The sequence below is a fragment of the Suricata suricatta genome, chromosome 10, assembly GCF_006229205.1.
Source record: "Suricata suricatta isolate VVHF042 chromosome 10, meerkat_22Aug2017_6uvM2_HiC, whole genome shotgun sequence".
Lineage (NCBI taxonomy): Eukaryota > Metazoa > Chordata > Mammalia > Carnivora > Herpestidae > Suricata > Suricata suricatta.
Window position 1 is genome coordinate 29,256,746 of NC_043709.1, and position 144,179 is coordinate 29,400,924.

Consider the following 144,179-nt stretch of genomic DNA (forward strand, 5'->3'; position numbering starts at 1 on the left):
TCCCGAACCTAAAAGCTGAGCTGGACCAAGCACAGCCTCCGGAACTCCTTTTGCCCTTATAACCTTGGACCTTGCTGAACTAGCAGACAGCGTGGCCTTTTTGGCTCCTTTGCCCTTGATCAAGCACCTGATCTTATGTCTCTCTGTGTCTCTCCATCCAATATAAAAGCTTCAAGGGCTGACAGTGTGTTGTAAGAACAGCAATTCATATTTCTGCAGTCAGAATTTGCCTGGGTTTGCTCTAAATGCTTTGTATTTATTACTTCTATTTTAAGGAGGAAACCAAGAGTGATGTGACTTACGTGACGTGCCCTGGGTGACACAGGTAGCATGCAGTAGACTCAGAACTCAAGTCTGCTCAGTCTGGCTCTGAAATCCCTTAGGCGCTGCATTGTAACTCCTCTCATTGTGTCCACTGGGTATCCCTCGGCACCCCGTCAGAGCTTGGCAGGTCGCCAGAGCTCATCTTTAATTATGTGCTTAAAATTGTTAAGTACAGACAAATCCTAACACAGAATGTTTCCTCTTTTCAGGTCCCCTTGTCTGTGGACCCTGCCCTGGGTCTTCTGAGTAAGAGCAACCTGGGATCCAAGTGAGTAAACCAGCAGGACAGGATGACAGAAGAGCTGAGAGCCATTCCAATGTAGTGTGGGTTCAAACCCAGACTCTATCGGTCTCCTGATCTATAAAATGGCAGTGATGCTGGTATTTACCCCAAAGAGTTGGTATACTAAAGGAGACTCCAGAACTTGGCACACAGTGAATGCTTCGCGTTAGCTTTGATTATTTTCATTGTTATTATTAGAAATGAATCCAAATGCAGTAAATCACAGCACAAAGGGGAAATTTTCCTGTTCCAGGAGCAATCTCATTACACCTCCTAGTTCCCTTCCCAGCAGAGAGCTCTTTGCTTGGAGTCTGGTCCTCAGCCTCTGCGGATGTTTCTTCTCAGCAAAGGGGATGGAAGAAAAGAAATCCTTGGGCTCCCCCTAGAGGCCAGCAGAGCTCTGACTTTGAAATTTTCAATGACCTCCCTGGACCCAGAGGATGTTTTCTGGTATTTTCTGTGTTCCAACTGCCTCCTTCTCTGTTGGGTGTTTTCTGTTTGTCCCTCTGGATCTGCTCTCCAGTCCTTTCCACTCTGTTCTGGGTCCCAAGATGCCGACCTCTACAGAGAGCATCTGTGGACTCCTTTACCCCCTGACTTCCAGTTTATTTTAACCAATGGAAATCAACAGCACTGAGGAAGAAGAGAGTAGACTGGGGTATTACTTCCCCAGATCCTTCCTAGCTGAGTTTGCTTAGAGTCGATAATACCCTTCCACCAAAGACCACAGTTCCTATCAAGCACACTCTAAGATCTCTGGGTCTCAGCGTTGGCTTCCTTACCTCTTCAGATCTAGGGAAGGCAACGGTTCCTTGCTGTTGCTAGCTTGAGGACACAGTACCACATCAGCTGTTTCCCTTAATCCTGCCTATACCTTTGTAAATCATTGCTTTAGTGAGCGTGTCATCTGCTTCCTGCCAGATTCTATGCACACTGTGTCCAAGTTCCTTGGCTCCGCAGTCTCCTCTCTGCCTCACTTCCCTGGTACACCACGTTCCAATAACCAACTACTTATGATTTCGGTGGTATAATCATGTTGCTTACGGTCCCAGGATTTTCACACTAATGCGTCCATGGCCAATGCCCCTACATATTTCATGTCCACCCTCCCTTACAATTCACTTTCCACCCTGGCCCCTACCTGACACAAGTCCTTCTTCCTCTTTAAAGGCAATGGTTCAATGGCCTTGTCTTCTATTTCCTTATCCCCTTCCTTATCCCTTGTGGTGCATATGTTTTCCTCATCTCACTGGCATCCTGCCATTTCTATCCTGTTGGATAGTAGCCTTGCATTTCGGTTGGATTTACCTTTTCTATAGTGTCTGTGGAGGGTCCTGCATAGTTTAATTATTTGGCATTTGGTGGGGTTTTGCAGTTTGGGGGGGTTCGGAGCTGGCGACCAAGAAATAATTTTTGAGACATTTTTGGTGAAAAAATGGTGATTTTATTAAAACACAGGGACAGGACCCGTGGGTGGAAAGAGCTGCACTGGGGTTGGGAAGAGTTACTGATTATATAATGTGGACCTGGGGGAGGGAAAAGCTAAAGGGAGGCCTCCAGAAGGACTTTGATATGCTAAAGAGGACTCTTAAGATACCAGAGGCCTTTCTATTGTCAAACTAAGCTCGTTTTCCTTCTAGTGAGGCATTAACTTGAAGGCAGTAGGAAGTTCCTGGAGAAATGGTATTCTCAGTATTTGCCTCAAGTACTTGTCGATGGGCTTTCGGTCATTCAAGAAACTTAATTTTCCCTGCCATTTCCTTCTTGCCTTTACTCCCCACATCACTACGGAGGGGAGGATGATGTTAGGGCTCAACAAACTGAGTCTATAGGTTTCTAGAGATTAGGCTATCGATAAGATTGCCTTTTTCTCGTAATTTTCTAAGATATTTGTACACTGATGGAGACTTGTCCTGCATGACTGTGATCTCCATGAGTTAATCATTTGTTTTCCTTTTTCCTTTGTTCTTGGGCGGCTGGGAGTGCCTGAGCAATGTCATGTATCCCCCTGGGGTGAGGTTGGGGGGGCTGCGGAGGGTGGGGGGTGTAAGGGTGGGGTTGGGGGGAGTGGGGGTGGAGGACCTGTTGTGGGGTGTCATCTTGCCTTATGCTCCCTCATCAGTATTGACTGGATTAATTAATATAGACCTAATCCAACCAGTACATGACACTTCCCTGGCCATGGGGATTTCTTCACAGGTGTTCTCCTCCACAGGAAATGGAGGAGTTTTGTTTGTTTGGTTTCAGGAAGTGATGTTTTCCCCGTCATAGTGAATAGGGAGCATGTAGCTACATCTGCTGCTGGCAGCCATCTTGTAGCCAGGAAACATGCTATTCTGAGCGAGACGCTAGCATAGACGTAGGGCAGAGTCCGGAGGAGCACCGAGACCCAGAGCTGTGGCTGTGATCAAACTGCCCGAATCTGTTATGCCAGTGTAAGTTGCAGTTTTAGTGTTACAGACTAAAAGTATCTGTAATATTCGTGTTAACAAAAAAGCAAAACTCATGGGGTGCAATTAGAAAACATCTTAATTCTTTTCTTCTTCCGCTCATTCGAAGCCACCCTAAAGGCCACTTCTTCACCTACCTGTGCCTGGATGAAATATGGTTGGGGTGCAGTGTGGGGGGAGGCTCTATGACTTATCTGTTGTTTTACTGATGATAAAATATCTTCTAGCTCCTTCTCATTACAAAATAGTTTTATTTTGGTAATTAAAATATCCATTTCGATGTAGTAGTTAAACTTCTGTGATTCATCCAATACAAAGCCTCTCTCCTCCCCAAACTCCAGCCCCTGGGGCTGCAATGGGTGCTGGAATGGGGCAGGGAGATGGTTCCATTTCCCCATGTAACACGGGGGATGGTGGATTCCATTCTCTATTTGCCCTTTCTTCACATTTGCTATGAAGTCTCTGGCTCTTCCTGAGTTGAAGCACGGGAGGGAGGCGGTGGATGAAACAAGAACTTACTCCCAAGTAATATGGTGACAGATGCTGCTCTTTAAATGTTTAAAACTAATTTTCCCTGCGTTTGAGCCCCGAGAGACTTATATTCATGGGCAAACCTGTGGGTTCTCGGAGGCGCAGACTGGTGCTGTCTGCTGTGCTCCCTGTGATGTGAACGGTGCGTCTCTCCCTGCATGTCACCCTCATGTCCTCTCCTGCTCCTGGGACGCTGGCAGTCCATCCTCTTACTAGGTTTATGACATCACTTTCTCAGGCTGCAGGCCTTTCTCTCTCTCCGCCACACAGGTCACATCTGGTCCTGGAAAGGCACTCTTGTGTCCTTGGCCCCAGTAGGGAGACTCTGCTCAGGGTGTTGTACCGATTTTAATATCGCCCCCAAAAACCAGAGACCGCCAGGGAGGCCAAAGCACGCATGCAAAAGCAAAGGGATTTATTACGAATTTAGGCCAGCCAGCCTAAACTCAGGCTCACAGACTTGAACAACACAGTGGATCCACGTGGAGTGAGCCCCGAACACGGCGGGGCAGGGCCTTTTATGAGTTTGGGAAGGGGGAGTTACAGGAAATTGTGACACAGGAACAGGGGTCCAATCAATATAGCACCACATCATTGACAGTAACTTTAACCAATTACAGAGTGGGCCCAGGACCCTCAGGTAGGGCGTGACTAGTCTTAACCTCCATCTTTAGGCCCGCCCCCAGAAATGTTAACGGTGTTAGCTGGCCTTCAAGGTCAGAGGGGAAACCTGAATCAGACCTGCATCCTTACAAGGGGAGCCAGGTCTCTGCCCTCAGAAGAGCCAGTCAACAACAGCCTTGTGCTTTCACAGGCATGTGTCACATCGGGTCATTGTGCTCAGCAGACCCCATGAGGTACACATCTGGGAGATAATCTAATCTCCTCGCAGTAGCTTTGTGTGCAGGGAGAGATAGCCTTTCCCCTCCCCTAACAGGCGTGGGAAAAGGAGGCTGAAAAACAAACACACTGACCCTCTCTCCACTAAATTCCTCTTATTTCCAAACTCAACCTCGAGCTGATAGTTGTTGAAAGTCACATAACTGGTTTATTGAGTCCTCTTTGCAAGTCCTGCATCGGTTCCCATTAGAATGTGGGGTGCTTACCGTCTATTGAGGCCTCAGCAGAAATGGGAGACAGAAAGGGCAGGAAGTCTCTCTCTGTAACATCCTAACCTTTATACGCACCTTACCAGGTAGAACTCACTGCTGTCGCCACAGATCCTGCACAGACGTGCATTCAAGTGTTGGTAGTACCACAGTGGACTCTGGTACACGAAATCTTCTGTAAACTTTGAAGGTCAGCGACCGAATCAGCTGGACAGAACTGGAGACTCATGGACCAAAGTCAACCGGCTGAAGGACCTGGAGAACTTATGCTCCCTTTCCTGTTTCCATAGAAGGAGGGACTGCCTTGGAGGAACCCTCTTGGCCTCTCCCTTTTGCTTTCCTGGTCCTGGGGTGGGGGTAGGCTTGAGGCCAGTGAGGAGTGGGGATAGAGTTTCCTGGAGGGTTAGGAAGAGATGGGGGGGGGCCCTCTCAGCTGAGCCTCTGCTACTCTGCCCTCTCTTCACTTCCTTCGGTCTGCAAAGTGGGACTGTTCTTGTTTGCTCTCTGGGCTCTAGGGTAAACTCCACTCTGCTGGGGTGAAAAGCTGGGTGAGGGGAGAGGAGGGTCAGCTCAAGTGAGGAGCCTGCTCGCAGGCCTGTTTGGCTGTACCCTTACGCCAAATCCTTCCTTGTTTTATCATCAGTATCATAGCTGATGTTTTGACTTCCATCATTCTCAAACCTGTAGGATTCACCCACTTCTCTGTTCTGGTGGGAAAGAGAGGTCTTATCTGAGGCTCACTTAAATACCATCACAACCTACAGAAATGATTTTAAGACGTAAGTATTAAAAAATTTCCAAATCAGCATACAACTTAAAAAAATATTTATCTTTATTTTTGAGAGAGAGAGAGAGAAGAGAGAGAGAGAGAGAGAGAGAGAGAGAGGGAGAGAATGCAAGGGAGGCGGGGGCAGAGAGAGAGGGAAGCAGAGAATCAAAGTGGGCTTCAAGCTCCGAGCTGCCAGCACAGAGCCCAATGTGGGGCTTGAACCCACGAACTGTGAGCTCATGAGCCAAAGTCAGATGCTTAACCAGCTCAGCCACCCAGCCACCCCCAGCACACAACTTTTAAAATTAGGGAGCTTTTAACTGAAATCTTCGATGTCCAGCTTATCACAATAATTCCAATGATTGCTAACCCTGGGGGTGTATGCCTCATGGAAATAATTTCCGAGATACTATGCCGCACCTCCCCCATTAGAAGAGGCCTGCACTTCCCATTCTCCTGAATTACCAGCTAGCTAGAGTTGCTAGATTTGGCAAATAAAAATCCAAGATGTCTAGTTTAAAGGTGAAGTGCAGATAACATTAATTTTATCATTTTTAGTGTAAATATGTCCTATGTAATTCATGTAATTCATTTATGGCACATCATACTGTATCTACAAAGCTCCCTCCCCCCGCATCCTTGTTATCTGCTTGGGTTTAGAAAGTAAGTTTCCTACACTTGTACCCATTTTTACTTATCTTTGTATGTTTAATACCTAATATACTGCCTGGTTCCTGGTAGTGTGCTCAATAATGTTTGCGGAATATAGTCTGGGGACCAAAATTCTGTCCCACAGAGAATGTCACTAAGCCTCATTGGATGAATAAAAAGTGGTAACCTCTTGCTGAGCTCACCATGAATAAAGATTACACATTTGTGGTTATTCTTGGGCTGGAATTCTGGACCATCGGCTTGTAGGCTTGACTGGGTCACTGTCTAGCTGAATGGGGTTGGGCATGTCCATGAATCTTCCTGGAGCCCTGGTTTCCCATCTCTTCATGGAAGGGAGTGATCAACTTGATCTCTAGCAAAGTGAAAGTTTCTGATTTCTTTCTTGTTTTGTATATTCATCAGAGAAAAAAAGATTAGTGTGTGCAGAACTTGACATCAGTATTTGTCAGCAGCACCAGAAGAAAAGTGACTATGAAATAGGTGATGATAAATCAGTGGACATATGAACAGGACACTGTTTCATGACCCCAGGTGCTATTTCAAGAACTTCTGATCTGATACAGGAAATCGGAGCCTAGGAACTTAGAAATGTATACACTATACTACCTGTTTTTGTAGTTTAAGATGTCATTAAGTGATAACCACCATGATTTGATAACAGCTGCTTAGAGGGAAAATATATAAATTATCCCATCTCATGTGAACTCAAAAACCAAAACAGTAATTAGTTTTTTTTAGTATGGTTGACACACAGTGTCATTATTTTCAGGCATATCACATAGTGACTCAAGTTCTGCATACATTATGCTATGCTCACCACAAGGGTAACTACCATCCTAAAACCGTGGTTTCTTAAATAAAAAGTATGACCTACAATGAAGAAACTTTGCTATATATGGTAAAGTTAGGAGATTGCTAATTATCTGAAACCTTATGAACACCAGGAGATCAGGCCATAAGGGTGAATCAACATTTATTGAGCATGTATGGACTAAGTGCTTTCATTTAAATCAAGGTTTCTCAACCTCAGCGCTATTGACATTTGGGGCTGGACTGTTGTGGGGGCTTGTCCTGTATGTGGCAGGGTGTTTAGCAGCATCTCTGAGCACAGTCTACCAGGCTCCAATAGCGCTATACCCCTAGTTATAGTGCTATACCCCTAGTTATGACAACCATAAGTGTCTCTAGACATTGCCAAAAGTGGGGTGTCCTAGTTGAGACCTACTGATTTAAATTATCTAATTGAGTTAAGTAATTTACAACAAACCAGAAGAGTAGGGTCTCTGCAGTCTTCACTGTGCCAAGGTCATGCTGTGGTCTCTGCAGACCTGAGAAGGAGCCCCCTCCTTTGTCCCTCTGGCTCCCACTTAGCCTCCAAGCAGTGCAGCCTACACCAGATGTCTCACCATACTTGACCATGGAACAGTTTCTCCCTGTGTCTCCTCTCTTCTGAGATTCAGATGGAGTCTGTGGGGCTGCAGAAGCTACGGCATCACAGTGTTATCGTCTGGCCTGCCTCCCTTCTCCCCTCTCGGATGAAAGGTCTTTACTCAAACCTTGAAAGGGTCAGGAGACAGAGGGGTAAGAATCTAACTCCTATCAAGCACTTACTATCTGTCAGGCAGCAGGTGGTAATACTACCTATATTACTTCTGTGTCGCTAGATTCTAAAATGGATGGCTCTCCTTCATTTAATGGAAACGAAAGATTTCAGGCTACTGTCTGAGCTCTTGTAAGGTATATGTAGGTTCACAACCCTCTCCGGAGCTCTCCTGGTGAAAGCTGAAACCGGCCCCCATATGCAGAGGGCAGGAAGAGACCCAAGAAAGAGACAGGTAGGTGGCAATTAAAATATCAGCAAAGGGAGCATACATAAGAGGCTTGTCTTGGGTAGCAGTAGGGTAACTGGATCCCTGGACATGTCTTCCAAATCTTAAAAGCTTATAAAGAGGCCCTAACTGGCTCGTTCTATACAGCTTGCAGGTGTTTTCAACATCACATCACCATCTCAAGGCTCTGTCCTTGGAGCAGCCTCTAGGAGCGGGAGAGGCAAGCAGAAACCATTTTGCAAGGACAGGGAAGAGGGTGAGAAGCCCCCAACTGCCCAGGTCCATCTTACGGTCAGTGTACAATGTGATGATTTGATATTCGGATATGTTGCAAAATGTTCACCGCAATAAGGTCAGTTAACACATCCTTTCCAGCGCATTATTGCCATCTTGTTTTTATTGTTGTTGCTGTTATGGTAAAAACAGTAAAGCTCTACTATTATGTCAACTTTCAAGGATCCAATACAGTGCGAGGTTGCCTCTACCTTTTGTTTCTTTTTGCTGTGCAGAAGCTTTTAAGTTTGCTGTTGTCTAACTTATTAATTTTTGCTTTTGTTACTGAAATGATCTAGGAGGCAGAGAAGGAGAGTGGCCCATAGCTGGGCAGAAACCATGCAAAAGGTCTCATGACTTATTAACTAAGAATGGAGGGGCGCCTGGTGGCTCAGTTGCTGGCTTCCGCTCAGGTCATGATCTCACGGTTTGTGGGGTGGAGCCCTGGGTTGGGCTCTGTGCTGACAGCTAGCTCTGAGCCTGGAACCTGCTTCAGATTCTATATCTCCCTCTTTCTCTGACCCTCCCCTGCTTGTGCTGTCTCTGTCTCTCAAAAATAAATTTAAAAACATTAAAAAAAAAAAGCATGGAGTCTGGAGGCACCCACTGAAATCTATGGCTCTGCCGCTGCCTAGCTGCATACCTGGGGCAAGTAACTGCATGTTCCTGCTGTCAGTTTCCTCGTATAGAAATGCACATGGCAATTAGGGCACCTCTCTGACAAGATTCTTATGAGGATTAAATGTCAAAATTTGTAAGCTACTTAGGAGAGCATTTAGCATGTACTGAGCACACTATAAGCATATGAAAACACAAATTTTTAAATTTATTGAACTTCTTAAATTATTTTTACTTACTTATTTATTTTGAGAAAGAGAGTGCAAGCAGGGGAGGGGCAGAGAGAGAGGGAGACACCAAATCTGAAGCAGGCTCCAGGCTCCAGGCTCTGAGCTGTCAGCACAGACCAGGCTCGAACTCACAAACTGCTGATGCGAGATCAAGACCTTAGCCCTTAGCCAAAGAAGAAGACGCTTGACCAACTGAGCCACACAGGTGCTCCGAAAAAAATTCTTAAGTCTACTTTTAGGTAATGGCCCAATAGGTGATTTTTTTTTCTTCTATGCACTTAAGAACATGTATTTTTTGATAACTAGAAAGTTTAACATTTTTTTAGTAAAAAAATTTGTACTTAAAGATTTTTCTTTTGGACTAGTTTCTACATTTTTACCTTTTTCCTTTTTTGGTAATCTGCTATACCCAAGATCAGACATATCTTGGCTGTGAGAAGTACTGAGGTCTTGGTCATTCCTCAGAGTTTCTAGAATTATTATTTTTTATTGTAGTCAAATATACATTAAGATAAAATGTACTATTCTGACTATGCTTAAGTGTACAATTCACTGGCATGAAGTACACTCAAAATGTTTTGAACTAGTACCAGTATCTATTTTCACAACATCATCACCTCAAACAGAAGCTCTACACTGATTAGACAATGATTCTCCATTCTCCCTTATCCTCACAGCCTGTGGCAGCCTCCCTTCCATTTTCTGTCTCTATGAATCCAGCTAGCCTTTGTGTCTAGCTTATTCACTTAGTATAATGTTTTCAGATTTTACTCACGATGTAGTATATATCAGAATTTCATTCCTTTTTATGACCAAAGAACAGTCACTGTGTGTACATATCACATATTCTTTAGACATGTAAGTTGTTTCCAATTTTTGACTATTGTGAACAAGGCTGCTATGAACCTTGGTGTCCAAGTATCTGTTCTAGTCCCTGCTTTCAGTACTTTTGGGTACATACCTAGGAGTTAATTTTTTGAGGAACTGCCCAACTGTTTTCCACAGAGCTACAATATTTTACTACAAACCAGCATCCAGAATTATTTTTAAATGTGTCAGATGCCAGTCTTTTTTTTTTTTTTTAAGTCAAACCTAGACTGGGAATAAGTACCAAAGTTTAGAGTTTTGCTACAGTTTGTTGGTAAGTAGCTGGTATTAATACTCTTGATACATCACCTCTTAGACTAGAGCAATGTTTCTCAATGTACACAGCTAATACTTCTTTATTCCATTTGTAGGGCCCTGATCCCTCCCTATATATGTTTGATCAGCATCTCTGGAAATGGGGTCCTTTAAATCATCATTATGCATGCTAAAATATGAGACTTGGAAACCTAGACTATTGAGTTCTTGAGGGCAGTGAAAATGTCTCAGTCACCTTTGTACCCCTCAGAGCCAAACAGGAGATAGTCAGCAAATTTATACTCGAATTGAACTAATAACTGAAATCTAAAGCTATTTCTTCTCTGCTTAATTGCTATGTATGGTATTTACTAAAACTAAATTCTATCATTAGACAACCAGAGACCCTGTAGTTAAGGTGTGTACTATGCCTTTCATTTACATAGAACATGTAACTTACCAGGTGTGGTTTATTATATCATTTTCTTGCTGCCAAGAATGCTTATTTCATATGTAATTTTCAGCTGAGTCTTTTATGCTTTGAGGTAGAGTAATAAAGGACATGGGCTTAGAATTTGAAGATCTGACTCTGTAATCTTTGACAATTATATGTAAACTATCTAGGAATCAGGTTTGTAATTTGCACACGTCGGTAACATCTTGTAACTCTATCAACTCCATAGCGTTGCTGAAGCGCCAATGATATTATGTGTAAGAAAGCCTGCTAAACAAATGGCGATGGTTACTATATAGCCTAATAATTTAAACAAAACAAAAAGTTTCTTTCTAAGGCTTCCTGCAGACTTGAACTTGCTGCCGAGTAAACCGGCTGCTCTAAAGCATACACTAATGAGCAGATTAGAATAGAAACACATAGCAGAAAAACATTAAGTGGATGAACAACATTCATTCATTCATTCATCTATCCAGCATCTGTATCACGAAGGGTAGTGAGTGAAAAATAGTGATTAAAGAAATTAAAGTCTGTCCTCCAGAGATTTAGTGCCTGTGTATATATCAATAATTAGCAAGCCGCCCCACTTTAGACCCAAACTTCCTTCCCCAGTCTTTAAGCTGTCGGGGACCCTCTTCAAATTCGTGGGCACTGTCTCTTTAACGTGTAATAGAACTCCGATTGCATTGATCATAGACTCTTTGCCCTCTCCCCACCATCGGTCTCTTTGTCATTCCGATGACAGCCTTCTTTCATTGTTTCAAGCCGCGGGGAGCTCGAAAGTTAGTAAACGGTGGCTTTCGTGCGTGGTCACACCTGACCTCGGCGTCTTGCCAGTCGGCCGGCCCGGGCCCCGCTTCCTCCCGCGCGGGCGACGCCTCGGGGCTCGACTGGCCACGCCTGGAGCGCGCGGTTTGACTGGGCCGCCGTTGTTGTAGTGACCGGGAGGCGCCGCCGCTCTGGGCGGACGGTTCCGGACGCCGCACGGTCCCCCCCTTCCTACCCTGTCCCCTCCCTTCCCCGGGTTCCCCCCGCCGGCAGGAGCCCGGCGCCGACCGCTCCTCCCATGGCCTCCGCCCCGGTAAGGAGGGGCTGGGGGGCGCCTCCCCGCAGCCGGTGCCGCGGGGCTGCGCTAGCATCTGGAGGGAGGTGGAGGCAAGCGTCCTCAGTCGGGTCCTGCGCCTCTCGCCCCGCGCCCCTCGCCCCAGGGGGCGGAGGAGGGGGACGTCCGCGTCTCCCTACCTGCTCCTGGGGCCGAGCCCTGGCTGGACCCCGGGGGCTCCTCCCGGCGTCCCGGAGCTCCGGACCGAGCCGGGGCAGCCCCATGGCCCCCAGAATTCTCGGAGGGTTCCCGTGGAGCGCCTGCGTCAGAATTACCTGGAGGGTTTGAAAAAGCCCCGGAGTGGGGGCCCCGCCTCGCGCCGGAGACTCCGAGCCCGCGGCCGGGGCCCAGGAACGTGCATTCCGATGAGTCGGCCCGGTGGCCCCGAGGGGGCGCCTGACTCCGGGAAGCGCCCGGGGTGGCGGGGACTGGTTCCGAGGGGGCGGCGGGCGCTCGTGCAGGGCCCTCCGGCTCCGCAGGCCCAGAGCCTGGATGGCGGTTCCCCGGCCGGGCCCCGGTGGAGGCGGCCGAGCTGACCCCGCGACGCCCGCATCCGACGGCTGCACCTGCTTTCAAAACTCGACAACTTTCTTCCCAGGAGGACCCCGTTCTGGAGCGATATTTTAAGGGCCACAAAGCTGCGATCACGTCCGTGGACTTCAGTCCCAACGGCAAACAAATTGGTAAGTTTTTTTTTCCTCTCTCTTTTTGTGATGCGACAAAGCCCACTTGGTCAGAAACCTTGCCTTCTGGCCACGCGGGGCCGCGGGAGAACACCGAGGACCTGTTGGGGGGGCGTTGAGAGCGGCCGCAGACTCGGGCGGGGCTGAAGACTTTCTCGAACTAACCGCCAGGAGGAGTGAGTGGGAAGGGGAGGGGTTTGTCCTCGGCCCAGGGAGGGTGGGGTGTTGGCCAGAGAGTTTGTGAAAAGTTGTGAGACCAAGTGGAGGAAGCGGGGAGAGAGGAGTCGGGGCTGTGCCGGAGGCCAAGGACCGAGAGGTCTCCGGTGACCCTTGCGAAACCCTTGTGGCTGGGAAGGAGCCGAGCGCCTGCGTGAAAGTAGGAACCTGCTCGGAAGTTCGCTCCTACCTGAGCCGGGAACTCAATCCGCGGGGCCGAAGCCCTTCCCCTGCGTGGTGACTCTGGTGGCCGCGTCTGCGCCTTAGCCAAGAGGATCCGGATGGCCGTGAGGTGGACCTGGGCAGGCAAGAGCTGCCTGTTGCTGGCGCTTTTAACAGTGGCCTATATCTTGGTGGAACTCTCTGTCTCGACTTTCCATGCCTCCTCAGCAGCGGGCCTTGCCAGGGAGAGGGGGGCCCAACCGCTCTCAGACCCCTGGGGAAAGGCAGAGGACTTGTCTCGACCGCTTTATGAGAAGCCCCCTGCAGATTTCCGTGCACTTGGGGAGTGGGGGAAAGCCAGCAAACTCCAGCTCAGCGAGGATGAACTGAAGCAGCAAGAAGAACTTATCGAGAGATATGCCATTAATATTTATCTCAGCGACAGGATTTCCCTGCACCGCCACATAGAGGATAAAAGAATGTATGAGTGTAAATCCCAGAAGTTTAACTATAGGAAACTTCCCACCACCTCTGTTATCATTGCTTTCTATAATGAAGCCTGGTCGACTTTGCTCCGCACCATCCACAGTGTTTTAGAAACTTCTCCTGCAGTCCTCTTGAAGGAGATCATCCTAGTGGATGACTTGAGTGACAGAGTTTATTTGAAGACACAGCTTGAAACTTACATCAGCAATCTCGATAGAGTCCGCTTGATTAGAACAAATAAGCGGGAGGGGCTGGTTCGAGCCCGCCTGATTGGGGCCACTTTTGCCACAGGGGATGTCCTCACTTTCCTGGATTGCCACTGTGAGTGTAATTCCGGTTGGTTAGAACCACTTTTGGAAAGAATTGGTAAAGATGAAACAGCAATTGTATGTCCTGTGATAGACACCATTGATTGGAATACTTTTGAATTTTATATGCAGACTGGGGAGCCCATGATTGGTGGATTTGACTGGCGCTTAACCTTCCAGTGGCATTCTGTCCCCAAACATGAAAGGGACCGACGGAAATCGAGAATTGACCCAATCAGATCGCCCACCATGGCGGGAGGACTGTTCGCTGTCAGCAAGAAATATTTCCAGTACCTTGGAACGTATGACACGGGAATGGAAGTGTGGGGGGGTGAGAACCTGGAGCTGTCGTTTCGGGTGTGGCAGTGTGGAGGCAAACTGGAGATCCACCCCTGTTCCCACGTGGGCCATGTATTCCCCAAGCGGGCGCCTTACGCTAGACCCAACTTCCTCCAGAATACTGCCCGGGCAGCGGAAGTGTGGATGGATGAGTACAAAGAGCATTTCTACAACCGAAACCCTCCAGCCAGGAAGGAAGCATATGGAGATATATCTGAAAGAAAATTGCTACGAGAACGGCTGAAGTGCAAGAGCTTTGACTGGTATTTGAAAAACGTGTTTTCTAACTTACATGTCCCAGAGGACAGGCCAGGCTGGCATGGAGCTGTTCGCAGCAGGGGGATCTCTTCTGAATGTTTAGACTATAACGCTCCTGACAGTAACCCCACAGGGGCCAACCTTTCTCTGTTTGGCTGCCACGGTCAAGGAGGCAATCAGTTCTTCGAATATACTTCGAACAAGGAAATAAGGTTTAACTCTGTGACAGAGTTATGCGCAGAGGTTCCCCAGCAAAAAAATCATGTAGGAATGCAAAATTGCCCAAAAGATGGGTTCCCCATTCCAGCAAACATTATATGGCATTTTAAAGAAGATGGAACCATTTTTCATCCCCACTCGGGACTGTGTCTTAGTGCTTTTCGGACACCTGAGGGTCGCCCTGATGTTCAGATGAGAACTTGTGATGCTCTCGATAAAAACCAAATCTGGAAGTTTGAGAAATAGAAGAGCACAACAGCACTTTCTTCCTGAGCGGACAATAGCTTTGAGAAAGTCAAAGAGCCTCAGCGAAGATTGTGCTTTATCAGAAATCACCCACTGGCCATCTGCGAGAGCTCCGTGAAAGCTGTGTTTCATTTTGGTGTAGAACACTGAAAGTGGGTGCCCAGAGAGCTGCTGTTTAATATTTCAAAGTGCCTTACTTATGGGTTGTTTTATTTAAACCCTCTGTCAGTATGGTTTCCTCTCCTTAAAGAAGTTGACTGTGAATTGAGCTATACAAAACATTTAAGTGCCAGACTTAATATTAAAGAATATAAACATCCAAGCCGAATGAGGGATGATTTATGTTGATGGATGAGTTCCCCGCCCATCTCTTTAAAAACAAAACTCATAAATGTGCAGTTTGAGCTGTTGCTATTTTTATTATATGTAGGATTTGAATTTCTTGTAGCCAGCACATTGAAGTTTAGGTGTTGTTTATTATTTTTTAAATTTTAATTATCCTTTAATCAACTAGAAATTGAAGTTAATCTTAAGGAGATGTATGTTTCATTGGAAGAGGGAATTAATTTGAATGTGAGTTGAGCGGTCTTTTTAACATGTAGACATCTCAGAAAGATGTACCCTCATCTGAATAAAACAGGGAAATATTTACATTCCACACTTGGTAAACTTGAGCTATTAGACTTAACTGACCTGTATCGATACCTCATTTTGCTCTGATTTTTTAAGCTGTCTTCTCTATGAACTCTTGTGTGGGGCATTTTCTGATTGCACTTCCTTAAGTTATGAATGTACTGGAAAAGGACTCATTCACAATACTATGCTTCCCTTTGTTAATGCTTAATCGTTTAAAGTAAACATGATTGTGGACTCTGAAGTTAAACCCAACTGTGTTTACTGAAATGTGTGAAACTGAAAGTGGGCCCAGTGCTACAAAGGCTGTGGAAGTCTTCTAGGAGTTCTTCCTGGTGAGGACATTGAAGGTTTTACCTTAAAACAAGGAAAAAGCCTGGCTGGATACTAGTGAGTGCTGCCTCTTACAGCCTATTTTCAGCACCGAGCACCACGCCTGGCACTTAGGCAGCTTTCAGAAAGTGGGTGAATGAATGAATGATGAATGAGTGAATGGCTCGGAATCATGGAATGTGATTTTAGTCATGTCATTCGACCAAAAGACTCCGTTTGGGCCTCAGTTTTCTCGTCTATAAAATGTGGATGCTGGATTAGACCTCAAAGATCCCTTCCAGCTCTGAAATGTGACTACACATTACAAACACTCGTGCAGTCTTTACAACGCTTTTTATCTCTTCCCTTTTAACACAGATTATGTCGTTCAGCAACATTCAGTCCAGTTATAAAGCTGGAAAAGAGAGGTAGTTTTAAAATTAAGTGGGCTGAGCTCAACTGAAGTGATTTATTTTGGATTGAGTGGAAAGTTGTTGTGGTCTGTGTTTGTATTCATTTTACTTGACAGTTGTTGAACCAATTTTGTTTTTATCTTTAATCTTTCAAACTCTAAAAGTAATCTTTTGGGCGAAGAATATAAATATTTTCCAAACTAAATTATCTGAGAAGTAACCACACTTAAAAGTGTATATATATTTATACATATGCATATATATACATATACACATACATACATCTACGTACATATATGTATATACTTTTACTGGTTTTGTGCCAAAGCTATAACCAAGAATCATAGGCTGAATTTAGAATCAAATCTCAATTAGTTCACTTTGGTCTAGATTTATGAAAAACACATACTCCGTAGAGAATTAGTCCACAGTACTCATAAGTAAAGTTGTTTTCAGCATGTACTTGGTGACTGGAGAGAAGGAACTTTGCACAATCGGAATTTAAGAAAACCTTTAGGATAACCATTTCAGAAAATAAAAGCACAACATGTCTTTATTATTTTGTTTCTCTTTTACAATGAAAATGTGTTAATAACTTTCATTAAGTTATTTAACAACCCACTTGAGGTTTATTAAAGAATTATGCAAATTTCATGTGCAAGGTACATGGCTCTGGGTGTAATTTAAGAAGGATTTATAATAATACTCTACATTTTGCAAAAATGGTTGTTTGACAGCATATGTTCTCCTAAACCTACCCTGTCCCAGTCTACTTTTTAATTTAAATCACCCTTTCTCTATTTATTTATTTGTTCTTGTTAGCCTTCCTCCCCCACACCCCCTCTCCCCCCATCAAATAGAAAAACTAAAATTAATTATTCTGGAAGTACTTACTGGCATTTTACTGCAGTATCTTTCTGCTCTTGTCAAAAAGTAAAGGGGGCATTGAAAAGTAGAGTACTTAATATTTTTACCTATTGCCTAAATTGTGGGATGTGATCCATTAATTTTTTTGCAAGAAATTTTAGGATAGTGCTGTATTTATATCAGTAACTTGAAATGAGTCCGGTTGTTCATTCCTCATGAAGATTTAGAGTAGTAACAGAAGAATGAGACTTTCACACTTTTGTCTACAGGCATTGCCAATTTAGTTTCAAAAACATACTGTAAAACTACAAATAATGTTTAGACTCCCTAATTCCCATTTATTGGTACCAAAGCTCTCTTGCTGTAGACAGTTAAGAGTTGATTTTTTTAGTTAGTTTACATATTAGTAACAGTTTCAGTAAAATATTTGGTAGACATGAGGTTTCCACTTTAAATGGTCACTATGCCATTTAGGGTCCAGACCTATGAGTAGATTGACTAAGTAGGCATTTCTAGCAGCCATCTTCCAGGTGCATGATAATGATCATCTGCAGGATCTCGAGAATGCAGAATAACTTGTTTGTGAAAGAAAATTTGTTTACTCACTAGTCCTAGGCTCTTGTGTATTCATTGTATGTTGGAAAATCAAACTTTCCTAGGTTGGAGCCAAGAGGTTATTTTTAAGTTGTATAGTCTTAGTGGTTTCAGGACTTAATACTTAGTTTTGATTAATTTGTCCCTTTCAGTTGCTGTTTTAATAATATTTAAATGAGCCCCAAAAATGTTGAGATTCAGATTAATATCTTTTAAACAATGAATTTTTTTCTGTGTGATGATTGATTCCCATCCTTTTTTTTTTCCTTTTGTTAACGGTTTTTTTTGCAATATTAAAACATAAAATAAAATGCATGACTAATTATTTTTGCAAATGGATTCTGATAATTTTAGTCTATGGGATCATTGTTTCTATGTGCACATTTGTCAATGGTAACAGAAGAGAGTTAAGCTTGTAATAATTTAGCTTATTTGAAAATAGAGACAAAATATTAAGAAGTCAAAGCTCCTGCATTATTTTGCAAGGTGTCATTACTCAACAAGTATTCTGAGTGGTGTTAGCACTATTAATGTCAGCGTTTACTACTCCTAAACAAACAGGAAACGATTGGGGAGCTCTGGGACCCACTGGAGGCTCTGTAAAAGGAAGCCAGTGAGCGCCTGAGCACATTAACGCAAATTTCAAAACCCTCAGCTAAAAAGAAATGTCTATTCCATAAACCACATAGCCTCACATTTCCCTCAACCTTCACTCTGCATCACCGCATCCGAAGTGTAATTGATTCCTTTCCGCCAGTCACATCTCTTCTTCCTCTTTGGTGATTCTGCCTCATGTCCCACACCCCTGCCTCACCCAGCTTGAGACACTGCCTGGGAATCACTATTGTAGGGACTCTGCTTTACACATCAGATGTCTTATAGCCACATTTAGGATATGTACGGTGGAGCTAAACATATTTTTACTAATCTTTTGGTTTTTTTATGTATAGTTTAAAAAGTTACTGTAAATATGTATGCTATAATCTTGCTGTCTTACTAAGTGACTGCAACCCTGTGCAAATCATTTTATCTCTCAGTTTCATGAAAGTAAAAAATGACTGGAAAAATCATAGAGACAATACATAGTGTTTGGCAGGGAGGAATGGAGAATGATTGCTAATGAGGATGGGTTTTTTAGGGGATGTGTGTGTGTGTGATGAGAATGTTCTAGAATTAGATAGTGGCAATGGTGGTAAACTTTGGATAAAACACTGAATTATACACTATAAAAGGGTGAATTTATAGCATATGAATTACATTTCAATAATATAATGTAAAGAAAAATATATAGAATATAAAGAAAATCTCAATAATATAAAGAAAAATCTTCAGGGGAAAAGAAGAGGCTGGAGAATTTTGTGTGTTCCAGAAAAGATTTCTGTGTCCCTCTTTGCCTACTAGACTTTAAAACCAAGCCAGCAGGGTTTACTAATACTTGAGTCATTTTATAGTTCAGTAGAATTAAGAAAGTTAGATATATATATATGTGAATTAGACTATGAGTGGGAATCTGTTTGTATTGGAATTTTTTCCTAAAATTTCAGGAAAACCTAAACCCTTTTGACCAGGCGGTAGGGATTATTATAAAAGGTGGAGCAAGTTCCTGAACTGAATAGTTGTCTGGGGCAAAAGTGAAGAGTAGACAAGTCCTTATGTCTTGCTAATAGTCAGACACTACTTTTCCTTCCTTATGCCAAGCTCGATCACCTCAGGCCGGCCCAGGAGAGTTGTCCTCTGAAGGCTGGGGGTGTCCTCAGCTGTCTGGTCACCTTTCTGCCCCTCTTATTTGCACTTAATCTGATTCTGTTCAAAGAGGGAATGGGAGGTACTCTATTTATCCTGTGTAACCTTATTTAGTTAATGCTACAGTAACTTTTGTTAATGTTACAGTGTCTTATGCTCTGGGTATACACACAGAGGGGAACAAAACAGGGGTGCTTCTTCACATGGTGTGAAGAATCCACAGTCTGATGATAGAGACAAATATTAACAAGTGAACACCCAAATCGTGTGCAGGTACAACTTGAAACAGGAAAAGGGGTGCATGCTGTGAAGAAAAGGAAGAGTGCTTTGAGGAATAACAATGGCGACATAAGTTTATGAGGTCAAGGACACCCCTCTGTGAAAGTTAGATTTAACTCAGGACCTGAGGGAAGAGTTAGTAGTGCAAAGACTAGAGAAAGAATAGCATATGCAGAAGCCAGGGGTGGGAAAGAACTTGTCCTTGATCAAGGAAATAGAAGAAGGCTAGAGGCACCTGGCTGGCTCAGTCAGAAGAGCATGCGACTCTTGATCTTGGGTCATGAGTTCGAGTCCCACATTGGGTGTAGAGATTACATAAACAAACAGACAAACTTTAAAAAAATTGCTTAAGGAAGGAAGGAAGGAATAAAGGAAGGAAGAGAAAGGAAAAGACTGGAAGGGGTAGAGCCTGTAAACAAAGGAAGAGAGAAAGCTTTGGGAGATGAAGTTGGAGGGGAAGGCAGAGGCAGTGAGACCTTGGAGGCTATAGCAGGTTAAATAGTGGCCCTTTGAATGATAGGTTCATGTCCCTGAAACCTGTAAATGTAACTATATTTGGAAAAAAAGTTCTTTCCAGACATAATTAAGGATCTCAAGAAGAGATCATCCTGGATTACCTTGTTGAGCCTTGAATCCAGTGGTATGTGTTCTTAGGAGAGACACAGAGGAGATAAGAAAAGGCGGTGATGTGAAGCCAGGTGCAGATATTGGAGCCATGCCGCCACAAGCCCGAGAGTGTCTGGAGGCACCAGAGGCAAGGAAGGGAATTTCCTTTAGAACTTTAGGGAGAATCCTGCCACACCTTGATATTGGACTTCTGGCCTTTGGGACTATAAGAGAATAAATCTGCTCTGTTTTAAGCCTCCAAAATTTTGGCAATTTGTTATGGCAGTCCCAGCAAACTAAGGCAGAGGCCATGTTTTAGGATTTTGTTCTAAGAGCTGGGAAAAGTCATTGAAGCGTGTTAAGGAAGGGAATGGCGTAATCTCATTTAGATCTCAAAAAAGATCCTCTGGCTACTCTGTGGGTACTGAACTATTAGTGGAGAAGCCAAGTAAGAGCTATTTTAGTAATACCAGCAGGAATTGATGATGGTTCAAACTAGGGTGGTGATCTGGGAAAAGAGAAATTTGGGAGTTATTATCATATACAGGTGGTATTGAAAGTTGTCAAAAGTTCAGAAACAACAGAAGTAAAACTAAGGAATCCTTGAAATACTAATTAGTAAAAGTGTATTGTGCACATACTGTAAAGACAGTTTGCAAACTGGGAGCTCTCAAAACATGCCGTGAGGCTCAGGGGCATGTTATAAAGCAGCTTCTACAGTGAGAAAGCAGTGACTTTATTTTTCACATTGATTGCTTGTAATATTAGAGTTCTTTTAAAGGATAGGGTGTTGGTCAGCAGTTACCTTGGGAAACAGTTCAAGTTTTTGCTTGTGATTTCCAGAGACATAAGCCAGAAATGACCCAGGTCAAGTTAGTTTTACAAAATAAGCTAAATTAATCTTTGTTTATATGATTAAACTGCTTTTGTCTACTCAGGGAATTTTCAAGGCTGGTCTCCATTTGTTTTTTATTTTAGCCAAGTCATGGGAATATTTGAGATCACCTGGGAAGAACATAGAACAATGAGGACAAATAGCCCAAGTCTAGTTCTAAAGTTCTCCAACCTGTAGAGAAGAAGAAGACATGGCAAAAGAATCCAAGAAGGAATAATCAGAAAGATAGAAGGAAAGCCATAATAGTAGGGTCTCATGAAAGCCAAGGTGTAGGGTGGGGTAGAAATGTGGAATTGAGATGTTAAACACTCATTAGAGAGTAGGGAGGGAAGTGTTGCAGAATTGAGCACTACTGGGCAGTGTAGAAGATCCAAGTGACATTAGTGGTTATGCATTTACAGTGTTTCCAGTCTGTTGGGGCGGGGGGTGGTTCTAGCCATTCTCACTGGCACAAATATAGGTCCAGAAAAGGCAGAGTGACTGGAATTTTGCTGGGAAAATTTGAAGGAAGGAGGGAGACTCAGGAGATTGAATATATATATATATATATATATATGATAGGGGGGCTTGTCAGTGGGCTAAGGAGAGAAGTGAAGGTGATGAAAAGAGAACCTCTGGAGAGTATACGTCAATGGACTGGAATGATATAGAAGTTACTTGACTAAGCTGTAAGGAAAGCAGCTTGTCAGAGGATGGTGGGTTTCAATTCATGATCTGGGAAGTGTTCAGTTTCTGCTGCTGATGAGATCAGGGCGTGGCCACGGATGAATTGTTGAGGAAGCCAGGAAGAAAAGGGCTCTGGAGTGTTCTGGTTGTCCCCTTGGTCGGAAGTGCTCTTCACCTCCTCACTCTGCTTGGCTGGCTCCTTCTTGTCCTTCAGCCTCTACTTAAAATGCTACCGATAACTCCATCTGAAGTAAGTGTTCTACCGCCACACAAAATTCTCATTATGACTTTTTGACGTAGCTTTCATGTCTGTTAGCACAATTTAAGATGACATGTTTGCCTGCTTGTTGCCTTGTTTTCCTCCTCTTCATCTGAATGTAAGCTCCTCATGTAGAGAATTTGCCTATTTTGTCCCTTAGGACTTTCCGGGCCCTGCCCACAATGCTTTATGTGGTATCGGGGTGAGATATCTGTTGACCGAACTACTAATATCAGGAGCTAGAGCGGAAAACTGTGCTGTGAGGCAGGTGGAATGTGAAAGAGAAAATGGTTGTCACTTGAAAGGGTTTCAGGGAACTTGGGGTTCCCAAGCAGAGTCAAGCATAGTGGTTGAGGAGGAGGGACTTTCAAGGAGCAGAATGTGGTTATAGGGAGACCATCTATTGGGTGCCCCCCTGGCCCAGTGGTGGCTTTGGGAAAGGAGAGAAGGCATGGGTGTCAGGGTCAGCTAAGGCAACATCCAGAGTGTTATAGGAGTGAGTGAATGTGATTGATGGCTGGAGGAGCTCAAGGTCTAGACTTCTGGTCGTGATTCAGGGAAACAGAACATAAAGTATGGTGGATTTATACTTGATAGCCTTTTAGAAGGTGCTGGGCTCTTGGGTTCCACAGGGTGGGTTGGGAGGTGATTAGAGGAGAGGGGATGAGCAAAAAATAATAACCTGTGAAGTGTTTCCATCCCTTTTTATGAATGAAGGTTCAGGAAATTTCCTGAAGCCACATAGCTAGTAAGTGGCACAGCCTGGCTGGGCCTGGATTGGAGTCTGATTCTGGAGCCACATTCTTTTCCTTTAGGCCAGCTTCTCAGGGCAGCACTCCAGTTTGTTCAGACGTTAGAAGAGTTTAAAAGTACTGTCCCACGGTTTGCAGAATCTGAGCTGAACTTTAGAAAAGTTTCCATTTAAAATTGTGTAATTTTAACATTGAAGTTGTCACTTTTCTCCGCTTTTTCCCTTTAAGGTTATGCTGTCATGGACTCAGATCCTATTAGCCTGTGGGTTATTTATAGAAAAAATAAAGAACAAGTAATTTCTTTCTTTTTTCACTGAATAGAAACAGAATGAAATTTGGAAGTTTGAAGTTGTTTTCCTCACAGTGAAACCATAATAAATGTTTGCCAGAAATTCTTTTTCTATTATGGTTCTTGATGGCAACCTGTGTAGCGGCTTTGTTAAAGTTTCTCCTACTGTGATGGTTCAAGAAATTATTCCTGAGTGCTAGTGTGTGCAGAGCACAGTGTTTCTCTACTTTCGATGTACATCAGAATTAAATGAGAAAGTGGTAAGGAAAAAAATTCAGATTCCTCAGTCTAACCCCAAAGAATGTTTAATTTACTGGAAGTACACATTTTAAACAAAGTTCACAGTAATTATAATGGAGACCATCCATAAAAGCCCAGTGCTTCTGAAAGCACTGAGTTATTGGTTAAATTCCCAGGCTTTGGAGGCTGATAGAAACGGGTTAAAAGTGGACTCCATTGCTTTTTGCCTCCATGACCTTGGGCAAATTACTTAACCTCACTAAGCCTCATTTCCTCATCTGTACAAGAGGGTTAATGATATTTACTTGCCTTGTTGTGAGGATTAAATAAAATAATACTTATAAAGTCTTTAGAAATACTTGGCCCCTGGTAACAACTCAGTAAAGGTGTATGTCCTTGTGATTGACCATCCTCATAGAGATGTGGAATTTGAATAAGTTAAATTAAGTTCTCCTGATTGTCATTACCGAAGATTATTCTTAACACCCCCAGCTCCTTTTAGACCATGCTTACACTAGCAAGATAATGACTTAGTGTCAGCTAGAAGGAAAAGATGCTTAAGTATTTCCTCATTCAGGGCAGAGGAATTTTAAGTTAGTGCTATCATTTATATTACTATATAGTGCTTGGATAGCACAAACAAATTCTGAAAGTATTAGATAGAGATCAAAGTGTATGTAGTGGAGATTAGAATATTATCTTTTTACTGGGCAGCCCTTTCCCTTGTATCTAAGTTTATAAAGTTTATGTAAGCATACATAAATGTGTATGCTTACAAGTGATTTTTTTCTTAAAAAACAGTTATAGAGATCTCCTCACAGATTTCCTTAGAATATGTCCTTATTTATTTTTCCTTGAAGAAGGCCATCTAGAGTTTCTTTTGTGACCCAAAGACCAGCATGAACCTGGAAATGCAACAGGAAGTACAAAATCAATGTGCCCTCAAACCAGAAATCTGAGTTAACTTCTGATAGTAGGGTATACGTGGGACATAATCAGAGTTCAAATACATAGAAGGACCCCTGAAATAGTGGAAAAATTCAAGAATTTCTATATGAAGGTGATCTGAATTATTAGGACTCCCTTGCATATGGGATGGAAAGGCCTGAGAGGGATATAATCCGAATGTATAAAGTTGTAAAAGACACTTTATTGTGAACGTAGACCTTCTTGTAAGTTCAAAAACATGTACCCTTTGACCCATCAATAATTCCTTTGGGAATTGATCACAATGATGCTTTTGTACACATCAGGAGTGACTCATGTATATTACAGCATCATTTGTAAAAGGGCAAGACTAAATAGCATAGACTGGTTAAATAAATTAAGGTTTAGCCACACAATAGAATACCATGTAGCTATTAAAGAGAATAAAGCAGTCTTCTCTGTCCAGTCATGACAGAGTAATTGGTAGCCAAACCTGCCCTCTAGCCTAACAACAACTGTAAAATGAGACCAAATATATGAGGCAAGTGTATTCAGGCATTACACAACAAAGAGTGCACAACTGTTAACAGTCCCTGCAAGGAGGGAAACACGAGGTGAGCCCGCAGCCCCCTGGGCCCCGTCCCAGGGGTGCGCTTCCTGCAGAACAGCCAGGAGGTAGAGCCCGAGCAGCGGCATCCTGGCAGAGCTGGGGCAGCGGAGGTCATAGTTCTAGAAATCCTTCTGGACGCAAGTACTCAAAGAATGATGGACACATATTAGAGAAGGCCACAGAGGCCAGCTTGAAGGGGCTCTCACTAGCCAAATTTGGAATAGTTTGAGAGTCAAAGTGAATAATGACAGCTATGGATTACAATCTGAGTCCACACTCATAAAATAAGTTAGTGAATAAATAGATAAATGGAGGAAAGGGGAGAGTTCTTCCTTACAATAGTAAATTAACAAATTATATATTCATCAGTTAAATTATTAATGAATATAATTTCTAATTAGTAAATTACACAAAGAATGATGGGTTGGAAGACTCAAACTGGAGGGAAATGCCATTTCCTTCTAGGATATGGAATTCCTGGTGGAGCAAACGTCTAGAAGCAACTGCAGGTTTGGATAAAACAAGGAGTGAGAGATCTTAGAGTGGCTCAAGTTACTGCTAGTTAAGGCAGCACAGTAGCTTTTGGTTTTTTGGATGTGATGGGAAGCGAACACGTTCTCCCTGACGTGTCCCTTGTTACCTCCAGAGACAGCAGTAGCCTAGGTGCACATGGACTTTGTTTTACCTTTTGTCTCAATGAAGATTTCCTGAAACAGTGAATTATTATTTTGGGATAGAAATCGTTTTTTTTCAGGGGTAAATCTAGTTAACCTTTTCTCTTAGCTTCTTTCCTTTGACATTTTATCTCAAAATAGACCAGTTGGATGATGAATGATACAAGTGTTGACATTTGAAATTAGGTGGTGATGTTTATATAGGGTGTGGTTCAGTGGAAATGAATGAAAGTAAATGCCACGTTGACGCTCTGCAACACTGATACCAGTAGTCAAATACCTTTCATTACCATGGTGTTAGAGTTTAGTGGGTGAGGTTAAGGAAGTTAGGATGAAAAATGTGGAAGAAATATAGAGTGTACCCTGAGCCACACAGTGGTAATTGGGACATCTTTGCTTCTGGTATTTCATAATTAATAGGCCTCTGAAGTGCCCCTTTGCCCAAAGGTGAGGCTGTCCCTGACCTCTGAACCGCTTGCTCCTTCTGCTCTCTCACTTCTTTTCACCAGGCTTCACACCAGGATAGCAAGTGCTGCTTTAATGTGGACATGCACCCATTGTGTTTGTAATTTTTGAATATCCACTTGGTTAAGAGGCTTATTTCCTTTCCTGAAAAAATATGTGAAGTCTCAGTCCTGTGTCACCTTCTCAGTTAAGCTTCATAGTCTTATTCCTCTGACCCCCTCCCTCCATTAATTGTTGCATCACTGTTGTTATACTATAATACCATTTTTCCTGCTTCTTTTTTTTTTTATGTTTTATTTATTTTATTACAGTGAGAGACAGAGCATGAGAGGGGGAGGGTCAGAAAGAGAAGGAGACACAGAACCAGAAGCAGGCTTCAGGCTCTGAGCTAGCTGTCAGCACAGAGCCTGACGCGGGGCTCAAACCCGCAAACTTGAGATCTGACCTGAGCTGAAGTCGGAGGCTTAACCGACTGAGCCACCCAGGCGCCCCCTGCTTCTTAACATGTTAAGTGTTAGGGACCCTGTAAACCTTCAGTGAATTAATGAATTGTACACATTAACTCTTTCCACTGCCTCCCTCTCATTTTCTTGTCAACCCACACCACCCAGCTCTGATCCCACCACTTACGGCATAGTTCTTATTGTCAAATCAACAACTGGTCCTCGGGCCCAGGGCCAGTTTTATGGGCATAGGCCCCATGTAGTCACTTAGGACTGATTTAACGCCCTGCTGTCACTGTTCTGAAATTCTTAGCAGTTTTTCTACAAGGGCCCCCCACACTGACTTTTTACACCAGGCCCACAAATTATGTAGCTCCTCCTTCTTAGACCTGATGTTACTCTAATCTCTTGAAAGCATTTAATACAGCTTGTCACCCTCTCCAAATACTTCTTAAGTTCCTGGACAGCAAAGTCTGCTTGTCCCCTTCTATTTCATTTATGGCTCCTTTAGGTACCTTCACCCTCTTCTTCATCTAGATTCACTCCCCGAATAATCCTAGGCGGTGTCCAGTCCTTGCTTTAGACAGCGGCTGCTGCTGACGGTAGCAAAAGAACCCAATAATAATGGGTACCTCTGAATGTCTTCTGTGTGACAGGCATGGATTACAAGTATCATTTCATGTAATACTTAACTCGTTTGCAGATTTAGTGTCCCAGGCATAGAAAGGCTGAGTAACTTGCCCAGGGATACATAGCTTGTAGATGATGGCTTGGATTTGACTCAGGGAGTCTAATTTTATAGTTTGCTCCTTTATCCACCACAATGAACAGTTAAAATCTCTCCCTGAGCTCTTGGTGGGTATATCCATCCTCCTAATTGACATTTCTACTTATATGTCTAATGGTATCTCCAGCTTACTGCATCCTAAAAATAACTCTTTGATTCCCTCCCCACCCTGCCTCACTGCCAACCTCTATCTCTTCTGCTTCTTCTTTTAAACACATTATTTTTTTAAGTTTATTTATTTTGAGAGACAGAGACAGCACACTAAGGGGAGGGGCTGATAGATGAAGAGAGAGAGAGAGAGAGAGAGAGAGAGAGAGAGAATCCCAAGCCGGCTCCTCACTGTCTGTGAAGAGCCCATCACAGGGCTCAAACCCATGAACCAGGAGATCATGACCTGAGCTAAAATCAAGAGTCAGATGCTTAACCGACTTAGCTGCCTGGTCTCCCTTCTTCTGATTTTTCTAATCTCATTATATGGCCCTAAGATTCATCTGGGTGCCCAGTCCAAAAGCCTGGCATGTTTGCTTCTGCTTTCTCTCTTATATTGAGTCCAGTAGCAAGCTGCATAGGCTCTACCTTTAAATATATCTTAATTTTGACCACGTCTCCCACTTCTCCAGCTTAGTCCAAACCACCACCTTCTCCTGACTGGATTATTGCGGTAGCCTCCTAATTGATTTTCTTCTTCAAGTCTGACCCCCTCGACCCTGTATATTCTGCACAGAACGATCAGGGTGATATTTTCTAATTTTTTTCTAAATGTTTTATCGAAATATAAGATATGTACCCAAATTGGACAAATTGGTAAATTTTCACAACGTGACATGCCCTTTAACAAATACCCAGAGCGAGGAACCTTACTAGTGCCCTCAGGAGTCCCCCCTTGTGCTCCCTGGTAGCTACTAATCTCCCTCCTTTGACCACCCAGTAATCTGTGTACTGATTTATAACTGTTGATGAGATTTACTACCTCGTGAACTTCATATAAATGAAATCTAATTCCACAGCAGGTACGCAATGTGGATATACCACAACTGATATATCCATCTTTGATGGGTAGTTAGATATCTAGTGTTGGTCTCTTTTGGATCATACTGCCACAGTCTTTTGCTAAACATAGAATAAGAATTTCTGTTAGGGATATACCTGGAGTGGAATTGCTGAGTCAAAAGGTAAGTATATATTCAGCTTCAGTAGATATTTCAAAGCAGTTTTCCCAAACGGTTATAACCACCAGTGTTATAACGAGATCCACATTTTCATCAAGGTGTGGTATTACTTATCTTTTTCATTGTAGTCATTCTGAGGAGTGTGTAGTGTATCTCACTGTGGTTTTAATTTGCATTTTCCTTGAGACTAAATTGACAGCCTTTTCATGTGTTTATTGACCATTTAGTATCTTCCTTTATAAAGTGCCTGTTTAAGCCTTTTACTTATTTTTCTGACTTTTCTTACCCATTTGTAGGGTTCTCTACAGATTCTTTGTTAAATGTGGTGTGTATGTACTGCATATATGCTCTTTCACTCTATGACTTGCCTTTTCACTCACTTGGTAATAATCTTTCAGTGAACACAGTTTCTTAATTCTAGTGTAGTACATATTGTTTTTCCTCTAGCAGTTTTAGTAATTTAATAATTTTCATGTCCTGTTTATTGCCTACCCCAATGGCCATGAAGGTATTCTCCCATGTTCTATCTAGTCTAAAAGTGTGTTGTTTTACCTGTCACATTTAGATAGATCTGCAGTCTACATAGAATTATTTTGTGTATGGTATAAAATGCAAACGTCAAGATACATCGTTTTCCCTTATGAATACCCAGTTGACCCAACATCGTTTTTTGTAACGGCCATCCTTTTCTTGCTGTCAGGGTGGTCGTTTTCATAACTCGGATCATAAGAGCTTCTCTCCCCTCCCCCCAATCCTTGAAAGGTTTCACACGGCACTTATGGAATACATACATGTCTTGCCATGGCTCTTGGCCTGGCATCAGCATTCTTCTCAGCTTTCGCCCCACCGTTCTCGTTTTCGGCCCTCCACCGTGGACTTGCTGGTCTCCTTGCTGTTCATCAGTCTTATAACCACAGTATTGTCTCAGGAGTCGTGCCTGGGGTCCCTTCTGCCCAGAGTGTGTTCTTCCTGCGCATTTCAGCCTGAGTCACTCCTCACTGCACTCAGGTCTCTGCTCAGATGCCCTTTCCTCAGGAAGGACCACTAACCACTCCGTACAACACTAAGGATGAAGAACATCGAAACGTCCCGTGAGCATCTATGATACTGTCAGAGAACGGTTTCACAATCAGTGAGGTCAGCGCCCGCCAGGCAGCCTCTCCGTTCTGTTCATCAGGTTTATCAGATATCACTGGTTGGAAGGAGGACTAAGTGTCATCTTTATCTTTGTGACAGGTAGCAGCTCTTCCAAGCCAGGGTAACTGTTCTGCCTTCATCGTTTTCAGCTTTTCAATTTGAAGAAGTACTTTTGAAGACTTCCATTTTAAGAATTGTGAGAATTTTGCTATGAAAAGTCTTCATTATTGTGTTCTTAAGTTAATGTTAATTTCTGAGGTTTGGGGTTTTGTGGGTTTGTCCTCACCCTGTTTTTTAACGCTTTTTTCCTCCTTTCCTTTTATGTTGCTTGCTATACATGTGCAGCAAAAGGACATTGGTTATTTTTACGCTTTCATAATTATTACTGTTACTGCAGTGCCATGCTCTCACTGCACTGTTTGCTCTCCTGCAAACCAACTACCTCTCATTTTCAGTTAGAGAAGTCCTATTCAGTTTTGTCTGTTGTCTTTTCAGCTATTACAGTCATTTGGATTAAAAATTCAATTTCAGTGAAAAAAATGGGTTAAAGACCTAAATGTGAGATCTGAAATCATAACACTAAAAGAAAAATAGGCAGTAATTTCTTTGACATCAGCCATAGAAACATTTTTCTAGATATGTATCCTCAGGCAATTGAAACAAAAGCAAAGATAAACTATTGGGACTATACAAAAAAAAAAAAAGCTTTTGTACATTGAAAGATACTACCAACAAACCAAAAGGAAACCTAACTTAGTGAATGGGAGAAGATATTTGCAAATGATGAATCCAATAAGGGACTAATATCCAAAATATATAAAAAACTTGCAACTCAACTTCCAAAAACCAAATCATCTGATTTAAAGATGGACAGAGGAGCTGAATAGATGTATTTCTAAAGAAGACATACAGATGGCCAAGAGAAATATATAAAGATGCTCAACACCACTAATTGTGAGGGAAATACAAATCAAAACCACATGGGATATCACTTTATACCGGTTATAATGGGTAGAATCAAAGAGACAAGAAATAAGTGTTGGCAGGGTTGTGAAGAAAGAAGAACCTTCATATACTGTTGGTGGGATCATAAATTGGTACAGCTACTCTGAAAAACAGAATGGAGATTCCTCAAAATATTGAAAATAAAATTTTATGATCTAGTAATTCCATTACTAGCTATTTACCTAAAGAAAATAAAACACTAATTTAAAATGATATATGCATCCCTGTGTTTACTGTAGCATTTTTTACAGTAGCCAAAATATGGAAACAACCCAAGTGTCCATCAGTTGATGAGTAGATAAAGAAGGTGTGGTACACACACACAACACACACACACACAGAGGACTATTACTCAGCCACAAAAAGGAATGAATTGTGGCAACATAGGTGGACCTCAGAGATATTCTAAGTGAAATAAGTCAGAGAAAGACAAATACCATATGATTTCATTTGTATGTGGAATCTAGAAAACAAATAAATGAAGACGAACCAAAAAAAGCAGAAACAAACCAATAAATACAAAGAATACATGCTTGCCAGAGGGGAGGCTGGGGGGATGGGCACAGTAGGTGAAGGGGAGTAGAAGGTACGGAAAATGAACGAATAATTTCTAAAAGTCCTCTGAACATGTACAATATTAATGAATTGTCTCTCCTATGATATTGTGATTCCTTGAGGTAAGGGAATGTGTCATCTTTTTGTAGATCTTATTTGCAGCATAATACTTTAGATATTGAATAGTGTAATGCTTTCCAGCCATAAGACATTACTGGGTCAGTGAACAAAATTGGAAAATAGTTGGTAGATTAAAGTAGTCAGTAATAAATTTCCTAAAGTTGATACTGCTATGGGTATGTAAGAGACTATCCTTATTCTTAGAAAAAACACAATGAAGTATTTAGGAGTAAGGCACCATGATAATGTACTCAATTCCAAATGGTTGGGGGGTGGGGGTGGAACTTCGTGTGTGTGTGTGTGTGTGTGTGAGAGAGAGAGAGAGAGAGAGAGAGACAGCATGTAGCCTCGCTGATGTATACAGAGTTGAGTACAAGTGAGCATAAGAGAAAATTATGAACCACGTGAGGCAACATATTAACAACAGGTAGATCTGGCAAAGGGTAGGGGTGCTGGGTGGCTCAGTCAGATGAGTGTCCTACTTTTGATTTTGGCTCAGGTCATGATCCTAGGATTGTGGGAGCCTACGGCAGGCTCCTATTGAGCATGGAAACTACTTAAGATTCTTTCTCCCTCTGTCCCTCCCCACTGTGTGCTCTCTCTCTCTCTCTCTCAAAAAAAAAAAAAAGATCTGGCAAAGGGTGTATTAATGTTCTTTATACTATTCTTATGTTTCCTCTTAAGTGTGAAATTACCTTCACATAAACAGGTTTTAAAAATCATCATTCCCAGCTGTCTCAGGAAAAGCATTCAGTCTCGATGACACAGATGCGAAGTAACTGTCTCAGTCATCCTGGGAGTTAGAGACAGAACTACTCCTAGTCCTGAGGGCCTGTGTTATGCACTGTTCTAGTAAATGTCACTGAGCTCCAGTCAGGTGCAGGGGCCAGTAATCCTGCCTGCCTTGTGCTTGCATAGAACACAGCTACCTTTGCACATTAGTGATGTAACTTTGAGTTGCTTTTAAAATTATTTTTTCCATGACCTGGTCAGGCTTAAAAACCTCCAGCCCCTCTGTTACCTGGACATCTCGTTACTAGTTACGCTGCCCATTGTAATGAGACATGCCTACATTTGCATTTTAACAATCAGTGGTTTGTTCTTCTCTTTCTTGATAGCTACTGCTTCTTGGGATACGTTCGTCATGCTATGGAATTGCAAGCCACAAGCTAGAGCTTTCAGATACGTGGGTCACAAGGATGTGGTGACTAGCGTGCAGTTTTCCCCACTTGGAAACTTACTGGCATCTGCTTCTCGAGACAGAACCATTAGACTCTGGATTCCTGATAAGTAAGAGAAACAAAGTAACACCTGATATGCTCTGGATTTAGGAATGTGAAAGAAAATGAGCCTGGAGGTTCCTTCTGCATTTCTCGAGAATGCCTGAACCCCCAGTTACCTGCGCCGTTCTTACTCTGAATCGCGGGCGAGATGTGCTGCCCTTGTCATAAAGTTAGCAAACTGTTTCATGCCATTTTTCCATCATTAACACTGAGTTATCTCTTCTATTTGAAACCTATTTCTAACCATGGAAATAGGCTTCACGTTTCTTTTTTGTTTTTTCTTTTCTTTTTTTCTTTTGTGGCAGGGGGATGGTTATCAATCCCTTTCTAAATCTGATGTAAACTTCACAATGTCTCCCTGGAGAGATACAAACTGACACATATAACTGAAATTTTATAGTTTATTAATCTACTAGTATCAATTTGTGGATCTTCTGTGGGTCATTGGATCTCCAGTAATCCCTGTGCCAGAACTATTCATGGATGCATAGAATTCATTATTGGGCTCTGAAGTTTTCTTGCTAAGGAAAGTTTCTGAAAAATGTTTAAATCATTGCATTTGACACATCATTATGACAAATGTCTCTATACGAGGCCTTTTAAATCCTAGCTGATAGCTTATCTATTTTAAGCCATTATGGAGCCATGATATTTTAAAAAGCTTTTGAACTTTTTTTTTGAACTTTTAATTATATGTTTTCAAACACATATGAAAATAGAAGAAATAGCACAACATTCCCTTCCCCCATCCTCATCAACTAAATCCAACAGTTATCAGGATCAACAGTTATCAGTTGTTTCACCAACCCCCCCCCCTTTTTCTTTAGCTAAAGTATTTTTAGAACAATCCCACATATTATATCATTTCCTCTGGTAAGTACCTCAGGGAATAAGCATTTGAGCATTTTCCTTGGCTCTTTTGTGGCAGGAGTTGATTTGCGGTATGTGACTGAACAGGCTCAGGCACTCCCAAATGAAAGTGCACGTGGCATTTTCATGGTATCGGGCACTTATTTTTTTTGCCACCACCCAAGGGAATCTCCATGCTGAGAAATCTGAACATTACCCTGATGGTAGCAAAAATGACTGAAGAGAAGAGACATATGATGACACTATGGGTGGCAGTGTAGAAGGGAACTGGGAGGGAGAGAGACTGGTTTGGGTCCAAAAGGGAAACTGTTTTCTAAAATCCTTACCTTTGGGTATTCAGGGCTAGTGGTTTTGCTGTCTTCAGCACAACACAACTTCAGGCCCCCCGTATGCATTCTAGGAACTCTCAGTGAGCAAACTGTACAAGGGTAGTGAGCTAACGGCACACGGAGTCGTTAATCTGTACTGGCTGATCCCAGTGCCACAGTTAGGCTTGTGTAGATGCCTCTGGTTCCTTTTTCTAAACCCTGTCATATGGAGCCAGGGCAGTCATGGATTATGGCAGTAGGCTGGAAGCTGGTATATCAGTTACTGCAGTTTAGCAGTCCTCAAAACTTGGCTTAATACAGAAACTATCATTTATTATTTTGTGGGTCTTCTGGGTGATTCTTGTGCCCCATTTGAAGTTGGCTGTTAACACGGCTACGAAGCTAGCGGATCCAGCACTCACCCACCCATACGCCTGGGGCCTGGTGCTGGTTATTGGCTGGGGCACCCTGGTCTCCCAGAGGGCCTCTCTCCAGCCGGATAAGGACTTCTGACCATGTGCCAGCTGGGTTCTAGGACAGTAAAAATGGAAGCTGCTAGACCTTTGAAGGGCTAGGTCTGAAACTTCCACAAGGTCACTTCTGCCTCCTGCTATGGTCAGAGTAAGCCACAGCCAGCCCAGATTCAGAAGGAGAATCCACCTCCTTGGGGCGGGGGTTGGTGGGGGGCAGTGTGCGCACAGGGATAAGAGGGATGCTAGGCAGCTGTATTTGGAGACAGGACAGCCAGTGACTGGCAGACTAGGGAACAATAGGAGGAGCAAGCAAGGAAGCGGTTCTGGCCTGGAGTCCGTCAGGGCAGAAAGTGCAGGTAAATTTGTGGGAGGCAGAGAGCCAATGTCTAGGCAAGTGAGGACCTAACCAGTTAAACAGCTGTGCAACAAACACAAGGCACTCCTTTTGTGGTTTTTTATATCCTTCTTGTTGAGTCCAGATCCAGGAATTGGACCAGGCTGTAGCCGAGAGGAAAACCCCTGAGAAAGAAAGCAAGCAGGTCGGCTGCTGGAGTGCGGACTGTCTCCTGGCGTCGCAGTCACACCAGATGCCAGTCTTGTCCTTGTTTTCTCTGGGCTGTGGTCTTGAATTCAGGCCAAACCGCCTCCTGTTATGCATAGAACTTTCCCTGGAAACCTCACTGAACCAGGCCCTGAATACTCCTTCCCATTTTTTTAAATATCAATTTTCATTTTTCCTGGAGTAAATATATCAGGTGATGGAGATTCATTACCAAGTCACTTTTGCCTTCTCCAGACGACTGGAGGGATAGGCCAGGGTGGATGTAAGAACCAATAAGCAGTGACTCTTCCCAGTGTAATTTAACAAAACATATCGAGCGTTTGTTATGTGCCTGATATTGTGCTAGGTGCTGGTCTTTAAAAAAAATTTTTTTTTAATGTTTGTTTATTTTTTGAGACAGAGAGAGGGAGAAAGAGAGCAGGGGAGGAGCAGAGAGAGGGGGAGACACAGAATCTGAAGCCAGCTCCAGGCTCAGAGCTGTTACCCCAGAACCTGGTGCGGGTCTTGAACCCATGAGTAGTGAGATCATGTCCTGAACTGAAGTAGGGTGTCCAGCCGACTGAGCCACCCGCCTCTCCCTTTAAAAAAAAAAATTTTTTTTTTAATGTTTGGTGCTGGTCTTATAGGGATGAATAAATCATCATTCCTGTCCTCAAAAAAAACTCAGCTTAATAGAAAATAAACAGGTTTATTTTTTTTTTAAAGAGCGTATAATGTAATAAGCAAAATAGATGTAGCAGATAGGGAACAATTAAGCCTGCCTGGGTTGGTCAAGGTCGTTAGGATGGGAGACATAATCCAGGCTGAGACAAAGCAGGAAATGCAAAGCCTGAGGTGTGTTTGAAGTTCTGCAACTGTTCTGAGTCCAAAGGTCAGTGTAACTGTACCGGCTGGATGCCTGGTGGAAGAACTTGGTCGTTGTACCTTTTCTTGGAGGGCAGCCCGCGACACGTTTACACTGAGCTTTACATGCTTAGAATTATGCTTTTAGCGAGGTAATAAGCACAGTGTGTAGGTGACTGGAGGGGACCGGAGATTAGTGCAGGGAGACCAGGTAAGAGGCTTTCACAATAGTCTAGGTAAAGGATGCGTGGGGTGTGTTTACCTTGCTGTAAGCAGAGCTGGGATGGAAGAGAGAGGAGGTATTGAAAGGATATTTGAGAAGTGATAGCAATATCACTATCACTAAATCAGTTTTGTCCACCTATTAGATGTGAGAGAAGGGGGAGTGGTTGAGTATGACTTCTGCAAATTCTGTTGCCTGATGTTTTTCAAACAGTTATGTACAAATATGACTTTCTGAATGGGAAAAAAAATTGCTAAGTCCGGTGTAGTGTAAAGTGAAGTATCTGGGGACCTTTGGAGTGCTGGCACAAAGTAGTACTTTCCCAGCTGCCACCTGTGAACTCCAACGCTATCTGCTAGCCTGCCCCTAACTATTTAAACTTTTTTTTTTCTGGTGCTTCTCAAATACCACACATTACTTTCTCCATCTTTTCTTTCCCTATTCTCCTTTTCCCATCCTCGCCAAGAAAAAAAAAAGCATCTGAAATTTCAAAGTGTTAAGAACTGGAATACAGTTGTTACCGTTTGTCCTTTGTTTTGCTCGTGCATGTAAGACTGGGCTTGTGAGTGTAAGACTGGGCCCTGGGTGAACAAGGCCTTAGATACACCCCAGGGGTCTGCGTTCTTGCTGCTGGCAGCCGGAAACACCGGTGAGTCAGAGACTCAGGTTACCTAGAGTCATTCTGCAAAGGGGGAAGTGGTGTTAAGGGTCGTCTTCCTTCCCAGACCACACAACTTCCATGTGACCCTAGTTTGAAAGCACTTCCTTGGAGCTGTTCATTAATTGATCTTAGCTTTTCTAGATTTCAGGTTCCTTAAACTATTTATTGCTATTTCTAGAGGAGGAACAGGAACTTAAAATTCATGGTAGAGATTTGTCCAAAATATTGTTTCTCTAGCTTTAATTAAAACAAAAATAGCAAGTGCATTTCTGGGTTGGACTACGAGGGTCTTTTCTTGTTAAATATATGTTGTGACTTTAATGAATAAAACTAGCTTTAAAGAGTGTTGATGAAGAAACTTTTCACACTTCTGTCAGTTTGTTACAGGAGGTAAACAGTTTTATATGTTCAAAGACTGTATACTGATTAGATATTGATTATATTTAACATCAAGTTTTATAAACTGTTTATTTCCAGGAGAGGAAAATCCTCTGAATTTAAAGCACATACAGCTCCAGTTCGAAGTGTAGACTTTTCAGCTGATGGCCAGTTTCTAGCTACGGCTTCTGAAGACAAATCCATCAAAGTATGGAACATGTACCGCCAGCGTTTCTTGTATTCCTTGTACCGACATACCCACTGGGTACGCTGTGCCAAGTAAGTGGGAAGTTTCTAATGAGATTTCCACTTTTTTTTTCCCTGCTGTAGTCTGTATTTACCCCCCTGCCCCCAAATCAGCCCCCAGAAAAGGGGGTCAAGGACAAATTCATTCATTCTTCCATTCAGCAAATATTTGTCATGTGCCTGCCATGTTCTGGGAATAATAGTAAGCAAAACAGTCAAAATCCCTGCTTCCATTCTAGAAAGGGGAGGTAAACAATAGACAGGTAGGAAAATAGACGGTAGCTCCACGGTGCTAAGTGCCGCGGAGAAAAACTGCCGAATTGAAAGGGCCTGCAAGTTTAAACAGCAACTGCCTCAACAAGACAGGGTGGCCTTTAAGCAGGATCTCTGTAACAGAGGGCGGGGGCGAGGCTTGCATATGTTTGGGAGAAGGACTGTCTCAGATGGAGGAAACCGGTACGGAAGCCCTGGGGTGGGAGCTGGGGGCTGTTGGAGGCCCAGCAGGAAGGCTGGTGTGGAGCAGAGTATGGGGGAGGAGCTGGAGAGCTTGGGGGGGGGGGGGGGGGGGGGGGGGGGGGGGGGGGGGGGGGAGGCCGCAGGAAGGCTGCAGTCGCTGCCGCAGCCAGGTGGGGGCTGATCTCAGTTCTGAGGGAGAGGAGGTGGCCCTGGGGCCTGTGCCGCTCTTTGACTGACATTTTAAAGGGGTCATCTGACAGCAGACAGCTGTGAGGGGAAAAGCTGTTGAAGTCAGGGCAGGAGCAGGGGGTGTGGTGAGGCGTGTGCAATAGCTCACATCCGGCTTGGACCCGGGTGGTGGCAGTGGAGATTTCGAGAATAGTTGGACTCCACATGTAGTTTGAAGGTGCAGCCAACATAGTTGCCACACCCAGTGTGACAGGGAAAGAGAGGAACTGAGAACAGCTCCACAGTCCCACAGTCCGCCACAGTCTATTGGGACAGGTGCTATTGTGTGGTAATGTTAGCTGACAACAAGGGAGCCTTTCTGGTCCCAAGAGACACCGCTTAAGTATTTAAAATAATACCCTACAGAACTGCCCTGGGAGAGCAGGGCTATTGTGTGGTTTTTTTCAATTATTATTGTCGAAAAAAAATTTTAGGGCTATTGTTTCATTTTCCTAGTTTTGCAGATGAAGGAAGGGAGTTTCAGAGTTAAAGTCAGAACTTGTCTATTTGAAAGTGATAGAAGCCCAAAGAAATTCCTTCTCTCCTCTCAAGGTGGTTTAATTGGCTGATGTGTGGTGACCCTGGAGTAGAGAACCAGGGGCTGCAATGCCCTCAGTCTCTCTCGAGGCCTGTCTACATGTGGCTCTACTCTCTCAAATGCCCTGGGGGTGAGGTCACTGCCAGCTCTAGGCCTAAGTCCTCACAGCTGTGTGATTGGACAGGAAAAGCTCCTACCTCCAGTTAGAAAAGAACTATGGGCAGCTCTCAGCTTGGATCCTGTGCCCATCCCTTTACCAGGGAGTGAGACGCCATGGTTGTCACAGGTTAGCCAGGAGCCTGACAGACCAGTCACCCCAGCCTGAGGGGTGAGAGGGCCTACCACCCTTGTGTTCTTGGGGGTGGACGGAGAGGACAGCCCTGAAGCGAAGAGGGCTGGCATAGACATCGTTACTGGGGAAAATCTGTGCAGGCTGCGGCCAGCGGGCCCTGCGCACACTGTATGAAACGACTTGCTGGGCATCCCCAGCTAGGATGGGGCGGTGCGGGAGTGGGAGCCCAGCTCTGTCTTGCCTTACATCCCATGCTCCTTGTGGGACATTGTTCAGGTGTTGATTATAATCTACGGCAGTGAGTCTAAGAAGAAGAAAAAAGGTTCTACTTTTAGCCAATAGTTTTTTCCTTACTTTTGGCTTTGGCTAAAAGAAATACAGGAAGTATTATTTCTGTATATTGCACATAGCTGTGTGATCAAGAACATGGACCTGAGACCTAAATAAATAGGTTAAAATTCCAGCCCCAGCACTACCCGCTATGTGGCCTTCGGGAAGATTACCTAACTTCTCAGCACCTTAGTTTTCTTACCTATAAAATTAGGCTGATGATAATAGTGATCTGCCACACAGGTTGTCATGGTATATAAATGAGTAGATTTACATAAAGCATTTAGAATCATGGCTTCCACAGAATAATCACTAGACAGATCGTAACCATCATCCTCATTGTCATTGGACATCTCAATCTTGTTTCATTTTTAAAGATACTGTGTAGCTTGAGTTGGTAATTTTTCCTACCTAGGAGGTGACATATGTGAGGATGCCAAGAGGCTGGTCAAATCACTTGCATTTATTTATTAAATGATGTTGTATACAGAGATCTGTCACCTAGTGGATCAGGCCCAGAGAACAGATGAGGCACAAAAGCTGGGCCAGGTACTGGGAGCCATTATTTAGCCCCGACTAGGGCTGACTCTGGAGATTTTTGGTAAAGACACTGGTTTTTGTTACCTCATCAGCTCATCATAAGCAAAACCATTGAACAATAGCCATTACTTATCCAATGTGTCCTATGTGTCTATTTTCTTCCTACATAATTTAAGGTGGTTGATGATAAGTGTCATACAATTTAGAGGGTATGAAGAGACATTTCTGTGTAGAACCTTGTCGCCTTGATTAGTGCAAATTTGGCAGGTTTAGCCTAACATTCCTGCAGCCAAGGGATTAATGGAATGATGGTGGCTGACATTTCTTCATGTTTTAACAAGAGGGAATCCTATCAAGCTGTTCAGATGAGAGAAAATGTTTCCCGTAGAAGATTCTAGGAGATATTTTATTCCTTGTCCTTATACTGTAGCATCTATGTATAATATAAATGCAAAAGAAGGAGCACCTAGGGGGCTCAGCTGATTGAACATCCGACTTCAGCTCAGGCCATGCATGATCTTGCATTTGTGGGTTCGAGACCCATGCTGGGCTCACTGCTCTCAGACTGTCAGTGCAGTCCACTTCAGATCCTGTGTACCCCTCCCCTGCTTGCGCTCTCCCAAGAATAAATAAGTATTTTTAAGAAATGCAAAATAGGTATTGCTAATATAAGACAGAAGAATGTGTGAATGGTTGAAAACATCACCAATAATTTAAAGCTTTGGTCTTTAAAATATTGCTTGTTTTGATCAGTCTTTCCCAAGCGTTTACTCTTTTTTGTTTGTTTGTTTTGTTTTGTTGTCTGTTCCCACTGTGTACCACGTATCTGTGCTCCATGTCGAGTAGGTAGAGATGAAAACTGAAGTCTTAGCCTCATGGAGCGTTTCTATTTTATAGTTCAATGGAAACAAAACAAAATAAAAAATAAGTATAAAATGATGTCTCCTGTGGGAAGATGATGCACAAGGCAGGAAGGGCAGTAGGACATTGAGCTGGACTTGTGTGAGGAAACAGCTAGGGGGACACAGCAGGCCCAGCCCTGAGGGCCGGTGGGGGAAGAAAAGGCTTGCAGCCGGCTTGTCAATGGGGAGGGGTGGCCGGCCATTCACAGAGGGAACCAGCAGGAGTTGTCTGCAAAACATTTTGTGCTCAGGCAACGTTAATTATTCAGCCCTTGCCTGTCACAGGAAGTAAAGTGGGATGAGGGAGATTGAAGGTGGGGAGGCTCAGGGCCGTGGGTGTTTTGAAAAGACTTTGGAGTTCATCCTCCAGGTAACATGGAGGCACTGGAGGGCTTAATTGGGAAGAAGCATGATTGTTCCTGAGCTCTTTACAAATTGGTCTTACAACCCACAGCATGACTGCTGTAGATGGTTGGCATGAGATAGGTCAAGATTCATAGGCCTACCTGTGCCACATCATTACCCTTGGGTGAGTTAGTCCATAGCGCTCAGCCTCAGCAGGGGGTGAGGGTAATGAGGCTTCTTAAATGGACTGTTATGAGGATGAGAAATACAGCGTTCAGGTCTGTGTGATGCCATAAGCCTGCCATTCCTCCGGATGAGCACCATCAGCTGGGGAGAAACTTAGAAACTGGGGAAGAGCCCAACATTTGGTTTTCCCTCATCAGTCAGAGAGGAGAAGGCAGTGGTGGAACCCTGCGCTCTGTCTGCCTAGCATCTGTTCTGTTTTCTGGTGACAGGGCCCAAGCTTTCCCTGAGGAACCAGCCCTCCCCTACAGTCCATGTATGTTATATATGTGCTGGTGTGCTGTGATCTCCAGTCCCGACAGAGGCATTCAGCTCAGGCTTGCCATCTGGAACCAACTCCTACAGGAGTTAGTGAGTCTTGTTAGAACAGCAGGCCTTTTCCCTGGGATTGCTACCTTAGGCTTATTTCTTTTTTCCTTTTTTTAGAGTTTGTTTATCTTAATCTCTGTACTACCCTATATGGGGTTCGAACTCATGACACAGAGATCAAGAGTCTTGTATTCTTCTGACTGAGCCAGCTAGGCACCGCTTAGGCTTATTGAAGCCTGTGGCTGCTGAGGGCCATGTTGGCAAAGACGTGACCTGATTCAGGGGACCACAGAGCTGTAAGCTGGAGAAAGAAAGACTTGCTATCTAATCACATGGTGTGGTTTCCAGATACAGTCATACCTGGTTTTATTAACGTGTGTTTGCATGTGTGCATGTGTGTGTGAGAGAAATGAGCCTTAAAAATTCTCACTTTTTTTTTTTTTTTAAGAGGCACTTTCTGTAAGATTTGATAGCAGAGCAGAGTTTGGGAAACATAGAGTTATTCTTGCACCCATTGATGTGCACTCAAGACACCTGTTTTGTTTTCACCCCCAATGCCAGTCTAAGTTGTAGCATCAGGGGCTCTTGTGGAGACTTTTGCAATAACCTCCTAAGTGTTCTTCCTGATACAGATTTGCCTTTGCTCTCCCCCGACTCCCCCTCCTCTCTCCCCACTGCCCTGCTGTCTCCGAAGAAACCTTTGTGAAATGCAAACCTGGTTGTACTGTTGCTCAGGTATAGTACAAGGAGTACAGGTGACTCCTTGCCCTGGCTTGTCTGCTCTGCCTTCCTGTCACAACCTTGTCTTTCGTCCCCTTCCCTATGCACTATGCTACTGTGTGTGATGCTCTGCTGTGCTGTGTGCCTTTTCCACAAGCCGCCGCCATGCCTGGAATGGCCCCGATTCCGCCCCCCTTACCCATCCTGGTCTGCAGCTCTTCTTCCAGGAAATGTTTATGATTCTCCCAGGCCCCACTTATTACGAGTCCTCTATGCCACTGAATTGTCCTGTTTATGAGGTCCAGTCTGCTTAGGACTCTCTTCCCTGTTAGACTTTGAATTATAAGTATTTTATTCAGATTGTATTCTCTTGACAGGCATAGTTCTAAATTCTGTAGATACCATGGAAAGCAAAACACAATTCCCAGTCTTGTGGAGTTCCTTCTACCAAAGGGAGATAGACAATAAAACAATATATTAGTGATATGTGCTTTCTAGGAAATCCCTGTAGAATAACAAGGTAGACAGTGATGGAGTTGGCAGGTGCTCTTTTACACATGGCTCAGGGAAGACGTCTCTGTTCAGGTGACTCTGACGGAGGGAGTTAGTGAGGTGGAGAGTCACACAATGTGAGAAGCACTGCAGTGTCATAGTGGGGTGGGGAAGGCAAAATGAGTTGCGCAAAAATGAATCAGTGAGGGGTGTGCAGGTAGCTTTGGTAGGAGTTTTCCATGGGCTTCTTCAAGGAAGAGTCATTCCGTGGATTTTTAATATCAAATGCTTGAGGACTGTACATGTATGTTATGATGGAGAATGTTTATGGGGCATCACTATTTTTCCATTTTGGCTATTCCCTGTTCAGATTGATAATTTTGCACTGAGCATGCCTAGTCTTAATGGAATGCCTTTATCTCGCTGGTGTCTTGTGGTTGTGTTTTTTTTTTTTTTTTTTTTTTAATCACTTGTTTTCTTACTTTGGCATTAGTGATTCATGAGAAACTGCAGAGCCTCTCTGGCCATCTTACTCTGTGTTTTCTATTTGTCCCATTTATTTTTTTCTCCCTTTCTTTTGGATTGGTTATTTCTTAGTATCCCATTTTATCTCCTTTTTGGGCTTTTTAGCTTTACTCTTTGTCTTGGGTTTACAGTCTACATCCTTAATATATCAAAGTCTACTTTTGAATTAGTTTATGCAGTTTTATATATAATACTAGAACTTATAAAGTTCTAATGTTGGAAATTATAAAAATTTATCTCCAATTTCCCAACTCTCAACAATTTTATACTTGTATATGGTATGAGCTGACAATTTATTTCTTTTAAATAAGAAACAAAAAAGTCTTTATATTTGCCCTCATTTTTACCTTTTCCAGCACTTCTTAATCTTTTGTGTAAATAGATTCAAGTTTCCAATTGGTATCATTTCCCTTCAACCTAAAAAACTTCAGGTACTATTTCTTGTAGTGTCGGTTTCCTGGTGATGAGTTCGCTCTTTTTGTTTATCCATTTTGTTTTGTTTTGTTTTATCTTATCTAATTTTGAGAGAGTGAGAGCACAAGTTAGAAAAAGGGGCAGACCGATGGGGAGAAAAAGAATCTTAAGCCGGCTCCATGCCTAGTACAGAGCCTGATGTGGGACTCAGTTGCACAACTGTGAGTTGATGACCTGAGCTGAAATCAAGAGTTGGACGTTCAACTGACTGAGCCACCCAGGCACCCCTGTTTATCCATTTAGAAGGATATTTTTGCTGAGATGTAAAATTCTAATTTGGTGTATACATTTTCTTTTAGGCCTTAAGGGATATCCTTTCATTGTCTGCTTTGCATTTTTTTAATGTATAGGTTGCAGTCATTTTTACTGTTATTCCCCTACATGCAATGCATTTTTTTTTTTTTTTGCTGCTTTTAGGATTTTTTTCCCTTTCCTTTTCTTTCTTTCTTTCTTTTTTTTTAAGCAATCTGACCATAATGAGTTTGGGTATGGTTTTGTATATTTTTCTCATGGTTTATGGAACTATGTAGATAAAAGGATTGATAGTTTTATCACATTTGGGAAAATTTTGTTATTCTAATATACTTTTCTGCCCTCGTTTCTTTCTCATCTTTTTCTGGCATTCCAAATTCACATATGTTAAATCTTGATATTATCCCATAGTTTATTGAGACCCTGCTTATATTCTTACAAGTTTTTTCTCTTTGTGCTTCAGTTCGTATAGTGTGTGTTGGCCTGTCTTTAGCTTCCTGGTATGTCTATTCCAGCAATGTCTAATCTATTTTAAGCTTACCCATTTCCCTGATTAGGTCCCCTATTTGTTTGTTCTTTATGCCCATCCTTTCCTTTAAATCCTAAACATATTTGTAATAATTATTTAAAGTTCTTGTCTGTTAATTCTAACATCTATGTCCCATTTAGGTCCAAATTCTCTGCTTCTTTCTGTGTTTTCTGATTTTTTTTTTTAATTGTATGCCCAAACATTACTAAGTGTTTGGGAACATGGATGACTCTCTCTCTAATTACTGAAAAGTCTTGAGTTTTGGTCTGGTAAGCGGTTACCTAGATTCTCTTGAGGCTTGGATTTAGACTAGTTTTGGCATGGATTTAGAGTAGCTTTGACACTTGGGCTATAGTACTAGTGGCCCTTCTGGCAACTCCACTAAATGCCTGAAGCATTCAGCAAAATCTGCCCAGAACGTGAACATCTCTCAGTACTGTCTAACCTCTGGCGTCTTTGTTGGGCTCATAGTCTCCAGTGCTTGTTCTCTGCCAAGCCTTGTTGCCCAGAGCATAAGCAGCTTTGTTTTGGGCCAGACTCAGGGAGCCTCGGAGGCAGATTTTTTTTGGTTCTACTCTTCATAGCTCCTCTCTCACACCCTGTCTTCAAACTTCCAGCCCTTTAACCCAGTTCTGCATTCTGATTTTTGTCTCCTCTGCCCAGCTGGACAGCTGCTGTCTCCTTGAGCTCTCCATCTTTGTTCTGTGATTTGGAAAATGCTCCCAGGTAGAATTCTGGGACAGACTTGGTGTTCACCTCATATATGTTATCAGCCTCTAAAGATTCACAGCCGTGTACTGCAGTGCTTAAAAACAGTTGCTTCGTATATTTTGCCTGGTTATATGATTGTTTATAGTAGAAGAATTAGTCTGATAACCATTACTCGCTGTCTAGAAGTTCTGTAAAGGAATTTAGTGAAGCCTACCAAGCCAATTTCAAAATTCATATGGTTAAAAGTGCAAGAATAGCCAAGAAAAAAGATGACAAGAAAAAGAATAAGAAGAAACTTGTCCAGCGAGCTCTCAGAACACAGTATATAATTATAGAAATTAGGGATGCCTGGGTGGCTCAGTCGGTTAGGCATCTGACTCTTCATCTCCTGGTTTGTGACCTCAAGTCATGATCTCCTGGTTTGTGAGCTTGCGCCCCTCATTGGGCTCTGTGTTGGCAGTGTGGAGCCTGCTTTGGATTCTGTCTCTCCCTCTCTCTGCCCCTCCCCCTTTTGTGCACATGCATGCATGCTCTCTCTGCTCTGTCTCTCTCAAAATAAATAAAGTTAAAAAATAAAATTATAGAAATTGAAATAAGTCATAGAAAGACTAGAAGCATACCCATGTATGTGTTATGATACATAGCATTTCCAATCAGTGGGGAACTGGATGGACTATTTAATATAAAGATAAAATAACTAGATTTCTATTGGGAAGCATATAAGTAGGGTTTTTATTGCATACCATACATTTACCAAATTTGTAGATGAATTAAACAACTAAACATTAAAAATTGTTCAAGTGATACTGCTCTTCCTCCTATTATATGAGCAATGTATTTAAATAAATGTTGAGGGTGAGCAGAGCAATTGTTCCCTGTAGTATTTGAATTTTAAATGTATACCAAGGACTTAAGTAATTAAAATTCTGTGTCTGTGCTTAGTGCTTACCATAAATTTGTTCTTGGAGCCTAGGCCTACTCTCTGTGGCATAGAGATGGTGCCTATTCATGTAAGAGGTGGTGAATAGCTAGCTTGCTATGTTCTTTGGCATAGTGTTTTTATGATCATAGATTTTAATTCATAGAAATCTTTTCAAGGTATATGCTATCTATTAGAAAAATATTCATGGTTTTAAAATATAAATTAGTATAGTCTTTTTAGAAATCAATTTGCAAACTGTCTCAGATGTCTTTGGTGCAGTGACTTCACAACTGGAATTATATTCTAAATACCCTTGTGTATGCAAAAGAAAAAGCTTTGTACTCAAAGATACTGCTTTCAGTATAATTTATAATGGTGAGATATTGGAAAGAGCCAATTTTTTTAAATAAAAAAAAACCAGTTCAAAAAATGTAGACTATTGTGTAGCTATTAAAAGGGGAGTGTATGCAAGTAATGACATGAAAATGTTCATGTTGGGGTTGGGAAGAAAATTCAGAACTCTATAAAGATAAAGTACCTGTTATACATACAATGGTAAGTGTGATTTTGAGTGATGGCACTCTGGAGCTTCTTTACTTACTGTATTTCCCTTTTTCTAACATTCAACTTTTCTTTAGTGAGTAATAAAAAAGCATTGATCATTTTATATATATACATATATATGTGTATATATATATATATGGGAAATATCTTTTTTAGTGGCAAAGAAATTTTCTAATAGGTAAAATTATTATAGCCCTGTATTTTTAAAAATAATATGTGTTCCTGGATAAGGTGTGCTTTTTTTATGCTGTCTTCAATCAAAAATAAGTAGAGGCTATTGAGACAGCTCATCCAATAGTATTGCTTTTCCAGGATTAATTTTTAGGGGAAAAAATCTCTCTTTAATTTTCAGTTGTTAGTAGTGTTACAAGTGATCCTTGACCATCTGAATTGCAGAGATTTTTCTTTATAGGGATATGATAAATATACATATAATACATATATGTGCATATGTATATATATGTATGCATAAAATCAACCTTACCGTTTTAACCATTTTAAAGTATACAGTTAGATGTCATTAGGTATAGTCATGCTGCATAACAAATTGTGATTTTAAACATCAGCTTTCATTGGCTCTAATATTAAGTTAGACCCAAATATCTTAGACACATTTTTTTAAATGCCTTAAATATTTACTAGGGACCTACTCCATGCATGCACGGTGTCTGGGGATGCAACAGTGAGCAACACAGACGTGGTATCTGTCCTCTTGGAGCTTACATGTGTTGGGGAAGTAAACAGAATGCCTGGTTGCAAGGCTGACCTAAGTAGGAACTCGAGCTACTCTAAGAACACATGCTCAGGAACTAACCTACTGGGGGACAGGGGGTGGCAGTCTGGAAGTCTTCCTGAGGAAGTGACACTGAGCAGAGACTTGCTGGATGAGTACAATCCTCTTAGGTATTTTAAACTAGACAAAGAATAGGGAGCAGTGTCTGAGGCACAGGGAACAGCCCACGAGGAAACGCCCGAGGCAAGAGCAAGGACCCGAGAGAAGAGGGGGGTGTGCCAGGAAGAGTAGGGAGGTGAAGGGACAGGAGGGCAGACACTGGAGGACCTGGTAAGCGATGGTAAGGCTTTTTCCCAAGGGAAATGCAAAAACATCAAAGGGTTTTAATCAGAGAACTAGGATTTAATGTTTAAAAAGATCATTTTTGTTGCTTGTGGAGGATGTAAGATATTAATTCCCACTGTGGTGTGAGGAGACAGGGCCTGATGACGGACCACAGTGTGGGGGTGAGAGGAGGAGGAGGAGGCACAGGGCATGACTCCTAGGGTTCTGGCCTGAGGGACTATTTGCTGAGAAAAGGAGCACCGGACAAGGACAGTTTAAGGAGGAAGACGATGAGGTCAGGTTTGGACAAGGTCAGAGTTGGGGGTGCCTGCACCGTATCCAAGAGGAGACGCCCAGTAGGCAGTTGTACTTATGGGTGGAGATCCCAGGAGAGAAGTCTGGGCATATAAATGGTAAATGACCCAACAAATAATTAGCATGTTTCATAGCATACTTAAATCTTTTTATATCTCTTTCATCTGCTTTCTGTCTCTCAGCAGCTGTAGGAATGAATCCTGTTTTTGCGATTAACAGATGGGTCCTCTTCTGATGCTGACCAACACTTGAAAAAGCATAAATGTTTTGCTTATTGCCTTGAACTTCACCTTCAGTGTGTAAACACAAAGTCCCACCAAAGCAAACTCTGAGACTGCCAATACATTTTTTTAATGAGTCTATGAAATTTAGTTCTGAATGCAGTCCAAACACCTTCATTATACAAATAGAAAATGATGGCCACTGTGGTTTTGAACTTCACAAGGTCACAGTTAGAGAATTGGCCCTAGAATTCAGGACGGTATGGTGTTCTGGGCAGTCTGTTTCCACTACTTTTTACTGCTTCTCTTTCCTGTTGAATAGCTGCTGGCTTCAAAGTACCAATTACTAATTATTTATTTCTCAGTGGACACGGCACAGTGCTTACTCTGGTGTCAGAGGTTTGAGGGCTGGAAATGTTTTTTTACAGACTATTTATTCCAATGGTAAGAGATTTCCAATGGAAAATTTTAATTTCTTATGAAAGCACTTTGAAACTGATCATGGTTCATGGACCCCTTTGGCTCTCTAAGATGTGAATAATTCTATGGCTGTGCATATGATAATAGAATTTTACAGTTGGATGAACTCCATATATCCCAAGTTAAAGAACTTCTGTTATATAATTGGGCTATTCTCAAGGACCTGTGAACCAGTTTTTCTAGAAGAAAGTTCAGTAGTTTCCTGATTTTCTCAAATAAGTACCCGTATATTTAAGAGATTGAACAGTAATTCAGTTAACTTCCCAGATGCCTTACAGACAGTTCATGTCTGCTAATCTGTCAGTCGCTATTGACTAATATAATGTCCATCTCCATGACACACTTTCTGGAAGTTTTAAAAGGTGGTTGAGTGGTGCTGAATTAGAGAGTTAGAAATCTGTTGATGTCTCAGTAGAAATTTTGTATCCTCTTAACATTCTTAAAATTGATAACTCAGTTAGATGTTGTTTAAGCCCTGACAAAAGAAAGGACTGTCCTTTACTGACCAAAGTCAGGGCAAAGAGAAGCCTGTTTTATTGATGCTAATCTATTTTTGATGCATCTAATGTAAAGTAAGAGGGGAGAAGATACAAACCACCATCCTCACTTATAGCCATTCCCAAGGCAACTCCCCCCTGAAAACAAAATAAGACACATATATAGAGAACATATGCAGGCATTATAGTATGGTGTCCAGAGGAGGGGACAGGCTTAACCCCCAGGCTCCTTTTGGTCATGTTGAGTGGGGTAGACCAGCCCCCAACCCGCTCCACACCAGGTTCTTTCCATCCTTCCCCTCTACTTACCTGACATTCACATCACCTTCATTTCTTTAGCACCTAGAAATTCTCCTGGGCTATAGCCCCTCCTGCTCAGGATGAATTTCTAGTCAGCTAGGATACCTCCTTTTCTTTACTCACAAGTTTCTTTAAAATCCTGTTGCTTCTGTGTAACTTCTGTTGACAAATTGGCACCTTTTTTTTGTTTCAAACTCTTTTCTTAGCACTACCTAAAACGATACTATGTGCTCCTAGAATGAAAAGCTCATGAAGGCAGGGATCTTACCAGTTTCATCACTTTACTCCGTTTGCCCAGGACAGTGCCCGGTGCCTGGTTTTGCAGGTACACCGTAAATATTTGAATGAATGAATGAACTCCCCAAGGACACGGACAGTGTATGGCAGCCCAGACAGGTTTTTATTAAAGGATAGTCTAGTGGTTAGCCTGTCAGGTAGAGCTCAGTCCCATAGCCTCCTAAGAGCAGTGCCTCATGGTTTCCCTCACTTTAGAACTTCTGTGGTTACCCAGAAGCCACACTAAACTTCTGTGCTATAAATAATTTAGCCAGTTGAAGAAAGTTTTCTTTCTGTCAGGGACTTAGGCAGAGTGGCTGAGACGTTTGGCCATGGAACCAGACTGCCTGGTTCAAATCTTCCTGGCTCTGTGACTGGCAGTTTACTGATCCCTTTATAGGCCTTGGCGTATTCACCTGTAAAATGAGGCTACTAGTAGCACCCGTTTAGTAGGATGATTTTGAAGACTAAACAAGTTGTTATAGGTAATGTGTTAAGCACCATTCTAGGACATATGTGCTCAGTAAGTATAGGCGGGATGATGATGATAACGGAGGTGGTGGTACTTGGCCAATGATGTCAACGGTGAGTATTTTTATACTTTGTTTTTAATTTGATCACCTCATTTTATTAAAATTATCATTGCTTTCTTAAAATGTAAGGATCAAGTATTTCTCTTAGAAATACTATTTAAAATATTCACATTAAGTAATTTTTAAAAGATAACTTATTGGGGTGCCTGGGTGGCTCAGGGGGTTAAGCATCTGACTCTGGATTTCAGCTCAGGTCATTAGCTCATGGTTTATGGGATCAAGCCCTGTGTTGGGCTCTGTGCTGACAGTGTAGAGCCTGCTTGGGATTCCCTCTCTCTTTCTCTTCCTGCCCCCCCCCCCCCGCTCACGTTCTCTTTCACTCTCTTTCTCTCTCAAAATAAATAAATAAACATTTAAAAAAGGTAACATTAAGAAGCAGTTTGATTCCTTGTACTAATTGCATTATTATGTATTATTATATTTTCATGAGGATACTGAATAGGTTTTTCTTCCCCAGGGTCTGTGTATCATATGCTTCATCTACTTGAAGCATTTCTATAATACTGTCCTTCATATGTTAATTTTTCTCACATATTTTCTGGAGGAAAAGATTAATAACATATTATGTATAATGAAATAGTACTGAACTACCCAGCTGGGGAGATACTTTCTTGCAAGGTTACTTTCCCCAATTTAAAAGATTATTTCACAAAGAACTTAATTAATGCTTCCCTTTTTTCTATATATGGTAAATCCATAAATGACAAATTCAAAATTTCTGTCAGGAAGAATTATTTTTAGGTCAGCCTTAAGAACAAAGAGGGAGGAGATGAGAGAGAGAAAGAACAACAAAAAAATCCCTTTGATTGTAATCCACACCCTTAACTGATGACCTTTATTGTAATCTGGGCATACAGGAAAAGTACAAATAAAATTGAAACATAATCAGTCTATGACCTAAGTCTGTCTGTCTTTGGTTTTTGTTATTACTAAAATATTAATAATAAAAATACTATTCATAGTTTCCTGATGGTCTAAAAATTTTCAGTTTCTTTCTTGGTCTTCTGCTCTTCTCTTTTTCTCCTGCTTTGGGAAGGTTCTTAAAGGAAGGAAGAGAGTGCATAAAAACAGTAGATGAGATGTCTGAGAATGCACTCACTTGTTTTTAATGGGACGTGAGGATGAGAGGTGTGTCCATGAATCAGAAGCTTCAGTTCTGTATAAATGAGCTGTCCACTAGAGATCTTGGGCCTCCCAAGGTACAGGAAGCCACCAGCTTGGGGAGTTGATGCTTCTGTTGGTAATATAATTTAATTTTAATTCTTAACACGCCAATCCATTTCTTCCGAAAAGCTTCAGTACAGGGTTAGTGGGATGAATAGTAAAAGGTCTCTTAGGTCATATGGATAATACCAGAAAATGACAAAAATAGAAAAAAGAGATAAAGAATACTTACAAACAACAAGAACAACAAGGTACTTGGCTTGGAAGGAGGGCAAAGTTGAATTGAAGACCTAGAACAGGTGCCATAAAACTAAATTATTTAACTAAAGAAATAAAAGGAAAAAAAACTTGTTTGGTCTATGTAGTATATTTTGATTTTTTTAATGGTCTGTTGTGCTTATATTTTGTTATGCTTATTTTTAGTTGAAAAGATGGTTGTAGGATATGACTTTGCTGCATGGTGCAGTAACAGTGGTCTCTAGTATTTAATATGTACAGTCTGGTGTGTGTGTGTGTGTGTGTGTGTGTGAGTGTGTGTGTAGGGGCTGAGGGTGATTATCAGGAGCCTTTCACAAAGATAGTCTTCTTGTGCTTTCCAGATTTTCACCTGATGGAAGGCTAATTGTATCATGTAGTGAAGATAAAACTATTAAAATTTGGGATACCACAAATAAGCAGTGTGTTAATAACTTCTCAGATTCTGTGGGGTAAGTTCATTCTCTTTGTGCATTTTATATGGGTTAGTCTGCTAAAGAGATATTTAATTATTAGGTTCGAATAAAGAAATCTGAAGGTAAAGAAATCAAAATATTAGACTATCTTATTCTTCCCTTCTAGGTTTGCAAATTTTGTGGATTTTAACCCTAATGGTACATGCATAGCTTCAGCGGGTTCTGATCATACCGTGAAAATCTGGGATATAAGAGTAAATAAATTGCTCCAGCATTATCAAGGTACCAATTTCCATGACCGCAGAATCCAGGGGATGCCTGGCCTACTCTGGGAAACTCCTAAACCCACAACCTATGCTTCTCTTAAAGAGAGGCAGGGGCTGCCTTTGAATTGACTAGAGAATAGTTGGTCCCATCAGCAGTGCGGTCTGAGAACCTGGCGTGGATGTCAGAGTGGGGAGGGGGATGGGGGGACCTTAAAGATGATGCCAGCGCTGTTAAAAAAGTTACTTCAAGATGTTCACATGTTGGTTATCTGCATTATGTGAGAGGTCAGGGACAGAAATTGACTCTGAATTCTGAATCAGAAGGGGTTCTGTGAACACAAATAGGTGTTTTAATTAGTAGAAAACAACATCCTACTGTGGCTATGTATTGAAGCTAGAAGAGAAATGAATTGATTTCTTGTTTTTTTTATTGGATTCCTATTAAATCCACATTTTCCTTTTAAAATAAGTATAATATTTACCATGTGGCAGACACTATGCTAAATCCTTACAACAGCCCTAAAGAATATTATTATTATTATTGTTGTTGTTGTTATTGTCCCCATTTTAGAGAGAAGGAAATTAAGGCTTAGGGAGGGTAACTAACGTGGACTAAAATAATGAATGGAGCCCACGTGGGGCTTTCTGTTTACAAAGCACTCGGAAGAACAGCCTTCTGATTGCTGTGTCATACTGCCTCCTATTGGAAGGCTGATGTCCAGAAATGAGTTCTCGGACACACTGGCAACACTATGTGCTCCCGCGAATATACTTCCACACTCTTTACCCCTGAGCCTCAAGCCACTAATTGGCTATGAAATTTCATTTAAGGCTAGGTTGTATACCTTATGTGGGCTGGTGGTAATCAGTTGTTGGTTACATTATATAGGTAATGTATCTGAAGAGTTTATAGTTATGTGGCTGACAAGCTCATCTTTTGATGTCACACGTTCACTTTTACGGTGATTCTGTCTCATTAGCTGGAAATTTAAGCTGTATGATGACAAACTACTAACTTGTTTTAGTGAGCTACATGGAATTTTGGTGTTGTGGAGACACTGTCTCTAATTGATTGTTATTTCCAGCCTAATATTGCTCATAGAGCAAAAGACCATCTTTAGAATTAAAGATTGTCCTCTGAACTTTTTGCTTTTATTTTCTATGAATCAGTTCACAGCGGTGGAGTTAACTGTGTATCATTCCATCCATCGGGTAACTATCTCATCACTGCATCTTCAGATAGCACACTGAAGATTCTGGATCTTGTAGAAGGAAGGCTCATATATACACTTCAAGGACATACGGTATTTGACACTAAGATTTGTGCTTTTTAAAAACTAATATATATTTTAAAGTGTTGATCCATTTTCTAATGTGTCTTTATTATCTTTCCAAGTATAGCACACGTTGCTGGTATCACACACACACAAAAATGTTTGCTTTCAGGGCTTTGTTTTTATCCAGTGGAAGCAACTTTGAGAAGTATTGTTTATTGTAATTCTTGTCAAAATCATTGTGTGTCTTTCGATGGCTGTGAAATTAATCCTCCACTGCTGTCTTCCTCAGTAGGTAATACAGGTTTGACTGGTCAAGTGGCGGTGGATAAGCATTTTCCTTACTTCTGGTCTTTCCCTTCGTGTGGGGGCTGTCCCATAGCTCTGACACTGAGCCTCTCACACCCTCTCCTTGTCACTAGTTTCACTGGTGAGTTTAGAAGGAGAAATTCAATGAGTAGAGCCCTGAGCCTTCTACTCTTAGGAGCCTGTCCTCAGCATTTTTCTGATATTTCTTACGGGCAGGCCTGCCCTTGTCCTGTCTTGCCTATGACTAGGTACTCAAATCTGACTCATTCTGGGATTCAGTTCTAGAAAGCCCATCTACCCACAGGTAAAGCCACATTTTCTCCTTATAAGCTTTTACCAGTAAGAAAGATGATATTCTTGTGTTTTATTTTTCAATTGATTTAGAATCTTGTGGGGAAGAACCTCGCTATTTATTGAGCCTGTTCAATGATACACACACACACATGCATGCACGCATGCACACATTCATCAGCAAATGTGCACTAAATAAAAACTCTAAGTGTATAAAGTAGGTCTCCTTTCCGGGTAAATATTCAAACTTCTCTAAAGTTTTTAGAATGCATCCTGCATTCTCTCTCTCTCTTTTTTTTTTTAAGATGTACTAGTTACTTCCTTTTAACCAAGTATAAGCTGCTTATCTCCAGAAATAGAATATGCTTTGTGGTCTGGGGGAGAAGGGCTTCTTTCTGCCTTCACATATCCTGCCTGGCTTCCTGCTTTGCTTTATCATTGGTCCCGCAGCTGTGTTAGAGCGAAGCAGAAATAGACACTAACCAGCTCAGACATAGGTGTATCCGTGGATTTAGGCTGAATAAACAACCAATAAAAGTGGTCAAGGATTAAAATATCCATGGAAGACATACAGAATAATAGAAAAAAAAAAGATAAGCACAATATTTTGGGAGAAAAACACTGTACACAGTGATGGAATTTTTCAGTCTAAAGGTGTTCATGAGGCTATAATAACCTAAGTCTGTGTGATGATCTACTTGAAGAAAAATGCAAGATGCCCTCCCCAAATTTTTCTTTTATAGGAAAAGCATTAATATCCTGTGTTTGTTTTTAATGTCCTTAGATGTCTTGTGACTTCTCTAACTCCATAGTCCCGGCTTAATTTCAGGTTCTCACTACCTCTCATTTAGATAATTGCAGCAATTTCTTAACTGGCTCCAACCATTCATTCTTACTCCAATTCCTCACGCTCACAGTTGTGACCTCAGTGTTCAGCAGTCACAGCGCTCCTCCTGTCTGTGTCCTGCTGGCAGAACTTGCAGTGGCTCACTGTGGCCCATGTGAAGAGAGGACTCAGGGAAGCCTGTCGTGTTCACCTCACCTGCAGACTTACTCAGTTTCTGCTAGTGGTTTGTTATTCTGAATAAAGAGTTCAAAGCCAGAAGGTTCTGTTTTTTTTTAATTTTTATTTATTTAGTTTTTAAAAGAGACAGAGACAGAGGCAGGCAGGCAGGGATTCTCCCAAGCAGGCCCTGTGCTGGCTGTCAGCGAAGAGCCCGGTGTGGGGCTCAAACTCATGAACCATGAGACCATGACCTGAGCTGAAATTAAGAGTTGGAGAGTTAACCACAGAGACATTCTTATTAACTTATTAACATGTACAAGCTTTTCCTTAAAGGGAAAAATGTGTATTTTCATATTTTTATTAGTATTGCTTTGTAAATCTAGTATCATTTCTATGTATTTAAATATAATTGGGTTGGTGCTTTATCTTTATTCTGCCTACATTAGTTGCCAGCAACTGGATATGTTCTATCAGACTTATTGCATAAATAGGCTATATAGAATAGTATGAAAAATAGTCTTCCTGGCCATGAGTAAAAATCTCCCTTTATTTTTTAGGGACCTGTCTTTACTGTTTCATTTTCAAAAGGTGGAGAGCTGTTTAGCTCTGGAGGCGCAGACGCACAGGTTTGTAAATCTTCCAGCTCCTTCTCTGGTTTGGTTCGGGTAAAGGAATCCAAGACCTCGGCTAAGGTTTTTACAGCCAGCTGTTTTGTGTATGTTAGGACGATTATCAATGAGTGTATATTTTAATTAATGCCAGGAAGTCTGCTGTCTCCCAGCTGAAGTGGTGCCGGTTCTGATACTGTCTGGAACTCAGACAGCAGCTCATCTGGACACTTAATTGTACATGTAACTTCCTGAGACTTCCACGTGAACTAGGCCTCGTCTTTTATCTCTACATCTGGTTTTTCAAATGTTAAGCTCCTCAAGGATGGTGAATATAAATTGTTACTGTACCAAATCTGCATTTTTAAGAAATAACCCGAAGTCCTACATAAGCAGATTTGTTGAATAAGGTAGACTGTCAAAACATGATTTTGAACTTTGAAAAAATAAAAGAATTTTAAGGTAGTAAGTTGTTTCTTAGCATGAATTTTAAACTGATCGTGAGAGCAATTTAAAGTGCTAAATCTCTCCCTTCCACTCTTAAAAAGTAGTATTGTTGAAATACACAGCTAGCCTTCCTATTATAAGAGACAATTATGTCTACTGGTTTTTTTTTAATCAGTTCTGTTGCTTTTACATGTAAGTGGATAACTGCCAATGTACTGATTTTTTACAGGTCTTATTATGGAAGACTAATTTTGATGCCTTGAATTATAAAGATATTATTAAAAGAAATCTCAAAAGATTACATTTTGATTCATCACCACATCTTGTGGATATATACCCAAGAACACCACATCCCCATGAAGGAAAAATTGAGACTATTGAAGTGAGTACTTTTCCCATATTTGTTCTACTATTTGTAAGTGTACATTTTGGGACTATCAGTCAGCTAGGTGCTTAAAATTATATTTCATTCTATAAAACTTAGTTATGTCTTAAAATATCACTTTGAGAAACAATTATGTTCACTAATATAATAAAACTATAAATGATGATAATGTGTAGTACTGCTGAAGCCTCTTGTATTTGCTTCTTGAAGGCCTAGAAATAAAGCTTAAAAATTGTGTCAATAATAACAGGAAATGAAAAATCAAACCTAAGGCCTGTGGTGACCATGAAGCCCGAATTAACTTTATATTCTCAATGTGTTTAGGGATGGTGTGTAATGGCTATCATGAGAACAGGGCTGAGGGCAAGAATTTTTATGATAGTCATTGAAATAGGTATCTTGAAGCTTTTTTATGGCCAAAAAAAAAATCTCAACAGTAAAAAGAAGAGATTTAAGCATTAAACCTGATAACTGAGGCCATTTTACTATTTGCCTTCATATATTTGGAAATATATAATTATCTATTTAGCTATAGGTTTTGTTTACAAGTTCCCTCAGATCCTATAGATTTAAATGTTCAACTCTTTTCAAAGACTAAATTCATCTTTGGTGGATACTTGGCTGGTATTTAGCCTGTTTCTTTCCATTTTGCGTGGTTCTTTGTAAGCCCGTTTGTCTCCCAAGAACTGATATCGGAAATCATTATTACCTGTTTATCTGAATCAGTTTTTCATCATCGACAGAGCCTTGCTTGGCTTACAGAGTAGCTGTTTTGAGTTAACACTTACTCCTGAATGGCAGTTCAGCCACCACCACTGTTTATACCGTGGTTCCTGCTCCCTTCCACGGTCCCTGCGTCTCCACCCCAGTCAGTCCTTGGATTCTTTGATTTGGGTATCCTTGGTCTTGGTTTTTCTGTGACCTCAGCCATTTCTCTCAGTCTGTGTGTGTGTGTGTGTGTGTGTGTGTGCGTGTGCGTGTGTGTGCACACATTTAAGTTTTTAAAGCTTTTAAGGTTTTTTCTTTTTTATTCTAGATTTTGTTAAGTCTAGCCACATTTAGGGATTTCTGTCCTAGTTTTTTCTTGCTTGTGCTTATTTTCAGTTCTTTGCTATAATTTTTGTCCTCTCTTATCTTCTAACCATCTTTCCAAAAGTTCTTCTAAACAAAGTATTTAGTGCCTGTTTGTGCTATTGTATCATCATTATTTTTATATCATTTTTTTATATCTTTGAAAGAAAGAAGGTAACATAACTTGTGGTTTATCACATTTTTGTTTTCATTCTCTACAGTGATCAATGTAATTGTTGATTCCCTGTGTGATCACATGTACTCACATAAAATATTTGGGAGACATATTTTAGGTTGAGTCCTCTCTTGTTTTGCTCCCAGCTGGTTTCAGTGACTCCCGGCGTGTTTTATTCTGGTGTCTCTGGGGCTTGGCTGGGCTTGGTCCTCTGCGCTGCCGCCCTGTCATCCACTCAGCCGCCTGCCCGGAGTGGTGGCGGGCAGAGCCCCAGGACCCTGCCTCCCCAGTCCGCCATCTCTACACGGCACCACACCTCGCCGGCGTGAGAGAGCCGAGGCATTCTCACGGTGACTTGCTGTCGCCCCGCCCACTGGAGCACGCTGGGCTTTCTCTGCAATGTCGGCAAGTTGTCCGAGGAGCGCTGCCTGACCCAGCAGCCGGAGAGCAGTAGAAGCGGCCGGGCTGCTTTGGTTGGCCAGGCCAGGGCGACCCGGGCCGCACAAAGCCACCCTCAGCCATACTTTTCACTTGTACACTTGAAAAATCTACTAAAAACCAACTTTTCATCTTGGAATTCGAGTTCAGTTATACTGAACAGAAAGGTGAGCACTGTGACTGAACATGTTCGTGGCCTGGAGAATGTCAGCCTCCGTGTACCCAGTTTCCATTACCTGTCAGCACTCACACTTGCTTAAATGAAGTACACGGTATGATGTTTATTTGTAAAACATCCTCCGTTCGTGTTACATAAAATGCCATCAAAGCGATAGGATGCTGCGTATGAACAACCAACTGTTTGCTTTCTTCTTTCTATAAAGCTCTTATGATAAAGCACAGGTATAAAGTTTTCTGAAAAGAGGACATCGTTAGTATTACAAACAAATGTTAAATACCAGATTTTTTTGAAGGCTCCAAGTTAATGTCTAGAGATCTCTCATAGAACCAAAAAACTATCAGTTTAAAAAATCACCTAGAATGAAAGAGTAGGAATTATAATAGAAGTCATACTGTATCCACTTATGATTAGTAAATTTTACTTTTTTTTTTTTTTTTTTTTTTTTAGAGACAGTGCAAGCAGGGAAGGGTCAGAGAGAGAGGGAGGTACAGAATCTGAAGCAGGCTCCAGGCTCTGAGCTAGCTGTCAACACAGAGCCCGACGCGGGGCTCAAACCCACAAACTGTGAGATCATGACTTGAGCCGAATTCGGATGCTCAACTGACTGAGCCACCCAGGCGCCCCAGTAAATTTTACTTTGAACTAGTGAATTTGGTGGACTCATTTTTTCCCAGAGGTTTAGGCAAGTTCAACTTCCATATGCTGCTTAGGAAATATTTGGAAATTAGAAAACCCTTTTTTTTTGAGGTCAGAATTCATGATTAATAGGATGAAAAGGTATTATTAAAAGATGTGGGAAAAATGGCTTCTAAGTGAGCTAATTAATTTCCCTAACTTGCTCTTTCTACAGTAACCATGAGGATTCCATTTCTGAGTCTGAAACCTCATTGTATTCCCAGATTTATATTTTTTATGTGTCTTCTATGAGGCTCATTTGAATGGCACAATCTCAGTCTTCTGGGTGAAATGGTGCAGCCTTCTGCAAAAGCCCCTGTTTGCCGGCTCTGTGTGCTCTACTTGTTAGAAGGTGGGGCACCCTGCCGAGTTGTAGCCCTTGGAGACCAGTGGACCAAACTCATCCCACATGGACAGAGAGGGTGATGGCAGGCTACTTTTAGAGTGAATGAGAGAAGGCCATGTGTAGGAAGGCGTGAGGCATGCAATGCTAGCTTCAGCTGTGTGAAACAGACCCCTCCTTTGGCCTTTCCGCTGATCTAACTGCAGATCCTTTCTAGCACTCCTGGCCTAGGCATGCCATCTTTTTTTTCTAATATGTATTTAAAATTTTTATTTTTAAGTAACTTCTAAACCCAGTGTGGAGCTTGAACCTACAACCGTGAAGTCAAGAGTTGCACGCTCTAGGGACTGAGCCAGACAGGCACTCCCATGTTAAATGAAAATATAAGAAGAGCTTCTTTCTCGTTTTGGTGGAAGAGAAGCCAAATTTGAAAACAAGGTGTCCTAACTCTGACCACGCCGTGCTATGACACATCATTAACTTGCGCTGGCTTTATCCTCTTCGAACTGGAATGAGCTGCATCACACAGCGCTGCTCCCAGACAAAATCAGACTTTCCTTCTGGAAGGGAACGTAGTGTATGTGCTGCACTCTAGGCTTCTGCATATTTTAATGGGAAGACAATAAAGCCCATGTAAGGGCAATAGGCAGCAAAATAGTTATTCTAGGAGAATTACAGAATATTCTTGGAAGGGATTATGGTTAGTTAGCTAAAAAGTATTTTTTAATGAAATAATTGTTCTGGTGACTTTTAATTTTATAATGGTCATTTGAGATGAATTTGATCTATAAATTTCACTGGAAATTCTGTGTGATATTTAACAGGTAGGAAAAATTCCTTTAACTTAACCAAATATCTATATAATAGTATTATGTGATAGTCTGGCCATAATTCATTGTTGAAAATTGATCAATTAAAAACATTTTCTTAATATTTATTTATTTTGAAAGAGAGAGAGAGAGAGAGCAAGCAGGGGAGGGGCAGGGAAAGAGAGACAGGATTTGAAGCAGGCTCCAGGCTCTGAGCCGCCAAAATAGAGCCCAATGCGAGGCTCAAACTCATGAACTGTGGGATCATGACCTGAGCCAAAGTCAGCCACTTGACCAACTGAGCCAGTCTGGCACTCCTGAAAATGGATCAGTTTAAGTCTTCAGGTCTGTGACTGGGTTTTTATTTCAATCTTCTCCTCAGGTTGATAATTTCAGGTATCAAATGACCACTTCTCTGCAAATTGTGTGTTTGATTTCTAGCTGTGGCATATGTTCATGTTGTTTTGGGCCTCAGTAAATGTTTTTCAGAGATTACATAATAATAATAATATCAATAATAAAAATACTGAATGCATATCAAGTTATTCTAATTGGCTTGTATAAACTGTCATTAAATCTTCCTTAAAATTCTACTAAGTACAATCTTTATTCCTTGAGAAACTGAGGCACATGTAAGTTAAAGCTTAAAGGCAGCTAAATGGCCATACTAGCATTTCAACCCAGGCACACTGGTTCCATTTTATGCTTTTAACCATTTTTATGGAATGCTTCAAAATAATCAAAATTAAATTTTGTTCTGTTAACAGAGAATGAGTATCTATGTGCTCGACATTGTACTAGCTGTAGAGTATGCAACAAAGAACAAGACAGGCATATTCCTTGCCCTTCAAAAGTTGTTAGGAGCAGTCCTCATGCTCCTTACAGAGCCGCGGAGCGGGTGGGCGTGGGAGGGCTCTCGCGCATGAACCCCTCAAAGGGACGCCTCTGTTCAGTGATGGGACACCCTGCCCTCAGTATGCAGCCCACTCCATGTCAAGGTGACCGTAGTTATTACAGGGTCCTTCCCTTTAATAAGGACGGAGAGCTAGAATGTACTGTTATATTCCTGGAGGTTAGCGGGCGAAGAACCTAACTGGAGGCATCCCCCCTCCACATATTTTCTTTCTGAGAAGACTGTAAGGTTTTACTTAGTAAGAACGCCCCGCTCCATTTTAATGTGTCAGCAACTTGTTAGTTACATCAAGAGCCTTCCAACTTGTAGAAAGAAGCGCAACGATTTCTCCATGAGAGAGGCTGTTTCTATGGGACTTAGACTTTCTTTTGAACGGTTCCAATTTCAGACGGTAAAACCAGATTGTAGGTTTCCTAACTAAATGATTTCATATGTACACTAGGTGGCAGTAGATAAAAGAGAATAAAAAGTCCGCAAGTCATCTCTCCGGACGGCTAGTCTGAGACTGGAAGGAAGGGGATCCCTCCTCAGGGGTCTTGGCTCCCGGCATGGACTCAGCTGATAGAAAGGGGCTGGTTTCTGCTGTCTGGAGCAGCCAGAAAGAAGCCAAGGTGCTGGCAGGCTGAGCCTCCTTCGCTTGCTAACCCTCCTCTGTGGTGCGAGCATTCTGGGGCTGCCCCTTTAACACCCGTGGCTGGGGCATGATGAAGGCCTCTCTGCGTTCCCCAAACGATAGCTTTACCCACCAAACATGGCAGGTGCTCTTAAAATCATTCTGCTCCTCTTCCCGAGGGCTCGGCTCTGGTCACCCCCGTCCCGGGCGGTGTAGAGGTGTCCTCACTGTTACCCTACATGCCTCGGTCCGATTCGCCTTGCTACAGCACACAGCACATTGTAGGCTCCAACATTCCCTCACCCGTCACAGTTTGCCCTTGTCCCCTCTCCCATTACTACCCTGCGCAAAAGTATCGCATTGGCATTCTGCCTCTGTGCTCAGGAGTTCTCTTGCCCTCATCTCTGTCTCTCCGCTTTTGTTTTCTAGACCTTTCTTTCAAAGATCCATCTTAAGCACTTCCTGTGTTTTCTCCATAGGAAAGATGTTCTCACTAAGTCAGCAGTTTCTTCTTTGAGGTTCTTGTCTACCCATTGCTGGTACCATTCATTTGATACAAAGTTCTGCTATCTTTGTTGCCCTTGGCTAACAAAGTTGTATTCACAATCTTTAATAAATAATTGATGATGATGTGGTTTTATTTTTTATTTTTTCCTTTGATCTTCTGGAATATTCTGAAGTGGCCTTCCTCGGAAGTCACGGGCAATCTAGTTAATTATTCCCTTGATTTCCTTTTTTATGTACTATATATATTTGAATCTATAGTTTGATGTTATTTACTTTTAGATGGTTTTAAACTTTATACAAATGAAGTCATACTGAGTACATTTCTCTATAAACTGCTTTTTTGCTTAACGTTAAAATCCTGAGTCCTATGTGTGGATTCTGAATTCATTCATTCATATGTTGTTGCATATTGTATTTTATCTTCACGGCTGAGTAGGATCCCAGTGAATTTAGCACAGTAGTAATTTGCATGATTTATGTGTTTTTTCTATCGTGGATGAACATTTGCGCATCTTTGGTTGTGTGTTTCTCCCACCATTGTAAACAGTGCTAATATACACAAGGTTGGCATCATTTCACATTTTTGGAGCCTCATAGGTGTTCAGTAGTATTTTGCTTTAATCTGTTTTAATTACTGATGTTTTTGAAAATCTCTTTTTTTAAAAAAAATATTTTTTTACTGTTTGTTTATTTTTGAGAGAGAGACAAAGAGAGACAGACACAGAGTGTGAGCAGGGGAAGGGTAGAGAGAGAAGGAGACACAGAATCCAAAGCAGGCTCAGAGCCTGACACGGGGCTCAAACCCACAAACTGTGAGATCATGACCTGGGCCGAATTCGGATGCCCAAATGACTGAGCCACCCAGGCGCCCCTGAAAATCTCTTAATATGCTGGTCAATTGTTAGGTTTTGTCTTCCATGATTTTTCTCTTGGGATCACTGTCTTTCATGTTAATTTGTAGATGTTTAAGAAAAACGTACTTTTTCAGTTTTAGACATCATAATCTATCCTCCTCTTCCGTGTTCTGATGGTTAACTTTATGGTGTCCATTGTTAAAAAGAAATTCTTGATTTTGATGTAATCAGATACATCAATTTTTTAAAAATTGGTTGTTATAATTTTTTTATTTGAGAGAGAGAGAGAGAAGAGGGAAAGAGGGAGAGGGAGAGGGAGAAGGAGAGAGAGAGAGAGAGAGAGAGAGAGAGAATCTTAGGCAGGCTCCACACTCAGCTGGGAACCTGGCATGGGCTTCAGTCCCATGACCCTGGGATCATGACCTGAGCCCGGGCCAAGAGCCAGACACTCGAGTACTGACTGAACGACCTAGGCTCCCCTGGTTAGGTCTTCTTAAATATCTTACATTATTTTATTATATTTCCCATAAGATCTTCCAAACCTTTGTGTGTTTATTCTGATGTATTTACATTTTTATGGTATTGTACATGGTATCTTTTTATCCTTTAAAGTTTTTTTTAATTAATGCCCAATGTGGGTCTCGAACTCACCACTCTGAGATCAAGAGTTGCATGCTCTCCTGGCTGAGCTACCCCATAAATATACATTTTCTGCCTGTGTGTTGAAGGACAGACAGGCACTTGCTTGTGTGTATCAATTTTGGATCTTTCTAACGAGTCAACAGTAGATTCTCTTGGAATTTCTCTGTAGATAATTATGTATAAATAAAAATTTTATTTATTTTGTTCCAATTCTTACATCTTAACACCTTTTATTTCCTTTTCTTGTTTTAATGAACTGGCTAGGACTTTTTTCTGCATCTTCTGAGGTGGGTCATTTTATTTTATTTTAAAAAATCTCTTTATAGGTGAATTATATTGATTTTCTAATGTAAAATCAACTTTTTATTCCTGGGATAAATTCAACCTGGTCATAATGATCTTTTCTTATACATTGATAGATTTGATAGGCTAATATTGTGCTTAAAATTTTTGTATTCATGTTAATGAATTTAGCAATATATTTTCATTTTAGAATCTATTGGGAAATACCCTCTAGGTTGTTGCAAATAGCATTCAGTTTTTTATGGTAGAAAAAAACTAATGGTAACTTTTCTTGTATATATACACAGATTAATCCAAAGCTTGAGGTAATCGATTTGCAGACTTCTTCTCCCCCTGTTGTGGACATCGTTTCTTTTGATTCTACTACAGTAAGTGTTCTTTGACATTTAAGGGGCTTTAATTATTTGACAAAATCCATTTTCCTTAAAAAGTGTGTGGGAGAGGAGATAAAAAATGAGCTAAATAGCCTAACATTTTAGCATTAAAAAAAACGTACAAAAAGTCATATTTGCAATGTGTCTAAATAGCCACAAGGGGGAGCAGTACCAACTTTCAGGAAAGCCTTTACTTTGATGCAGTTGTGCCCAGTCTAACCTACTCGTTTTCTTATTTCCTAGCAGGGTGCTATCGAAGTGACATTTCACTTTGTTGTCACAAAATAGATGTTCTTCTCTGTTAATTACCTTTCAGAGACGCTAAACTCGCTTCTAGTTTCTCCTTAGAAGTTATAAGAAAAGTAGCCATTTCCCTTTGTACCTGTTGGTGGATTATCCAGAGATTAAGTATTTCTGGTATTTGCAAGTTTGTTTATAAAAACTACACACATGTAATTCATTTACTCAGTGTAAAGTCAAAGATTTAGACTTCAGTTGGAGACTGTTAGCCTTTGCAAGGCAAATCATTGCTGCCATCAGTTCCTGCTTCTCAATGCAAAACTAGTCCTCAGAATGAGTAGGAGGAATTGCATGCGTGGCCTTTGCTGACACTACTCTGATGATGTCAGTATAGTTAAATATTTCGGAGGGATTATTAATGTGTGGACGAGAAAGCCAACAAACCAAAACACTTGACGTTATGACATTGCACACTTTACAGCAGATCTCAAGAACAGTATTTTTTGTAGAATAATTCTGCAGAAGGACCAGTCCATCCTGAATCTATTCTGTACCAGAAAAATCTACTTACTAAAGGGTTCTTTCAGTGTCAGTCCCAGCCAGAGAATACTCCTAGATCGCTCGTAAGAAGTTCCCCCGACAAGAAATCAGCGTGGGGGGTTTGGGAGAGGAAGAGTAACCAAGGGGACGGTTGTCGAAGGGCAGGAGGTCTGGTGATCGGGGGTGACACCTGGAACCTCGGCAGGCCTGTGGGCTTGCCTCGTACAGCATTCATGTTCGTAAAACATCCCTCCTGGCACTTCTGCATTAGTAGCTTCCGTATGACATTAACAATTAGCTAGACATCCAATTCTTGCCACATTGATTGGTGACTTGTAATAGTGCTCAGTACATTTATGTTTGTTCAATGAATTACTCAAAAGGAATGCTGTTGAAACTTACAAATTCCAGTGAGTTGGGTTCTTGCCTCTGTAGTGAGAGCAGCAAGAAAGATAGGTGGTTTCTGAGATTTGACGCCTTCTTAGGAGGTTGTCAGTCCATAAAGTCGGGCCAGCCTGGCCCAGAAGATGTCACAGATCAGCAAAAATCTCTGGTCTACAGTCCTCCTGCCAGCGCCCTTCACACTTGACAAAGCCTCATGACCTGAAGAATCCAGGTGTTTTTGAGAATGTGCTGTGTAAATGGCATAACTGCCACCTAGCGAGTGACATCAGGGTGTCTGTCCCTGGATGCTAATCCAGAGTTGCACAAGTCACCTAGTCCATGTTATAGGACCTTACCTCAGGGACATGTGGGACTCTGAGAGGACAATTTTGTATGATAAATAGGCAACAAGTTTGCAGCTATGCTACAAAACTAATGAGATTAAGAGTACAATTATTGTTCACATAAGGGATAATATTAGGTGGGATTATATGAAATTGCCAATTTGTAGGCAAAAATGGTCTAATGTCAGTGATTTCCCATGGCTCAACCCAATATGTAAATATTACAAGGAGGACTGTACTGTTACTTTGAGTTGTGTGCTTGATACTTCATACAAGTAAAACGAGAGCATATTTGCTCTAAACTAGCAAATGAAGGTGAATGAAGTGCCATGTAGGTAGATTCTTTTACAATCTGTACAACGGCTGGTTGCCTTGAGGCAAGGTGTGAAGACTCCTGACGAGACTTAGTTTACTGGGGCATTCTCTGCAGACTTAACTAGATGCTCATAAAACATCTTTTTATAGGGGCGCCTGGGTGGCTCAGTCGGTTAGGCGTCCAGCTTTGGCTCAGGTCATGATCTCACGGTTCGTGGGTTCGAGCCCCAAGTCGGGCTCTGTGCTGACAGCTAGCTCAGAGCCTGGAGCCTGCTTTGGGTTCTGTGTCTCCCTCTCTCTCTGCCCCTCCTCCTCTCATGCTGTCTCTCTCTGTCTCTCAAAAATAAAAAAACATTTAAAAAAATTAAAAAAATAAAATGAAAACATTTTTTTATAAAGAATATCTTTAAAGCTTCTTCCTTTAAATTGTCAAGGTATATATCTTTATTTTAGCTCATTGATAGGTAAGTGGTTAGAAAACTACAGTGAGGGGCGCCTGGGTGGTTAAGCGTACGACTTTGGCTCAGGTCATGATCTCGCAGTTCGTGAGTTCGAGCTCCGCATCAGGCTCTGTGCTGACAGTTCAGTGCCTGGTTCAGATTCTGTGTCTTCCTCTCTCTCTCTCTGCCCCTCTCCTGCTCGTGCTCTGCCTCTCTCTCAAAAATAAAATAAACATTAAAAAAACTATGGTGCAGTCACTTTAAATATTCATGTTCCATTAATCTACTGGTAAGTCTTAATCTGTAGCCCCCTCTGTACTTTGGCTGCTTTTCTCTTGCTTCTGCACAACAAACCAGGCATAATTGTAGAGGAGATTTGTTTCTACTCTGGCATGAAGCACAACTGCATTCAGTATTTGTGATGTGAACTTTGCATGTCATTATAATTTTTAAACCCAGAGAAATATTAGAAGCCAAAATACACAGTATTTAAAGGTGGCTTAGGATTTTGTTATTGTGATTACTCTTTATTTGGGGGATTTATTTGTTTGGTTTTTGTAGAAGACTGGAAGAAATTTTCCTTAGAATTCATTTTCAAGATGAGACATACAAAGATTACTCTTTAAACCTTAATTTGTCAAATTTCCTAGTAGGATAAGAGCAAATTTGTTATGATATAGGGAACAGTTGGCTTCTATTCCTTCTTTGACCTGATTTACTATTACATTCAGGATGATTTTTAGATCTGAGAATACTGATATCTAGGCTCTGGTGCTTTCCTACTAGAGAGAAGAAATCAAGGCGTACAGTGTAACAGTTGGTAGCTCTGTGGCCTGCACATGTGCCTGTGATGCCAGGCAGGAGATCTGATACACTATTTTGGTATCAAAATAAGCTATTACCAACCTGCATTTTTAAAGCTTAATTGTTTAACAAAAAAAAAAAATAAAAAAGGAGGAGGCTGATTGTGAAGGGATAGACTGGCTGTCATATAGATATAGTTTTAAAATGTTGATCTCAAATTCCTGAATCTTTATTCTCATTACGTTGTTACTTACTAATACTGATTTTCTAAGGGTTTTCCAAGATTTCATGGAGCTTTTAATGTTTTCATTTATTCAGTTAGAACTAGACCAAGATTTTGTCATCCAAGTTGTACAACAGCATTTGGCATCATCATTGACATGTGATATGGGGTGTTCTAGACCCTTCCCCATCATTACTCCTCCCCTGAAAAAGGCAGAAAAGAGAAGAATTTCTCTTCTGAATCCTAATGTAAAGTCTTTATAAAAAACAATACTGATTATAAACAATTACTGATTTATTGGTTTTAAATACTCTAGTGTTATTAAAATATTTTAGGTAAACTATATTCCCGAGTTTTGATGTGTTGATTTTACTGTTATTTGTCCTATAATTGATAGGATTGAAATTGGTAATCTTGCGTGTGTTCCTCTGATTGATTGTCAAAACACTGGACTCTTCTCTGAGAATCAAAACAGCATTCTCATCCTCCCCCTGCCCGCTGCGTAGAATATGAATGTAACGTGGGTGCCTCTCTTTAGAATTGGAGACAGTATTTCAGGTCAACTAAATCTTTATAATAAACAGAGAATTGGCTATTATATTGTAGGGGGAAAATCCAGGGTTTGGTTACTCCATCAGTCAAAATATTTAAAACTGTAGTTCATGAAAGCATTACATGAGATGCTCAGGGGCCTGTCAAACTGCCCACCTGACTTCAAGAAACAGCCTAGCCCAGTTGAAATAAGAGTTTAAGAAATAAGTGGCAGTTTCAATATACTAGATGAAAAGTGTGTGTGATTGTCATAAGACATGATTGATAGACGGATTCTGGAAAGATCACTTATGGGCTGGAGAAAGCCAGAGGAATGCTCTAGGAGGAAACTTTTGACCAGTTCTTGACCTAACCAGAGTTGAGTAGGATTTTGATAGGAGCATTCCAATTGGGGAAAGCAAAGTTTAAGCAGACGCATCAGAAATAATTGGAAATGCGTACCATGGTAATGAAAGTACATCAGTCTAGTTTGGGATCTTCAAGTTGCTTGACTCAATGGCTAGCCCGGGCAGCGGAGTGCCAGGCATATGCCTGCTCACAGCACATGTGTCTCTCAGTTCGTACCTAGTGAGTAACCGTTCCGTGCCACTCACTATTCCTGACTTCAGAAAAAGCGAACAATAATACCTGCCCCAGAGAAGCCAGCTTTCAACATTCTCGTGGGGAAGACAGGCAATTCACAGATTAAAAGATAGACTGTATAATATAATAGAGCCAAGTGCATATAGGCTAAAAAAATGCAAAGGTAGAAAAAGCACCGAAGGCAGACAGGACTAATGGTGTGTTTTAGGTAGTATGTTCAGGACAAGAGTCATGCAAGAGGTGACATGGGAGGAATGACGGGAACGTGCCATGTGGGTATCTGGGAAGGCACTCCAGGCCAGTGGGAGCAGTGCGAGAAGGCCCGATCGAGAGTGAGATGGGAGCCTCCAGAGGCTTCCTTCACAGGGGGACTTGTTTGACTTCAGTTTTAACAGGTTCTCTGTGGTTACTGCCAGGTCGAGAATTGCCTGGGGGTGGGGGCTGGAGAGGACAAGAAGATTTGCTGGGTAGGAAGCTAATGAACAGTCAGCCAAGAGGCCTTCCTTGACCCACGGTAGTAGCAGAGGAGGTGTTGATAAGTGATCCATTCTGGATGTATTTTGAAAGCAGAGCCAAGACGATTTCCTGACAGGTTTGATGTCAGCTGTGGGATTCCCTGTCTCCTTTCCCCAGGGACAGTAACGTATACCCTTGAGGAACCTCAGGGTAGCTGAGATGATCTCCTGGCTCTGCATCATTTTGCTGGAGGGGTTGCTGAGGAAAAGAACTGTGGTTTTACCACGTCCTTTTTTAGGCTCAGGAAAGTGATCAGTTGAATCCGTGCAGGAGATACTCTGCTGTTGCTATGATTTTGGGAAGTGAGTGCGATTATGAAAAACACACGGCACCCTCCTAGATGTCATTTAGATTTGTGTTTTCAGCAAAGTGCACTGGTTTCCCTGTTGGAAAGATTTTTGCTTCAGCATATTTTTAGGAAAAAAATGCTACCCACGTTCATGAAGTTAGTCATACAGTATATGCTCTCTGAAAAATATTAATGCATTGACAAAATATATGGACATACAAAGAGTAAACTTCCAGATGCAGAGAGAAGGTTTCCACGGATGTTGTGGCAACAGTTTGTCCTGGGTACTAGACAACATTGCGTCACGAGTTCAGGGTGATCCCAGTCCTGACTGCAAGCAAAGGTTTGGAAAGACTTCCTTGAAAGACTAGTGTATGCAAACCTAAATGTCTCACAACTAAAATGTATCACTTTGAAAGTGCATAATGGTAATATGCAATTTATTGTCCCCAGAATCCCCATTTACTTTTCCAAGAAAACCCATAAGAATCAGGTTGCACAAACCTCCTGCTCTCACTACTTTCTGTATGCCAGCCTTGCTAGTTTTACGTATAAACTGCCCCTAATTTGGAGGTAGGTGAGATTCCTTTTTAAGTTTTTAAACTTTGTAATGTTTTATAAGGTGACTTTTGATTTCCAAGTTTAGTGCATAGGATTTCTGAAAGTAGGTATGTTGTTTGTAATTTTGTTGCCGCTTACTAAGCTTTAGGGAAGTTAATGTTATCCTTGGGCATTGCTTCAGCGGCCTGGGTATCTTTCTCCTGGCCCTTGCTCTAAAGCGTTTGAAAGGAAATGAACATACCTGTTTGTAGAATCTGTATCCGGGCCCACTAGTTGGTACCTTTTACAATTTTCCTCCTTTTAGTAAAAGACTTTTAGTCTTCATTTCAGACAATAGTGAATATGTCAAGTAGGATACGGTAATTTTTTTTTTTTTTTTATCAAGTAACTCAAAAAGTTAAATGTAACTCTAAGATGCTTAGTAGGAATAAAAGAATTCTTACCAGGGTTGAGAAATAATTTTAAAATATTGCCCTGTGAAATTGTAAGAAATGAAGTAATTAAATTATGAAAGACATCTTACAAATAAGACATTTTATCATTACAAATGATAAAAGAGGTAATGAAGAAAAATGCCTTCACAGATCTTTTACCATTTAGAAGAAAACATGACTCTTTTTTTCAGATACAAATTATTTTAGAGATAGGAGAGAAAATATTAGAGATGGAAAGAGACTATTCCAATTAGTTGTATCTTTGCTTTTGAAGTATATCATGACCCATATGTTATAAAAATCTACCAACAGTTATGAATGTGATAGTTGACCTTTAAAAAATGTGTTTTTGATTATTAAAACAAAATCCAACTAAAACTTACTAGTCTGTTAAAGGAACATGATTTTTTTTTTTCTTTTTTAGAAGACACAGATCTCATTATCTGTAAAATTTACTAAGATAGTACAACTATAAGAAGAGATTAATAGTATGGGTCAGAGGCTTTCTTTTTTTTCCTTTCAAATAAAATGTAGTTTTTAATAAAAATCATAATGGCCGTAGGTCCCAACTGTTTGATTTAGCTGTACTGAAAAATATGCTAATTTGAGCTTCATTCCCAATTTCAAGGTCACAAGGAAAGAAAGCTTACATTAATGAAGGTTTCCTTTTACTGAAAAATGTTACACTAATTAAATGAAATTTCAACAAAAATGATTTAGGTAACTTAAACTCTTCTTTATGAAATGTGAAAAAAACAAAGAAAGAAAGAAAGAAAGACACTCTCTCCAAAAAGATTTTACACAATATGCTATTTGGGAATCCAACAGAGTACTTTTTAGAATTTCCTTTAGAATATTAGCACATTTCTAGGAACTGGAGGTGGTGAAGTTCCAGGTATTATTTCTGCCTTCCAACTTCCTCAGCTGGTGTCTTCCTCCCTTTTTTTTTTTAAATGTAATTTATTGTCAAGCTGGCTAACACAATGTATACAGCGTGCGCTTGGTTTTGGGGGTAGATTCATTCCTGTGATTCATCGCTTACATGCGACACCCAGTCAGTCAGAGCTTCTGTCTTCCTAAGCTGTGACTCCTGACTGCTGCAGTAGTACAGTCGGTCCCGGGTGCTAAGCCGCACCCCCAGTTCCCACAGCTGAGACTGAGGCATGCTGAAAATGCCCAGCAGCTCTCTCTGCCCACACATCCAGTAACAACTGGTTCCTTCCTCTTCCTGTGGAAAAGCAACATCCTCTGAGATGAGAAGAAATGCACCCCGCGGAATGCAGGAACAGCAGTGAGCTTTTCACACAGGAAATTACTCCAGTAGCACTCTGAAAAGTGCCCAGTCTCTTGGACTGTCAGCCCATGATGAGCTTCCTGCTGCTGACCCAGAGGATGAGTTACTCTAGAGCTAAATGCCACATGTGGGTCTGTCCGAGTTTCATGGAGAATCGGGAACTCAGCTTTCAGCTGTTCTGAACATCTCTACCCAACTGGTTTTGAGTTATTTGGTGTTGCATACACAGTGAAGCTAGACGGCTTTGCCCTTCCCTCTGTTTAGCCACTTGACAGTTAATTATTTGGTGGAAGTAGTCAGCAAGTCTGCTAATCAGAATTTTCAGTCATTTCCTTGGACTTTATGAAATCAGGATTTGTAAAATATGTTAGGGCTTCAGAGAGATTAAAAACCCTTATAATCCAAGTGAACTGGCTATTAAGGCCCAGGGCGGGTCCTTGTTGACTTCCTTCTGTGTCTTTCAATTTCCTTTCTTTTACTTTCTGAGGTAGGCGTCAGTAGAAGCTCTCATACTGTGGGTGTGTCATACATTCTCAAGCATAGGTAAAACTTTGTTGCTTTGAACCAGCCAGCCAACCCTTACCATTTGCATTTCAAATGGATTTTCACAATTGAAGAATGTTTTAGTATAATTTGACTTAAAAAAAAAATTAATTCCTATAGTTGTTTTCTCTTTCTTTTGCATACTCCAAAGCCCAGTTTATATATTACACATACATTTTAAACTGCTTTCCAAATCACTACAGAATTTTGCTAGGTTTCAATGTTTATGGTACAAAATTCTTTTACTTTTCATGTATTTGTTTGGATTATTTTACTAAAGCACATACAAGTTACTTGTTTGTTCTGAGTTGAAGGGGAGATGGAGAAAGAATGCTAGGCATTTCCTCTTCCTTTTCAGAATGTCTTTTCAATGAATACTCCTCTCCTTTGAACAAACCATCTCAAGTTAGCTGGGGGCCTCTATGTGCCCTGTTTCCAATAATCCAACCTATTTCCTTTGTTCCTCTAGCCCTAGAGAGGTAGTTGTTTCATGCATTTACTATTTCTTCTTACCTCCATGCTCCCTTTTAGCCTTTAAAGACTTCTAAACGTGTTTAACCATTTCCCTATATTAGATTCTCTCTGTTAAAATAACTGTTGTGATTTCTGTTTTTCTGCTGGATCCTGAATGATTATCCTAAAGATCCTAAATCATCTTAAAAAATAGTAGAAGACTGACAAAGACTTCAAATAACTTCATATTCAAGTTATGTTTATTCCAGCATTATTTATAATAATAATAATAATAATAATAATAATAACAAAAAGATGGACACAAATCAATACTTTTAGAGAGTATTAGTTAAATAAAAGCCTAGTATATCAATAGATGGAATATTATCTAGCCATCCCATATTTAACAACAACTAAATAAAATGCGTGTGATTCTGGATTTGATCCTTGGTCAGTGGAAAAATTGCTATATAGGACATGATTAAGACAATTGGCAAAAATGTAATGACTGAATATTAGATAAAAGTATCAATTCTAAATTTCCTGATTTTGATAATGATACTGTGGTTGTATGGAAGGATGGTCTTCTCCTTAGGAAATACCCACTGTAGTAATTTAGGTAAGGAGGCATAGTGTCTATAGTTTCTCCCGAAAGATTCAGAAAAGAAGTAAATAGGTAGATAATGACGTAACAGATATGCCAAAATGTCAACACATGAATCTAGATGGATGTATGAGAGTCCTTTTCATTATTTTTGCAACTTTTCTGTATGTTTGAAACTATTTCAAAGTGGAAGTTAGAAATCACTTATGTATCTTTATAAGGAAGTATGATTTTTATTTTTCTACGTTTTAAATGAGTTTAGTTTATCTTTTTATTAAGTGAAAAATATAAGCATTATGATTCTAATTTTGTCAAGATAAACAAATATGTTTATATTTAGTGGAGTTTTTAGCATTTTATATGTATTTTACACTAACCTGGGCATCTGAAATTTACCCAATGTCCTCCAGCCAGTGTGTAACAAAACTCGGTTTTGAATTCTATCTAGCTTTAGAGAGCGTGCTTTTAACCACTATGTAGTGTGAATATGTATGTTGGGGGGGGGGAGCAGTAACTTTCCTAATTATACAAAGAATGAAAAATAGTTAAAAAAAAACAGTGAGAGAGAGAGAGAAAACACATGTATACCCTCACACAAAATACAAGAAACAGACAATTACCAGAAGACAACTGTTGTTAACATTTAAAGTATAGTCTCCCTGAAGAAGGTTCCTGCTGTTAGAAGCTCAAGGCTTGGAAAAGAGGCCCTGCTCTCCAAGCTCAGAGGACAGACCCAGCAGAACTGGACCCGGACTTCAGAGGGGCACAGGCCCCTGGTGCTCCTGTCTCTGTGGGGGTCAAGGCTGTTGTGGGAAGAGGCTGACTCAAGCAGCAATCAAACAGGGGGAGGAATCTGTTGCCTCTGACCTCTGGCTTCCTTCTGGCAGAGCCTACCAGGGAACCTACTGGCAAGAGAAAGCTGTAGCTTGCAGAGGCCCAGTGTCAGCATCACAAAACAAATTTTGAATGGTGGATTTGGAAACAAGAGGCATACTCTATGAGAGAAATTACTGAATCAAAGGATAGGAACTTCAGGGGCACCCTGGTCACTCAGTTGGTTAAGTGTCTGTCTCTTGATTTCGGCTCAGGTCATGATCTCTTGACTCATGAGATTGAGCCCCTCCTTGGGCTTTGTGCTGACAGCAGAGCCTGCATGGGATTCTTTCTCTCTCCCTCTCTCTCTTTCTGCCCCGCCCCCACTTGTTCTCTCTCTCAAAATAAATAAATAAACATGAAGAAAGAAGGATAAGAACTTAAAAAAAACAACAACTGTAAGTCAAGTGCACTGTAGAACGTGTATACAAATTTGGATTCCCACTAATAGTATATGAGACTGCCCATTTCCTGTACCTTAAAACATATGTATTAGGTGTTATATTTATTTAATCATTAATTATTTAATTTTTAAAGGTCTTTAAAATGTAATAGATGATAATTTTTATTTTTTAGCAACTTGTGAGCTTTTTAAAAATATTTACTTTTGACAAATATAAACTGGATATATTTATAATATATACAATGTGATGTTTTGATGTATCAATACATTGGGAAATGAGTACTACAATAGAAATAATTAACATGTCTATTATTTCCCATGGTTATCTTTTTGTGTGTATGGTAAGAAACATGACTTGTGAGCTTTGATTTGTTTTCATATTTCTGCTCATTTCTCAGAATCGCGTATTTGTATGTTTTGGCCATTTTCTATTGTTTTGTTCATTTAAAATTGGTTCTTAAGTCATTTTATTTTTTTAAGTTTGTTTTATTTATTGAGAAAAAGAGAGAGAGAGGTAGAAGGGAGAGAGGGAGGGGGAGAATCCCAAGCAGACTCTGCAACTGTCAGCTCAGAGCCCAACGCGGCGCTCAGTCTCACAGACTGCAAAGTCATGACCTGAGCAGAAACCAAGAGTCAGATGCTTAACTGATTGAGCCACCCAGATGACCCAGATCCTTAAGTCATTTTAATTAATAAGATCGACCCCTTTTGCTATCTACATTATGTTTTCTTTGTTATTTGCCCTTGAATTCTTTCTGTTTGTTGATAGGTTTAGTTGCATTAACTTCTTGAAAAATATCATTAGTTTAATTTTATGGTTTCTTTGGAGTTGATGCAGAGAAAGTCCTTCCCTACTTCCCAAATACATCTCCAGCTACTCTTCTTAACGTTTTATTTTTGACAATTAGATCTGAAATTCTAGATCAATTAATTTTGGTCATAAGGTACAGATTTGTAGTTAACAAAGTTATCTTCCATTTGTATTGTTTCCTTACTAATTTGTACTTTCTTAAAACTAAATTGTTATGTACTTGTGTTTCTTTGGGACTTTGTCTTGTCTTATTGATCTGTTTGTTCTTGATCTATTATCACACCTTTTTCATTATTGTGGCTTCTAAATATTTCTTCAAAATATAGTGCAGAAGCTTTTTCTTCATATGTTTCTAGGATATCCTGACCTATTATTTATTCATGTGAACTTTAGAATCATTTTGTCGGTTCTCCAAAAACATCCTTTTGGAATATTGATGGGTGTTGCATTCAATTTATAAAATAATTTGAGAAGGATTGCCAACTTTACCGTTTTGTATTTGTTTATCCAGGAATATAGTATTATAGACATTAGGGGCATTCTCTGTACATGCCTGTGGCTTCCATAAAAACAGCCACCATTTTATGTATGACTAAACATTGTATCTCCTTCTTAAGAATGCACACAGACTCTCCACAAATTAGTCATAAAGGGGTTAAAGCAACTTGCCCAAAGTCACACCAACTATGAAGTGATGGAGGCAAGCTAGAGCCCAAACCCTGACTCCCTACACTCTACTTCTCCCCAAATACTTAAGCTACCCAGACCATGTGACCTATCTCTTTTATAGCCTAGTTTTAGCTTCCCTATTATCAACATGGCTTATCCTGTAAATGTGTTTTCACTGTAGTGGAATATAGTAGCCAAAAAAGCCTAACGAGTGTCTTTGGGGAAGGAGGACAAGTATTGAGGACCTCTGGTTGGGAGCAGATGGAGGAATAGGCCCTAGTGTCAACTAGTTGCAGAGCCTACTTTGGGAATTCATACATTACCTATTCCCACTTGCTGAGTACTTAAATCCTCAGCATATACCAGACTACAGCAAGCACACACGTCCTTATCTGAGTATTAGAATCCTCACCCAAAAGAATGTGTTTAAGACACACTGTCTCTCCTTGATGATCCAGGAGGCATGCCATATGGTGCGCTCATCCTAGCTTGTTCAAGCCTAATTGTGCGGATATAGCTTCCTTGTGAGAACAGTTATTTGAGCTCTCATCTTTAAATCCCTTTTATAATAATATAATGGCTTTACCTCCTTGAAAGGGCTTTGTTGTTAGGTTTCCTTCACTGCTCGCCCTGGATCCCCAACCTCATCCTATTACTGATTTTCATTTTTCCTTTGTTCATTGTTTTTTAAGAAAGGATATTCTTTATGGCAGGAACTGTGAGTGCGTAAGTTTTCTTTGGTGGTGTTATTGCTATTGGTGTGTGCAGGTTTTATTTCCTTTATAGAATAGATGATAACATCAGTTTCCATCAGATTTGGTTACGTGTGATTTTTGTTAAGTGAATTCTGGTTTTTGCTGACTTTTATTTATTTATTTATATTTTTTTCTTCACTGACTTTTCTTTTTAAATGGACCTATTTCTCTTGGTGAATATCCTTAGTTTGCTGGACTGGAAATCTTGTGAGCCATGCTTGATAGCATCCCAAATTCATAATATTCTGTTTGTTCCTGTGGATTTGAGGCACTTTTGCGGCTGTACACTTATTTGCAGAATCCCGACTGTCTCCTCCAAACTTTGTCTCTTGCCGTTATTATTTCTCCAATCACGAGTACCTAAAGTTCCAAGGGGTCCAGTCCTTCCACATTCTCTGCTCCTCAGACCCCCTCGGATCTCCTCTTTAAGGGCCGTGGTGTAACAGAACTGTGTTACAGTGTCCTACTTGTCCCTGTAGGTGGGGACATCTTGTTCACTCGGCCAACTTCTGTTTGAAGCTTCAGATTCTGTAGTGGATCTGTGCCCTACTTTGTCCATTCTCTAAAATTATATTATGTAAAATGAATTAATTTTAAGTGACATCTAGTATGAGGCAAATTACCATGCTGAGAAATGTTATTCCAAATTCTGAAATATGCACTTTGGGGATAATAATAACTTAATGAAATTCTGGGATGATAAATAATTAAAATAATTTTCTACCTGAAACAGGATTAGAAATGCATTATTAAGATAAGGTGAAGACCATTGCATACTTGGGAAAATCAATTGAAAATCTGAAAAATTTGACTTAGAAATGTACTCTCCCAGATTTGTACTTTTAGAAAATTCTGTGTACTTTCTGTATAATTCAGTACACAGTAAAATTCAAGTACACAGAAAAAAAATTCAAAATGTTAATGCCATTTTAAAAGGTGTAGTTATTTTTTTAAGAAATCATTTATATGTGTAGGTATTTTGTGAATTATAGATGCATAAAACTATGGCTGTTTACCAGGGCACCCGGGTGGCTCAGTCAGTTGAGCATCCGACTCTTGGTTTCAGCTCAGGTCATGATCTTCCAGTTCATGGGTTCGAGCCCTGCCATCAGGCTCTGCATGGCAGTGCAGGGCCTGCTTGGGATTGTCTTTCTCTCCTCTCTCTCTGTCCCTCCCCGACTCATGATGTCTCTGTCTCTCTCAAAACAAACAGGAAATAAATAAAATCCACCTTAAAAAAACTATGGCTACTTACATTTTGGGCATGAATGTATCAGAGGGCCGCACCCTTTACTCCCACCTCTGGGAAAAGCAATCACTTTCTGGTATACAATTAAGGGACATGAACAATCTCACGCAAATAAGATTATTATTAGAGAAATGCATCACCATTTTTCAAATTGAGTATGCTGATAGATTTACCAAACAGAATTGAGAAATTTTTTTAATTTCAAATAAATCATAAAATAAATGTCTTCCTTAAGTATTCTTAAAACTCTGTATTTAGAGGACAACAAATTTCTCTGAGATGTATTATTAGCATTTTAATGAAGTGTTAATACCTTTTTATTTGTGCTACTATGTGCTGTTCCTATTTTAACATATTCATTAGTCAAGGGAAGTGACATCCATGGAGTTTATATCTCAAACTATATTTTGTTTATTTTTAGTTTTTGCTCTGGCACTTCCTCCGGGTAGTTCTCTTGGCAACAGCGGCGTTGCTCCTGCCTGTCGTGCGTCTTACGCAGCCAAGCTCTTCCGTCCTTCCGTGCAAATATTCTAGCTCTTGTATCCAGCCATTAACTTACATAATATTTCCAATAGTATTTTTAGTCCATTTTTCCCCCTAAGTGGAAGAAAGATCAGATTTTATGAGAATCTAGACAATGAATTTTAAATGGGAAAAATAAATCAGAATGTACTAAAAGTTTTTGTCTTTTCCTCCTGCCTCCAAAATATTTCTCGCACCAGGATGGGAGATTTGGATCTGCCCACAATAAGTAGAATTTGCTCTTTTAAACTCTGTTTCCTATATGCCTGGCACAAGAGCATCTGTACCGGTTGACTGTCCATGGAGACTATGGCCCAAACCACACTTGTTATAATGAATAAAAAGGCCAGTACATACGGAATCATTTCTCTTTGGCCATAGGTGAGCAGACCCCAAATTAGTAAACCTTGGGAAGGAACAGAAAATTGCTCAGAGGACTAACCACGGGTGAGCTGGATTTCCGTAGGACTCGAGCTCAGGGCGGTAAGCCGTGCGTTAGTGTCATGAAGGTGAGCGATTTGGCCTGTGAGGGGGGGCTCAGCAGGCTTCGTTCATTCATTTCTTAAAAATGAATGTGCCAGTCCTAGTGGGAGCAGGAGGCTAGGGAGAAGGATGTGTGCAGGTTATAATGGTAAGCAACAGCTGTCGTGGGGAGTTGCACGGTTCGGGGAGAGCATGAGTTGGGGGCATTTGACTACGTCAAGTGTGGGGGTAAGGTGGAAACACAGAAATTCCCCTGCGGAGACATTTGACTTGTCTTCCTATTCAAAGTGCCGTCTATGCATGGTTTGCTTGAGCATCACCTGGGAACTTGTTAGAAATGCAGAATCTCCAGGCCCATCATAGACCTACTGAATTCGCCTCTGCGTTCTAATAAGATCTGCAGGTGGTTCACATGTACATTGAAGTTGGGGAAACCCTGATCTGAAGCTTTAGCTGAGGTTGAGATCAGAGGGTTAGAGGTGCTGGAGGGTCCTAGACGGAGGGAACTGTGTGTGCAGAGACTGGCTTGCGAGGGAGCGGATATGCCCAAGGGACTGAAAAGGGGGCTGGAGCCCAGGGATGGAGGGAGCATGTGGTGTCCTGGGGGCCAAGAGAGGAGTGTTTCAAGGACATGGTAATCTCAGCATAACTGAAAGCCATGAGAAGGACTGGAAAATGTTTGATGACTTCAGCTGAGATTTGGAAGGATTTTTTGATGGAGCAATACAGGTACAAGCCTTTATGAAGTGAGTTGAACAGTGAGTACCAGGAGAAGGGTGAACAAAAGTGACAGCTAATATAGACTATTCTTTCCTTTTTATTCAGTACATTTGCTGAGCATTGTTATATACCAAGCAGTGAGAATGTACAGATGAAAGACTAAGTCCAAAAATAGTGATATATGCCTAAGTTGCTAGGGGAGTGCTTGAGCAGAGTGCCTAAATAAGGAGTGTGTGTGTGTGTGTGTGTGTGTGTGTGTGTATGCACACATATGTGTGTGCAGACTAAAAAATTAGGATTGGGGACAGAAAATTTAATCAGAAATAACCTCCCAAACAGGGTTGATCCCTGTCTTTAAGAACTTGCCTGATAGGGGAGCAAGGACAGAACTCAGCTTCTACAGAGACAAGAAGGCTTAGGAGGGGATGGTGAATTCAGAAAACCATGGACATTACTGGTGGCCTGTATCTTGAATGACCTTGAATACCATTTGAAGCCGTTTGAATTCACCCTAAGAATGTTAGGAGGACCAGTGAAGGATTTTAAGCAGGAGAGTGATGAGCACACTTGAATTTCAGAATACACTGAAAATGTGATAAAGGAGGGGAAAGAGGAAGGTGAGACTGGCAGCATAGAAAATTGGGGGGCAGTTGCAGTAGTAATGCAGATACAAAGTGAGACGTTCTTGAGCCAGCCCAGTAACATAGGGAAGGAATGAAGAAGAGGTGGTTGGTCTGAAATTTGGAGCTGCTGGCTGAATAATGGTACTGTTTACCAAGTTAGGAAATAGAGTTGGCTATGGAGCATCCAGTCCAGATAGATTTGACGATCTTTATTTGGTTGATCAAGCCATAAGGTCACCCAGGACGATCCCTAAACTTCACTCCATAGTAAATACTATAGTGATTATGATGAACAGATGGCCAGCATTAATCTCATCCTGTTCATCAGGAGGGATCACCAGGAGACTGTTTCTTTGAGAAATGCTGGTTACCTAATACGTACCATGACTGAGATATGGAGCACACGAAACTAGTCATGTCTGATGGCTGTAAGCATTGGACCTGGTTAGTGGCAGCACAGCGTCCTCTTTAAGCACTTCCTGCCTCTCCGTGTGTGCGCGTGTGAGAGTGCACGTGTGCACACAACTATCCTGATTACTCACCACTCTTTTACACAGAGAATCTGGTTCATGTTCTCTTTCACTCATGGCACCTGTGAAAAGTATGTTTGAACTTTATGGTAGTTTACTAATTATGTATGATAACAGATGATACATAAGCTTCAGTCCCATCTATAATTTTATCTGATACTGTAATTCAATTTGGATGTATTGCGTAGGATGTGACAAACATCCTATTAATAACCAAACAAACTCTGACTTTCCTGGAGTGACCCTTTCACCGTGAACTCCAGGTCAGAACGTATTAACTGTCAGTTCACCTACACTAAGGTTTCTGGAGACTGTGGCTTTCATGTCCAGGTACACTGCAAAGAAATCTCAAACAGAACCCGATATCACCCTGAAGGAATTCTAACTTTACACTGTCGAGGTAATTGACCAAGATGTCTCCAGAATAAACTAACTTTACACAGCACACTTTTGACACATTGACTCAGCACCATGATCAGATTATTACATTTAGCAATTGGCAGCATGGGTGCAAAAAACAAAACCAAACCAACCAAACAAACCCTACATTAAAACCTTTTCTTGGAATGCTTTATATCTTCCACAAAACAGAAAGTAAAATAACCTGTATACAATTAGTCACAAATAGTCTTCCAAGTTTCCTGCCCATATACTTGAGTATTATCTAAAACATTTATGTGAAGCCGCTAGGCCCTGCCATCACTGTGCTTGGCTGAGTTCACAAACCTGTTGTAACCAGTGGCTTCTCTGTCACTTCTCTGGCTCTCCGCTCCTGCTAAGCGTTGTTTTCCTGGCAGTAATTAAAACCTTCTGCCACTGCCATAGCTACTGCTGCTGCTGGAACCACCATAGCCACCTGGTTTCATGGTTTGGCTAAGTATTAGCCCCACCACCAGAGCAGCCAGAGCGTCTGCCTCCAAAATGTCCTCCTCTCGTGGGTCCAGAATTTGAAGATTCATTTTCATAGTTACCCCCATCACTGCAGCTCCAGCCACCTCCAGAATGACTTCCATCATTACCAAGTGCACTCTAGCCGTCCCCACTGCCACCATATCCACCCCTACCACCGTGGTGGCCACTAAAGGCACCTGACCCATGGATGTTTCCTCCATGACCAAAGTTTCCTTCCCACCAAAACCACCTTCACAACCACCACCAAAGTTTCCTGAACCACTGTGACCTCATCGGCTGGATGAAGCACTAGTCATCGTTTGCTTAGATAGGGCTTTCTTTACTTCGTAGTTGGGGCCGTTCACAGCGTGGTATTTTTGAATGACAGTCTTGTCTATGGAGTCACGGTCATGAAAGGTTACAAAAGCAAAGCTCTTTTGTTGCCGCTGTCTCTGTCAGTCATGATGTTAAGTCACTTCCACTTCTTCATACTGTTCAAAATAATCTCTTAGGTGATACTTTCAGTGTGTTCTCTAATGCCACCAACAAAAACTCTTTTTCACAATTAAGTGGGCACCAGGTTTTTGAGAATCTTCTCTTGAGGCACCCCTCTTTGGTTCCACAACTCTTCCATCCACTTTGTGTGGCCTTGCATTTGTGGCCGCATCCACCACAGTGGCATATGTGACAAACCCAGAGCATCTGCAGCACTTTGTTTTTGGATCTCATTACCACATGGTCCGTGAGTGGTCCCCAGTGCTCAGAATGGCTCCTCAGACTCTCATCGGTTGTTTCAAAGTTCAGATCTCTAATGAAGAGCTTCCACAGCTGTTGGGACTCTCAGAGACTCTGACTTAGGCATGATGGGACAGGAAGGGAGACCTTAACAATGCTTTCTCAGCAGCGTCCACGGGTGGAAAGTGAGTTTTGTCACAGTATATGAAAGTTATTTCTCCTAGGCCATTTTCCCTGATGGCAATTAATTAAAAAGAAAAAAAAAACTTTCTCTGTAAATGCAGTCATTATTTTTTTTGTCTTTGGTTTCTGGTTTCTTCTACCAGCAAAATAAGAAAGGGGGAAACACCCAGATCTTTTTACACACAAAAATGTAGGAAAGAAAAATATTGTATCTCTATCAAACAGAACACTGTTATCATAGTGTTATCTTATTTTCAGTTATTTATACTGAAATATCTGTTACTAATATTCTATTCATAAGCTGTTCTTTTAGGAGGTTTAATGCCATAATTTTCAACTAAGTCCAGTTACATAATCAAGGGGTTAAATATTTCAGATGAGACTCATACAGTTAAATGCTTGATGTTAGATTGGCTTCCTATATTATAATTAGGAAATCATTTTTTAATCCATTAAAATGATGAGACCAGAAATTTTAAATAGATGTAGTATCTTTACCTACTAAACTTCTTTTAAAAATATTACATACATTTTTCAGGTAGCTGCCTGACAGTGGAAATTTGTTTGTTTGTTTTTCCTTTTTTTAAATTACATTTAAAAATGTCTTAATATTTTATTTTGGATTTGTCAAACAGTGATTTTCATTTTACATGTGTATCCAGCATATACTTACTCATTTGCCATCAGTTAGCATTTATTTATTATGGTTCATTCATTTATTTATTGAAATGCCACCTGCCCTTACTTGGTTTATTATTTCATTTGAGAAACCAGAGGAGAATTTAAAAAATCCTTGGAGTATAATGGATAGAGAAATATCTTTAATTCAACAAATTTTAGTAATTACTTTATGTGGGCCTTACACATAGGAGTTACTCAGCAAGGTGTCACTGTGTAAAGGAAGGTAGCTGTGGCTTCTGGCCTTCTAGAAACTTACAATATAGATTGTAGAGGATTTGGGGGAGGACATGATAAGATAATACTGGATGGTAGGTAAGTGAATACAACTATATATTAACTTTATTTATTTATTTAAATGTTTCTTTATTTCTGAGAGAGAGAGACAGAGAGCAAGCAGGTGAGGGGCAGAGAGAGGGAGACACACACACAGAGCCCAAAGCAAGCTCCAGGCTCTGAGCAGTCAGCACAGAGCCCAAGGCAGGGCTCAAACTCATGAGCTACGAGCTGTGAGATTAAGACCTGAGCCCAAGTCGGACACTTAACCAACTGAGCCCACATTAAACTCTGTACCTGTATTTTCACAACAACCTTATAATGTAGCTCAATATTGTCTTCTTCATTTTATAGATAAGGAGACTAAGGCCTAGACAGGTCAAGTAATTTGTCCCACATCATACAGTTACTACACAGAAGATAGAAGGTTAATGATCCGTGTGACTTGATGTCTCATTCACACGGCCACTATATTATAGCAGAGAAAATTATATGATGTAACAAATAGCAGAAATGCAAGGAAAAATTGTTAGTTGCCTTAAGTAAAATTCAATTTTTATAGAGATTTAGATGAGGGGCAAATTTCATCTAGTTGGGGAAGATAAGGAAAGACTTCACTATTTAGCAAATGCAAATTAAAGTCAACTAATACAATGTACACTGTGTATACTGAATTCTCATAGAAAGCTTCCACTCTCTGTTTTTTGAAAGATTTAATGAATAATAAATAGACAGAAGGGTGGTTCTCATACCCAGCTGTGAATATATATAACTGTTATAATCACAGTTATTGTTAATTGTACTATAATATTCACATTATGCTACATGATGAATAGAACAATAAATAAATAAATAGAATATTTGCTCTCTAAAAGATGTTCTGTAAAGCTTGCCAGTTTTCTGAATTGTAGCTTTGTTAAATGATTGGATAAATTCTTGTCTTAAAACTCCCTCTTCGTAGCGTTAAAACAAATAGACTAAGGGAGCTAAAGTCTTATTCAAGTGAGCAAAGCCTGATTTATTTTGTGTGTACAAGTTAAAAGAATTATCTCGTGACTTTTAAAACACAGCTCACTTCTTTTGACTCTGGCATGTGAAGAATTTTGAGGAACAGAAAATAGGGCCTGTGGGAAAGAAATGGTATTCTTTCTCCCAGAGAATAAGCCAGCTCGGGAAATAATTTTTCAATAACATATTCTAAATAATGCCTCTGATTCTATGATAGCTTTATGTTTCACGAAAATACTGGAGATGGTTATCTTAGGATATACTTTGACTTGTTGATTTGGTTGGCTTTCTGTGTACGGATCTTCCTCTTCTTAACCACACGGTTAAGTCCTGCTAAGCTGCATTTAATGCACCTAACCTACTGAACATCGGAGCTTAGCCTCGCTTATCTTAAATGTGCTAATGCCACATTAGCCTACAATTGGGCAAAATCATCTAACACAAAGCCTATTTTATAATGCATTGTTGAATATCTCATGTAAGTTATTGAATATTTTACTGAAAATTTAAAAAGCCAGGATGTTGAAAGTGTATCAGTTGTTTACCTTTGACATTGTGTGGCTGACTGGGAGCTGTGGCTCACTGCCTCTGCCCAGAATCACCAGAGAGCATCACACCTCATGTATATTGCTGGCCCAGGAAAAGGTCCAAATTTAAAATTTGAAGTATGGTTCTACTGATTGTGTATTGCTTTTACACCCTCATAAAGTTGAAAAATTGTAATTTGAAACATCATCATAAATTGGGTACTGTCTGAATAACTATTATGATACTAACATGGCAGTGATGTATTTGCTTTTGAGGCACATATGCTAGAATTGAAATAATACAGAGAGTACGGAGTGGCCTTCATGTAAGTGTAACATGAAATTAATAAAATATTACATGGCATTTTTGGAATGCCATGTTTGTAGATAGGGTGGCCTAATGTAATTAAGGTGTTACTTCTCCTGAATAAATCTACAAATTCAAGGCAATTCTAATAAACCTCCCAGTAAGATTTTTTTAAAAAAGATTTATTTTTGAGAGAGAGTGCAAGCTGGGAAGGGGCAAGGGGTGTGGAGATTACGACCTGGGCCAAAGTCTGCTGCTCAGCTGACTGAGTCACCCAGGTGCCCCCTGTTTTTTTCTTCTTCTTCTTCTTTATTTATTTTCCTCCTAGTAAGATCTTTAACGAAACTTTAAAAGTTGGTTTTAAAGCTCATATGGAAAAGGAAAATGCCAAAAACAGCCAATTTTTTGGAACAGCACAGTTTTGAAGAAATGTGAAGATTGGAGATTCATTAAGCTCTAACTGTGGTATTATTCCAGGAGGGACTGAGAGTCCACAATGGGGAGCACATAAATAGACCCACACAATTACAGATGGTGGGTATGTGGGCCCAGCACACTTCCGCTGCGCCACGCTGCTTCCCTTGAGATGGTGGGTATATGAAAGGCCTCGCTTTGTAGACATATGAAGATGGTTTGGTCACTAAATAGAATGCTCAGTAAATGTTGCTGGGATAACTGGCTAATTAGAAAAAATATATAATTATTTTCTTACTTTTAGCCACAAACAAAAATCAATATCAGAGGGGTTAAAGGCTTAAATGTGAAAAACAATACTCAGAACATCTAAAAAAAACCCAGAAGAATATATGTATACATTCCTAGTGGGCAAGGATTCCTTAAATGTAATACAGAATGCAGAAATTACAAAGGAAGGTTTAATAAATCTGACTACATTAAAACAAAAACTTGTGTGAATAAAGATAATACCATACAATAGAAGTGAAGACAAACCACAGAGTAAGAGACATATTATACATATAAACAACAAAGTCCTGGTATCCAGAATATGTAAAGAACTCTTAAATTTAAATTAGGAAAAAGAGAGGTAGACCAATTAGAAAGTGGACAGAGGGTTTAAACAGGCAATTTACAGAAAAATGCTAATATACATATAAAATATGCTCAATTACCAATAATCCTGGAAATGCACAGTGAAATTAAAACCATGAAATTCCATTTCCTGGCCATAATTTTGTTAAAATTTAATATGTCTAACAAAATATTTATTTTGTAGAAAAAGAGAAGATTGTCTTCTCATATGAGAATAAGTTTGCATAATATTTTGGACAATATCTGGTAAAACTATGACTTTTCCAGGCTAGAGAAACTGTTGTACCTGTATACAGGAAGCATTTATAAGACTGCTGATTGTAGCACTTAATGCGAGTGGAAAGAATATATAAATTGTAGAATAGTCTAATGCTATTTGACAGTGAAAATAAGTGAACTAGACTTTGTATCACCATAGACAAATAAAAAAATGTTGATTTACAGGAAGTTTTAAAAGATATAATATGATATTGTTGCACTTTTTAATGTGCAGTTCTAATACATGCAAAAACTGTACTATTATTTAGGGATGTCTACAGATGTGAGAAGAAGTAAAGGGACATGAATTGGGATGATAGGTGCCATATTCAAGATGGTGGTTTCCTTCAAGAGGGAAAGGAAAGACGAAAGATTAGAAAAGGGTCCTCTTAAGGTAGGGGGGAGGGTTGCTTTATTATTTTTTATATGTTTTTATTGAAAATTTTAAAGCATAGTTGGAACTTTAAAAAAACACAATTACTAGTTGGATAAAAGAGGATTACTGACTCATTCAAAAGTGTTAGTAGTGGGGCACCTGCAGGGCTCAGTCAGTTAAGCATCTGACTCTTGATCTCAGCTCAGGTCTTGATCTCAGGATCATAAGGTCAAGTCTCACATTGGGCTTCACGCTGGGCATGCAGCCTACTTAAAAAGAAATCTTAGTATTCTCTTGGTTGCTGTTGTGCACACAGAGACAGGGCAGTTTTCTAACAGGTGAACAGATGGCTCTTCTGAGACATGTGGGTGAAACTAAACCAAATATGGCTTTCCACGTCAAACTTTCGTTTTTTCCAAGATGTAGTACTTGAGTGTAAAGTATCCTTAAAAATACATCATTGTATAATAATAAGCTATTACCTGCCTCAAAATTTAGATACACAGGCACACACCTTTTTTAAACAAAGAGTGAAGTGTATGGTTTGTGTTTGCCTAATCATGTGAGAGGTGAAACGTATAAGGACACTTTTGTACAGATTTTATATGTCCTGGCTGTATCCTGGGAGTTCGTGCCTTCAAAATTAATAAGCTTCTCTAGAGATGAGAGTATAGATTAGAGACAAAGCTGGACACTTGATTTGTTGCCACAGCTGCCTTTTCCAAGGGGACTGAATTAAACATTTTGATATTATCGTTGATAGCTGCATAGGGATATGTTTTTCAAGTCTTCTGACAAAAACAAAACTTCCAGTTTGGTATGAAGAAGAGAAATCAAAACCCTCTGTAAAACCTTATCCCTAAAGCCTGAAGGCTCTTTCTTTGAAGAAAAGACATATGATTTCTCCCAAGGGACAAGCAGAAATCTTTCTCAGCTCAGCCATTTTAGTTTGGGAGACACAAATTTCACATGACATTCTCTGATTTTATCCAAGATACTTTTAAGTCAATAAGACTGGCGCAGGTGGATATGCTTTTACAAGGTTACACAGTACACTGTGCGGGTGTCCACAGTAGGAGAGGTGTGGTTATCGCCTTCAGGACGTCCTTGCCAGCAACTTCAGAAATTGCGAATGAATCTTGTGCTGTGGGCCTGTGACAGTCCCACATGGTGACTCGATAGCTCCTCTTTCTGTTTCCCTGGTAGGTTCATCTACTCCTTGGTTAGCACAGGCTTCTGATCTGAAGGAGAGAGCTAAAGATAGAGCCACTCTCTGAGTCACTCTGAAAGACAGCCATTTTCTCTCTGTCAGGAATCTCAGATGAACTCAGTGACTGTCTGAATCCTTTGTGCTGATGGTAAACTCAGTGGAAAGCCTCCTACTCTTTGGCCACCACTTCCTCCAGTCCTCCAAGTTTAATAATTCATCAACTCCAGAGGGGTCTACAATCCATTGAGCCTCCTGCCTTGTCACTGTCACCTCCTGTGTCTGTGTCCCTCTCCTTTACCTCAGAGTCTGTAGTATGTTATTATGCCCATGCTCTTGTCCCTTCCTCCCCCCAAATTTCAACCTGGTTAAATCTATTTCTTTGCCTACTCTACACCAATACCCAAGCAACTAATTTTGACAAGACAGCCATGCTGACTGATTGTACCTTAAGTTTGTTTACACAAAGTTTTGGGGCACTCAGTATTGCCTAGCCAACTCATTCACTGAGAAGCTGTCACCTCATAGCCCTGTGACATCAGTGCTCTGCTTCTGCTACTAGATCTTTTAAATTAGCAGGCATTTGTAACCTATTTACCATCTTTAAAAACGAAAACATCACCTGACTCCTCATCCTTTTACAGCTCCTGTCTCATTGCTCTGCTTCCCTTTAAAGCAGAACTCCCCAAAAGAGCTGCCTGTGTTCAGTCTTTATTTCTTCATTTTCCACTCTTCTGAATCCACCTCAATTAAATTTTTGTCCCCACCATTCCACTGTGTCACAGCCCCGGCGATCCATCTGTCTCAGGCTTCCTACAGCACTTGGTCCTGGTGGGCACCTCCTTCTCTGTGAAACTCTTCCATCGCTTGGCTTCTGGGCCACTACCCTTCCCACATCATGGGCCACTAGTTAGTTACCTTTCCTGCTCCTTCTCTTCCTGCCTTTTGAAGTCTTTGCAACTCTTCTCTTGTTTGACTCCCCCCCCACCAAGTGATCATAGGCCCATGGCTATAATATTTACATGCCGAGCATCCCAACTTCAAGGCAACAGAAGCTCCTGTACTTGGAACTTTTCCAGACCTTGCTCTGTGTATCTCTTCATCTGTCTGTTCATTTATAAAAACTGGTAAATGGATATCACCAATCACTCTCCATAACTTCTCCACAGAAATCTAGAATCCTGTATTTCCAGTGGCATTTATGACTGTTCCCTTTAGGAATCTAATAGGCATCTCAAACTTGACATGCTTAACATTTATTTTCTACCTTTCCCATTAAAAAAATACATCATCAATGAAGCTATATCGTAATATAACACATTACCCAGCTTTATTTTTCTTCATAACCCTTGTCATTACCTGACATTACATCACATATCTGTATATTTATTTTCCTGTTTCACCTACTTGATTTTAACACCATGCCAATGGGGTCTCGTTTATTCATTCCTTATAGTAGGCAGCATAATGGTCCTTTAAAGATGCCCATGTTTCTATTCCAAGAATTTGGGAATGTGTTTTCTTACGTGGCAGAAGAGACTTGGCAAACGTGATAAAGTTAAGGATCTTGAGTTAGGGAGATTATCCTGGATTATTCACATGGGCCCAAAATAATCACTAGGTTGCCTGTAAGGGGAGGAGGAAGGCATGGAAATGAGAGTAGGAGAAATGGCAATGGAAGGAGGCATTAAAGTAAGGCAGTCAGGAGTGCCTGGGCGGCTCAAGTCGTTTAAGCGGTCGACTTCAGCTCAGGTCATGACCTCAGAGTTTGTGGGTTCGAGCCCCGTGTCAGGCTCTGTGCTGACAGCTCAGAGCCTAGAGCCTGCTTCAGATTCTGTGTGTGTGTGTGTGTGTGTCTGACCCTCCCCCATTCACACTGTGTGTGTGTCTCTCTCTCTATCAAAAATAAATATTAAGAAGAAAATGAAGTAATGCAGTCAGGAGTCACGGAAGGCAGGAGCCTCTAGAAGCCAGAAAAGGCAAGGGGCAGACTCCCCAGGAGTCTCCAGAAGGATCCCAGCTCTCCTGCCGCCTTGGTTACGGCTCTGTAAAACCGATCTTGGACTTCTGACCTCCAGAGCATTCAGATAAGACACTTGTGTTGTTTTAAGCAACTAGCCTTGTAATTTGTTACAACAGCAACAGGACACTAATATACTTATGTATCTCTGGCATTTAGAATTTTTCTGGCATGTAGGTACTGAGTAAAATAATGCCGTTTGAATGAGTGTTACATCTTCATTATTTTAGATCACACAGAGATGATTAAAGTTACAAATTTGTATTCTAAATGTTATTGAAAATAAGTAAATCATTCTTTATTTGAAAAACAATAGTTACCTTTATTTTTGTCCAGGCAAAAGGTAGTTTTTGTTATCCTAGTCTGTTTCAGGCAGGCATCTTTAAGGGTGTGTGTGTTGATAAAATTTTCAGAATGTCCAGAATGGAAAGGACTTTGAAGGACATTCAGTAGAATTTCCTGGCCTGATGTTTGTATATTTTTCATAATATCCCTAACAAGTGAGCATTGCAAGTCTATTTTAGCATTTTCAATGATGGGAAACTCATATTAGCTGGCGGGGTCAAGACCAATTTTGGATAGACTTTTCTGACTTGTCAGTTTTGTTCCCTAGTTACAGAATTAAACCAAGACTAAAATTATTAGTTATAAGCCAACACTGACTTTTTAAAACCCATTTATTAAAGATATACCTGAAGTCCAAGTCATTGATTATCTTTACATGTGAAGTGCCTACTTGTGCATTAATATTTGTCAGAAAGTCTTTATGCTAGGCCATTAGAAACCATCAAGTATGCTGGAGGGGGTGGTGGATAAAAATCAAGACGTGATCTGCAGTTTTGCAGTTAATGCTTCCATTGCTCCCTCATTGTCCCTCTGAGGAGGCATTTCAGACAGTAATTTTTAGTAGAGAATGGTATTAGCTTAACTTTGGGTTAAAAGTTTTTACTATTAATAAAAACTTTGGGGTTTTACTTCTCTACAATTACTGTCAATTTTTCAATATTTATATTTTGTTGATGATTCAGCTGATACAGGACAGTGAACTCAGTGAATCAGAATCAAGGTTCCCCAACTGCTGAGCCCTGTCAGTGCCTCATGCACTGTGCTAGACACGTGAGGGAAAAGCATGGTCAAGTTATGGCTACTGACCTCAAGAGACTACCTCTGATAAACTAGTTGGGAATATAGACATATATAACACAAATAGAACAGACCTGACAGTGCTCTACTGATAGCAGGGATGATGACTTATGAGATGAAGCGGCACCAGTGATTAATTCTGACTTGCTCACCCAGACAGGGAGTGGGTGAGAAGAGGAGGAGGGGGAGGGGGAGGAGCCCCCCCAGGTGTAATGGAGCCCCACAGTATCTTGAATGTTCCATTGTTAATCATATAAATAGTAATAGTTTAGATGTGTAGACCTTGATTACATTGTTGCATGGTTAATTTCCTGATAAAAATTTGCTTACAAATGCCACAATTTTCACTTTTTATTAAATGTATTAAAAAAATTCATTCTCTAATGTAAGTCATGAGTGAAAAATCGTGCATTAATTTTTTCATGGCATCTACACAACCTGCTAAGAACCCTTTGACCCCAGAATGTCAGAGGCTTTGTATCCGGCTCTCAGGACCATCAGAGCTGTTTAAGAGCATCAGTCAACTCTCTACATCTTGTTTGTTTTGTATGTTCCGATGGGGAGTCCAGCATTTTAACCTGTAGAAATAAGGGTTTCTCAGCCACTCAGATGTATTCATGCAGTTGGTGAGGCTGCATTTCCCCGTCTTTGAGATGGCAACCATGGGCCTGTCCAAGGAAACTTAGGGGCGGTGATTGTCCAGCCATCCTTTTGGAGGAAGTGGTTCCTTGGAGAATGGTAAGCTCCGCGAAGGAAGGTGCCACCACCTTTGCTCTTTGCTGTAGCTTTAATGCCTGCCATCGGAGGCCTTTGTTTGCTGATGCAGCCAGCGAGAGTTCTTCTTACCTCACTGCACTTCAAGTGTCAATAGTAAGAGAGATAAAGGAACATAGTGTGATTTTTTTCCTTTTATGAAGTAGCAAAGCATTTGATCTTTTCTGCAGTCTTCTAGTCATCTGTCTGCCTGTGTTTCTTATTCATTCTGTAGTGCAAGTGACATGCCAGGCGCTGCTGGGGTTCTGGGTCTTGCTCTGTCTTAATTCTCTCACCACAACAGAGCAGACTTAATTCTCTTGCACCATGCTTATTACATTTTTTTAAAATTTAAGTCCAAGTTAGTTACCATATAGTGTAATATTGGTTTCAGGAGTAGAATTTAGTGATTCGTCACTTACATACAACACCCAGTGCTCATCCCAACAAGTGTCCTCCCTGATGCCCACCCATCTAGCTCCCCAACCCAGCATCCCTCCAGCATCCCCTCAGTTAGTAGGTATTTAAGAGTTTCTTATAATTTGCCTCCCTCTCTCATTTTATCTTATTTGTCTGTTCTTCCCCCTACGTTGATCTGTTTTGTTGCTTAAATTCCACATATAAGTGAAATCATATGCTTTCTCCAACTTACTTCGCTTAGCATAATATACACTAGTTCCATCCACATTGTTGCCAATGGCAAGATTTCATTCTTTTTCGTCGGTGACATAAAATTTAACATTGGTATTTGCTTAGTATGATGTTGGTGCTTGATAAGCACTTTACCCAGGACATGAGTGCTAGCAGCTTTGAAGCAGGGGTGGGCCTGGTGCACTGAGAGCAGTGGGGACCAAAGCCTCATTTGCTGGACTTTGGATGGCCCAGAATCTTAAACATATTTTTGCCCTTCTCATTTTTTTTTACTTTATAAATGAGTGTGCTAAAACTTTCCTACACTGTGCATCTCTTTCTTTCCCTGTACAAATAGGATGCAAAGTCAGGGTTCGTTCATGGGAAAGAATATGCTAATTTCTAAGTTCCAGTACCTCTGAGACAGTGGCTAATGTGGGATGGAGTTCTAGTACTTTTTCCCCCCTCTCTGCCCATACCCTTTCCTGTGTTTTATTCATCTCCACATGTCATATCATAGTAATTTATTTGATGCTGGTCTCAACAAGAAAAGCATTATTAAGACTGTATTGAGATCTTTTATTCCCTAGACTCTCTATGGTCTTAAAATCTTTCCTTTGTCCATGTCCTGTTACCCTTTCTTCGCTAACCACCCTGACTGCAAAGCTCCAGAATTCAATAGCTGGTTTCTTAATTAGGTTGAGGCCTTTTCCCATGAATGGCTGGAACTGTTGCCACAGCATCTTGGGTGACATTTGCATCTACTTATGTAACTATGTTGTAACCCACGTGAAGAAGACTTCTTCAGTCATATGGAGTGTTTGGTTTCCATCTGTGAGAACAGTAGTAAAATCTGCATACAAATGGTTAACATATTCAAAAGGATTCAAGGTCCTGCCAAGTCCAGGGGACGCAGTGATAAGGGAATGGGCACAGCACAGTCTAGGGAGGGAGACAGTCCACTAGGAACAAACATCTAGACACCAACTCTGACCACTTACGAAGGAAAACCTCAGGGTGCCATGTTGGAGAATGGCAGGTCCAGTTTCAGTAAGATGGTCAGGGAAGACCTTCAGAAGTGACCATTAAGCCGACATTTAGAGATCAAAAAGGATGCAGCCATGCTGGAAGGGTAGAGAAAGCATTGCAGGCAGAGCAGAAGCAATGCAAAAAAAAAAAAAAAAAAGTCTGTTCTCTGAGGAAGAATTGTTTATTTGGGGATGAGGATCATGGTACATGGCCATCCAGACATTGTCCCCAGTCAGTGAGATGGCTGCCCAGGATCAGGAATCCAGACTGTGATTGTGAGGCGGAACTTCCCAGCAAATCCTTCGTGTATTCCATACTCTTCTCTACGGGGCTTTCATCTCCATCTTTGCCTCCAGCCACTAGCTGGGGCCCCAGGTAGAGAAATTCTGTATGTTCCTTCCCCACTTCCCTTAGCTCAGAGCGTGAATGAGCGGGTCACAGTGGCTTCTGGCTAATCAGTAGCATTAAAAATCTTTTATGTTAACTTCTTCTGTGATCTGTGATTGCTAGGAATTTTGCTTCTGGACATTTTAATGGCAATTTTAGGTTTTCTTCCTCACATAGAATGGATAAGTCAGAGGATTAGTAATGGGATTGTTTTGGGGTGTGGCTTCTAAAGAGTGCTTCATATCCTAAAATAATACCACTCAGGTATTTTAGGTTCACACTTTAACATTGTCAGGCACATCACAAAGGGGGTGGGGAATTGGGTACAGAGCAAAACAGCTCAGCAACCAGAATGGTTTTTGAAAATAAATATAGCCTGCTAGACAATAAAACAAAAATATAAGTTTATAAATTTCTGAGGGTGAAAAGTAGGGAAGATATATTACCGAATGACTGAAGGGCTCAAGCTTCAGGAGAGCCAGATGTTGGGTCATGCCACCCACTGCTGGGTTCTCACTGCCTAGAATGGTGCCTAGCACAGAGCGGGGCCCTGGGACTGTTTGTTGAGTGAACAGAGAGACCCTGAGCCAGATACACTTAGCTAGGTAGGAGTACATCTTTGTACTCTTTATATACCCTTTTAAAATACACTTGAATTGCGAATGGTGGATTTTGAGTTTATTTTTTTTAAATTTTCATCAAATGGTGAATTTGTAAGATTGTGATGGGGGAAACTTGAAAGTTTTCGTATTCCTAAAACAGGGTTGGGAGGATCATGGAGTTTTATGATTGGTTGTGTCTCATACATCTTTCCTACGTCTGTGGCCTTGGGCAAGTTATTCAATCTCTCTGTATCTCTGTTTCCTCATTTGTAAAATGAGAATATTAGGAGAACCTACTTGATGGGATTATTGTGAGAATTAAATCAGTTTATATGTGTAAAGTACTTAAAACAGTACCAGGGACATAGCGTGCCCTGTTGTCACCATCGTCAAACAGAAATGTAAAATTGATTAAAAACTTTAAAAATTTTTTTGGTAATATGTATATTTAGATTTTTGTTTTTCACACTAGCTTTAATAAGGTATAATTTACATACTATAAAATTCACCCTTTTAAAGTGTATAATTCAGTGGTTTTTAGTATATTCACAAAGTTGTATAACCATCACCACTACCTAATTTTAGAATATATTACCACTCCAAAAAGAATCATAGAACATTTTATTCTCTTCTTCCATCCCTTCCTTCCTCCCTCCCTCCCTTCCTCCTTTCCTCCCTTCCTTCCTTCCTCGCTTCCTCCGTCTCTCTCTTGCGCGCGCTCGCTCTCTCGCTCTCTCTCTCTCTCTCTTTTGGCTCCGCACCCTCATGGGGCTTAAACTCAACAACTTTGAGATCCAGAGTCCTGTGCTCCACAACCTGAGCCACCAGGTGACTAAGAATTTGAGAACACTTTATTCCCCTCATACTCACCACCAGTCTCTCCCCCTTCTTGTCTCCTCCTGGCTCCTGGCAACCACTAACCTCAGTCTTCATACGTTTATCTGCTCTGACCATTTCATGTATATGGACTCATACAATGCCTTTGTGAATAGCTTCTTGAACTTGGCTTACTGTTTTCAAGGCTCATCCACATTGCAGCATATCTTAGTACTCCATCCCTTTTGCGGGTAGATAATATTCCTTGTGTGGATATACCACAGGTTGTTTCTCCATTCACTATCACAGCATTTGGATGCATATGAATTGCATCTGAGCTATTATGAATAATGCCTCCATGACATACATGAACAAGTTTTGTTTATCTTCGTTATATACCAAGGAATGGAGTTGCTGGGTTTTTTGGTAATTCTATATTTAACATTTCAAGGAACTACCCAAACTGCTTTCCAAAGTGGTTGCACTGTTATACAGTTGCACTAGTGAATATATTGAGGATTCCAATTTCTCTACATCTTCACCAACATTTCTTAGATTCTTTTTTGTTTTAGTCATCCTAGTGGGTATGAAGTGGTATCTCACTGTGGCTTTGATTTGCATTTCCCTGATGGCTCATGATGTTGAGCATCTTTTTTTTTTCCATAATATTTTATTGTCAAATTGGTTTCCATATAACACCCAGTGCTCTTCCCCTTAAGTGCCCTCCACCATCACCACCACCTCTTTTGAGCATCTTTTTTATGAGCTTATTGACCATTTGTGTATCTTTGGAGAAACATCTCGAAAAGGTCAGATCCTTTGACCATTTTTTGAGGTATTTTTCTTTTTATATTTGAGTTGTAAGAGTTCATATGTTCATTATATGTTCATCAGCAAGTCTCTAGTCAAATATATAATTTGCAAATGTTTTCCTCCATTCTGTGGAGTTATTTTTTTTTCCAGCTTCTTGATTGTACCTTTTAAAGCATGGAAGTGTTTAATTTTGATAAAGTCCAATTTATTTAGTCAGTTATTTGTACTTTTGGTATTGTGTCTAAAAAGCCTCTCTGTCTATCCAAGGTCAGGAAAATTTACTTGTATGTTTTCTTCTAAGAGTTTTATAGTTTTAGTTCTCATATTTAAGTCCATGCTCGTATTGAAGTAATTTTGTATATAGCATGAGGTAAGGGTCTAAATTCATTCTTTTGAACATAGACATCTATTTTTTCCAGCATCATTTGTGATAAACACTATTCTTTCCCCATTAAGTTGTCTTGGCAACCTGTCAAAAACAAATTGACCTAAAGTGGAAGAACTGACTTCTGGACTATCAATTCTATTTCATTGCTCTATGTGTTTGTCTTTATGCCCACTGCCATACTGTCTTGACTACTGTAGTTTTGCAGTAAATTTGGAAATTGGAAAGTGAGAGTCTTCTAACTTTATTCTTCAATTCTATTTTGGCTATTCTGGGTTCCTTGCATTTCTTTATGAATTTTAAGATTAGCTTGTCAATTTCTGCAAACAAGGCAGCTAAGATTTTGATTAATTATATCTGTATATATCAATTTGGGGAGAAGTATTGCCATCTTAACAGTCTTAAGTGTTCCAGATGGCCTGTGAACTTGTCACAGCTGTGGATGCCTTTCCCATTATTTAGATCTTTAATTTCTTTCAGTGATGTTCGCAGTTTTCCATGTACCAATCTTACACTTCTTCTGTTAAGTTTATCCTAAGTATTTCATTCTTTTTGGTGCTATTGTAAATGGGGTTATTTTTTAAGTTTTATTTTCAGATTGTTCATTACCATTTGTTTGGTTGGAGTTTTTGTTTTGTTTTTTATTTTACTGTGGTAAAATATACACAACATAAAATTTACTCTTAACCATTTTTAAGTGTACAATTTACTGGCAATAAGTATTCATGGTGTTGTGTAATCATCACCACTATCTATTTTGAGAACTTTTTCACCATTCCAAACAGAAACTCTGTACCCTACAAGCAATAACTCCACCCTCCCGGTCCCTCCTACCCATAGTAACCTTTACCATTTCTGCCTCTATAAATTTACCCATTTTACATACCTAATATTAGTAGATTCATACACTATTTTCCTTTTTTGTTTGGCTTATTTCACTTAGCATAGTGTTTTCAGGTTCATCCTATTGTAGCATGTACCAGAATTCCAGTCATTTTGGTGGCTAAATCATGTTCTATTGTATGTATATACCACATTTTGTTTATATGCTTATTGGCTGATGGATACTCCTGTTGTTTCCACCTTTTGGCTGTTGTGAATAAAACTGCTACGAGCAATGGTGTACAGGTGTCTAAGTCCCTGCTCTCAGTTAGTTAGGATTTATACTTAGAAGTGGAATTGTTAGATCATATGGTAATTCTATGTTTAACTTTTTGTGGAACAGCCAACCTGTTTCCTACAGCAGCTGCACCATTTTCTATTCCTACCAGCAACTGCATGAGGGTTCTGATTTTTCCACATCCTCACCAATACTTGTTATTTTTGATTTTTGTAAAAGTAATTGTCATCTTCGTATGGTATTTGCTTTTAACTAAGAACTGGACTGCATCTAACAGTCTTTTTAGTGGTAGAATGCCTCATCTTTCCAACAGATAAATACAAAGTATATTTCATTAAAATATCAAGAAAAATAGTGAATTTTCTCTATTCATTGTCAACTTTATTTTCTGCCTGCAATAGTAATTTCTTTAATACTGTAGTTAAGGATAAACAATTGAATGAAAGCTGCGCATTTAAAAGAGAACTATTGAAAACTCCTTTTACCGTTTGTAAAACATAACTCTTCCTATCTTTTCTATGATGTCGAAGACCATAGATACCACTGTTAGAACCTCAGCAGACAAGGGTGAAGAGATCAACAGTTATTTCTTGAACCCTTCTTTATTGCCATCGGAATGTCCACCAACAGCCTTGAAAAAGAAAGCAGAAGACATGAGTGACTTCCCTTCTGAGAGCCAAAGAAGCATACCGCTCGCCGTGACTGACGCTTTGGAGCACATTATGGAGCAGCTCAATGTTCTGACACAGGTGGGTTCGACCCTTTACATGTACTTAAGGGCGAGTTAGAGAGAACAATCCCGGTCCCGGAGGTCGCAGAACTTAGAGCAGGGGAAATTCTTTTTTCTCAGAAAGGCAAGCTCAGGGTGGCCATCGAGATAGCAAGGCTGCTCTGCTGGACTGCTGTAGTAAGGTCTTAGGGCAGAGCAGAGCCCATGCATGTGTGGGCACACGCACACACGCACACACCTGCCACGGCGCTATATCAGGCCTCTGGAGGCCAGAAGGAACAATGGAGCCTGTGAAGAAGAGCACTGGTCCTCCATGCTTTAAGTGTCTTTGATTCTGCTCAGTAATGTTTTACCCTAAGATTTTTGATGTAGTGTGTTCAGATTGGGACATTATCAAAGAAATATTTAGGGCCACAAGAAAAATGATGTACAGTTTCTGGTTAGAATGAAATTGTGACAGAGTTTATAGTTCTTCACTCTACAGATATTCTCATGTCCAAGGTGTGACTTTCCTCACTTCAAAACTTTTTACATTGATGCTGTGTTCTCCTGGAGGTGATGGTTTTTGCATTCTTGTTTTAGCATATTGCCTTGTCCTTTGATACTATTTTACATTTGCAAAGAAGGTATACCAAAGGTCTTCCAACTCTCGGTCAGGAGATAAAGATGTCGTTTAAGGGAAGTTATGTGTTGCAATGAATATGTCAAAGGTTTCTCCTCCAACTCTGCTGATTAAGTGTTTCCTTGGGAGAAGTCTTATTGTTCCTCTGATGCACAGAATGAGCAGACCTTGTTACAAGTTGTACAGAAAGAGAGGCTGTAATGTGAACTGGAGAGATGCCAATTACTTTTCCATAATACATATTTCGAGGTGGAATAACTCTTGCATAGAAATCATCTCATTCTGTTCTGATCACTGCTGTACATTATAATCACCTGGGCAGTTATAAAGCATGCAGATGGCCAATTCTCATCTCCAGAGAATCCATTGACATTGGTCTGGGGTAAGGCCCTGACATTCGTCTCTCTACCCAATATGATTCGGTTTTACAGACAGGATTTAGAACCACTAATTAAGTGAATACTAAAAATCGACAGATAACATCTCAGGGCCTTTAGAGGCATGAGGCATGTATGTGGATTTGGGGTCCTGTCAGAATGTGGGAAAGAGCCATGTGAGAACTTGGAGTCATCATATGATTTGTTCAGTGAAAACCATATTAAAATCACCAACTTTCATATTGCAGTATTGTGCTGACAGTGACTTTCTCTCTGTTATAAGACATTTCTTTCCATTGTTAAAGGCAGTTTCCCTTTTGGCCTCATGCCGGATTTAGTTTGGGTTGGCTTATTTCCCATATTGCCACAGTTTCTGCACTTATACTGTCATGTTTGATGTCGGGCCATTCTTAGAGACTCTTCCAAATGAATCTGTCCACTCTCTACTCTTTCAGCATCATGACCCATCTCTACTTTTTACCCAATTCAAGGTTAAATAAATCACGTTAAGCTTTATTCACCATCCCTTTAATTTTGAAAGGCTGGCTTTCTTTTTACAATTAAGAGGTTAAAAGCAAGCCCAACACACTTGCAAAATAGAAACACCAAATCTGTGGGCAAGTAACAAGTAAAATAAACATGTTCTGATGCACTTTAATTACAGATGACTGAACATCGCCTAACTCCATCTCAGTGTTTATAACCTATCTGTACTGAACTATAATTAGAAATAAATTAAAATAAAATTGCATTTTATATGGTAGATAAATGGAGTTAACCGGTGTTCAAGGTGTTGATGATATACATATCAACAGCTTTAGCATGTGGGATTGGGATAATATGTATAAAATATATGGCAAAATGTTTGGTCCATATAGGTACTCAAGAAATGATGAAAAATATTATCAGCATCATTTTTAATTAGTCATAATCTATAGTATGGAATATAAAAGCAAAAGCTGGTAAATAATATTTTAAAAATTGTTTACCTTCAGAGGGTGATACGGAATCCATTACCTTGAAACTTGTTGATTAAAATAACCAAGCATTTATTTTGCCTTTTCCTATATGAACTCTAGTACTGGATAGCCAAGTAGTAGAGAGGAAAGGGTCTCTTATTGGTAAATTACTCCAACTAATAATTTTTTAAAGGATGAGATTAGAATATCATCATTTATAATCCTCAAGAATTAATAGATATAGGCATTGAGCAATTCCCAACATCATGAGAAAAGAAATGATCAAACCTTATTGACATGTCTTCTAATGAAATAGAGTACTATCTATAGTCTTATCTATAGATCTTAGTAGATCTATAGTCTTAAAGATCTAATATGAGCCTACTCAAGCCTTTGAATCCAGCTGCAATTTATAGAGCATGCAGAGAACTGACTGGACCAGACTGTACCCTTAGCGTGCTCCTCTTCACATTCAGGCTGGTGGGAGTGCTTCAGGGGCAAGCTCTATTAGAAATGGCCTGAGTCTGTCAACAAATTATAAAGAAAAAAAGAAAAGGTAGAGGGCATGAGAATCTGTAGGTTAAAAGGAACTTTCAATGACATATCAAACTTTGCAGATGGGTAAGACAAAATTACAGTGTCTAGGGATGTACGCTTGAAAGATAAAACCATAAAAGAGGCGCAATAAAGTGACTTGGTCAGGAGCGTGGCTGTTGTTGGGGGAGGGCAGAGTCAGACGTGGCGAGGCCCTGGGAGTAGCTCCAGGGAGGCTGGCAGAGTTCCAGTTCTTGACCTGGTTATGAGGCTGCTTTTCTCATGAGGATTCATTAAGGGATATGTGTTCTGTGCCACTTCCTGAATCCATTTTATTTTAGAATAAAGAGTTTAAAAGAAATATAAAAGATTGAAGATGAAGTAGTCAATATCACAAAATACTGGATTTGCCACATTTAAAAGTGGCCATCGTGTGTGTGTGTGTGTGTGTGTGTGTGTGTGTGTGTGTAGTCAGAAGCTCATTTATTAGCCAGAGGGGTTAAAATAGCTAAGATTCACCAAGTCCTGTGTGCCAGGCACTAGCATAAGCATTTTACGTGCATTATTTCATCCAGTCTTCCTAACACCCCGGGAGGTGCCGCTACCATTTTCACACTGTAAGAACTGATGCCAGCCTTTGTAGTATTTTCAAAGTAAACTAGGTATCCAGCTCCCTGGGATGGTATAGCTATGGTCCATCATGGATTGATTGTGCCAGAATGACCAGCAATGACATTTAAGGAGCTCGTGGGCTGGGCAGGTGACATTTCGCCCCCACCCCCAACACTGCCATGTAGTGAGAGGGCCCCCTTAGAATGGTTCATGTGGCCTCTTCGCTGGCACCAGCACTTCAGGAGGCCAGACAAGAATGGTCTACAGAGGCCTCATCTTTTACTCTCTTCTCATCCAGGTGTCAGATTTTCTTTTCCTCAAATTGCTTGCTGGTGCTTTTTGCCCCACGGTAGAGCCCAGAAGCTGAACAAGGTCTGGGACTCATTTTTGAGCCCCTCCTGGCAAACGAGTAGACGTTCGGTTCCTAAATGATTCCCTCGGTGGAGATCACCATCACCGTCCTCATCCTCAGGTCACCAGGCCCTGATCATTTTGTCCTCCTTTTACAGACTGTTTCAATCTTGGAGCAGCGACTGACTCTGACAGAAGATAAGCTGAAAGACTGCCTTGAAAATCAGCACAGGCTTTTCAATGCTCTCCAGCAGAAAAGTTAAACAGAAAGCTGGGAGCAGAGGCATGAGAAGTGAACCCATGTACGGAGCTCGGGGAGGTAGTCCGAGCTCCCTTCACGCGGTACAGCCGTGTACTGATATAATGATCATGGCGTCTCTTAAAAGGGTGAGCGACAGAACCAAAGGCAGAAAAGGCATAATTAACGACCATTTTAAACACACAAATCAATGTCAAGGACTAATTCAAATCATTATCATTTATGATTGCAGTAATAAAGTGGTAAGTATTCAAGTGGCTCTCTATTTTCCCCCATATTATTTAAATGCCAGTTTTCAGTTCTAGTCCAAATCTTGCCAGGACAGTAACCAAATCTTTGAATTTCATTGTTAAATCATAGCAGTTGATTACATTCAGGCGATTCCTTAAAGCAATGGATGTGCTTCTTTAGCGAGCAGCACCCTTGGGGTGAAGTAATACAGTTACCTCTGAAACAGCATCCTGTGTGCAGAGAATGAGTTAGTAGTCTGACTCATACTTCTTTTAGCTGAAAAACATTTATTCTTTCTTAACAATGACCCTGAAATGCTGATCTTCTAAAATTCCCAAACCGTAGAATTTCCACAGCAAGGACACACTTAGTTTAATTAGCGCCAGCAGATACGTGGCACAGGGCAGTGGGTGCTCACTTAACCCGTGGTGTGCATGGCTCACCCTCCGCTCAGCCTGAGAGAAAATGAAGACAATGTGTGAAGCCCGCACGTCTTTCATCTCGGGGATGAGTGCACTGAGTGATATGGGTCGTGTCCAGACCTGTGCCCCAGTTCACAAGGCCGGCATTGGAGTGATTTCAGTACGCTCTGAAGCTGGAAAGGGCAGCGGTGACACTTACAAATACACGAGTACATTCACGTGCCTCGGAAATGGTGCGTAGCGGTGGCTAAATAATACGTGTGTATAATGTCCACATCATTGTCTTCCTAGTTTTTGTTTAATGAATTGTCATTTAAAACAAAATGAAAATGAGCCTGGCATTCTAAAAAATGCTTAGGGTGATTTGGTTGCAAATTAAGAATTTTGTTTTATCTAAAACAAGAGGTTAAATTGAAGAAAAACCGATTAATATTAGCTTGGTTTTCTGTTAACCTAAATCAAGAACAAAGCACATGGGAGAGGGCAGTCAGATTTATGTTGTCTTTAGGTAACATGGGGAAAATTTTTGAAACAAAAGTCACGTCCTATTTATTTAGGAGTCTGTATTTATGAATATTTTCACAAGTAATTTCAATCATATCTATAAGGTGGTTTTTTAAAAAATCATCTCATTGTGTGTTTTGAGTGCCTTTTTGTATTATACTAAGTGTGAACTTCTAGACATTTTCAAGAATTTATAAGGACGAAGTGGTATTGTATTTTTATAACCTTATACAAAAGACTAAGAAATGAAATGTCACATTTTTGTTTACAATTTCTTAAGCCTCAAACAATAAAGGCACTTTACCTTTAAAACAAGTTGTTCCTTTCTTTTTAAATGATTAAACCTTGAAATACTAAACTGCTTATCCTGCTCTGGCACCTTTAAATGTGTATAACAATCTCCTGGAGCGTTTGTCGAAGTTTCCTGGCCCCTGGCCCCTGAGGGTGCGACTCACCAGGGTGGGGGGACCCAGCCATCTGCAGCTCCAAGAAGCTCACAGGTGGTGTAGATGCCGGGTGGCCTACAGCCCACACTCCTGAAACCAACGGTGGAGCTATAGCCACTTCTTACAGCACGGTATTTTTACATCGTCACAGACCTTTGTAAGGGATCTCAAAACAGCGATGATATGAATCAGAATGCCTTGAAACTTGTTCAAGAGGGTCACTGATAATCCCTCCCCCTTTTTGTAAGCTTCTAATCGGTCTTCATTCCATTTCCAGCCTCTCATCTGTCCTAACCTGTATATTCAACTGCCTCATCAACACCTCCACTTGGAAGACCCATAGGCATTTCTGAATATGTCTGAAACCAAATTCTGCTCTCCCAGCCCCCAGCCATCTCCCCCCTGGTCTCCCCATCTCTCCTGGCAGGTGCTCAGCTGAAGACCTCGGGTTTCTGCTTGCCTCCTTTCTCTCACCCCCACATTCCATTCCATTCAGCAGATTTCGTCTCCATCACCTGCCAGGGCCCAAGCCTCCGTTGTCTCTGACCTGGACAACTACACGTGCCTCCTGGTGGGCCTGCCTGCTGCCCTCCTCGCAGAGTAGGCCAGGGTGGCCACTGACAAGCGAGTTTAAATGTGTGGCTCTTCTGCTCAAACCCTTCCAGGGCTTCCCATCCTACTCAGGGTCAAAGCTCAAGTCTTGACAGTAGTAATGTGACCCCTGTCCCCTCCTCGTGGACCTCTCCTTCCGCCTTGGATCATCCTTCCTCACTGCCCTCTGGCCATAGTGGCCTCTTTGCCCGCCTTTGAAGAAGCAAAACAGCTCCCACCTGAGGGCATTTGTACTTGGCATTTGCTCTGCCTGGCACTCTCTGTCCCCTAACATTCCAGTCCCGCTCACAGGTTGCCTTTGCAGAGGTGCCCTCCCTGAGCACCCAGTGTGAATCGTTCACTTCCACTCACTCCCTGCATGTCTCTGGCCCAACGTAGACGGCAGTACAGGTGCAGCTATTCTGCCTCTTCCATGGTGGCTGTGCCTTCTCAGAAAGCCAGCGCTGTCATCTTCCGATTCCCCACCAAGCACATCGCCTCATTCACAGGAGCTCAGCAGATACTGGTTGAGTAAATGAGAATTTTCATTTATTCGAGTGTTTTTAAAACGTTTGTTGTTCAATCCACTTCCAGCCCAAAGCAGTAAAAACTAGACCGAGTGGACTGGTCTCATCCCTTCATCTGCTCCCACGCAGGAGGCAGGATCTTCGCTAGCCACTGGCTTCAGCTACCCTCGGGCATTCTCCCTGGGTGTCTTTACACACTCTAGGTTGGCCACAAATTCTAAAACGATCTTGAGGAGGACCCAGATAGCATAGGTAACAGTTTAGATGCTTGATGTTTGGGGCAGAGGGGCATTGCTTTGACCTTCATAGCTTAATAGTGACATGCTAGGTCCCAGCAGGGTGACCTTTAGGAGAGGCACTCACAAAGCTTCGTTTCCTTACCTATAAAAGGTGACAATAATAATTGAATTATGTTTGTGCAATGATTGGCACAGTAGCTGTCACAGAGTAAAGTGTTCAATAAATGGTAGATATTGTTGCTATTTATTCATCATTTTATTTCCCCAGACTGCATTTCCAAATAACTTGATTTCAACTGTAACTGTCGGAAGGATACAGGTGGTATGTGGTAATGAATGGAAGTGTGATATTTAATCTAAAATTATTGTGGTATTAAAATTACAACAAAAAGAAAAAATGCATAAAAGAAATTAGCCTTTCACACACAGAAAACTTCGAGGTTCAGGCCCAAGGCTAAGCTCTGAGCAACTTCAGAGGAATCCAGCCTGAGGATACAGATACCATAATTACCCTAAATAAAGGTAGGGCAAAAATGGGAAGTAGGAGAAGGGCCTGGAATGTGAACCAGTGAGTGCCAGTAAGACCACAACTTACCTGGAACTCACACTATCCTTGCCTTCTGACATTTGGAGAACAAGTATTATTTCCTTTCTGCCTTTTCTTTAAAGCCAAGCGGTCCAGATCCTCAGTGAACATTTCATTCACGTGAGGAGCAAACCTGGAGTCTCTTGTTCCCAAGACAAATTCTGTGCATCTAAGAGGATTGAAAGATAAACCCTCGATCCCTGGGTAAAAATATTTGGGTACCAAAAGAAATGATTCCAATATTTGGAGATTATTGATGAATAACTTATTATTAATAATAAGTATAGATGGGTCTTGAATAGATAGTTAAGTGGAATTATATCTTCAATGCAGTGCATGCTTCTTATTCCACTACGGATTATACAAAGTTTTTGCCTTATGAGGTCACGAGGTTTCAGACTTCCTGCACCAGAGGATTTATGAATGTACACTGAATCTAGGAACACAGTGTAATTGCCGGTTTGCTCTGTGACTTGGTCAGGTAACACAATGGCAGCTTGGACTTACTAGGGACATAGGTCGGTGGCTTGCCAAGAGGTGGAGGTTAATGGGGGTGGAGAGGGTGTGCACACCTACTCTTTTTCTTTGCAAAGTACAAAAGTTGCATTTTCTCCTCAAGTTTCAAACATGTTCCTAGTAAAAATAAAGACTCTGATTTGCGATTCTTCTCATAATAAAGTAGATTTCACAACAAAAGCAGTGATAGAAATAGCCCACTCATGTAAAAGTTCTAAATTTATAAAGCAAATGGTACATGATGGGAAACCATGGACAGAAATGCAACACAAAGAATACTGTTCAGAAGTAGACTTTTATTTTTTTCCTATTTTTTGTTTATGGACTTTTGAGAGAAAGAGAGACAGAGGTGTGAGCAGGGGAAAGGCAGAGAGAGAGAGAAACAGAATCTGAAGCAGGTTCCAGGCTCTGAGCTGTCAGCGCAGAGCCCGACACGGGGCTTGAACTCACGAATGGCGAGATCATGACCTGAGCTGAAGTCAGACACTTAACCATTCAGGTACCCCATAGAAGTAGAATTTTATTAATCCATGATATGGTGTTATGCAAAACTAATAAAGCAGGCTTCATGTACATACAAAGAACTACATGGAAATGTAAGCAAATTTTCTTTATTGTCCAAGTGTATTTTTAAACAAAATTTGACCATGTTCTGGACTATGTGTTATAAGGTAAGTTACAACGTTATGTTCCATATATCCAGAGAGTAAATCATAAAACTAGGAATGACAAAATGTTCAATCACAAAGAAAATATGAAAGAGAAAATGTTAACTCCACAAAATAATATTTGGGCCAATGAAGAAACCCCAACACGTAGTGGAGAGTATTTTTAAATGCAAATAGAAACGAATTTGTCAAATTAAATGGGATACCACCGAAATGATGAGGGTATGAACCAAATATCTTCCTAAAAATGTAAGAAGTGATCATAATAAGTGAAAGGAAAATGAAACAAAGTTCAAAATAAAAATTGTGAAAATTAGCCCTTTGAAAATAAAAAAAAATTTAATGTTTTATTTATCTTTGATACAGAGAGAGAGAGAGAGACAGAGCTGAGAGGGGGAGGGGCAGAGAGAGAAGGAGACAGAACCGGCAGCAGGCTCCAGGCTCTGAGCTAGCTGCCAGCACAGAGCCTTCGCGGGGCTCGAACCCACGAACGTGAGATCTGACCTGAGCCGAAGCCGGAGGCTTAACCGACTGAGCCACCCAGGTACCCCAGCCCTTTGAAAATTTTAAAGTTAATCATTAACCAAAGGGAGAAGAAACCCTGTTGTACTTCAAAAGTAATCAGTAAAAACGTGGCTAACTCAGAATTTGTTCATTTGCATTACGAATGAACATTTTTACAGTAAATGTCAGCCACAGATCAGAGTGAAAAAACCAGAGAAGGGAATGTCATAGATGTGATTTCTGTAATCGTTTCTCTCCGTTTTTTCCTGGCTCTCGCGCAGCAGTACGGATGCACTTTCTATCTGGCGCTGTGTTGACAGATGATGGGTATGTCGGGCAGGCGTTAGGGTAGCCGCTTTTGACACAAACCCTTTTCTTGACTGTCGTGCCCTCTTCCTTCTGCAGAGTCCTGGTTTGGAATGAAAAGTGGGACTGGGACAAACGTGCAGAGCAGCACACGGGCCTCTGTGAGCAGGGAACTCAGGTTCTTGCTACACACGTATCATTAAGAAAAGTCGTCAGCTGCCTCATTCTACCTCTGTTCCTCTCAGTGACTCAAAACCATGAATTGGCAGGAATGAGAATGGCATTTACTGATTTTACAAAATGATTTTGTAAAATACCAAAGGTGGAGGGGGGAGGCAGCATGTCCTCACGTCATGCTCTATGTTTGCCGGAGGTCTTCTTGTGCCCCAGAGAAAGGGATGGGGGGTCGGGAGGGGACTGTGGATCCCCCCTGGGGAGAGAGGGAGGAGGCCCAAGACTGGGGGAAAGGGCTTCTTGCTCCCTGGATTTCAGGTACCTTTGTGTCTCTTAATTCTAACGAAACACTGTTGCCACCTCAGCTTGTTTCCTCCGCTTAATCCCTGAAGGAAATCCCTTTGCTTTTCAGAGATAAAAAGTTAGTAGAACAAAGAGAAAGTCGGGGAAGCTCCTGGGCCTTCTGCTATAGAATTTCACTGAAGCCTTTCCAAGCCCCAAGGATAGACCCCGAGGGCTATGCTGTTTATTCCTCCACCTGGATTGAATATCAAGGTCTGTGAGAAGATGAATCATTTACAAACCTGAAGTTCTTGGAGGCGGCTGTTGCTTTTTTAGACCTCACTTAATAACAACTGTGTCAAAGGCAAAAATCACATGAAAAGTTCAAAGTTGTCAAGGCGCCTGGGTGGCTCAGTGGGTTATGTGTCTGACTCTCGGTTTCCGCTCAGGTCATGATGCTACAATTCGTGGGTTCGAGCCCCTCCATCCAGCTCTGTGCTGACGGTGCCGAGCCTGCATGGCAATCTCCTTCTCCATCTCTTTCTGCCCCTCTCCTGCTTGCACACTCTGTCTTTTCTCTCAAAATAAATAAACTTAAGAAAAAAAAGAAAAGAAAAAAGTTCAAAGTTGTCCAGTCCTCTTTCGGAACTGCTCTCAGGGAATGGAGAGTCAGAACTGCCCAGTGCAGGCGCCCCCGCCGCCACTGTGATGCTGATCATTCTTCCTCTAACAGACCCCGCCTTAGTGGCCAGAAGAGAATAAACCGGGTGAGGTGGCAGTTCCTACTCAAGGGAACACCTGTCCAAGACTTTCATCATTTTCCTTTCCATTTTCTCCATAAACTGCATGATTAAGACAAAAGACACAGGACTTGATTTGGAATCAGATGAGATCATGAAAAATATATATAAAAGGAGTTGTGTCCAAGGAGGGTCCTGACTTGGTTGTTTCCAATACAGTACACATTCAAGAGAGCCCCTGTAGGTGAGCTCATACCCAGAGGGACTTTGGAATAAGCAATGGCAAGTAGTTATACTGCAAATGTAAACAACGAGAGGTAATAAAATCCTATTGAAAAACTTTTTTAATGTTTTATTTATTTTTGAGAGCGAGAGAGAGACAGCGTGAGCAGGGGAGGGTCAGAGAGTGATGAAGACACAGAATCTGAAGACAGGCTCCAGGCTCTGAGCTAGCTGTCAGCACAGAGCCTAATGCGGGGCTCGAACTGTGAGATCATGACCTGAGCTGAAGCCAGATGCTCTACTGATGGAGCCACTCAGGTGCCCCTTGAAATTTTTTTAATGTTTCATTTATTTTTGAGAGAGAGAGCATAAGCAGGGAAAGAGCAGAGAGAAAGGGGGACAGAGGATCCGAAGCAAGCCCTGCACTGACAGGCTGAGAGCAGGGAGCCCGAGGTAGGGCTCGAACCCATAAATTATGAGATCATGACTTGAGTGGAAGTTGGCCGCTCAACCAACTGAGCCACCAAAGTGCCTCGATAAAATCCTATTTTTATTCACCATTAATATAAGCATTTGATGTTTTAGACTCGTTATAATAATCCAGTTGCTGCATAGCCAAAATGTCTTATACGCAGGTCCTCATAACTCCCCTCTGTGTGTCCTTGTACCTCGTGTTGCCCAGGTTAGCTGCTGGTTGCAAACAGCACTCAGCAGACATGTTTTGTTCCACATCTGCAGTATTTCAAAGTAGGTACCAAGATTTGAAAATGAAACCATTTCAGGGGCACCTGAGTGGCTCAGTCGGTTAAGGGTCCGACTTCCACTCAGGCCATGATCTCATGGTTTTTGAATTTGAGCCCCATGTCGGGTTCTGGGCAGACAGCTCAGAGCCTGGACCCTGATTCGGATTCTGTGTCTCTCTCTCTTCTCTTCCTCTGCTTGCACCCTGTCTCTCTCTCAAAAATAAACATTAAAAGAATTCTTAAGCCATTTAAAAAATTAAAAAATAAAACAATTTCACATGAAAATCCAGATTTCTGGGCTCTATTCAGAAGCTGGAAGATCTGGTTACATTATGATCATATATCATGTGTCCGGTGTTATTACATGGTGGGCATCCAGATTCCCATGCCTGCAGCCTCCCTGTTCCCCTGTCTGCTTGTCTTTGTGGCCTGGCGCTGCTCTGTTGAATCAGCGTCTGAACAGTGGGGCTCATGTGTCTCAGACCGTGTAGACGCGGAAATGGTAGGTCTAAGAAAACATGCCTCTTTGTCTTGAGAAGCCGGAAATACAGTGATAAATGTGGGCTAGAACCCAGGACATAGCACAGTCTCTGCTCCTGAGCCAGCCCTCTTTCCTCTGCTCCGTGCTGCCACCTTTAATTTAGATTTTATTTCAAAATAGTAAATGTATTTTAAAAACCATAAAGCTTTAAAATAATCATATGTGAAGTGAAAAAAATGCAAAAGAAAGTCATACTCTGTGGATGATTAGAAAGAACACTGTTAATAGCGCATTGAGAGAAGACTTTGGTTAGAAGCCTTAGGGAATTTTTTTTCTTCTGTTTTCCAAACTTTCTTTAACAATTATGTGCTAACTTCCGTAATGAAATGAAACTCTATTTTTAAACATTCTGAGCACACTGAAGCAGATGCTTTGCCTGGTCATGATAATCCTACTTTTTTTGCCAGAAACGCACTTCCTTGCTTCCCTTATAGCTCAGATTGGCCCAGTGCCTCTGTCCTGACCAATGGGATAGAAGGGGACGTCTTCTGGTGGCTCAATTTTGCAGGATTTTCAGTCGTCAGCACAGTTATGTGAAAATTCCAAGCAAAATTCTGGAGGCAAAATTACCGATTCTAACCTTGAGTGAAAAACAAAGCAAAATAAAACCACCACCACCAGAGCTGGAAGCCAGTTTTAGATACTCCAGTAAACAGCGTTCTGTGGTTTATGTAATTATGAGGTTTTCTATAGCTTGCAGCCAAAAAAGTGGATACACATAAGAACATTTACATTTTCTTTCAGATAATCGATTTAAACACGTTATCTGGAGCTTAGACATTTTTTTAACTTCTTTTCCCAGCACGACCTAAGTACACTGAAATGAGAGCCAGTCCTTTTGATAATCTCATCCAATGAAAAGGGGTTGATCAGGGAATGAATAGAAGACTCCACACCATATTCCCTTTACAGATAATCATTTTACTGGTTTTTTGGTTGTTGTTGTTTGTTTATTTTGAGAGAAAGAAAGAGAGAGAGAATGAGTTGGGGAGGGACAGAGAGAGAGGGAGGTAGAGAATCCCAAGCAGGCTCCATAGTGTCAGCTCAGAGCTCGACACAAAGCAGGGCTCAATCTCATGAACCTGAGATCATGACCTGAGCCGAAATCAAGAGTCCACCGCTTAACTGACTGAGCCACCCAGGTGCCCTGAAAATCATCCATTTTAATTCATTTCACAGGTCTGGTTTTAACAATCCTTGGGTTTCATGGGGCTGATCAAGTAGGGAAATCTTTCTGCTGTCCATTCCAAAAATGGAAAGAAGATGCACATATGATTCCATACACGTGTTCTGTGCTGGAGACACACGGGATGTGCCTCGCACGGGCCACCACTTGCTTCATTTGTGATGCTGGCTGCTGGAGGTGAGGGGGGGGACTAAGACATTCAGAGACGGGAGGTGGGACAAAGGGAGGCAGAGAAGCTGAAGAGATTGAACAGATTGGAAGCCATTTCATAATGATTGTTCAAATGTGTGGAGATCTTTAGCCCAGAGAAGAGACTTGGCAGATGTGAGGACTCTTAGTTAAATTCTGCAGGTTCAAGGATTAAAGATTCATTTGGTTTATTTTAGGTAATGCAGAAATTTTTAGAAGACTGTGTGAAAATAAAGCAGACAGGAATCTCAGATACAGTGCTGGGCATTATCACCAACCCAGGAAGAGCTCCCAGTCAAGTTTCTCGGAAAAGAGAAAATATGGTCTAGCTGGACCTGATTCTGGAACTTTGACCCAGTACAGGATGTGAACCGTATTGAGAGAGTGACTAGTGTCAGGTCACCGGTAACCGACTCTGGTGCTTCAGCACTAACATGACTTGGCTACTTTTGTTTGTCTCTGCTTTGCCTATGTTACCATCTGACTGACCTCTCCCCACATTTCCGGTCCAAATTCTTGAGAGAAATAATTTCATTAATGAATTTAATCATCATCATCCCTAACGAGACATACATGTGTGCTGGGCTTCCCATAGATAGGCCATGGATCAGCCCATCGGAAGGGCAGAACTGTGGAGTCACACAGAACATGGCCACTTAGGTACAAGGAAGTATGTTGCTCCCCTTGGCTGGGAATGGGGGACACGGCAGCCAACCTGCTCAGACCTAAGACTCTTCTATAGGAACTAGCCAGGCTCTAGGTATTTGAAACCTACACATTTGCTACATAGAAACTCTGGACATTTAAGCGTCCAACTTTGGCTCAGTCATGATCTCATGGTTCATGGGTTCAAGCCCCACGTCAGGCTCTGTGCTGACAGCTAGCTCAGAGCCTGGAGACTGCTTCAGATTCTGTGTCTCCCTCTCTCTCTTATCCCTCCCCGACTTGCACTCTGTCTCTCTCTCAAAAATGAAAACATTAACATTTTTTTTTTTAATTTCAGGAAGTAGAAGGAGGTAGAAACTATAGAAAAGTAGACTTTCGCCGGATCTAAGGAATACTTTCATACAATTAGTACTACCTGAAAGCAAAATGGACTTCCTTTAGAAATAGAGTAGTTCCTTCTGGAGATGTATCTTTTAAGTTTTTTAATGTTTTCATTTATTTTTGAGAAAGAGAGAGAGAGCGTGCGCGCAAGTGGGGTAGGAGCAGAGAGATAGAGACACAGAACTGGAAGCAGGCGCCAGGCTCTCAGCTGTCAGCACAGAGCCTGAGGTGGGGCTCGAACTCATGATCCATGAGATCATGACCTGAGCCAAAGTCAGATGCTCAACCGACTGAGCCACCTAGGTGCTCCTGGAGATGTTTTAGAGAAGGCTAGATTGCCACTTGGCAGGGAATTTGTAGCTTAGAATAGAGACTAGCACATTGAAGACCATCTCCCACCCTGAGACTCTATGAACCTGTGGTTTGCATCAGCTGAACTGGTAAATGCGGACGGAATTCTGGGACCAGAGGAGTCTCCTATGTCTCAGGTGGCCTTGAAGAATTTTGAGCCTCAAGAGACTCTCAGAATTGCAAGGCTCTGACTCTGCTCTGAAGCAGATATCTGGCAAACTGTGGGCTTTACAGGGTCACTTGTACCCCAAACGGACCCTAAAAACTCAAACTCAGTTCACCTTTTGGGTTGACTTTAAAGAGGAGCAAGCACTTGATGGTGAGGAGAAAGCCCGAGGTTCTCAGCTCTTGTCACCATTTTGAATTGAGCTGTCCAAGATCTCACATTAAAAGTGTGTGTGTGTGTGTGTGTGTGTGTGTGTGTGTGTGTAGTTTATCAGATGAATTAGGTGGTGACTTAATTATACGAGGTTGATGATTTTGAGAAGGGCAACAGGAGAGCAGCTGTGGGAGTAAGTTGCTACATTAATCTTCAGTGATTTCTTGTATCTTTTCTTCTGGGGCGGTGCTTTGGGGCCAGGAAGAAATAGGCAGAAGGAAGGGGAGAGATAACGCCTAACTGAGCATCTGTTGTGAGTCAGGCACTGGGCACAGTGAGCAGGGCTGAGCCCTAGACGTTGTGTCTCGTCCCTGGGGTGATGAATGAGGGGCGGCCCACCTTCGAAGCCCGCTAGAGTTCTATGAAAGCACCTATGTGACAGGAACTATTTCGCAAGAAGGCAAACTTGACCTGTGTGGATTTCCTGGTCCTCGGCTGCAGGAGCTCAGGCTGAAGCTCAGATACTCACCTCCCACACAGGCTTCGCTGCAGCCGGCTCAGCCCTTCTCTGTGACGTCCACACACTCGACTTCGCCGGTGCTGTTTGGAAACCACTGCTGGTGGAATAATGACTCATTGTTTAGTTCTTAGCACTTTGTGAGGACCTGTCCCGAGAAGGATTTTACTTCAGAATTATGAGGCAAAAGGTCGAGATGAAGGCTTAAAGAAAATAACCTTTGGAATTCAGCGTGCAGGGTGGGGTGGGACGGGCGAGCAATCTGTGTTCAGTGGTCTTTGCAGAGGTGTCCTGAAGAGCTGTGCTCATAGATGCCAGGGCTGGCGGAAGTCTGGGTGGCACCAAAGAGAAAGACAAGTTCAATTGTGGGAACGCACAGGAATAAAGGAAGAAAAGAGAAAACAAGGCAGCTCAAAGCACTGGCATGCTTGTCCTTTCCTTGGTGAGCAGCGACGGGGGCGGCATGTCTGCCGTGGCCCTCGGTACTCCAGCCTGGGGGCCGGGGGGTGGGGGTGGGGAGGCCTGGCACACAGCGGCCCCTTCCTCTGGCCCCGGGGACAGGCTGAGGCGCCGGCGAGCCTCTGGGAGGCCGGGTGTAAGGAGAGGTGCACCTGAGCCAGGTGCAATGCCCTCAGCTCTCTGCTGTTTAAATTCCACTTTGCGGTGCTGCCTGTGTGGCTCCGTCAGCCGGGTGTCTGACTCTCGATTTTGGCTCAGATCATGATCTCACGGTTCCTGAGTTCGAGCCCCACACCAGTCTCTGCACTGACAGCATTGAGCCTGCTTAGGGTTCTTTCTCTCTTTCTTTCTCTCTCTCTCTCTGTCTCTCTCAGCCCCTCTCTCACTAGTGCTCTCTCTAAGTAAGTATTTAAATAAATAACTAAATAAATTACAAATAGATTCCACTTTGTGGAGAACATTCTGGTACCCTCCACCAAACATCCATCCTATCCACCTATCTTTTGTGCAGCCACCAGGTCTGAGAGGGACCCTGGCAGCCACGGGGTGAGCCCTGGCTGGTTTCCCTAGATCTGGTGACAGATTGGGGCCAGCTGAGCAGGACAAGTCTGATCCGTTCTTTGCCTGACTGTGAAGGGAGGACCATCAGGCCCAGAGGCCACCCATGGTGTCTTGAAATCACATAAACCACCCAAGGGAAGTCACCCTGTGATAAAAGGGACAGACGCAAGAAGGCAGAGCTGTGAGAACCACAGATGTCCTGTGCCAAGTCCTGACTGGGCAGTGCCTGAGGCCCAGCCACCGTTAGGCAGTTCCCTTCAGCATCCTGAATGGTGTTCACTCCCTTGGGGAGTAAGGAAGCCAGGAGAGACGCAAGTGTCCCTGGATGTTCTGTGATGACCGTTAAGACGAAGGGAAAGCTTTCCATGGCCAAAAACGTTTGCAAAATTTCCAATCACACAAAAGGCAATCATTTGTCAAACACTTATAAACTAATTCCTATTATGAATGTCTAGGAAGTTAGTCAACTATACTTCAAAAAACCCTATTTATTTTTATTTTTTTTTTAATGTTTTACTTATTTTTGATAGAGAGAGTACTAGTGGGGCAGGGGCAGAGAGAGAGACACACACACAGAATCAGAAGCAGGCTCCAGGCTCTGAGCTGTCAGCACAGAGCCCAACGCAGGGCTCAAACCCACGAACTGTGAGATCATGACCTGAGCCCAACTGAACCACCCAAGTGGCCCCCCCGATAAAAAAACCTATTTGAATAATAAATAATGTCCAGGAAGGAGCTAGTATAGGAAGCATTATATTAATTTCTTCAGCCCAAAGAGCAGATGGACTTTTGGTTTTGTTTTCTGAGAGCACATTAGTGTTTCTAGAACACTGTTTGGGAAGCTCTCCTGAGTCATTCATTATCAGGTGCCTACACCTTAGTGAGTGAAAGACGATGCGAGAAAAAACAGGAAGCAGAACTTCTTCCTTCCCAGACCTACCCAGGAGCTCCTGGCACTCACTAGACTTGCTGAAAGGCTGACGTGAGTCGCCGTCATTCTGGGAGCACCCCTATTTCTGACTCAGCAGACCGGCAGGGTGCCAGGCAGATCATACACGTGTACACGTACCAGATAGATAGAAAGAGATAGACGCTGTCCATCTGTATCTTATATATAATAATATAGATGTAGGTATTTGCCATTTGTTTTATGGTGATAGTGTACGTTCGTATTTTAAGAGTAATGATAAGTTGGGGCACCAGGCTGGCACAGTTGGTTAAAGGTCCAACTCGATTTTGGCTCAGGTTATGATCTCATGGTTTTGTGAGGTTGAGCCCTTCATTGGGCTCTGTGCTCTGACTGCGTAGAGCCTGTTTGGGATTCTCACTCTCTCCCTCTCTCTCTGCCCCTCCCCCACTCGTGTGCACTCTATCTCAAGATAAATACATGAATTTTAAAAAAAGCCTGAAAGAATAATTAAAAGACGAATAGTAAGTAACCTAATGGTTGTTGCTTTATAATACTCATTAATATTTCTTTTTTCTTTACTTTTTGTTTTAAAATAATTTCAAAAGTTGAAAATAGGGGTGCCTGGGTGGCTCAGTCAGTTAAGCATCCGACTTCAGCTCAGGCCATGATCTCACGGTCTGTGAGTTTGAGCCCACATCAGGCTCTGTGCTGATAGTTCAGAGCCTGGAGTCTACTTTAGATGCTGTGTCTCCCTCTCTCTCTCTGCTCCTTCCCTACTCATGCTCTGTCTCTCTCACTCTCAAAAAAAAAAAGTTGAAAATAATATGAAGCCATATACTTTTTTAAAAAAGAGTTTTATTTACCCAGAGATCAAGAGTTGCATTCTCCACCAACTGAGCCAGCCAGGTGTCCTGATGTCTCTCTGTCTTTCTTTCTTTCTTTTACTTTTCTTTAAAGTTTTTATTTATTTATTCGGAGACAGGGAGAAAGATAATCCCAAGCAGGTCCTGCACTTTCAGCACAAAGCCCGATGTGCGGCGCGGTCTCACGAACCATAGGATCATGATCTGAGCTGAAATCAAGAGTTAGACGCTTAACCCACTGAGCCCCCCAGGAACACCAAGCCATGTACTTTTTTAACCCAAGTTTCCCAATTGCTAACATTTTGTCACTTTTGCTTTATCAACATCTATATATCTATCATTTTTTATATATCCCTTCCTAACTATCAGCTATCTATCCATCCATCCATCCATTTTCTATCCCTCTATCATCTATCATCTCTCTCTACCCCCATCTCTTTTCTTGAAATAATTAAAAGTGGCAGACATGAAATGTCACAATAGAAATTTCCCACTAGAAATGTCAATGTGTATTTACTAGAAGACAAGGATATTTCCCTACATAACCATAGTCCAGCCACCAAAAGAGGAAGCTGACATTTATTCAGTATCACCATGAAATCCACCTGCCCCATTCAAATTTTACCTGTTGTTCTGTTATGTACAGAAAAAAATGTGTTTCTTCTTTTTCTGGATCCAATCCAGGATAATGTGTCACATTTACTTATTCTTCAATCTTTCCTTATCTTTTATGACCTCGATATTCGTAAAGACCTCACACTAGCTGTTTTGTAGAATTTCCCTCAGTTTGGGTTTGTATAATGTTTCTTTGTGATAGTGTATGCATTTTGCCAGGAGTATCATGTAAGTGGTGCTCTGTTCCTCTCTGTGTTTATACTAAAGGAACATAATGTCAATCTGTCCCATTATTGGGACTGATTTTGCTCTCTGGTGAGAACCAGGCAGGTATATTTAAAATAATAAATGAAGTTAAATTCCACCAATCCAAGTATGAGCGTTGTCTTTGCTCCAGTCCTGCACAAGAAGATGATAAAAAAAAAAAGACAGTATGAAAAGAAAAGCATAAGAAAGTGTATTACTGAGGACGACCAGATTTTCTCATTTAACAATTTCCTTGATTGTGAATGAAAAGAAAAATATGAAAATCAATTCTCTCCGCTAACAAAAAAGGGTGTGTTATGGTTGACACATTCAGGAAGTATCAAGTTTGCTGTTAAATAGATTATAAAACATGTTTTTGCCATATCAAACCGTAAGATTATTCTAGGTCATGTTTTTGTTGCTTACTCAGTCATCCATTTGCATGAATCAATTTTAACCTCCAAATTTATCTAGTATAATCCAAACATTAATAGTGCAGAAGTTGCCAATGGATCAGAGAAATGCCAACTTGGGGCTGAAAATTTGAATTCTGGAGCAGCTGTTTCAAAGGTGAGTGGCTCATTGTGGAAGCCAGGCAGATGGCCTTCTAGAGAGCACGCAGAATCCCCGGTGGGGGCAGGGGCAGTGCCAGAATCCCGACAGAGCAGGAGTCTGGGACAGCAATCTGGTTAAGAGAGGAATGGCTGAGGGTTGTCTTAAAGCTATGTCACTTTTAAAACTTCAATTATGCAGGGAGCCTGGGTGGCTCGGCATCTGACTTCAGCTGGAGTCATGATCTCACAGTTCATGGGTTCAAGCCCCACGTTGGGCTCTATGCTGACAGCTCAGGACCTGGAGCCTGCTTCAGATCCTGTCTCCCTCTCTCTCTGCTCCTCCCCCACATGCACTCTATCTCTCAAAAATAAGTAAACATTAAAAAATTGTTTTAAACCTATAATTATGTACATCAGGTCAGAAAAGTAGTAAAATTCTCTAAATATGTTTTTACATCCATCTTTTATACTACTGAGAAAATGTGCATTACATATATCAGATGATATGATTATTTTTATTTGTAGCAAATGGCCTAAATCAATCTGGTCAATGGAGATTATGAAGTACTTCCTGGTAAATTTTAGTTTCTTCTAACAAGCCAATGGGCATGATTCGATCCAAACCAGTTAGTATATCATGATCCAAGCAATTCTCAGAACAAATAAGTCAGACATATGCACACAGCGGCCTCCTGCTGGCTTAGTAGGGAGAGTGTGGGACGCCCCATCTCAGTGGTCATGAGTTCAAGCCCCACATTGAGTTTATATAAACAAACAAATAAACATACGCACACATTTTAGCCAGCAAGCAGGCAGGCATGGCTTTGGACAGCTCCCACTCTGCTACTTTGCGTTTCAACCAGCATCTTACCAGAAAACCATCTTATTTTAAGTAGAGTTGCTGACATATGCCTAGCAGGGTTGTATATGTGACATCTGAGTTAGATTAGGCAAGAGGGTCCTCCATGGAGTGGAGGGACCCAGGGCTAAAAGACTCAGATCTGAGTGGGTGTGGACTGTTGAATCCATGAGCATGTGGCCCGTGCAAGGTCAGTGGGTCTTGTTTCACCACTGCTAACTCACAATTTCACCATAAGCAGTGTTTCTAACATTCTTATGTCAATTAACTACCTGTAAGTATTGATTCATTTAAGTATTCTCTCTGTGCTAGAACTAACCATAAGGTGTTGATTTAGATTCAGACTCTCCACACGCAATTAATCACCCCTTGCATTGTGGATTAGTGTTAATGCCCCCCACACAAAGGACCTATACTGAAGTATTTTATTTTACTTTATTTATTTTATATATTTTTAATTTTTTAATGTTTTGTATTTATTTTTGAGAGGGGGGAGCACACAGGCAGGGGAGGGGCAGAGAAAGAGGGAGAGAGAGAATCCGAAGCAGTCTCCAGGCTCTGATCTGTCAGCACAGAGCCTGATGTGCGGCTCGAACTCACAAACTGTGAGATCATGGCCTGAGCTGAAGTTAGACGCTCAACCAACTGAGCCACCCAGGTGCCCCCTGAACTTCTCAACTTTTAGACCTAAGAATCCCTTTCTACCAAATTCGAATTTGATAAGCCCTTACACAAAATGTTAGCAAACAGAACAGGTCCAAGCTGAGCTGCTCGGGTTGAAAATGCCCTACCTCTCCCCTGATGGGGCTCTTTTTGAACATGTAGGTCTTAAGGAAGCAGAATCTGAAAACCTGTACCTCTGCTGGAACTCCCCTATAGGACCTTCCTTTTCCCCCTTCCCCACTCAGCCTCTGTTAGACTCCCAGGGGTCTAGAGTGCGGCTCTTGCTTAAAGTGCAGAATTTCAGAGGGGGGCACCAGAAAAACTCAGTCATCAAAATAAAGAATATTTTAATTTAGTATTTTAAACAATCACCACTAAAGCCAAAAATACACATTGAACAAAATATTAACATGATAAATAGAGAAACAGCAATGGCGCCTTGTTAAGCCATATTGGAGTCATAATGATACTATCTGCAGCATGATAATAGTCTTTATCTTGGTTACTGAAGTTTTGGGGTTCCTTTAATTTTGAGCCCCAGCTGAGTGTCTCACTCTTCTCGCCTAGCCCTCCCAGGCCTGCTTACATCCATTACTCCATTTTTGCATAATTGGCTGTTTCTCTTGTCTCTCCTCCCTTCTTAGACTGTATGACCCCTGAGTATGAGGATCGTGTCATGCACGTCTGTATCTCCGACATATAAAGCACATCATAGACATTTAATCAATGTTTATTGAACAAATGAATTGGGCCAGAAACCACTGGCCAGGAGTTTTTTTATCTGGCTCTACCTCCAGCTAGCCTATGATCTTGGGCAAAACGTAACTTCTCTGGCTTCTGCTTGCTCATCTGTGAAATGAAAGATGTGGGAATCTCGAAAGTCCTTCTGTCCGTCTGTAGGAGTCATCTGTCTGTAGAAGTCCAAGTGTCCTCAGGCATTTCCTCCCTGGGGGTGGATGCTATCAATAAGGTGGCTAGCTGCAAGGGTGCTGGTAGTTTGCAAAAGATTAGCCAGCAAAGCTGTGGAGTTATCTGTAAAATGTCCTTTTGGCCAGATAATTGCTTTGAACTTACATTTTGCTGGGACTGAACTTAAAGGAATTTTCTGGTAATTCTGTCCTGGTTGGGGAATACAGGCATTGCCCTCTAAGTAAATCAACACATGTTAAGAAATACTTTTCTCCTTCCAGTTACATTTCTGTTGCCCTGTTGTCTTTAAATGTGGGGGAAGGTGGTAGAAGTATTGGAAATCATTTTATGCTTTCCCACGGATGCGGGGTTGTGAGCACAACAGTTAAGAAAGAATTCTTGAGTCGTTTTAGGGTGCAAAAAGGTGTTTGTATTATAGCACAGGGGTAATAGCCATGGGCAGAAAGAGCTGCACGGGGACTGTAGGGTGCAATTGCTTCTGTATTTTTCAGTGTGGGGGAGGTGGGTGGAGATAACAGAACCTCTAAAGGGATTTCCGTGTGCTAATCCTGGAGGTCTGGCTACTGTCAGGCTCAGGTTGTTTTCAGTCTCTAGCGAAGCATTAACATGAGGGCGGCCATGGTCCCTTGAGGAATATTCCACCCCTCAGGTCTGAGGTATTCATCAATGGGCTGCAAGTTGTAAGGAAATTTAATTTTATCTACATTTTTCTTGCCTTTGTTCTCCTCATCTTCGCCAGCCTTTGCATGTTATTAAAGGGAGGAAAAGTCACACAAGAGTGAAGCAACTCATTACGGGAACAGAAGCGTATCTGTCAGGCACCTACCGTCTATCTATGTGGTGCTGTCCTCGGTGGGAAGTGCATACGACTCGGTTCCTGTCCCCAGTGAGTTTTCAGACCCTTCCAGGAGAGAAAAGATAAAGAAGTGCCCTGAGTTTGTTATGTAATCAACTGCCAAGAGGGCAAAAGCAGTAGGAGTCAGAATAGTAGGAGAAAAGATAGAAGCAAATCACCTCTAGGTACCTGGAGAGGCCTAGGGGAGGGAAGGGCTTGGAAATCTTATCCCGTGCAGTCTTATAACTGTGTTTTTGAGTTAGGTGTTAACATCTCTACTATACTAATAAGGACACTGAGGCTTGGAGCAAAAACCAATCAGGAAGCATGATTTGCTTTGCCAGAGTGTTCACATACAGATTCTTTTTAAGTTTTAGTAATTTATTTGAGAGAGCGCGCAGGGGAGGGGCAGAGAGAGAGGTTGAGAAAGAATCCCAAACAGGCTCCATGCTGATAGCGCAGAGCTCGAGGTGGGAACTCAACCTCACCAACATGAGATTGTGATCCAAGCCAAAATCAAGAGTCGGATGCTTAACCAATCGAGTCACCCAGGCGCCCCTCACAGACAAGTTCTAACGGGTTTGAAGTGGATGGCTTGTGCTGGGTGCTGCAAAGTTTAACTAGATAGGAAATACTGTCTGCCTTTCTCCCCATCGCTGACCCAGGCCTTGGCTGGCACGTGGCTTTATTTAACCGTCTCCTGCATGAAGTGTCGGCTCGTTAGAAGATCACCTGGCTTTGGAACGTCTGGCTGGAGAATTTTAAACAGGCCATTAGTTTAATTTTCGCACTATATGACGTGGGCCTTGCTAGCGAGCCGTCAGAAACAATGGTTTCCAAGTATCATTTGGCCATTCCAAAAACTCTGGTTTTAGTGGCCAAAACTCTCCACCTGGCTCCAAACTCCAGGAATTTTCTTTTTTCTCCCCAGAGGCAAGCTAGATCCTGGCTGTTTCCATTCGGGAGTGTTCAGGTGGAAAGCTGCCTCATTCTAAAGTCATAACCTTGAAATGACAGCTCTGGAGCAGCAAAGCCTGTAAAACTTGTTTGGTGCTTTCTCTCTCCATTTTTTTTTTCTACTGAGTTTACCCTGTAGTTGTTACTCTGCCTCTCGTCTCTCCTCCACCCCTGACCCCAGGCAGTGGGAAAAGGGGTTAGGAGTTACCCATCCATGAACGAAGGCAATTTTGCAGTCTGGGAATGTGGAGGTCTTTTTACCTAGAGGCCAAACACGAAGGCAGAGCAGTGCACACGGCCCGCACCTCCATCTCAGTCGTAGGCGGCAGTCTGCCCCTGTGACAGAGAGGGACTCCACAGAGCTCTCAGAGGTTTGTAAGATGCTGGCCTGTCTGCCTCCTATTTCTAGCTTGAGATGAAATCAAAAGGACCAAGCAAGAGACAACACAACCACCCGTCATTTGGAATTTTTGAGATAGCCAGCAATCATATCAATAAAAGGGGGCTTTTGGGGTGCCTGGGTGGCTCAGTCAGTTAACCCTCCAACTTTGGCTCAGGTCAGATCTCACATTTGTGGGTTTGAGCCCGTGTCGGGCTCTGTGCTTACAGCCAGCTCAGAGCCTGGAGCCTGCTTCCGGTTCTGTGTCTCCTTCTCTCTCTGCCCCTCCCCCTCTCGTGCTCTGTCTCTCTCTGTATCAAAAATAAATAAAACATTTTTAAAAATTTTAAAAAAAATAAAAGGGGGCTTTAAAGATCCTATGTTTAAACAACGGTTGCTTTGTTTCCATAGGATGATTAAAACTTCTATTCCATACTTGCTCAGTACATTTTTTTAACTTCATATATAGTTTATTGTCAAATTGGTTTCCATATAACACCCAGTGCTCTTCCCCACAAGTGCCCTCTTCCATGACCATCACCCCCCTTCCTCCCTCCCCCTCCCCCTAGTACATTTTTTTTAATTGTCCAAGGAAATTATAATAGAATTATTGGGGCAGAGCTTTTGAATATAAAATATAAATTATCACAAAGGCTAAGAATACAAAATAGCAGAAAGAGTTAGGCATTTAACGAAGACTGTGGAATTTCGGGGTAAGCAGTTTGGACGGTTCTGCCATGGAAGCAGCACGTACTTGCTTTGAGTCAAAGACATGCACGTCTTCCTAGGTCTCAGGTTGCAGCTGAGAGCCTGATGCATCTTTCTTTTTTAAATTTTTTTAATGTTTATTTAATTAAAATTTTTTTTGATGTTTTTTATTTACTTTTGAGACACAGAGAGAGACAGTGTAAGCAGGGGAGGGTCAGAGAGAGAGGGAGATACAAAATCTGAAGCAGGCTCCAGGCTCTGAGCTAGCTGTCAGCACAGAGCCTGATGTGCGGCATGAACGCACAAACCATGAGATCATGACCTGAGCCAAAGTTGGACGCTTAACCGACTGAGCTACCCAGGCGCTCCTATTTATTTTTGAGAGAGAGAGAGCAAGACAGAGTGCCAGCAAAGGAGGGGCACAGAATCCGAAGCAGGCTCCAGACTCTGAGCTGTCAGCACAGAGCCCTACGCCGGGCTCGAACCCAGCAAGCATGAGATCATGACCTGAGCCAAAGTCGGATGCTTAACTGACTGAACCACGCAGGCGCCCCACGAGCCTGCTGCATCTTTCTGTGACCACACAGTCCTGCTAGCGCTGGCGTACAGAATGCGCAGGTGACCAGCGAGTTGGCAGTGTTGCCCAGGATGGCGGAGCACACTCTTTACAAACACTCCTTAGTGTTTTAGAAAACACTAGAGCCAAGAGCAAACCAATGGGCAAGAAGGCAAAAGTAGTAGAAACTATGGTCTCTAGAAGAGCTTATAATTCAATTGTACAAAAAGAACCCGAATTCAGAGGACGTCTCATCAGCAAGGAGATTACTAATATATGCATGCACAACACGGCATACAGGACCTGTCCTGCGTGTCTTTGGCCTGCCCTCCTCTTGCTTCTCCCCATCCTCCTTTACCTGAGCAAATTCTACATATCGCAGGAGATCCGACTCTAACATCAGCTCTTCCGGGAAACCCTCTGACACCCCAGAAGATGAATGTCTTTATGCTTTCACGTGCCTGTCCTAGCCACTGCCCTTATCACATTGTATTCAGCTATATTTTGTGTGTGTGGACTGTGACCTCCATGAGGGCAGTGACCGTGGCCTTGCTCGTCATGTGGCCACAGGACTGAGCCTAATGCTGAGCATACTAAATGCCCAGCAATAATCAGGGAGCAAATCAGTGGACAGACAATGGCTGAGGCTCTGCAAAGACGAGGAGGAACGACAGGGTGATCAGGGAGTGCTTCTCAGAGGAGCTGAGTGTTGAGTAAGATTTTAAGGGTGTGGAACTAATTGGATTGGTAGGAAGAAGACTGAGCACATCATTTACGGGAAATGTCAGTAGCTGCCCTGTGCTGTTCTCATAGAATGTCGTACAGGGCATTAGCAAGCATAGGATCAATAAACGAAAGAGAAGGATACTTGGAGGACTTGAAAACACTTTGTGTTCTGGATTTGATGGGCAGATCATGTAATTCTTTTTGCTACTACAGATGAGAGAGTGAGCCAATGCCAGCGGTGCCCTGATCAAATTCTCACCAGAGAGTCTATATTCGGCTTATTTAAATCCCACTGTGCTTTCAGTTTAATGCAGCATTTCCTTCATTTCCTGTCGGGAATCCTTATGCATATTTCAGTGGTGGCTGTGGACGACTTCCACGTACTACAGTAAACCTATCCCCACAGACGTCCAAGCCAAGTCAAGTTTTTCCTTAAGGCCACACATTATCTTCAAGCAACCTTAATCTCCCACTTGCTGTGAGAAGAGCGTCATTTCTCATGTATTCTCCTGTCGTGAAAGCCTTACTCGAGTCCTGCAATCACAACAGCACCATCAGGAAGAGGAAATGAGCAGGGTTGTGAACCAGAACAGGCTGTACCTTTTTAAACATTAACCATTGTTCAGGTCAGCCAACCTGGCTGCTAAAGGCAATGATGGGAATCAGAAATTAAATGAAAAAAAAAATCCCATCTATGGAAAATTTTAGAGTTCTCCTACCTGCCTTGATTTGCCAAAGTTTGATTTTTTTAAATATATTATATGTAAAATACATATGTTATGTGTATATATATATCATATAATGTTTTAAAGAAATAAAAGTACTAACTTGACCTCTTTGAAAATAGCTCTGTCTGACCCGTGTCATATTCAGGAGAGCAAAGTCAATGCAGGCGACAGCTTTCAAGCTAGGATGACATCAAGGCATTAGAACATTGCTACGGAAGGAGCTTCTGCTCTCTGGGGAACTGTGTTTGGCAATTAGAAAGACTGTGATAAGCTTTGCTATTTGCCAGCATAGCCTGGGCATATATGGGCTACCATTAAGTTTTATAGTTCAAGGAGCACTTTCTGTTACTGTCTTGCTTTTATTTATTTTTCTATAAATGTGAATCATGGAAAGCAGCATTTAAATGGTTCTATCCGAAATGGGTGGCCACAATCATCGTCATTGTTGTCATTTTGTTATTGAGCATTTACTGTGTGCTGGGTACCGTGCAAGTCATGTTTTAGGCATTAGCTCATAGAACTTGGCACTTACCTCTGTTATTGTACTTCTCAAGGTGAACCAAAATATGTTGTATAAGCATCTGTCTCCACTATATCCTGTCTCCACCGCAGTCTCCTGAGCACAGGGCCCATAGCTCATTCACTCTGGTATCCCGGCACCCTGAGCTCAATACATGTCTGTTATGTAAATAGCAACAACTGAGGTGGGGTGCCTGGACGGCTCAGTGGGCTGAGCATCCGACCCGTGGTTCTTGGTTTCCGCTCAGGTCATGATCTCACAGTTTCTTGAGTCCAAGCCCGAGTCCGAGCCCAAGCTTGAGATTTTTCCCTCCATCTCTGCTTCTCTCCTGCCTTCACTCTTTCTCTCTCAAAATAAAAAAACTTAAAAAATGTTTTTAATTTAAAAAAAAAGAAAAAGAAACAGCTGAAGTAACAAAATCATACTGTTTCCAGGATCTAAAAACAAAATTTTTTTTCTTAATATAGTTACTGGAGCCCCTGGGTGGCTCAGTTGGTTAAGTGTCCGACTCTTGATTTCAGTTTCAGGTCATGATCTCATGGTTTGTGGAACTGAGCCCCATGTCAGGCTCTGTGCTAATGGTGAGGAGCCTGCTTGAGATTCTCTCTCTCTCTTTCTCTCTGGCCCTCTGCTGCTTGCATATTGTCTCTCTCTCAAAATAAAATAAAGAAACTTAAAAGAAAAAAGAAAAATATAATATGCTGGTACTACTTTGACACAGTGGTACTTTTAACAACAAAATCTAGAAACAACTATATGTATGTTCAAACTATAGAGAAATAGATAAGTATAAGCAACAGCACAACTAGTCTGTGACATTATGGTGACTTTAGAAATAAAGATGAAGAGAAACCTTGTAATCTTGAAAAACCTGTGACAATGTCAGGCGAAAATGTCACAGTACTAAATTGTGCAGAGAGTTTGTATACAGGTGGCACAGATGTTACCATGGTAAAAAAAGAATGGCCTTCATAGAGAGGGAAACAGTACCTGGAAAAAATACCACAATTCTAATAGTAGTTAAGGTTGAACAATGGTAGATGCTTTTTTTCCTTTTTCACATGTTTTATTAAACTTTTATTTTACAAATGTAAACATTTTTTGTAAACACAGTTTTAAAAGAAAAGGAAAATAGCAATGATAGCATTATCATTAGTTAATGAGATAATGGGTGATATTTATTTAGCTAGTCCTCACTGTCAAGTTTTTTCACCATCCACGTGTAATTAAAAAGTTTTCTAAAATAACACAGCAAGGGCACTTGGCAGTAAAACCGTTAAAATCCGTGCCCTCCCTCCCTCAAGGGTTCAGAAGACCCATTTGGGTCAAATTAAAAACATCTCTGTGGAGTCCCTCAAGATCATGTGTGGTCTAAAGGATGGCCTTTTTGAACGCTGTCACTGTCATGATATAATGCAGACCACGAGAAATAAAAATACCAGAAGTCTGATTTTTTAAATGCTGGTTCATTTTAGAAAGACACGGAAGCTTTCTTATATTGGTTAGATGTAAACTGCATGATGCAGGAGACCATGCTGCAGAGAAGACAGGCCTGGAAGTGTGCCTTGCACACTTCTACCCTTGGTATGACAGAAACATGGACCCGGAAGGCTGGGAAGGCGGCCGCCATTCAGGAATATAAATAGCCTGTATGTTGGGAGAACTTTCCCTTCTGAGCCCCTATCAGGGTTTCAGATCAAAACTTTCTCCAGCCTTTGCACCTTCAGATTGTCTCTGTATTGAGGGTTCTCTTCTCATTAACCCTGGCTGGCTACTCGCGTTTCGATTTGTTTTACTTCGTTTTATTTTGTTAACTTATTTTAAATAGATAGATAGTTTGGCTTCTTTTTCCCCACTACTCTCAGCCTTCCTGGGCGCCTTACTTCTTACTGATTTGTTCCCACAACTCTACCGGCGAAACAGGGCAACGTTTGTTGCAATGTGTCCTGTCTTGGCTTAAACAATCTTTTTTCTGTGTGTCTATTTTGCGTAGCTCCTGGATTCAGTGAACTTTCATTGTCCAGCAAGAGATCTGCCCCGACAATTTCTGGTGAGATAAAACTTGACCTTCACACTGAATAACAGCAAAATAATAATAAATAAATGTACACCTTGGGGCATCTGGGTGGTTCTGTCAGTTAAATTTCCAACTCTTGATTTCGGCCCAGGTCATGGTCTCATGGTTCATGGGACTGAGCCCCGTGTTGGGCTCTGCACTAACAATGGAGCCCACTTACGAATTCTCTCTTCCTTTCTCTCTCTCTCAAGATAAATAAAATTTAAAAAATTAAATGTACACCCTAAGAAAGCATTTGCTTGGATTTGCACAAACCAGAAGAGATTATTTGCACACCTCAGGATTAATGATCAATGAATTAGCAAAATTCCTGATCCTATTAGAAATGCTAATCTTGTGAGAACAGAGAGAGCCATTTGTGGAAGGGGCTGAGCCGTCCAGGCTGTGCCTGTCCCCATTGTCCTGGCTGTGTGAGAAAGGCAGGGAAGGGGAGGGAAAAGCATATTTGGTCAGCACCTGCTATGTCTCAGACTTTGGGCAAGGGGCCGTCACACACTGCATGTGGTTAACTCGCACAGCAATCCTTCAAAGCGGGATAATGATCAGCCTTGTTGTTCCTAATGAAAAACCTGAAGATCAGTGAGATTAAGTAGTGCAACCTGAACCACAAAGCTAGGAAGTGGCCAACTTGGATGTAGGGACTTGAACTCAGGATTTTATGAGTCCAAAGTCAGTCATGTTCTCATGGTGGCAGTTGCAGAAATTGGTTAGATAGCTGTCACCAACATCTCAGGTTATTAAAGACCAAAAAGCAAGGTACAGGTTGTCTCTGCGAGGTTGACTCCAGTCTCCTGCTGTCGTGGACTCCAGAACTCACTCCGTCTCTGACTGTATAGCACGTAGCAAGATGAGAAGTCACGTTATCCCTGATGGACTCCAGGAACTCATGACCTTAGGAATCCGGATTTATGGCTACTGCCCTGATCCCAACTGGCTGACCTGTGTCATTTGAGTAGTGGCTGGCCTAGTGAGTACAAAGGGCTTAAGGACCAATGGAGCCATTCTTGATCTCCAACCAAGTGGTTCATGTTTTGGAAATTCGACCATTATAAAATCATTCCTTAGGATTCCAAAATATCCTATTGAAAGACATAGATGCTTAAAAAGGTTTCTCCTGAAACTCCTTTATAGCCCAATATCCTTGTAGGAGGTAGTTGGATGCGTCCCATAAGCCACGTGCTTGAATGGAAGCGCAAACAGATGAGTTCTAGAGGCCCCTCACCTTGTGTTCAGTCCTGTCTTTATGTTTCAACTTTCCTCTTGGTCAAATGTCAGTGGTAATAGGACACTGGGAATAGGAGTTTAAGCCAACCAGAAGCAGAAATCTGAAATGGATTCAAACGACTGGTTTTACTGAACCATGATCTCTGACTTTTAACTTTTAACATTTATTTTTTAGTAAACATTCAATTTTAGAATACATTTAGAATTCTAGAAAAATCGTGAAAACAGTACATCGAGTTCCCATATATATCCACTACCTGGTTTTCCCTGTTGTTAATATCTTACACCAGCATTGCATATTTGTCACAACTACGGAACCATCATTATTTACTAAGGCTCATACTTATTCCTTTCGTTTTTACCTAATGCCCTTTCTAGTCCTGGGATCCTCTCCAGGACACCACACTACTTTAGTTGTCATGTCTCTTCTTTTTTTTCCTTAATGTTTTTATTTATATTTGAGACAGAGAGAGACAGACAGACAGACAGAGTGCAAGCAGGGGAGAGGCAGAGAGAGAGAGGAAGACACAAAACCTGAAAGCAGGCTCCAGGTTCCGAGCTGTCAGCACAGAGCCCAACTTGGGGCTCAAACTTGTGAGCCACGAGATCATGACCTGAGCTGAAGCTGGACGCTAACCACTCAGCCACCCAGGCGCCCCTAATTGTCATGTCTCTTGTGGCTCCTCTAGACTCTAACAGTTTCTCAGGCTTTCTTTGTTTTTGATGACCTTGACAGTTTGAGGATTACTGGTTAGGTAATTTATAGGATGTTTACCATAGAGTTTATCTGATGTTTTTCTCAGGGGTTGACAAGGCTTATGGATTTGGGAAAGGATGACTCTAGAGGAAAGCTGCCAGTGCTTGAAATCACCAACAGTGAGATCATGACCTGAGTGGAGATCAAAAGTCGGAGGCTTAACTGACCGAGCCACCCAGGCACCCCAACTTTGCACTGGTTTTTAAAGACCACACATCACGTGGTAAGCCAGTCTGAACCAGAACGGGACCTGTATACGTTCTAAAATGACTGAAATGGCACGAAATCAGATTGCCAAACTCTCCTGAAACAGACTAATGTGTCGTTCAGTCCACGTCCCTGGTTGTATGGTTTATGCCGGCTCTTTTTCCATAAAAAATGTATGGAGTCCCCAAGGAGAAACAGCTGTCTTAAAATAGAATGTTGTGAGGTTGCCTTGTGTGAAGATTTTTGCTGAATGGAGAGCCAGTGAGCATTCTCCACGCAGAACACCTGCTGTGGCCCCCGCCTGTTTAACCTACAGGACTCCAGTCCCCAGAAGACCCTGGCGGTGAAGCAGACGTTCACATTTCCTGCCTCCCCTTACTTACTCCGAAACATTTCCAAACTGTGGGGCTGCTCTGATGAGCCTGCGACATTACCTTGTAGGGAAAGCGCTGGCAGATTCCCTCTCCATTTGTATTGCATAAGAACATCTTCATCATTTCGGTGATTTAACCTGATTAAATTTAGCTGTCAGCCTTTAACGTTCTCTGAGAAGCTCTCAAACTCAGAAAGGGAAGGGGCATGCCGGCAGGTTCTCTACCATCCCTTCCCTCTCACCTCCCTGCAAGCTCCTTCCCAAGCATCCCAGCCAGGCCGGGCGTCATTCCGGGCCAGCTCGGAGGTGCCTGGTTGGAATGGATTCTCCTGCCAGCCGCCCTGCTGGGGAAGGTGTAGGGTCCCCTCACTGCCTGGCACTTTTACACTGTTCTACTTTCAGTTGCCTCCTTAGCCTTCCTTTTCTCAAGTAAATGACCCCTGTGGGTTTTATATTGACATTATGTTTATTTTCATTGATGTATCTTTCTGTTCTTGCCATTTGTCCTTCCTTGCGGAGCCATTGTGTGTTTTCTCTTCCTGTCCCAGCCCTCCCATCCCCAGCCTCTTGCTTTCCCTGCTCTCCTGAGGACTGTTTCCCCTGCTGAGTGTCTTTTCCTGTGCTCTCCATGGCCTTCCTGCCATTACAGTGAGGAGGCAGGGGCAGGAGTGGGGATATAGCAGCCCAGCCTTCCTCCCTGGAGAGCGGGGAGGCAGGCCCAGCGAGGGGGGTCACACACAGTTCCACAGGTCTCCTCCCACACCCCTTTTTATGTGCTTTTTTAAAAAAAAAAGACAATCCCAAGGGGCCCATTGCTGCAAACTGCATGTTAGGGTTTTCATCTTGTGCTTTCTGTGTGCTCACCATGCGGAAAACTAAGCATAACTACAGAATGACCTAAAAAGAGATCCTAGGAATCCTTAAAGTGGATTGTGGCCATTACAGATAGCCCTGCCTTCCACTTATCAGAATCCCAAAGGCATTTGCAATCAGGCCCATGTGCTCCAGGCCTGACTGACATCCAGTACAGATCTTGGGTGTTACACAATCGCCAGGCCCTTTGATCTTCTCCCTCTTGGTCAGTATTCCCAGCTGGACAAATAACATTAGTTTAAGCGTAGCTTCCTGGACAAATGGTTAAAATTGATAATGTCCTACATTTTTTAGAAGCACAGTTGCTTCAGATCAATGAGACTAATCTTGTGGAAACAACTAATACTAATCCTTTTCATAAGACAAAGAGCTTTTGTGTTTGCAGGTTCAGATTTGGGAGGTAAAATGAGTTTTCCGGGAACTAAAAAGGTTCCCTCTAGAGCTAATGGATTGTTAACATCCAGTGTGGTTATTGAGCTCTTTCAAAAAAGAAGAAAAGAGACAACCAAAACAACAAAAGTAATAAAATCTGTTTTATCACCATCAGCTTATTACACATTAACTTTCTGCTTATGAGTTTTTCAAAGATGACTCTCCTGAAAGCTTGAGAAAAATACACTCTTATGAAACAGATAATCATTCTCCAGGCTCACTCTTCTCAGAACCCCTCCAGGTGGAATGGGAGACTTCTGCTGAAAAATGCCTAGTTTACAATTGCTTCGAAATGTTACCTTTCATAAGTAGAGGCCATATTATTACAATAAAGGTTTATCTGTGTGTGGTTTCTGTACTCTTCTCCTTTAATTAATCAATTTTTTATGGGGATGGATGAATCAGGCAAATGGGTCATGGAAGGCCAAGACTGTTACTGTTATAAGTTCAGAGGTTGCTGCCATTAATACGGCATCAGTGTTCCTGCTTCTGATGTTTGATGCAAAACAATAACTAAGTTTGTAGTGTCCTCTCTGGATTGCTTTGTATGACCATCCCTGCCTGGAAAGAAAATGTCCCACTGGAAATTTGGTTCTTTTCTTCAATTGTCTCTGAGTCAGGAAGAGGAAGGTTTAAAAATCATAATTTTTGATCAACGATGCTAGCAAATATGGAGGGTATGCACTTTCTAAGAGTGTGTGTATGTCGGGAAGAAGGCTCTGTGTCCCAACCAAAATATCCTGGCTATTCCCAATCAGACCCGCAGTAGCAAGGGACTTTGTGCCAGAGGACAAAGATGGCAACGAGACAGGTGGAAGAGAAGTGAGGACCATAGTGTTGAGCAGGAAAGGGGAAGGCCTGGCTGCAGTCACACTTAAGCTAGCTGAGAACGCTAGAAGGTCGTGTGAGCCTCCGTCTTATCATCTGTGAAATCAGGATAATATCTGTGCAGCCCTTCCTCAGGGCCAAATGAAAGGGCTCTGCAAAACCAGAGAGCATTCTACAAATGCAAAGCACTTATAAAAGATTCCCAATCAGCAACACAAAGAAATAACTGAAATACATCATTGGAAGCAAGACCTCCCCTAAAAGCCTTTCTTTCTTTGGACTTATTTGAAATCAGTAGTTTCCCATTTTGATCTTATCTGGTCTGAAGGGTCTGTCTACCTAACTGCTACTTCATACATACAACCACTTCTACCTGGAAAGTAAGGACCTCAGACCCCCCCTTACCCACTGGGTGGACCCAGGAGCTGCCCATGCGCCAAGCCAATCTGAAATCGTGTTTGTTTCTGTCTCCCTCCATTGGGCTAGAAGTTCCTCAAAGGCAAGGACCTTGCCTGTCTGGTTTGCCAGTGCCTGGTATGGATCCGAGTGCTTGGCACTTAGAAAGTACTCAACAAATATAGAATGAAAGAATATATGGAGACGTTTCCCTATTTGGACGCTGGAGTGGCAACTGCCACAAAAACAAACAAATTTTATGAATCTCTTTTTTTCTTAAGTTTATTTATTTATTTATTTGAGAGAGAGAAGGGGCACATGTAGAGGAATGGCAGGGTGAGAGGGAGAGAGAGAAAGAATCTGAAGCAGGTTCCATGCCATCAGTGCGGAGCCCAATGCGGGGCTCGAACTCACCAACAGTGAGGTCATAACCGGAGCCAAAACCAAGAGTCAGACACTTAACTGACTGAGCCACCAGGTGCCACCCCCACCCCCCTCTGCCGGCCAAACAACCAAATTTTGAAAAGAAAAAATTTCAACAGATTGAGGAGGACTCTGGCAAATGTTTTAAGAACTTTCTCTCTTACGTACCCCTTCCCCCTATCTCCCTAAATTCCAAAACTCCATGAGGAGAAGGCTGGTTATTCCTAATTTAGGACACTTTTCAAACCAAAACTGAAAATAACTTCAAATGAATGTGACATCTTAGGGATACAAAATGACATTGCCAGGAGATGCTGCTTATAGGAAAGTAAAATACGGTCTCTTTTTCAGCTGCTGTCATGCAGGAACTGTGGTTCCAGAGGACTAAAATTGCTGCCGAATGAAGGAATGAAGATCTTCTGGGAAATGTAGGCTCCATTGTGGTTTGAAAAGGTTCCCACGCAGTGGTTTTTTTAAATGCCTATTGCCCTAACTGCAGTGGCTACTTTTCCATCTTGATCTGTTATATAATTATCACACGTTTGGCTCTGCCTCTTAGAAGACTGATTTAAACTTACCCATCTAGACCAGCACCACTGACCTTTTTTCTAGACTCTGTGAGGCTTATTGGAATTACTTTGGCAGAACGAGAGAAACTGGTGATCTCAACCAGATTAACCCCGGGCAAATGTGCTCCGGGGCTCCTTTGCCTTCCTAGTCTTGTGAGAATTGTCATTAAGCCTACACCTGGGATCTACATGGCTTGAGAACAATTGAACTTGGTACCTTAGTCACCGTAAGTAAGTGACTCCCCCACCTTCCAAATTTTGACCTTTCGTACTGGATATTGGAGCCTGTAGCATCTGAGAAGTTATGTTAGTCTGAATTCTGTGATGGAGATAACAGATGCGAAGTCTGGATACCTTAAAAAAACGAATGAATTTATTAGGATAGAGAGTAGCTCACAGAACAGGAGAGGCTGAGAATCTGCTGCTTAAAGCGTAAGAGAACCTTCAGGAATTCAGGTGTTAGGAATAAGGGGGTCTTCTTTGGCCATTGCTATCAGAGTAAATAACTGGGGATCATTCTGAGTTTTTGCGTCACTTCTCTTGACATCAAACTTCCAGGTTAAGAGCATCTGACAGACTTTCAATCATGTCTCTATCCTCTCCTTGACCGGGTTAAGGGAAGGCACAATTACCATGATTGATAATTGTTTCTCAATAGTATCAGGGAAAAGTGATTCTCCAAAGAAAAATCAAGCCTGTCTGGTCGGGCTACTATGGCTCTGTGGCTCTCCTTTGGCAAGGAAGCGGGGGGTGTTATGGGAGAGGTGTGGAGGTGGGTTATACTATTTCTAGCTCCCTGTCTTCCAGTTCTACCTCATATCTTCTCTCCTCCAGACCGTGAATTAGCATTCCCACACTAGGCATGCCCACACTGGGCCAGCATACACCCCTCCTCAGGCACAATCTGTGATGTGTGAGCAGCTTAGAATTTCGGAGAAAAAGAGAAATGGGCAAGAGGAGGGATATCAGAGACGGAAGTGGGTATCACGCCCTCCTTTTGAGTTATTGATTTTATTTCTCCTCAGGCCAATCCATGTTTTTTAACAAAAATTAATTTCAGAGAAACCCAAATTATATTTCAACTGCAGTACCTTGAATTTTTATTTGTGATTTCTTAAATGAGAACAGAAAACAAAAGTACAGTCATAGTCAAAGATGTTTCTTTCATTCCTTTTTCTACAACTGACCTCTATCATTTTTTATTACATTATATAATTAGTTATACCACACGTAATTGAACATGTTCTTTTATTGATGAGATAAACCAGAAAAAGGAGCAGGCCAGAGGAATGGAAAATAGTTATTGAGCAGAGCTCCTCATTGACCTCCCCCGCCCCCAGCCCTCAGGCAACTAGCTCGTTCGAATGCTTGCTGTCTCTCTAATCTTGCCTCGGGGTTTCCATATAAGTGGCCTCCCTGCTGATAGTAGCTAGCTGGTTGTGACAGCTAAGACCAGGACTTCATCCCAGTGCATCCTGGAATGGAACAAAACAATGCCCCCCACGAGAGAAGAAATCCCTTCCAGTGCGATGCCCGTGCAGGTTCTGGTTTGGGGAATATCTACTCCTGTTGTTGTATTAGAAATATATATGGGCTGTTTGTCCCTTAGGCCCACTCTTTAACATTTTTTATTTATTTATTTTTTTAAGTTCATTTATTTTAAGAGAGAGAGAGAGAGAGAGAGAGAGAGAGAGAGAACATAAGCAGGGTAGGGGCAGAGAAAGAAGGGAAGAGAGAATCCCAAGCACGCTCCACACTGTCCGTGTGTAATCTCAGGAACCGTGAGACCATAACCCAAACCCAAACCGAGAGTCAGATGCTTAATCGACTGAGCCGCTCAGGCACCCCTCTTTAATGGTTTTTTAAACTTTAGTATGTTTTAGAGTTCAGCAAAAAGTTAATACTCGAGTTTGATTCATGTTAGAGCAAATCATTACGTTCATTCTGCTTTTCTCTCTTTTTCCTTTCTGTTCAAATTACCTACTCTAGCCCTGCAAATTTCTCTCATGCCTCTGTCATTGTAAGTCACCAAAGCAGAATGGAGCTGATGTTCACTGAACACCTGTCACATGACAAGCATTTTGACAAGTGTTTTTGCATATATTATTTCATTTACACTTGTAGTATCTGCAGGGGACATATGTGTAATCCAAGATCCAGAACAGTTAAAAAAAAGTATCCAGGGTCACAAAACTAGTAACTGATGGGTTCATATTGGAACCTACATCTGTTTAATTTCAAAACACATTCTTTCCATTCATTCTGTCAAGTGAAATAGTTAGATATCAGCTCATCAAGCATTAGTATGCATCCCAGGAACAAATGCATGTTAGGAGTTTCTGAAGACCAAATGGTGATTTAAAAAAAAAAGGTAGATGAAAAGATAGCAGAAAAAAGCTTGTATTTGACGTGTCTCTTGGTTCTCTCTCTCTCTCTTTGGGAGTGCACAGAAGGTGAGTGGACTCAGTGCTACTATGTTCAGCTTTGAGCAGGTTAGTTCAGGAAGAAGGACCACTGAAGGCTGGGGACTATAAAGTAAACTCAGAAGCTTAGACACTAGATAAAACAAAATTTTGATTTAAACAGACTTTGATTCATTCTTTCAGACAATGAATATTTATTGGATGTGTCTTGAGGGGCTGGGCATACAAAGATAAATAAGACATGGTTCTTCTTTCAATGACTTCAGTGTCTGTTGGGAAAGAGAGATAAGTCAATAAGCTATCAGACTACAACAGGATTATACACACACACATATATATACACACACATACACACACATATATGTGTATATATATATATATATATTTCTATTGTACTTGGGTGCCCCTTCTATAATCAACATATCATGGGCACATGCTAATTTTTGATCATTATCTACTCCATTTTTATTTCCTTTTCAAGAGTTACCTCTCCCCTATTGGAAAGTGTAGGGACCCTGGTAACCAGGTGCCCTGAGCCCTCCACTCACAAATAAGTAGCCACCTGACCAACCTGGAACAACAGTCACTCTTTAGAATGAAAATCTTAAACAGAGGATAGAAAGCTAGAAAAAAATTCCCCAGAAATGATGGAAGATCATTTATTCTGGGGCAGGGCACTGACAACACTATTGAATAGCTCCTAGATCTAGCTCATTCCTGTCTCCACCAGTTTCTATCAATTTCGGAGTCTTCTGGTCTATCTTAATGGTTGACAGAAATACTCCCAATAAATTTCCATTATGAAACAATAAAAGATCCCCTTAATAAGATATGGGTTGTGGGGGAAGATGGGAAGCAGGAAGACCAGTGAGGAGGTTATTCAGGTGAACAATGAGAAGAGACTGAACTCAGTGGATGGAGAAATGGAGAAGGGAAGATGGATTCCAGACACAGAGGAGACAGAGCTAGTTGGACTTGATGACAACCAGATGCAGAAAGCCAGGAATATGAAGAGAAAGATGAGGCGTTTTCAGGGAAGCAGAGTAGGACAGCTCCCCTGGCCTCTTTTCTGTTGGTCTAGAGGGTATGTTTTGACTTGGCCTTGGTTTTGGAAGCATTTTCTTCCTTGCTAAGGCTGCCTTCTTCCCACCCCACCCTCCCAGCCCTGGGATGAACATCATTTCCTCCTAAAAAAATCATTCCCATTATCTAGAAATCTTGGCAGGGACACAAAATTCTTATCTGCTAAGCCTCAGAGGTACGTGTTCAGTAGATTCTTAGAAGCAGTCCTGGACAGCACATCGTGGTCCAACATCAACAAGCAAACTCTGATGATGACTGTATGTCACGAGCATACTTACTACATTTGTGATCCCATTTACATTCTCACCTACACACCCACAGCCCACGCGGTTCACACAGCCTCGCCGACAGGGATTCCCAGGGTACTCTGTGCTTACAGGCCTTGCTACAGAGGAAAAGTGTTCAAGTACTTGTGGTCATGTGGGAAGAACCCAACAACACTTGGGTGTGCAGCATTGGACTTGATGGACGGTCCTTTCCCTTTGAAAGGACAAGCAGACAACAACCTTTGGGAGTCCATGCCCTCTCTGCCTGCCTGTCCTTTGTACCAGTCTTTTGAACCAGCAAATACAGTGACACCCATAACTACAACCTCTTATCTGCAGGAAAATATGCCAATAGGGAAGTTGTGCAAGACACTAAACAAACTTCTACAAGAACTAAGGACTTCATCCTCCCTAGAAAGCTCTCAAACCCTGGGTTGGAGTGGGTGGGGGGAACTCATTTTTGAGATGGAAAAGATAAATTGATAATAGCTCTAGTTGGATCTTTCTCTAGTTTCTCTTATTGGAAGATACCTACGAACCTGAGAATCTTAATGTTTGTTTGTTTGTTTGTTTTTTGAGAGAGAGCCGAGCATGAGCAGGGGAGCAGGGGAGGGGCAACGAGAGATGGAGACACAGAATCTGAAGCAGGCTCCAAGCTCCGAGCTGTCAGCACAGAGCCTGAAGTGGGGCTCGAACTCACAGACCGTGAGATCATGAGCTGAGCTGAAGTTGGACCCCCAACTGAGCCACCCAGGCGCCCCTGAACCTGAGTATCTTAAAACAAAACAAAACAAGAAAGAGGTAACTAACATTTTCACAAACATATGAGTGGTACTTGAAATATCCCATTATTTTCTAGGCAGTCTTCTGAGAAATAAAAGCAAGGTATGGCTGTGTTCTAGTAACTTTTGGAATCCCATCAAAACCATATTATTGAATAACTCCCATATTTAATGCTGTCTAAGTAAACAATATGCTACAGCTACTCAGATTGTAAAGGAAATCTTGATGGGTGATAGAAGGAAAAAGAAAAACGTCTCATGTACCATTTATGCTCTAAAGCAATTTCTGCTGGATGATTAAATTATTGTATTTGTTACAGCTTCATCACCTGTATTTCATTTCAAATAAATGTTCTTCAGCCTCTGTGCCAACAAAGCACATTTGATGGAAATGCCTCAAAATCAGTTTATACTGCTTCACCAGTTTTTATGCATTTTAAATTTAAGGAAACAACAATTAGGATATTTTCAATGATGAAAAGAACTCCATTAAGCTGCCACAAATGTCAAAAGTTCCTGGCTCTGCTAACACTTATGTAATTGTTCTGGAAACCCCACGCACCGGAATAGACCTACAACACTAGGCATGACTCACCGAATATTTCTATGCACATAGAAATTTAGAGCATCTCTCTAAAATGCTCTCCAGTTGGGATTTATTTTTTCAAAGAAAAAAATATAGACAAAACATGGTACATTAAATCCAAAAGTTCTTTCTGTAATTTTTTGGAAAGTACTGCCTCAGATGAGAGCATTAGAAGATGCTGCTGTTGTAACTAATAAAGTAGCCAGATGGGCTAGTGTTAGAACAGGTTGAAACTTTGAAATTCTTCCTGAAAAAAAAAAAAAAAGAAAAACAACAACCAAAAAGCAGAGAATGTGTGGGTTCTCAAATTTCCAAATGGTCCTCATTTCCTCTTGTGACTTTATTCCCAACTTTGTTTTCTAAAAGTTATGGCTGGCAGCATATGACTGGTGTCCTAATCTCCTGAGCAATGTCAAGGAAAATGGTACCTGCCATAAAATGCTAATCAATACAAGCAGGCCTGGGCCCACAGAACCAAGGCTCCTTGGTAGCATATGTTCTAATAATCTTTTTTAATGTTTATTTATTTTTGAGAGAGAGACAGAATGTGAGCAGGGGAGGGGCAGAAAGTGGGAGACACAGAATCTGAAGCAGGCCCCAGGGTCTGAGCTGTTAGCACAGAGCCCAGTGCAAGGCTAGAACTCACGAACTGCGATGTGAGATCATGACCTGAGCCAAAGTTGGATGCTCAACCGACTGAGCCACCCAGATGCCCCTATTCTAATAGTTTTTATTGGACACCTGGTGTAAGTCCAAATTCTTGTGGGGAATTTACAAGAGCTTACAGCAGACCTGTATCCTAAAAAGTGTTTGTTTGGTGGTACTTTTAATACCAATGGAATACATTTTTCATCAGCGATAGTCGTGAATTAGGATAGCCAGTTTTGTTGACATGAAGGTCTCGAGGGCAGTGCTGCCAGGCAGTGGATACAGACTGTGGGTGGGAGTTTTTGTTTAGGTGGTAAAGAGATGGTTCAGCCATTTGCAGGCCACCCTGGTTCCCCCGGAGGAGGGTGAAGAGGAGAAATCTGGCAGGCAATAACCACCAGTGGACCAGACGGGCTGGAGTGAGCCCCACTGCCAATGACAGGGCTTGAGAGGAAACCCAAGCTCTGGGGAGGGCCAAAGAGAAAAGGCAAGATTCCATTTTTAGAGAAACTTAGAGGCACAACATGGAGGAAAGAAAAAGACTAATGCAGTTACTAGAACCGGAGTAGCAGGTAGAGCCTGTCAGGAGGAGTAAAGTGAACATCTCCCAGCTGGAAGGGGAAGCAGGAACTCAGGACAGAATCCATAGCCCAGCTGATCAGATAAGGAGGTCGGTGAACTACTTGTATTTCCTCCGCCTGAGAGCAGACCTGGGCTGGCACCTGGGCTCGGGCTTATCTGAGGTGGGGCTCTGTGGTCCCAGCCGGAGGTCAAGCCTGAATTCAGGACCAGGTGCCATGCAGATGGCAGGACACCACCCACACCGAAGTCCTCCATGGCTCCAGCCCTTTCTGTTTTCACAACTTCATTCCCGTCTCTTTTTTGTTTTGTTTTGCTTTGTTTTGGACTTGTAAGATCTACTCTCTCAGCAACTTTTAAATATTTATTTGTTTTAATGTTTATTTTTATGAGCGAGAGAGATCATGAGTGTGAGCAATGGGGGAGGGGCAGAGAGGGGAGGAGACAGAATTTGACGCAGGCTCTGCGCTGAGAGCAGAGAGCCCGATGTGGGGCTTGAACTCCGGAACAGTGAGATCATGACCTGAGCCGAAGCCGGATACTTAACCGGCTGAGCCACCCAGGTGCCCCTAACTATACAATACACTATTATGAAGTGTGGCCATCTCGTTGTCCCTCATCTCCCCATGACTGGAAGGTTGTACCATTTTGCAAGCTCTTTTTGTTCCCTGAAATTTGTAAGCCCAAACTCCCCAGGCTGCTCATCTTTCAGGATCCAGTTCAAAGAGCATCGTCTCTGTGAAGCCCTTCCTGGCTTCTCCAGGTTCCAGGAACACTTTATATAACTCTCTATTGTGACCCTTAATACACGTTGTCTTGTCCTGTTTTTCTTTACCAGTCTCTCTCCCAACTAGCCTTCGAATTTCGTGCCAAATGAGTCTTGGCATCTCCTGAGCCCAGCACAATGTAAGATCTCAATAAATATTTGATGATAAATAAATGGAGTGACTGAGTGAACAACTGTTTATTAAACGAAAATCGATCAATTGATAAATAAGGTAATGGATGAAGTACTTGTTAACAATGCCATATATTGACAAAAACTAGAAAACAATCACAGTAGCTGACATTTCTGTGCTGCTTGCTCACAGTCCCAGGCTCCTATGCCCAATCCTTCCCATAGATTATCTTACTTCATCTTTACAACAATCCAAGAGGTACATGCTGTTATAACACCCACTATACACTCCACAGATAAGAAAATGGAGGCATTATGCTAACATCTTTAAGAACTTGATCTGATCTAGGATCTGTATATTCTACTCAGCAGTAGCATTCCTCATTCCTTGGGACCCTCAGTTGCCACAGGGGATGTGGTGGCTCTTGGGGGTTGGGATGAAGGTGTCAGGCTCTGCCTGTCTCCCTCATTTTCCTCCATGCCTTACATTAACAAGGAGATTATGTCCCATGCACTTGTACTGGCAAGTCCCACGTGAAGTCCTTTCCTGATGGGGAAAGCCTCACTGGTATTGGCCAGAGATCCCTACTTCTCCTTTGAGTTCTTTACCTTGCCAGCTTTAAGGTGTAGGATGTGCCAGAAATTGAAGTGAAATGATAAGGCATTTTCCTTCATCTGATATGTGAGATCATGACCTGAGCCAAAGTTGGATGCTCAACCGACTGAGCCACTCGTATGTTCCTGTTCTGTTTTTATTGGACAACTGGCGTCCAATGTCTACCTTACTGTGAGGACCACACAAAGCACTTTACATATCTTACCCTCTTCTGTCTTCACCCTACCTTATAAAGTAGGTATCTTCATCCCTCAATATATATGTGAAATTCCCAGAGGTTTGGCAACCTGCCTAATGTCCTATAAGGTAGAAGCAGAACCAGGACTTGAACCTCCAGTTTGATGCGATTCAACCAATATCTATGGATCACCTCTTTTGGGACATGCCCATCCCTTTCCCACATAGCATGTTGCCACCAATACCCAAGGACTTGGCCATACTCACCTTCTCTGGCTATGGGTTAGAGCCTCCTTTTTTTTTTTTTTTTTTTTTTTTTTTTAAGATTCTTTATTTTGAGACAGAAAGAGAAAATGAGAGAGAGAAAGAATCCCAATCAGGCTCCTCCCTGCACGGAGCTCAACGAGGGACTCGATACCCTGAACCGGGAGATCATGGCCTGAGCTGAAATCAGGAGTCAGACGCTTGGCCGGCCGAGCTACCCAGGCACCCCGGTTAGGGTCTCCTTTACAGCATGGTGCGAAGGAAGCTTTTTGGTCTACCTATTTAGAAAGTCACAGTCTTCACTTCCGCAGTGCACAGACCAAAACTGGAACAACACAGAGAAGATTAGCATGGCCCCTGTGCGAGAAGGACTTGCAAATTCGTGATGCGTTCCATATTTATTTAAGGAGTGCACTTGTTACGATGAGCACTGGGTGTCGTGTGGAAGTGTTGAGTCACTATATTGTACACCTGAAACTAATATTACGCTGTATGTTAACTAACTGGAATTTAACTAAAAACCTTTAAAAGAAGTCACAGAGACCTAATTCACTCATGTAAAAGTAGAGAAAATTAGAGAGTGAAGCCAGGTATGATGATGGGTAAGATGAGCAGTGTCTCCAGTCAGAAAAGCCAAAATCTGGGGCACCTGGGTGGCTCAGTTGGTTGAGCCTCCAACTCTTGATCTCAGCTCAGCTCTTGATCTCAGGGTTTTGAGTTCAAGCCCCGCCTACTTAAAAAATTAAAAAAAAAAAGTCCAAAATCTTTCTCCTGACTTCTGCCATTCTCTTCTGCTCCTTGGCGGCTCTCGCACTTGTACTTTACATGCAGCCACGTTCGTTGACCTGCTCACGGCGGGTGGTGATGGATGGCCGGTTATGAACTGATGCAGCCGCAGGAGAAAGGAGACCCAGAGTCCACGCCCGCACTGCTTGCTTTGTGAGATTCCTGACTGCTTAATCGGCTCCACCTCATCCCAGGAGC

General features: G+C 41.6%; 2 protein-coding genes and 1 non-coding gene across 4 annotated transcripts; all 3 read left to right on the plus strand.

The window, feature by feature from the left end:
* Nucleotides 1–11,531: 11,531 nt before the first annotated feature.
* Nucleotides 11,532–104,263, plus strand: POC1B (POC1 centriolar protein B). Of its 2 annotated transcripts, XM_029953803.1 has the most exons (12): nt 11,532–11,745; nt 12,365–12,449; nt 32,242–32,413; nt 36,824–37,003; nt 51,845–51,952; nt 52,083–52,198; nt 53,353–53,486; nt 55,620–55,688; nt 56,347–56,499; nt 64,314–64,394; nt 98,881–99,099; nt 102,694–104,263. In XM_029953803.1, the coding sequence occupies exons 1-12, from the start codon at nt 11,731–11,733 to the stop codon at nt 102,796–102,798; spliced, it is 1,437 nt and encodes a 478-aa protein (XP_029809663.1). In that variant the 5' UTR covers nt 11,532–11,730; the 3' UTR covers nt 102,799–104,263. The 2 variants fall into 2 exon arrangements, with proteins under 2 accessions (XP_029809663.1, XP_029809662.1); XM_029953802.1 differs by lacking the exons at nt 98,881–99,099; nt 102,694–104,263 and adding an exon at nt 79,182–79,381 and having other exon boundaries at nt 11,621–11,745.
* LOC115303850 (polypeptide N-acetylgalactosaminyltransferase 4) lies at nt 12,696–15,566 on the plus strand. The gene has a single exon (XM_029953801.1). It carries the CDS (start codon nt 12,947–12,949, stop codon nt 14,681–14,683), a length of 1,737 nt encoding a protein of 578 aa, XP_029809661.1. The 5' UTR covers nt 12,696–12,946; the 3' UTR covers nt 14,684–15,566.
* Nucleotides 104,264–143,494: 39,231 nt separating the features above from the next.
* Nucleotides 143,495–143,597, plus strand: LOC115305802. Its single transcript, XR_003915000.1, has one exon. It is a non-coding gene; the product is annotated as a U6 spliceosomal RNA (small nuclear RNA).
* Nucleotides 143,598–144,179: the final 582 nt, after the last annotated feature.

Coding starts and splice junctions, on each gene's coding strand:
- LOC115303850 (XM_029953801.1), top strand. CDS start 12,947: ATGGCCGTGAGGTGGACCTGGGCAGGCAAGAGCTGCCTGTTGCTGGCG.
- POC1B (XM_029953803.1), top strand. Junction 37,004..51,844: donor CACTGGGTACGCTGTGCCAA/GTAAGTGGGAAG, acceptor TGTGCTTTCCAG/ATTTTCACCTGATGGAAGGC. Junction 51,953..52,082: donor AACTTCTCAGATTCTGTGGG/GTAAGTTCATTC, acceptor CTTCCCTTCTAG/GTTTGCAAATTTTGTGGATT.